The sequence below is a fragment of the Adiantum capillus-veneris genome, chromosome 2 (genome assembly GCF_014529385.1).
Source record: "Adiantum capillus-veneris isolate H3 chromosome 2, ASM1452938v2, whole genome shotgun sequence".
Lineage (NCBI taxonomy): Eukaryota > Viridiplantae > Streptophyta > Polypodiopsida > Polypodiales > Pteridaceae > Adiantum > Adiantum capillus-veneris.
This window is the reverse complement of record NC_140932.1, coordinates 143643075-143787253: the sequence shown is the minus strand read 5'-3', so window position 1 is coordinate 143787253 and position 144179 is coordinate 143643075. Positions and strand designations below refer to the sequence as shown.

General features: G+C 43.9%; 1 protein-coding gene and 1 non-coding gene across 3 annotated transcripts; both read right to left on the bottom strand.

Annotated features, from left to right (window-relative positions):
* Positions 1 to 40000: 40000 nt before the first annotated feature.
* On the bottom strand, positions 40001 to 129233 carry LOC147463784 (uncharacterized). Of its 2 annotated transcripts, none has more exons than XM_086490927.1 (6): positions 129105 to 129233; positions 128838 to 129038; positions 73888 to 73958; positions 73574 to 73808; positions 40472 to 40700; positions 40001 to 40367 (listed from the first exon to the last, which is right to left on the bottom strand). In XM_086490927.1, the coding sequence occupies exons 1-6, from the start codon at positions 129160 to 129162 to the stop codon at positions 40199 to 40201; spliced, it is 963 nt and encodes a 320-aa protein (XP_086347053.1). In that variant the 5' UTR covers positions 129163 to 129233; the 3' UTR covers positions 40001 to 40198. The 2 variants fall into 2 exon arrangements, with proteins under 2 accessions (XP_086347053.1, XP_086347060.1); XM_086490934.1 differs by having other exon boundaries at positions 73589 to 73808.
* On the bottom strand, positions 89798 to 89871 carry TRNAE-UUC (transfer RNA glutamic acid (anticodon UUC)). The gene has a single exon. It is a non-coding gene; the product is annotated as a tRNA-Glu (tRNA).
* Positions 129234 to 144179: the final 14946 nt, after the last annotated feature.

Sequence of the window (144179 nt, the reverse complement as noted above, 5' to 3'; positions counted from 1 at the left end):
TGGTGGACTCCTCGGCTGGTGGTTCTACTACATTCGTAGGGTTAGGGTTTTAAACCTAAACCCCTCTAGGCCACTCGGCCAAGTTGTTTGGGGTTAGGTTTTTAAACTCTAACCGCCAAGTATCCTCTCGGCCAACATCTTCAAGTTTGAGAGTGCCGTGTCATCATTTAGTTTTGTACCGCCAAGCAAAGTACCATGATGCACTTCTCTCCTACCAAACCAGCGTTCGCACGACGTAGCTAAATTGTCTCTCAAACATGTTTGCAAACTGTGTGACATCCACGTAGTAACTAGCCTCAACCATTTCCTACTCACGTATGATATTGGAGACATCCTCCCTCCAACAAAAGATATCCTCATGTAAAACCCACTCAAAAGTGATGGTATCTGGAAACTATGGAAGGGGTGATAGCCACCTTTATAGATGAACAAATATTTGTCTAGGTCTGTACAAAGCACATAAATGGTATGCCAAAACTCGAACCCATTTGTCTTAATATATCTCACAAACAGAACTTCTTTATAGGATACTTCGAGACTCAGTTTCTGTTCCACAAAGCAACTACCAAAAATCCTCACGCCATGGATATACCCCCATAAGCAAGGAGTACGACCATTAGTCCTAGAGGCAAGCTCTTGTGATGAGAAGATAGCAATGAAAGTACCTTGGCCTAGCAAGATGATGCCCTCCAATGTGCCTTGATCTGAAGCGGCTAAATTGCACTTCAGCCACTTCTAGATCTTGTAGGTGCATCCGATCAACTAGCCAACGATGCCTTTTTGAGAGAGAATCTCAATAAGGTCACCAATATTGGCTCTAGATCTTTTCAAATGACAACTGATGGTGCCATAATACTCAAGAGAGTAGAGCCTGCCAACAAACTATAAATCTCCAATCCCAACACTCACCCGCTGACCTTTCCACCTCACCCATGACACCCATGAAAGTGTAAGATGCGCACACACCCATGTGTGTGTGTGAATGTGCAGGGGTAAGGAAAACGAGGAGGTGTGCAGGTGTAGTGAGGATGGTGACAAATTCTATTGTATGTCAAAACAACAAAGCTACTACTTGCCTACCAAAAATGGCATCAAACTCGAAACATAGAAAGGTCACCTTGACTTTGAGCAAACGTGTCGGAGGATGTGCGGTATCCGGTTGCACGGCTGAGGCTGCACTAGGCACACCAAGCAGCAGCAGCGAGGGATGGCCAAAAAGCCATGCATGGGCAAGGCGAGGCAGCATGAGCAGCAATGTGGCTGTAACAAAAACTACCACAAAACATGGTTAGACTCCTCTATAGCAAGGTAGGCTAAACGTACAAAGGTAGAGTTCGGATAGGGCAAGGTTCAAGCAAAGCAAACTAGGGTTACGCTACATGCTCACGATATGCTCTCTCTCTCTCTCTCTCTCTCTCTCTCTCTCTCTCTCTCTCTCTCTCTCTCTCTCTCTCTCTCTCTCTCTCTCTCTCTCTCTCTCTCTCTCTCTCTCTCTCTCTCTCTCTCTCTCTCTCTCTCTCTCTCTCTCTCTCTCTCTCTCTCTCTCTCTCTCTCTCTCTCTCTCTCTCACAGACGCATCACACCCTGGGGCAGTCCATGCCACATGTGAGCAGATACAAATGGGAAACAACTTGCACACACGAGACTCGATCAGAGCACACAGGACGAGGTTTAGGAGGAGTGGCAATCTAATTTAGGGAGGAGCTACAACCTCTGATACATATAGCTCGGAGGGATGAGCATGATAGGTATATGTGGTTAAGACAGAGAGATACCTCTACATCGCTATTTGCTATTTCCCTCCTAGTATGTCGGTATCCAAGGATGGTGACATTATTATCTTGGGGGATTTCAATGCTAGGACTACCCATCACCAGACAGTATTCTATGATACCTCAGAGGAGTTGATGCAGGAGCTTGATATTACATAAATTAGCCTGTCTAGATTATCAGAGGATGAGGAGCACATTGAGTATGGCAGATACTTGATTGATATGGGGACTACACATGGATTCACCATTTTGAATGGCCTATAGAGATTCCCTGCAGCAGGTGGTATTACATGCTTTTCACATCGACATGGCGCTAGTACAGTGGATTATGTTATGGCTCCGCCAGGGCTCATTCCTTCCTTTTAGGATTTCATGGTGGGAACTAGGCCGGTTGGAGTAGCAATTGATCATGCTATCTTGTCTTTCACTCTATCGTTCCAGTTCAACACAGTTCCATTGAGAGAGGTCTCCACACATACTCAGTATTCCTTCACGAGGGAGATGGATCCCATGTACACTGATGAGATATACAAGTAGCTATGCACTCAGGAGCCAGGAGGGCCACCAGATGAGCTCACCCAGATTTTGACTGAGACGCTCCATGATACATCATCAGAGGCATATCCCCATAGCCATCCTACACGCAAATGATCCCCACAGCATGCCTTAGAACAGTTGGTATGATGAGGAGTGTAGAGAACGAGGATTAGATTATAGAGAGAGGTGCTCATGGGTACTACTACACATAGATACTCATGGATTATCTTTCACCGCCTATTGCAATGAAAGAAGAGGGCTTACCTATCTCAGTTAGAGCGTGATCTGTATCACTTGTTTATGAGTCAAGACTTTAGTGAGGCATGGAGGCTTTTCCATGAGCACTCTCCATCGCCAACCATCGCTTCCACAAAGACATGGGGGGAATATGCTACATCTCTCTATACAACATCGTGGCAACCTAGAGACATGTACTTTCTTTACTCCTCAGAGAGTAAGGAAATTCATTGACAGGATGAAGACATGAAGACCACATGATCATGATGTTCTGGTAGCAGAGCACTTCATTCATGCTAGAGAGTTGCTTGCAGAGCCTTTTGCGATGATGTTTAATAGAGCCATGTATGAGGGTTTTGAGACTTGGAGATGTCCACGATTGTGCCTATCTTCAAGTCGAGAGATCCTATGATTCTCGAGAATTACCGCACAATCATGGTTGGTCACACTTTGGTTAGGCTATGTGCATCAATTCTTGAGCATAACTTGAGTAGATGGGCAGAGAGAGAGAGAGGGCATATGGACACGCAGGACAGGCAGGGTTCAGGAGAGGTTTCTTCACTCTTGACCAGATTTTGACACTCCGAGCCATTATTGAGGAGGGTAGACACCATGGTAGGAGAATTTATTGTAGCTTTGTGTATTTTCACAAAGCCTTTGATACAGTGCCATGATCCAGACTGTGCCCACAAAGCTGATTTGGGGGATCTTAGCTTTATACATGATAGTAGTAGGGCAGGTACGCCCTACTCAGGGCATGTCTGACGTGGTTCACTCCACCATTGGGGTGAAGCAGGGTTGTCCCCTATCTCAGACTCTCTTTGGGATATGTGTAGATGAGTTTTTAGATTATACACAGACAGAGGGTGAGAGAGGTGCTTAGCTTGCAAGGACGTGGATTACGTTGCTACTATATGATGATATTGTGCTGATCTTAGATTCTCCAGAGGGGATGCAACGTCATTTGGATGCATTGCATGTATTTGCACGGAACAGTGGATTGTATGTGAACCTTGGTAAGAACCAAGGTGATGGTGTCCCGGGGGATTCACTAAGGATTTCCGTATGGTATCACGCGAGTGTACAAGAGGGGGGTTTTTAGAGGTCAGTCATAAGCGTATACAATAGGGGTAACCCCCCATTATTTCATGCTCATACCGTATGCATAAGGGAGGGGGGACCTACCCCGCTCGAGGGGGGCGGAGGGATATTCAATGCTTATGCCATAAGACACATGCCTTAACAAGCCAATTAAAGAATCTTTCACATGAGGGTGTTGTTCTTGGTATTTCAAAGAGTTAACTAGCAAACTAAGATAGCTATTCCAATGAGAAAATATGGTACCTCCCTGTCCTCTCCCTTAGCTAACATCTTTATGGCTTGTTCAAAAAGCTTCTAGATTTGTTGGGGTCGATGCTACCATAAACTTGACTAATCTTCTTCTATGTAGCCACTAGGCATCAATATCTTGAACATTCAGACCCTCATTAGCCTCTTCAACATCATCATCATCAAGACCACCATCTGCATAGCCTTTGTCTCCACATCTGCACCCTCATTTTATTTATTGTTTTCTTCTTGCACATCATCCAAGTCACTCTTCTCTTCTTCTTCTTTGTATGCAAACTCAATAGCAACACCAATAGAATGATCAAGAGATTTGCAACCATCATTGTAATCAACTCCTATTTGATATACACACTCTTTTGTGCTTTCTATGACAAAGGCTCAAAAAAATCAGCACATCCAGGTGCCGCCCAAGCTTCGCTAGGTCGGCTGCATCCATTTCCTTGGTGTGATATGGGCTTACATTAAATGATAGAGATTTATCTTAGGCCCGTGCCACACACGAGCGATCGGACATGTCAATATTGGGCAATGTGTGTGTCAATCACAAATCGAAAAAATTAAGAATGTGGAACAAAATGATTTTGACAGTAAACGACTATAGGTCCAGACATTCCTCATAGCCAATCAATGTTCGTGAAAAATGATTTCAAAAATGCCAGTTGAGGGCAAGTGCAAAAGGAGAGTTTCCATTCCAAAATAGAGAAAAATAGTGTAAAAATTTGAAAAACTAAACTTATTTTTTAAATTTCCTCTTGACAAATTCAAGAAAATAAGTTTTGTATGTTTGGGAAAATGGTTTTTCCCGCACACTGCAGCCCATGATAAATCTATCATTTAAACACACATCCGGGCGGACGTGCGGACGGTGTGTGTGATACAAGCCTTGGCCAGAACCTGTATGTCTTCCTTTCTTTGTTTGGGCAGCAAACTAAATAGCTCTTAGGTATTTTGATAGATGCCAATGTGCAAAACAGCTGAGCGGGATGTGCAGGCAGTAGCTGGGCGTCAAAGATAGTCGAGGGGGGGATCAACGTGCAGGAGGCGGGCCACGTCTGTAGGGGAGATGGAGAAGGAGAGGAGGGAAGGAGGAGGCAGTGGGGAGGCTAGCATACAAGCAGTCGAAGAGGAGGGTACTGAAGCACGCGGGCGGGGGGGGGGGCCTAGGCAACCTTGGCAGAGGTGCGACATGATCGGGCCTGCATCGAACGCAAGTGAGAGCTCCTTTTGCCTATATCACGTGCCACAGAAAACCTCGCTTCACTCCCAACTCTTGCAGGCCTTACCTGCAATCGAGAAAACCTCGCTTCACTCCCAACTCTTGCAGGCCTTACCTGCAATCGTCGCAAGGGGAACAAATGAAAGGGGGGGGCAAGAGAGAGAGAGAGAGAGAGAGAGAGAGAGAGAGAGAGAGAGAGAGAGAGAGAGAGAGAGAGAGAGAGAGAGAGAGAGAGAGAGAGAGAGAGAGAGAGAGAGAGAGAGAGAGAGAGAGAGAGAGAGAGAGAGAGTGACATTCCCTGCATGCTCCAAAAGAAAGGAGAGAGAGACAGAATCATCTGAGACTCCTATCTGCAATCGGGACACCTGCTCCCTACCTGGCTCATGCCCACGTGTCTTCTTCTCCCTTCGTCCACCTGACTTCTCCCCACTATCTCCGTGAAGCCTTCCTCTTTTCCATTTGGTGGCATCTGCTTAAAAATCCATTAATAAACCACTTCCAAAATTGACCACACATACGACATACTTGAATACCTATACTAATAGAGATCAGTTGTGGCTGTTGTACTTGGCTATCTTCTATTCAATGTTCAAGAAAAATGTGTCTCAGCTTAATATCATGTCGTTTTCAATTTCAAAAATGCAAGTTAAGGGCAAGGGGAAAAGGAGAAATTCTACCTCAAATAGAAAAAAATAGTGTAAAAATCCAAGAAAAAACCTAATTTTCTAGAATCTCCTCTTGACAAATTTAAGGAAAGGAATTTTGTATGTTGGAAAAATGACTTTTCCCGAACACTGATGAAGTTTTATTGAATAGAGATCAATGATACAGGCTCATTTGGTGTTTACCTTAAACTTGGCAGGCCTCGTGACTTTGTCACCTGTTCCCTAGGCACTAGTAAATTGAGTTCCAATTTCCAAAAGCCCGAACTTTTCAATTCATTAAAGAGTGAATGGATGGGGTGCTGCTCATTTCCAATTTCCAAGGAAAGGAAGAGAGAAAGACTGAGCTGGAGCCTGAGAGGCTAGAGCTAGAGCCAAGACTCATGATAAATTGTTGAATGCCCATTCCTTGGGCGAACCTAGAGAGAGAGAGAGAGAGAGAGAGAGAGAGAGAGAGAGAGAGAGAGAGAGAGAGAGAGAGAGAGAGAGAGAGAACGTTGTGCTTTGGTCAAGGGTGGCGCCGTGCTTGATTGCCCATCACAATTCGAAGGAAGAGAGAGAGAGAGAGAGAGAGAGAGAGAGAGAGAGAGAGAGAGAGAGAGAGAGAGAGCATCCCCTGGACAGTGAGCACTTAGACCAAAGCCTGTAGTGGGACATTCACGAAGCCTACCTTGCAAGGCTGTTGCGCAGTCCCCAGCCTGAGTCGGGATTCAAGAGGGCTGGAGAGAGAGAGAGAGAGAGAGAGAGAGAGAGAGAGAGAGAGAGAGAGAGAGAGAGAGAGAGAGAGAGAGAGAGAGAGAGAGAGAGAGAGAGAGAGAGAGAACAAAGGGTCTTGAGGATGGCTTCCAGATCTTCAATTCATAGCTCGTTCACTGGCAGCCATATATGGAGGTGGACCTCGAGCTGGATCACTTAGGCCTCTATCACACGCATCCGGTTACCCATTTGCTTGGTGAGCTGGAAGCTAGGTCAACGGTTGTACTGATGGGTTTGGTGTCCAAGGGGTCTAGGCTGCCCACCCTCGCCCATCTTGCACAGTAACCAATCAGCGTGAAGGCAAGCAGGTTTTTGGTAAGGATTTTTTTGGAAGTGTCACCACCTTGTGTGACTGCAATGAAGGTTAATGGTAGAACCATGTGTGGGGGGTTTGTTTTTATTCTTTTCTCTTGTGCCCTATGACAAAGAAATGACGTTGCAGGAGACGTACTGCAATAGAGATGGTGTAGCCTTACAAAAGAGTCCATGGCCTTCTTCCTCAATAATATAGAGCTGCAATTGAGCCCGTTGAGCAAGGGGACCCCATAGTCTTTTGCAATGAGGTAGGCTCCTTTCCCTCCTCGACCATCGATTCTACATTCTAAGCTTTACACGCATTGTACCACTTTGTCATAATTTTAATGGGTTTTAAACCAAATCCTCCAAATTTAGCCGGTTTCCATCAAGATGACTCTCCAAACTAGCTGGTTTAGGAAGAATCTTGGACATGTTAAAAAAGCCATCGATTGAAACTAAAAAATCATCGCAATTAATCTGAAACTTAGATGTTATTAAACTCTTTAAAGGGAAACTATTCAAAACACTTTGATTTCTAGAGGAGTTAGAGGAAGAGAAAGTAAGACTCATGATTGCACAAAGTATATGGTTTATTTTCTCTGCATGATAGCGCTTATATATATTGGCTCGTTTCCATTACTATTAGCTAGAATCTTCCATGGATTCCATTTGTAGTTCTCATTACTCTTGCGATTTAGCATTAAAATAGACATACTAATGCCCATCGATTAATAACATTTAAAAAAAAACATTTTCTCATCCCTTGCCTCATTGCAACATCAGCCTTGGCACTTGTCTTGCACTCACCATCCGTCCCCTGCACCTAGCTGGTTGCCCTACCTCGCATGACACTTGGCCCTTCATTGCCTTTCCCATTTCATCACAAAGAAGGAGTATTCCGTGAGATTCCAATTCAAAAAATTATCTTAGAATCGTTAGCACATACTAGCCATAGTGAAATTAAGGGTAGTTTTCTTGTGAAAATATAAGCGTATGAATAGACAAGGGCCCAGACAAAATGAAGCTTCAAACCTAGCACTGGACAAAGGCATTCCCCTCATCATCATGGACATTAAAAAATTGCCTTTATTTTTTAAAATTTTAATTGTTACTAATTGTTAATGTCTTTTAATTTGTATGAGTCTCATAACTTGGTTCTATTGCGGGCCATGTTGGAAACTCCAAAAGAGGGAGGGGAACGGGTCTTCATCAGGGCCGTTATCAATGCCCATCTCTCCCCTCACACACACAAAGTCTCTCTCTCTCTCTCTCTCTCTCTCTCTCTCTCTCTCTCTCTCTCTCTCTCTCTCTCTCTCTCTCTCTCTCTCTCTCTCACACACACACACACACACACACCTGTGTGTCTTTTGCATCCCCAGGGCCTTTCTTTATCTCTCTTGTCAAATAATAACAATTGGAAGCAAGAAGCATGAGCTTGTGATCACTTGTAGTTTCTAAGGCACACCAAAAGATTAAAACAAGGAAGAGAGCAGAGTCTTAACAAAGATATTCTAAAGATGATGAGGGTCAAAACTCCTTATCACGTTCTGATATCTCTAAGTCTATTTAAATGAATAAACGTTTATTGACTATTATAAGGGAGCCTTATACGCTCAATGAAAATCTCCTACAAGTTGGTAGGGAAAGGTGGATCGTGGATGAGGGGGGAGGGCTTTATGAGACTAGGAGGAACAACTAGAGCTTGTAGTAGCAGAGTGGATGTGTGGGTTGTGCACAGAGAGAGAGAGAGAGAGAGAGAGAGAGAGAGAGAGAGAGAGATTGTGGGCATTGGGGTACTAGTACATCGACAATGACAAAGAAGGGTCCTTTCCTGTAGTCACACACCCATCCTCAGAAGCAGCAAAGTACACATGTGGATATGACTACACTACCCACTAAGGGGGAGGCAAAGGTATTTTCCTAGTCTATATTCAATGTTGTACTATCATTTCCTTTTATACTAGTAGCAACAATGCAATCTTTTTGGGTACATTGGTTTCATCTTTGACTAGCTAGGAAGTGTACTGTAGTTGCAAATGTTGCAGTTGCTTGCTTTCTTAGACTCAATAGTTTCTCATGATGATACCAACAATAATGAGAGATTTATATGTTGAATATCAAGCATGTGGTGGTGTTTTCACAGGCTATTCAGTATAACATCAATATACATCTTCCTTGCTTCCTAGCCTAGGCAACAATCAGAGAATGCTAGGGGTTGCCATTGCTTGTTGCACTATTCTTGGGTAAGTTGGGAATGAAGATTATTGAGGTTCCTTTGGAGCCTCTTCTATAAAAAAGAATGTTGCTTGCCAGCATGGATTTTGATTATAATGATGATATTTTAAAAACTATTGCAATGTTATCTAGATAGAGAAAATTTGCTACAACCGTCGAGAGAAACATGCATAGACTGATCCATGGTTGTTTATTATGAGCATACCATTATTTGTTATTTAAAGAACAATCCATTTCATATGTGTGCCTTAAATCCCATGTGGGAAGCCTATTGAGTAGGTGGCTAGTATCATTTGTCTTGAGACTGAGATTTGTGTCAGTTTACAAGGGAAATGATGTCCGTCTTTTGAAACATTACATTGAAAATTGATTGGTTTATTTTAATTTAGTATTCATTATATTGGTTTCTTTTCATGGTTTGTTCTCTTAACATCTATTGCAAATGAAAACACACTACAATCTATACTTTTGCTCATTTGCACTTCAACATGTATTTTTGCAATGTGCTTCTAAAATTGTTACGTTACTAGCATACATAAAACAGCGGGTCATTACATTCCGTACAAAATCCGTATGAGGGGGGATGGCTCATTACAAGAACGACAGTATCTTGTTCGTATGTAGGGGGTATGTTATCATATAAAATACCGTACATAGGGGGGTTTCTCTAATTTTGATGCACGCATGTGACATCCCCCCATTACTAATAGTGAATCCCAAGAGGATGGTGTTTAACACTACGGTGCAATGGGGTAAGGAGGTCTGCCCCCACCTTTACATATGGTTGAGAGATTGTGGAGTATGTAGATGCATATACTTATCTTGGGGCAATTCTCAGTGGTCTAGTATTTTCCATGAGGCATGCAGCAGATACAAGATTGACTAGAGCCTATGCAGCATTGGGGAGACTTGAGAGGATATGTTAGTAGGTTCAATTCCAGGAACCTTGGACAAAGCTTGGCTCTTTGACACTTTGGTCACTTCGGCCATGTTGTACGGAGTGGAGATATGGGGCCCCTTAGTTGATCATCATAGGAGAGCTTGCAGTCTTGATGGATGGAGATGTATGGAGAGGCCTTGGGTGTCTATGATTTCTCAGGTGATTAGTGCCAAGGCCTCAATACCACATGACATTGTTAGGCAGAGTTTGTTGCTCCTCCATTGTTAATGGAGGCACTCACTCGATTTGTTTCATTTATGCATAGCACCTCAGCTCTCCCTAGAGATAGATATGCTCGTTAGCACTAGTTTCTTCGCAACAATTGGCATTGCAGGGAGATAGATCATGTTGGTATGCAGAGATGGCATCTTGGTTTCAATTACATGGCTTTAGTATGGATAGGCTACCCCCATTTCAGTACTCTCTGGATGCACCCTCCATCTCCCTCACTAGGACAGAGATTGACGGGCTTATCAGACAGGACTTGATTCAATTGGATACGAAGAGGACATCGATATAGCATACACATGAGATGATACGTAGATGTGTTTCTATAGAGAGCATCTTCTCCAGCTTACGGAGGGTGGGTTTGCAATCAGACTAGGATACATGGATACTCATCAATCCCACGGGATACGGTGTGCTCTTGGTCAGATACGCGGATCCATATCATACTGGTGCAACATAGGAGTCGGCCCGATAGAGTGCTCACCTTGGAGGACAATGAACTTTTATAGCCTTTTGGATATTGATGTATATGTATATGATGCCTCTACTATTAGAGAGCTCCATTGTAACAGCTCACCCTTTGTATCAGCTTTCACCCCACCCCTACCCACTATTTTCTTTTCAGTCTTTTTGTACCCAGACCTGATATTAGATTCACCACATGTAACCTTTTGGTCTCATAAGTCATTTTGATCTTTTGAAGACGTTAATATTACATTTCATTTCATCATCTCTCTCTCTCTCTCTCTCTCTCTCTCTCTCTCTCTCTCTCTCTCTCTCTCTCTCTCTCTCTCTCTCTCTCTCTCTCTCTCTCTCTCTCTCTCTCTCTCTCTCTCTCTCTCTCTCTCTCTCTCTCTACCACGCACGAGCATTTGTAGCTCGGATGGAGCGAGACTTATACAAGTTTTCCTTGAGTAGAGACTCTAGAGAGACATGGCATTTCTTTCATGATCACTTCCCTCCCCCAATGATTACTTCTCCCGATATGCGAGGTCAGTATCCAACATCCTGCTCTACGGTCCCAGGACACACATCCCTTCCATATCCGCCTGAGCCATGCCCATCTACGAGTACCTTCATTACCACCGATTTTGTAAAGACGGCCATTGAAAAGATGGGTTGTCCATTGTCTCCTACTCTATTTGGTATGTATATACATATGAGGTTTGTGATTACGTTGACAAAGAGGGTGACAGAGGTGCCCAACTAGCAGGCTATTGTTCTTATATGTTGATGATATTGTGTTGATCTCTGACTCACCGGAGGGTATGCAATGAAGGGGATCGGGGAGCACCACAGACGGAGAGTGAGAGAGAGAGAAGGAGACACACGACACACAGATATGGGTGGGGAGACTCAAAAGAGTGAGCAGCCCCCTATACACTTATGCTATGTATAAGGTATACAAGTCAGTGGGCGCCCAGACTCTGGGCGGTCGGGCAAGGCACAGTCGCCTATACCCCAACAACCTCCCACTTAAAGGCGACTATGCCTTTAAGCAAGGGAACCTAGTCTAAAGACTACAAAAGGTGAGAGAAAACCGCTCTCAACCGATGCCCACTGGCTGGCTGTGATCGTGTGCATCCGGCTGTCCTGCTCCTTTGTAAGTCCATACACCACCATACGTACCGCACACGTACTGCAAGTATGTACGCAATACCTGCATATCTCCCTCGTGCACTATGCCATCATCAGTCAACAAACGACTGACAACCCCAACTGCAAATGCTCCCACTACAGCTGCGATATCCGGTCTCAAGATCAGCATCTCATACATGAGACCACCGAATGCCGATGCAATGCTAGCCGGCCCTGCTAGCTCTACAGAGCATGCATCAACATATATATCCCTGGCAATAGGCATCTCTGACTGACAAGCCATGTCAGCCACATGCATCTCCTAACTGTCCGCAAAAGACGCATCAACCTGTCGTGCAACCTCAGAGCAAACCAGCTGCTCTAGGTGTCTGCTAGAAGACATATCCTACACAACTATATCCCCATGCTCACTGTCGAGCATAGAAAGGAATGACTACATAATCGCTGATATCTCAGCCTCCTCTGCAATCATCCACTGCAAACATGACCACTCAATCTGCTGTGACTCACTAGAGCTCTCATGCTCTAACTCCGTATGCATAGACTCTTGCACAACGTCCTCCTGTCATGACTCACTAGAGCAAGACCGCTCTACCTGTCTATCCTGCATAGAAGTATCTAGCACAACTGAGTCTCTGCTTTGCTCAGTCACTAGCAAAGCATGCATGTCTGACTCTGTCACCTCTCTATGTGACTGCTCAAGTCGTGCCCCAACTGTGTGCACAATGAGCTCACTACTCTGCACTCCATGCCAAGCATCCTGCAACCCACAAGCAAAAGAGACTCGCCTGCTCTCTCGCTCTCTACCTAGTTGCGTGATCACAGTGACAACACCGTCTCTCTCGTGATCCACATGCAATGGGTAACTTATACCACTCCTGGCACCTCTCGCAATCACTAGCGAACCCAAATGCATCACAAAATCTCGCTCTCGTAGCGAAATTTGACATCCACTATCCCGTAATTGTATGACTGAGATCAAATCCCGTCTCAGATCTGGCACATAACGCACATGACGCAGGGTAAATCTCATACCACTGGGCAAGGACAAACATACGTCTCATGTACCCTCAATGTCATACACAGCACCATCAGCCATGTGCACACAACCAAGTCTCCCACTAGAAAACGTGTTAAACCACTCATGATGCGACGTGACATGGAAAGTAGCATCTGAATCTAGTAACCGATGTGAAGACAATGTGCAATCCGATATGCAATCCGTAGACATAAGATCGTATGAAGACAAGCTATATGTAAATGTGACATCGCCATCACAAGCATACTCAGTAACCATCAGCCATGTGCACACAACCAAGTCTCCCACTAGAAAACGTGCTAAACCACTCACGATGCGACGTGACATGGAAAGTAGCATATGAATCTAGTAACCGATGTGAAGACAATGTGCAATCCGATATGCAATCCGTAGACATAAGATCATATGAAGACAAGCTATATGTAAATGTGACATCGCCATCACAAGCATACTCAGTAACCACCGTACTGATCTCACTAGCATCTGTCATGCCCAAATCTGCATCACGCATTTGTCACCTCCGTTGTCTCAAACGCCTGAAACATCGACGCCTGATGTGCCCTCTATGTCCACAATGCCAACATGTCAAGTCTTTATGCCGTCGAGACTTGCGTGTGGGACCAATCTCTCCCATGGACATAGAAGTGGGACTAGACTCCCCTGTAGACATGGATGTCGCGTACATAGCATGTAAACTCTGCCATAAAGCATGAGTTGTAGTCTCCCTCAAGACCTGCCAGTAAACAGACTCAACCAGATGCAAACAAATGTAGACATGGCTAACTCATCAAGATCCTGCCAATCATCATCACGCATAGAATTGGGCTTCGCGGATAAACCACGCAAGGGTTTATCCTGCCCCAAATCCGCCAATGCAACAAGCATATGCTCCTTCCAAGCAACAAAATCTGCACCATCAAACTGTGTCAGACCATAACGCTGGAAGTCAAATGAAAAATCAGCCATAATGCTCACAAAAGAGCAACCAACAATGAGTAGCAAATGTCAACCAAATCAGCCCTAAATTGGCTCGAATCGCATCAACAAAAGTCTGCAAATATGGCTCAAAACCTGATGCAAAGTTGCACCAATAACCGTGCAAAACCTTGCACAAAATCACAAGTCAATATGACTTAATCGTGCATAAATATCTGACAAAATTTTGGCAGAGTCTCCTTTGTAACTGGAGCAAAAATCTCAACAGTAAACCTCAAAGAGACAATAATATATGCCACAATGGCCAATCCGGGAATAAACTCGACCGGAATCACCTCACAAAGTTATACATATGAGCATACCCGCTCTTGCCGGAGTACCACTCAACGGCACCTCAAATGACATACATGTGAGTGATGATTGCTACCAAAATACCTTTCAATCGATGACCAAATGTCTGCCAGATAACTATAGCAACATTTCGCAAAACCTTGCAAGATCTGTCGCTATGCGCAATGTGAAATACGGCACACAAGGGCATACACAAGTGACTTCAAACTCCAACCAAATGATGACTGAAAATCACATGTCAAAGTGGGAGTAAACTCAACCACTAAACTGTCAAAGAGCAACCTACGGATACGTAGAAGCTATGGCGAGAACCTAGATAAAATCCAACAGAGTTTCTTCTATAAATTGAGCCAAATCTCAAATAATCTCAGCCATAAACAAATACACAAATCCATATATGGCATACATAAACCGCCAAGACCATGGCAACATAGCTCACTCTCGCATGAGTGGCTCTCTGGACAAATGCATATCCAAAAACCTGTGTACACTTATGAATTTGCTGGTTGCTGCAGAAAATACTCCGTGTGTGTGAGATATACCAAAAACAGTGTTTTTGGGACCCGAAAGTGCACAAATAAACCTTCTATTGTACCTGCTGTAATTCAAAGCATAATTTCAGCAAATAGACATCACCATCGCGTCCAGAGCATGCCAAAACCCTGACCTAGACTCCTGGATCATGTAGATCTGACTCTGTATGACGGAGCTACGCAAAAAAACTGCGTTTTAGAGCTCGAAAATGGCAAAAACGAGCTGCACACAGTCTTGAACCTGCTCCTGCTCCACTCTGCGTGATGCACTGTCCTCTCAATGCAAGCTCCAACGCAAGAGCTCTGCCACAACAGCATCCAAGCACTCGAATGTCAAGCTCTCCTCCGCCGAGCACTTCTCTAACGAGCTCCACTGAGCTCAAAAGCTCGTCTCACCAAGGAAGCCGCAACCGCCTCCTCGACCAAGCTTGACCACACCAAGCTCCTAAGCTCCAAAGACAATGCTGCTCAAGCTAAAATCTCTCTCCGTGAAACTCCGCGATCGAACTCCACCGTCGAGAGCGAGCGAGCTATCGCCTCGAAGCTCTCAAAGCCGTCGTGCTCTCCGCGGTCACCATAGCTCTGATACCAATTGAAGGGGATCGGGGAGCACCACAGACGGAGAGTGAGAGAGAGAGAAGGAGACACACGACACACAGATATGGGTGGGGAGACTCAAAAGAGTGAGCATCCCCCTATACACTTATGCTATGTATAAGGTATACAAGTCAATGGGCGCCCAGACTCTGGGCGGCCGGGCAAGGCACAGGCGCCTATACCCCAACATGCAATGACATTTTGATGCATTACGTAGCTTTGCACAGGATATTGGATTGTCTGTAAACCTTCGTAAAACCAAGGTTATGGTGTTTAACACCACACCACAATGGATCAGGAGATCATAACCTACATTCACTTATGGTCTAGAGAGTGTGGATTACACAAATGAATACACTTATCTTAGGGTCGTCTTCATTGGCCCAAGGTTTTCTTTGAAGAGAACATTGGAGACTAGACTAAGCAGAGCGTATGCGGCCTTGGGAGGATTGGAGAGCATGTGTTTGCAAGCTCCGTTCCAAGAATCCCACACAAAGATTAGGCTCTTTTATACCTTGGTAGCTTCAGCTATACTCTATGGGGTTCAAGTTTGGGGACCCTTTGTGGGAGAGGTATGGAGAGGCCCTTGGTATCTATGATCTCTCGGTTGATTAGAGTCAATTCCTCTGTGCCACACGAGATCATTAGAGCACAGTTAGCAGCCCCCCTATGGAGATAGAGGCGCTTACCATATCACTCTCCTTTATGCACGGCTTGTAACATTTAATGGCCTAATAACTTGTGTGTAGCGGAAATAGAATAAACATAGTGAGCATTTCATTAGAATAGATTTCTAATGAGATTAACAAGAGTGCTTGGGTGGAGTGAGCAACAAAAACCATAACACCTAGCCAGATAGCATGAACAATACTTCAAAAGAGAGAGAAATTAAGCAATTGCCAACAGTTGAGGATCGGATTTGCATGGAGCCGGTCCCCCCTCCAAAAGGCTTTGTATTATGGTTTCTCCTATCAAGAGAGACATTTTACAATACAATTCTTTGTGTTCCTTCAATACTAGCTAGTGCAATGAAGATGGAAACTTCATGCACTAAGCAAAACACTTATCGAACACAACATCAATTCCCTCATGGTCTCAGACCCAAGACCTCACACACCTTCGAAGATGGAGAGAGCTAGCGGGGTATGAGAGTAGATTGAGAGGAAAAAAGAGTATTCTTACGAGAAAGATGTACATTTCCTCACATAATCACTCATATTAGTATAGCTTAGCTTAGTAATTAGCATGGTAGAGGATATGAGCATGCATTGAAGCTTGGCTCTTGGTTGGATTTGCATCACAAAGCCAAGAGTTGTTGATGTAGGCCTCCCTTCTCACAAGCTTGGAGTAGGTGGTAAGCTTCCATTAAAGCTTGAGAAGGAGAGAGAGAGAGAGAGAGAGAGAGAGAGAGAGAGAGTTTTTTTTCTTCAAACACGAGATTGTGTGAGTGTGTGTGTGTGTGATAATACCTTGCAAAAATCATCCCCCTCTCTCTCTCTTGGTCGACCCCCCTTGCTAATTGCTCATGCTACAGCCCTATTGGACCTCCCCGGGCCTAGCCAATGGAAATTAAGCAGCATAAGTGATAGCCTTCTGACATGTGTCCCCCTTTCCCCTTTTGTGAGAGCTTTAGGTAATTAATAAATGCAACTAAACTCTCAACGGACCCCTTTGCCTCCTGGCCAATAGGAATCAAGCAAGCCATTGGGCTGCTGAATGCTTATTGGTTCCCTTGGGAGACTGTCCAATAGTCTTCTAGAGAGCTTAATTTCTATTGGTTCTTTTATTAATTGTTTTAAATTAATTAAACTAGATTTACTCTAGCCTAATTCTCATTGGTCCACCTCCAAGGAAATCCAATAGGATTTGAGTACACCTTGTGGGCATCTGGGCTAGGGAGCTGGCATGTGTCCCTCTTTCCCCTTGTGTACAAATGAAGCTTGTGAGTGTGTGTGTGAGTGAGTTTCTCTCTCATCCCCTACGTGCAAGGCTCGCCCCCTCCTATGTAGGGATTGTGAAGACTTTTTATGACACACACAAAGCATCCAATTCCCCTAATGTTTGACCTTTGGACACAACCTTTGAATTTTGGAACCTTGGCATTTTGGAAGTCTTAATGGGCTGAACCTTAGGGTCTTTTAATCCCATTGTTGCACATTTCTCTTCTACAGATGGTTCCCCCTTTGGATCCCTATTTTCCCTCTTTGGATCCCTAATGTGGCCGGTCTAGCTTTTTCTCCCTTGTCACTTTCCCATATTAAATGATCAGTTTAACATGAGAAAATCATTTAGGAGAATTAGATATTGATTATTATGACATTACCTCTCTCTTGAAATCATAGTCGTCCTTGACTATGGGGTAGAGAAGATAAAGCACATTCATTAGTTTCTTTTTCCTAGCGAGTAGAGGATCCCTATGTTACCCTACGACATCGTTCTAGAATGGATGACTAGTCCATTTGGTGCTTGAGAGCCTAAGCTGCTGCAAGCATGTCTGCACATTAATCCTATCAATCTCCATAGTAGAGTGACAAGGTCTACTTGGTGTTTGGGAGATGTTGTCTCCACAAACTTTATCTAAGCATGCATACTACATTTTTGTGCACAATAAAGAAAAAGAGAGTTTTATAAGACAAAAACTTTGTTCATTTTTAACATTTGTATGTTTGCTTACTCTAGGGAAGCATTGTAAGCATTGACAAGGTTTAGTTTATCCTTTAATTGTATGCCTTGCATCCATCTAGCATCTTCAAAAGGATAATTCTTAAACTTATTAAGATATCATCGGATAGTCTTACCGCCTCTTAGTACCTTGTCTTCATGTCAGAGAATGGACTCAGGCTGCAGCACCTCTTCTTGGTCCTCAATCTCCGGTGGGTCTTCAATAGTTGGTTCTTGAGGTGGCTCTCCTTTGTAAGGCTTTAGTAGGCTCACATGGAAAGCATTGTGTATGAGCCAATGGTTGGGCAACTTGACTTGATAGGCCATCTCATTGATTGGCCTAAGAACCTGGAAGGGACCAGAGTACCTTTTTGCTAACTTAGCATAGTACTTTTGGTGTCCCGTAGGATTCTTGCCTGTCGTGTGCCTCAATCGAGCCTTGGGAAATTTGAGTAAGACCCAATCATTTTCTTTAAAGGCTTGGGCTCTTATGTGCTTGTCAGGAGCAGCAGCCTTTTGCCTTTGCTGTGAGATAGAGGTAGCATCCTTAATCTTTTGGAAAGATTTTTATTTGGTCTCGGCTATGGTCTCGGCTATACTCATCTGCAGCAAAGATCTTCCCGTGTTCCTTAATTAGCAATGGACTTTTTTATCTTCCCTCAATTACCTCAAAAGGTGCTTTTCCAGTGGAAGTATGTACAGTGTTATTGTAGGCATACTCCACTAAAAGTAAGTACTTCTCCAATTGGCATCTTTGATCTACTTCCATTACATAGGCTTTTAGTAGATTGAGAATTGTTAGGTTAGCTATTTCACTTTGGCCATTCGTTTGCGGGTGATAGGCCAAACAGAAGTTTAGCCTTGTTCCTAAATTCTCAAAGTGACCCTTCCAAAAATTATTGGTCATTCTAGGATCTCTATCCGACACTATGGACATTGGCAAGCCATGGTACTTGAAGATTTGTGAAATGAAGAGGGTTGCCATTTGATGGGCTTTGATAGTCTTTTTGACAGGTATAAAATGAGCTTGTTTACTGAATCTGTCTACTATTGCCCATATTCCCGTATACCCATGGATAGACTTAGGTAATCCAAAGATAAAATCCATGGATATGATCTCCCATGGTGAATTAGGGATTGGCAAAGGTTGAAGAAATCCAGGTTGCTTCCCTCTATCAAACTTCGTCTTTTGGCATACCACACATTTAGAAACATACTCTTGTATGTTTGATTTCATGGTAGGCCAATAAATATGTTTCAATCCCCTTTAGAGTAGACTGAATCCCTCTATGCCCTGCATAAGGAGGAGCATGAGATCATACATTAATTTCTCACGTAGTGAGCTAGTAATGCATAGTCTATTGCCGTAGAGAAGATAACCATCTTGTAAAGTAAATGGTTCCTCTTTCTTCCCTAGTGCAAGGGCTGAAATCACATCTCTAAAATTGGGATCAATAGCATACTCATCTATCATAGAAGATAGATCATTGTAAGTTGCTATGGAAACCGCATTCACTCTTGGCCCGCTTGAGAGTGCATCAGCTCCTTGATTATGCTTGCCAGCAATGTGAGCAATATGAAAATGAAATTGCGAAAGAAAGTTTGCCCACCTCATTTGTTTGTCGGAGAGCTTGGTCTACGTCATGAAGTACTTAAGACTTTGGTGATCCGTTTGCAGAATGAAAGGACTCCCCAATAAATAGTGCTTCCATGAGTCTAAGGCATTTAGAACTGTGAGGAGTTCCTTTTCATATATGCCTAGAGCTTGCTCAACAGGTTCGAGCCTTCGACTTTCATAGCCTATGGTGTGCCCTTCTTGAAGCAAAACAGCTCCAAGGCAATCACCACAAGCGTCACATTGGACCTCAAATGGCTTTGAGAGATCTGGTAGTGTAAGCACAGGTTGAGAGATAAGTTGTTCAAAAGCATTGTTCTCCTTGGCAGACCATGTGTACCTAATGTTTTTCTTTCTTAGGTCATGTAATGGTCCTGCTATTCGTGAGAACTTTTCTATGAAGCGTCTATAGTATACACACATACCTATAAAGCTTCTTAACTCATGAAGATTCCTTGGTTTAGGCCATCCTTTTATTACCTCTAACTTTGATGGATCCATTTGGATGCCATCTTGAGAGATAATGTGACCTGGAACTTGAAATATTACCTGGAGGTGTTGCTTGTGCTCGTCTAATGAATTAGAGTAGATGATGATATCATCAAAGAACACTCCGGTAAACGTTCGGTGAGGCCTGAATAGCTTCTCCATCAAGTGGTTGAATGTGACTTGTGCATTGGTCAAGCCAAAAGGCATGACAATGTATTCGTAAAGAACAAACGTAGTGCAAAATGCGGTCTTTACAATGTCTTGATCAACTATCCTTATTTGATGATAGCCACTTTTTAGGTTAATCCTACTGAAGTAGGTGTACCCTTGTAGCTTATCAAATAGGTCTTCTACCCGTGGAACGGGAAACCTATTTTTGATAGTGATCCTATTTAGTGCTCTATAGTCCACACACATACGATATGTGCCCTCTTTCTTTTGCACTGGTAGCACATGGGAACAAAATGGATATGAGCTAGGCCTAAACATGCCCTTCTCAACTAACTCATGCACTTGCTGCATAATCTCCTCTTGTTGATCTTGACAAACTCTATAAGGAGGTTTGTTAGGCAGTAACTTCCTGAAAGAAGTTCAATTGCATGGTCATCATTACCTCGTTTAGGAGGTAGCTCACAAGGGATGTCGTCAATAAAGACATCCTAAAATCCTTGAGAAAATTGGATAACTCTAATTCCTTTTGATTGTGTATATTTTATTTTGCTAAAACATTAGGTTCATTTTGAGAATATTTAACAAAATTCATGTACACGGAAATAGAGCTGTTTATTGACTTGTTGAAAGCTTGTGTACGTACAATGGGTATAGTGTTACCCAGTTCCTTAGCATCTATATACATATCTTTTTCCCTGAACTTAAAGGAGATTCTCCTTTCAGGGAATTTGACATTGGCAGCCATGAGATCAAACCATGGTGCCCCTAGGATTACATCCTCATGCTTGAGAGGAGAGGTAAAGAAGTCCTCTTTGTCCACATAGCTTTGTCCACATCCTAAAATCCTTGAGAAAATTGGATAACTCTAATTCCTTTTGATTGTGTATATTTTATTTTGCTAAAACATTAGGTTCATTTTGAGAATCTTTAACAAAATTCATGTACACGGAAATAGAGCTGTTTACTGACTTGTTGAAAGCTTGTGTACGTACAATGGGTATAGTGTTACCCAGTTCCTTAGCATCTATATATATATCTTTTCCCTGAACTTAAAGGAGATTCTCCTTTCAGGGAATTTGACATTGGCAGCCATGCGATCAAACCATGGTGCCCCTAGGATTACATCCTCATGCTTGAGAGGAGAGGTAAAGAAGTCCTCTTTGTCCACATAGCTTTGGACATGGAGCCTCAATTTCCCGATTAAGGGAGTGACTGAAACTTCTTGCCCCTTGAAAGCACCATCTACGGGTAGGACATCTCCCATCTCGTAGGCTTGTATGCCTAGCTTGGTGGCCAACTCTATAGATATAAAATTGTGAGTAGAACCAGGGTCAAAGAGAATAAAAGCATCATGTTCTCTTACCTTTCCCCAAGCATGGCATAGAGGAGATCCTTTGTGGTGAATTTCCTCCTCTTGGATTTCGACCAAGGTAGCTTTAGGAGGTTCATGGCGGGTGTTCTTTTGGGGACAAGCGCGGTACGCATGCCGTTGCTCACAACACTTGAAACAACGGTTATCCTTGCGATAAAGCTCAAGCTCTTCAGGAGAGAGTTTATTTTTTCCTTTATAAACTCCCTTCTCTTTAGCTTTGTTGGAGTTGCCCTTAGGAGACTTTTGGACATTGTCCTTCCCCTTAGGCTCATTGGAACCCTTGTTTTCCGTGGGCTTAGAATTTCTTTTAGTCCCCCATTTGGAAATTGATTTGAAAGGCCACCATAGTATGGTGTATAACCACTGATATGGTGCGTGTCCTTTGGGAGTTAATATACCCCACCATTTCTTCATTTAAGCCCGCAAAAAATTGTTGATTTTTCTCTCCAAAATCCAACTTCTTGAAGGCAGTGGCTTTGAGTTGTAAATCCCAAAACTTGTCTACATATTTGTGAATGGATTCGTAGGGAGAGAGCTTCAAGCTTTTCCATTCGGTGAGTACTTTGTCTTTGGGATCAGTGGCCAAAAACTGCTTCATAATGGAAGCTCTTAAAGCTTTCCATGTTCGTGGAGCTTCACCGTTGGCCTGTAGGCTAGACCACCATTGCCTGGTGGAATTTTGAAAGTGCACAGCTACATGGTGTAGCTTAGAGGACTCCATGAAGCCCTCATCTCCAAACGCCGCATCAAATTGTTGGATAAAGGCCAAGACTTTGTTTGTAGCACCAAAGGTGCCATCGTAGGCAAAGAAAGAGATGCCCTTCCCTCCCTCTTTAAATTTCTTGAGCTTGGATGACCTCTTCTATGCGGCATAGGATTTTCTATGGCCTCTTCTTTTTTATGGTTCAAAGGTTGCACCATCACTTTCTTCAGAAGATGAAGAATTTGAGGAAGATGGAGAAGAGGGTGAACTCTTTCTCGCCTTTTTCTTTCCTTGATCTTCTTTGTCTTCACCATCACTTTCATAAGAGGAAGAGGATGAAGAAGATGGAGAAGAGGGTGTCCTCTTTCTCGCCTTTTCCTTCTCTTGCTTTTTGTCATCCCTCTTTGAAGTATAATGTGGAGAAGTATGCGATGGTCTTCTCCGTTTTGGAGGTGATGGAGAGCGTTTAGCTCGCCGTCTTCGTGGAGCCATCTCCGCCGAGGTGGCGGGAGACTCACTTCTTTCTCGTTCCTTCTGTGGAGGCTCTGATTTCTCCTTTGAGAAGGAGATGCATCATCAAGGAGAAAATTTATAAGCCCTTCATATGGATCCTCTTCTTCTTCCCGAATCAGAGAGAGACCTCTTTTGGAAGTCTCGCAAGGAGGCTTCCTAGGTGCTCTCTCGTCATGGTGGACAGCTTGGAGAATCCCATGAGCATGAAGTTGCCATTGCACTTTACTTTGGAGGGATGGATTGCCTATGGCTTGTTGAAGCCTAGAAACAAGATAGTTAACAAGCATTGGGGCATCATTACTAGCTTGCTCATTAGCAAAATAAGTGTTATCACCATTAATTTCACTCTCTTTACTATTGTTAGCCATTCTAACAACCTTTAGGTGTAAACTTTTAGGTGTACTTTGGCATTTCAAGCCCTAGTTGCTACTACTCTTTACCCCTTTAGAAAAAGCACTCAAGCTACTGTACCCGTGGCTCGAATACCATTAATTGCAAGGAATAGAAGAGAGGGTCGTTCAACACCAAAACAACACCGTCTCCTATCAAGCTTCTAATAGCTCAATAGTGGTTAAGCCGTAGGCAAGCCCCATAGGACTCCACTATTAAGACCATAGCTCTCGATGGTGATGCCCCGTTAACTGCAAAAAGGTAGGTACACTGCAAGGCTGAAAAATCCCTATTCTACTTACTCACATGCAATTAATAGTACCAACCATTTATAGCTAGCTTGAGGACCTCCCTTCTTGAGCAAGAAAAGAGAAACCTTGTGCTCTGATACCAATGTAACATTTAATGGCCTAATAACTTGTGTGTAGCGGAAAATAGCATAAACATAGTGAGCATTTCATTAGAATAGATTCCTAATGAGATTAACAAGAGTGCTTGGGTGGAGTGAGCAACAAAAAGCATAACACCTAGCTAAATAGCAGGAATAATACTTCAAAAGAGAGAGAAATTAAGCAATTGATAACAATTGAGGACTGGATTTGCATGGAGCCGGTCCCCCCTCCAAAAGGCTTTGTATTATGGTTTCTCCCATCAAGATAGACATTTTACAATACAATTCTTTGTGTTCCTTCAATACTATCTAGTGCAATGAAGATGGAAACTTCATGCACTAAGCAAAACACTTATCAAACACAATATCAATTCTCTCACGGTCTCAGACCCAAGACCTCACACACCTTCGAAGATGGTGAGAGCTAGGGGGGTATGAGATTAGATTGAGAGGAAAAAGGAGTATTCTTACGAGAAAGATGTACATCTCCTCACATAATCACTCATATTAGTATAGCTTAGCTTAGTAATTAGCATGGTAGAGGAGATGAGCATGCATTGAAGCTTGGCACTTGGTTGGATTTGCATCACAAAGCCAAGAGTTGTCGATGTAGGCCTCCCTTCTCACAAGCTTGGAGTAGGTGATAAGCTTTCCATTAAAGCTTGAGAAGGAAGGAGAGAGAGAGAGAGAGAGAGAGAGAGAGAGAGAGAGAGAGAGAGACTTCTTTGCTTCACACATGAGATTGTGTGAGGGTGTGTGTGATAATACCTTGCAAAAATCAGCCCCCTCTCTCTCTTGGTCGACCCCCCTTGCTAATTGCTCATGCTACAGCCCTATTGGACCTCCCCAAGCCTAGCCAATGGAAATTAAGGAGCATAAGTGATAGCCTTCTGACATGTGTCCCCCTTTCCCCTTTTGTGAGAGCTTTAGGTAATTAATAAATGCAACTAAACTCTCATTGGACCCCTTTGCCTCCTGGCTAGGAATCAGGCAAGCCATTGGGCTGCTGAACGCTTATTGGTCCCCTTGGGAGACTGTCCAATAGTCTTCTAGAGAGCTTAATTCCTATTGGTTCTTTTATTAAGTGTTTTTAAATTAATTAAACTAGATTTACTCTAGCCTAATTCTCATTGGTCCACCTCCAAGGCCATCCAATAGGATTTGAGTACACCTTGTGGGCATCTGGGCTAGGGAGCTGACATGTGTCCCTCTTTCCCCTTGTGTACAAATGAAGCTTGTGAGTGTGTGTGTGTGTGTGTGTGTGTGTGTGTGTGTGTGTGTGTGTGTGTGTGAGTTTCTCTCTCATCCCCTACTTGCAAGGCTCGCCCCCTCCTATGTAGGGATTGTGAAGACTTGTTGTGACACACACAAAGCATCCAATTCCCCTAATGTTTGACCTTTGGACACAACCTTTGAATTTTGGAACCTTAGCATTTTGGAAGTCTTAATGGGCTGAACCTTAGGGTCTTTTAAGCCCATTGTTGCACATTTCTCTTCTACAGATGGTTCCCCCTTTGGATCCCTATTTTCCCTCCTTTGGATCCCTAATGTGGTTGATCTGCTAGCTTAACCAATATTCTAGCTTTTTCTCCCCTGTCACTTCCCCGTATTAAATGAACAGTTTAACATGAGAAAATAATTTAGGAGAATTAGATATTGATTATTATAACACGGCTTATGGGATACTACTAGAGACAGATATGCCAGTTTGGCCCTTAATCCTCCAAAAGGTTAGCTTTATAGGGAGACACATTATATTGGTAAGCACACATGTCATCATGGTTCCAGATACATGGCTTCAGCATGGACAACTTGCCTCCCTTCCAACACTCCCTTGATGCACTATCCCTATCGCTTACACAGATGGAGATTACTAAACTCATTCGCTAGCACCTAATCAGTTGGAAATGAGGATGGCATGGATAGATCCAACATAGGATTTGGGCACGAAGATGGCTTTCTATAGAGAGAATCTTCTCCAACTCACAAGGGATGGGTTTGTGATTCAACACAGCATATCGATAGCTAGCAAGCTATGCCGCCTATGCCATACAAAGCAAGAGATAGGTATGCATTACATATGTCAGTGCACATTGTACTACAAGATACGGGGTGCCTTCCACTGTCTATATAGAGAGGGCTTCGAACCCTTCTCCACATCATGAGCTTTTAGGACCAAAAATGTCTTGGATTTTTTCTACCTAAGCTACATAGACACAAAGATATTTTATTGAGGAGATCTAGAGAGAGACAATCTAAGAGATAGGTTATGGATTTCTTCATACCAGACAATGGACAGATAGAGGAGTAGCCACCACTGCAAAGTTCATCTCATACTCACACCCACGCTACTCTCAATGATCGAGCATTGGAGCTAGGGAGAGGACTTCATAGTATTGACAAAGACTCCAGTAGAGGATTCGAGTCATACTATCTCGACATCGAAAGTACCAATGAGGATGGATTCATCACATATTATATCACGGTGCTCTTGCATTAGGCACCCATTGTATCAATGGTCACACATACCCCACAGAGTTCTAGCTAGTAGCACTTCCAGATTCATTTTTGTATCTCTTTTCTTTTTTGTGCCCATACACAATATAAAATTTACCACTTTGCAACGGATTGGTCTCATGGGTCATTTGACCTTTTGAAGGCTTAATATATGATTTCATTTCATTTCTCATAGGGAAACAAAGGGTTTATGAAACATGTACATTGATTTGTCTCATAGGCTAAGTTTGGCCTCTCTAAGATGCTACTAAAATCTCTCTCTCTCTCTCTCTCTCTCTCTCTCTCTCTCTCTCTCTCTCTCTTTCTCCAATGCGCAGAGAGAGAGAGAGGCTGATTCTCAGGGCCTTGAATGTGTTTTACAAGTGTCAATGGACTTCATTAGTTGTTATCCATGTCCATCTTACAACCTTTTTAACTTAAAAACTATTGTCCAAACTGAATCATTTATTCTCGTATTTGAAAAGTTTCAAGGTGTGAGTTTTTTTTGGGTTCCTTTTAAACTTGTAATCAAAAAGGTCATCACTCCTTTAAGATACAACTGCATTAATATAGGTTATAGATAAGGTTATTATATACCCCCTTTTTTTTAAGAAATTGCTTTAAATAACTAAAATTTTGATTAGAAGGCCACCACCCCTTCTGATCAAGTGTCTTATTCCCAGTTTTTGCTCATAAAGCATTTTGTGTCTTTTACACCCATCATTTTGTGAGGTACTTTACATTTTTTTATTGTATAGGTCTTTTAAACGAGTCAAATGGTATCAAAAATTTATCCAAAAAGAATTGTGTACAATCCATTCCAAAGAAACGTTTTAATTTAAACGATTAAAACTAATAAGACACCACGACAGAATGTAGTATACCCTAGAGAAAAAATAATCAATGATTAGCCTCGAAACCCACACGTCACTGTATCCACGATCCAAGTTGTGCCAGACCAAAAAGATAGAATAACTTTGCCCATTATGTCAAAAGAAGGGTCAATTGAAATATCACGGTATTGAATCACCAACTATTAACAAAATTACAATCAGCTCACCATGTTTTAATCCAACAAATCTGGTAAGCATCATTTTTGTAGGAAAATTACGACTTTTAGCTCCATCGGATTACTGTGCATCAAAACAGTAAAAGACAGTTTGGCAGGCTACTATATATCTAAGTAGGTGTTGTGAAGCAAGTTTACATCATAATTACCAAATGTAACACGGGGGGAAACCTAGTACTCCCATGAGATATCCACATTAATCAAGTCCAACATAAAACAACTTTTTATTGTCTGTGTAAAAAAACCCATATCAAACAATATGATGCAAAAATCGTACATGTGCTAAGAAACCATCCTATTATTCAAAGTTATCAATGGTACATCATTCCTAAAATGAGATCCCATTTTTTTGGGTCAGTGCAGAGTGAAAAACAGACCACGATGTAATTTTGCACAACATAGCCAATTTGGCAGTTTACCGACCTAAGAAGCCACACCATGTTAAACCAACTCCATAGCACCACAGTAAGCAGGCAGACAGAAAGCCCTCACTCCTCACTTTCACACACACACACACACACACACACACACACACAAAGAAAAATCAAGGCTAAGTGAGGGGCCAAAGCAACCCTCACCTCCTTATACAGAAAATTACATTGGTGGAGGCGTCAAGAAATGCCAACTCTGGAAGATCCCCACACGATTTACACATTCACTTCAGCCCGACTCTCAAGGCCCAAGAAAACAAGAGGCGGCGGACATGATCTTCATTGTTAGGGGTGACGTTAGGAGAGAGGCAGACTATCATAAGCAGCGAGCCTGTAGGTGGTTTTAGAGAGAGAGAGAGAGAGAGAGAGTCAGTAGCAGGGAACAGTGTGAGGTAGAATATTGAGCGTGGTAAGTCATTATGCATGTGCACTACAGATGGGTCATAAAGTCCTCCACATATCGAAAGTTAATAAGTAGCAAGGCAGGCGTCCTGTGAAGGGCGAAACTCCACTTCTTAAGAAGGCAGTAGTCCGAAAGGGGTTTAAGCGAGGGGGTAGGCAATCCAAGCTATGCAACCATGTGTTAAATGCCAAAGAAATGCATTGGTCACCCTAGGGGTTTATGAGAAAAATACCCCACTACTGATGTTATTTTGTTAATTGGCCAAAGTTCATTGGTTGAGTACCTAAAAAGAGGCAATTAATAAGATCCAACATTGTACCTTGTATAAGCATAGCAATATCTTAATGTCAAAATATTCCCATTTTTGGAGGGAGAGTTGTGAGGGCATGGTCAAAAGGCAACTCATATGTGTGTGTGTGTGTGTGTGTGTGTGTGTGTGTGTGTGTGTGTGTGTGTGCGCGCGCGCGCGCGCGCATGCATAAGAAGAGGGAACTGAGATAATCAAGAGAATACATAGAACTTGAAGACAATGCACTCAGGTAGAAGAGAATGCATAGTCAAAGAGGGCCAAACTTGATGCACATACAAGCGAATGCTATGCCCATCAAGTAAGCAAATCTTGAAGATCCTGAAGAGAGTAACCACACCTAGAAGCCTCTTTAGCACCAAGTGATGTAGCACTCTAAAGAAGATAACGACTTGCGGAGCTCCTGACTAACTAGTGGAAAAACCACCATGACAACAGAAAACTAATTCCAACATCTCCAACACCACAAAGAGTAGCTTGTACCAAGGCTGTGAAAAACCATATTATTTAGCGGGCTGTATATCCTTTTTCATTTCTGATTTGAGAAGGAGAATGTAATGGAAATGGCCGATTAACTTTTGAGAGTAGTAGAAATTAGAGAAAGTACTTTTGTGAAATTACTTTATGAGCATAGAAGGTGAACTTAATTGATGGTAGCGACATAAACATAGCATTTAGTTAAGTTGGCATGAACAATACTTTTGCAAGAGAGAGAGTTTAGAGAACATGACAACAATTGAGGACCCAATTTATGTGGAGCCGGTCCCCCCTCCAATAGGCATTTGTATTATAGTTTCTCCCATCAAGAGAGACTTGGTACAATACAATCTTTGTGTTCCTTGTGACCTAGGTGATGCAATGAAGATGGAAAGCTTCATGCATCATGAGCATAACATAAACTTTGTAGAAAGCATTAACTATCCCCACCCTCAGTCCCAAGGCCTCAAACACCTTCGAAGGTGGAGAGAGCTAGTGGGGAATAAGGGTAGGGAAGAGGAAGAACAAACATTTCATAGGATAAAGAATTAGTCCTCAGTTATCATCACTCTTCTTACTAGCATACATAATATCATAGTAATGAAGATGGAGAAGGTGGCAAGCTTAAGCATTGAAACATGCCTCTTGGTTGGATTTGTAGTCCATAGCCAAGAGTGTTGGTGTAGGCTCTCAACTTCTCTACTTTCTTGGAGAAGGAGATGGAGCTCTTACACTTTGCACTTCCCACAATGAGAGTGTGTGTGAGTGTGTGTGTGGGAGAGTATACCCCTCAAGCACCCCCTAGCTTGCTTTGGTCGACCCCCCCCCCCCCCCCCCCCCCCCCCCCCCCCCCCCTTGTAAATCATGATTGAAGATCATTGGACCTCTCTAGGCCTAGCCAATCACATGCAGGGGCATATCAAGCAACAACGGTAGGAGTGTCCCCCTTTCCCCTTTGAGAGAGAGGAGTGATAAATGCTAAGAAAATTAATTAAATTAACTAATTCATCATTGGACCCCTTGGGAGCCCAACCAATAGGCTTTAGGCATACCATGAAAGAGGAACTTGACAAGTGTCTTATATATTTTCTTTGAACCAAGCTTACCTTGTGTGTGGGTGTGTGTGTTCTCTCTCTATCCCCCCTCTTGTAGGGCTCGTCCCCTCCTTGCAGGGATAGTTGTTGAATTTTGCACACCTTACCTCCAAGCACCTTAGGCAGCAAGCATGACAAAGCACCTCAAGCTTGGGTAGTGTTCCCACAAGCACCTCAAGCTCCCTAGTCGATAAGCACGTCAAGCACCTTAGCCATCAAGCACGACAAGCACCTCAAGCACCTTAGTCATCAAAAGCACGATAAGCACCTCAAGCTTGGGCCAAGTTCCCACCTCAAGCTCATCCCTAGCTTACCTAAGGTCAAAGGACTTTTAGCACTAACCTTTGGAGGTCTTCAATGAAGCTAACCCTAGGGGCTTTAAGCTCCATTAGCATTGCTCTTTGATAGACCATCTGCCGTTTGGCCCCATTACCTTTGTTCCCGTGCTGAGATGCATCTAAAGCACATACCTATATTCTAACCCTTGTTCTCATTTATTCTCCCACATTAAATGATCAGTTTAATATGAGAAAATCATTTGGGTTGGTTAGATATTAGAATTTATGACATTACCTCTCCCGTGAAATCATAGTCGTCCTCGACTATAAGGTAGAAGAGATAAAGTCTTAGTCATTAGTCTATTTTGCTTAGCGTGTAGAGGATCCCTTTTTACCCTACAACATCTTTCCAAGATGGATGACAAATCCATTTGGTGCTTGGGAGACATAGCTGCCGCAAGCATGTGTGCTCTTTAGTCCATTTCATTCTCCCAAGTAGAGTGACAAATTCTACTTGGTGTTTGAGAGACGTCGTCATCACAAACATGATTCTAAGCATGCATACTATTTAGATGTGTACACAATAAAAAGAGAATTAGTCGTACAAGACAAAAACATTGATCATTTGAAAGAAATCTGTACATTTTCTTACTCTAATGTAGCATTGTAAGCATCGACAAGGTTGATACTATCCTTCAGTTGTATTCCTTGCATCCATCTAGCATCTTCAAAAGGATAATTTTTGAACTTAATAAGATATCATCGGATAATCTTACCATGTCGTAGTACCTTGTCTTCATGCCGAAGGATAGCTTCGGGGTGTAGCACCTCTTCTTGGTCTTTGGTTTTGGGAGGGTCTTCAATAATTGGTTCACTTGGTGGCTCTCCTTTGTAGGGCTTAAGTAGGCTCGCATAAAAATCATTGTGTATGAGCCGATGGTTGGGCAACTTGAGTTGATAAGCTATCGATTGGCTTCAAAATTTGAAAAGGACCAGTATCTTTTTGCGAATTTAGCATAATACTTTTGATGACCCGTAGGATTTCCAATAAAGCTTTTTAGCTCATATAGATTCCTTGGCTTAGGCCATGCTTTTATTACCTCTAACTTCGATGGATCCATACGTAAACCATCTTGAGAGATAATATGACCTAAGTATTGAATCTCTTGAAGGAAAAATTCGCTTTTCTTTTGGTTGAGGAAAAGATTGTTCTCCCTCAATGCTTGAAAAATCGCTTGGAGTAGATGATGATATCATCAAAGAACACTCCAGAGAATTTGCGATAGGGTCTAAAGATTTTGTCCATTAATCGATTGAACGTGGCCGGTGCATTAGTCAAGCCAAAAGGCATGACTAGATATTCATAGAGACCAGACGTTGTGCAAAATGCGGTCTTTATGATATCTTCATCCACTATCCTTATTTGATGATAGCCACTTTTAAGGTCAATCCTACTGAAGTAGGTAGAGCCTTGTAGCTTATCAAACAGATCTTCTATGCGAGGCAGGGGAAACCTGTTTTTGATAGTGATATGGTTTAGTGCTCGATAGTCCACACACATACTGTCTGTACCAGCTTTCTTTTGCACTAAAAGGACTAGAGAACAAAAGGAGAGGAGCTATGCCTCACCATCCCTTTGTCAACCAATTCTTGTACTTGCCTCATGATCTCCTCTTGTTGAGCTTGCATGCAATGGACCTACGTGTGTGTGTGTGGTTGTTTCTGTGCATGTGTGTTTATGGTATACATGCAAACTATCAGAAGGCTTGCAGTAAATTGTAGTTTGAAATCTTGAGGTATTTTGTGTTTTTTGTTGACTAAGTCTAAGATGCATGCGCATCACATTTCTCATGTCATATGCTGACATGGGTTCTAAATCAGTGCTCTTTTTTTTACTCTAGTACACATTATGTAGTCTCTTTTCCTTGTAGAATAACATGTTTTGTCTAGCTATATTCACGGAAATTGATTCCATTTGGAAGCCTACACTAGGATTGATAGCCTTAGATAGCAAGGAAGAACCTCATCAAGGTGATCAAGATCTATCACTCATTTTCCTTGGGATATCTCTAGATGGTATTAGATGAGTTACAATAGGTTTGCCTATTTCTTGCATTGATTGTATTGTGGATCAACTTCAAGGATCCTTCTAACTGGATTGACACAAGAAGTGGCTATCACCAAGCTCCATCAAGCCAAAAATGCTCCCAAAACGCCTATTTGCAAAACCTTTGGCTTGTACAAGTTTTTGTTTATGTCTGCGATGAGCTTTCTAGTAGGAGCTCAATTTGATGGTCATCATCCTCTCATTTTGGAGGTAAGTCCATAGGAATATCATCAATGTGAACACATCTTGGAATCCTTTTAGAAAATTAGACAAGTCTAACTCTTCTTGATTCCTATCATTTACATTTGATGAAACATGAGGACCTTTTAGGGACTCTTTGACAAAAATCATGTACGCAGAAACTGAGCTCTTCATTGATTTATCAATAGCAGGAGGATTTACAAGTGGCATAGTACAACAAAACTCACTAACATCTATATACATGTTCTTTCCCCTATAGGTGAAGTAGATTCTCCTTTCTAGGAACTACATATTGGCAGCCATGCGGTTGAGTGCCCCTAAGATAGCATCCTCATGTTGGAGAGGAGAGATGAAAAAGTCTTCTTTGTCGACATAGCTTTGGACATGAAGCCTCAACTTCCCAATCAAGGGAGTAACGTAGGCTCGTTGTCCCTTGAAAGCAGTGTCGGCTGTTACAGCATCTTCCATCTCGAAAGTTTGAATGCCCAACTTGGTGGCCAACTCTAGTTAATGAAGTTGCTAGTAGACCCAGGGTCAAACAAGATGAAGGCATCATGCTCCCTTACCTTTCCCCAAGCATAAGAGAGAGGTGCACCTTTGCAATGAGCATCCTCTTTTGGAGCTTCGATGATGGAAGCTCTGGGAGTCTCTTTGCGAGCATTTCTCTTGGGGCAAGAAGGATAGCCATGTCCCTGTTGCCCACACTTAAAATATTTATGGTCCTTGCGAAAAGCTTCAAGCTCTTCAGGAGAGAGTTTGTTTTTACCAGACTCCCTTCTCCTTGGACCGGTTGTTTGTTATTGTTATTGGAATTTCCTTGGGAAGAGTTTTGAGCATTGGTTTTCCCCTTGGCATCACTTTTGTCTTTATTTTCCATGGGCTTGACATTCCGTCTATCCCCTTGTTGAAAGTTGATGTGCGAAGCTACCATGGTGTGGTGGATTACTTGAATGATAGAACCACGCCGTTGAGAGTTTACGTACTCGGTCATCTCTTCAGGTAATCCAGCACAAAACTCTTGCTTTTGCTCTGCAAAGTATATCTTTTGAAAAACAGTAGCCTTGAGATGTAGATCCCAAAACTTGTCTACATACTTGTGAATAGACTCATGGGAGAGAAGCTTCAAACTGCGCCATTCGGTGAGCACTTTGTCCTTTGCATCGCTTGCAAGGAATTGCCTCATGATGGAAACTCGTAGAGTTTTCCATGTCTTTGGGGCTTTGCCATTGCCATGAAGGCTAGCCCACCATCAATGAGCAGATTTTTGAAAGTGCATAGCTACATGGTGTAGCTTGGAGGACTCCGTGAAGCCCTCGTCTCCAAAGGCCGCATCAAATTGTTGGATGAAGGCCAATACTTTGTCGGTGGCACCAAAGGTGCCATCATAGGTGAGAAAAGAGATACTCTTTCCTCCCTCTTTGAACTTTTTAGCTTTTGTGACCTTCGCCATGCACAGTATGTTTTGCGATGTCCTCCCTCGGGGAGGTCACCTAATAAAAATGTAACCTATCACGTGAGTTCAACAAAAGGGTATTTAAAGTTCTTGAAACTTATAGAAATATATATACATAAGGGCATTATTTTTTCAAATTTGAAAAAAAACTTACAGATTTTAAAAGAAAAGGGTATACTATATTCCTAACAAAATTCACAGATAAGGGGTTTTACAAACATGTCTTGAACGCACATGATATGGTAGTTTTACACATAGTGAACCCCCCGAGTGTCCTCCCCTCTTGTATTCTCTAGGAGAATAGCCATAGCTTTTATCGGAAGAGGAGGAAGATAACTAAGAAGGAGAAGAGGGTGACCTCTTTCTTTCCCTTTTCTTCCTTTGTTTCCTCTCTTCCCGTTCTAAGTAACGAGGAGAAGGACAGTGGGTTGAACGTTTCCTCTTGGGAGGAGTTGGCGATTGTCTAGACCGCTGTCTTCGTGGAGCCACATTCCTAGAGAAACTTATAGTTTCATTACTTTCTTGCACTTTAGATTCCTCCTGTCGTATGGGAGAGAGTTTTCTTTTGGGGGTCTCCTCAAGAGGCCTCCTAAGCTCTCTCTCCTCTTGGAGAGGAAGGGAAATCCCATAAGCCAAACTTGTTGAGTAACTTCGGCTTGCAAAGCAAGGTAGCCTGTTGCAACCTAGTAACAAGATAATTGATAAACATGGGGACATCATCATTAGCACCTTCATGTACAAAATCAAAGTTATGAATGTTCATTCTACTCTCTTGGTTATTGTCAGCCATGTTAACAAAATTTCTGTACTTACTTAGTGTATGCTTTGGCAATTCAAAACCTTAGTTGCCACTCCTCTTAGCCTTTAATAATCGGCACTTAAGTATCTACACCCACGACTCGAAGTGGTTAATTATAGAGAATAGTGGAGTGGGTCTAATATTGCAGAGTTGTCGAAGGCTAGCTCCTTTCAGACTTCTTATGGCTCAATAATGGTAAAGCCGTAGACAAGTGTAAAAAGACCCCATTATTAAGTCCAAAGCTCCCGAGGTGTGCACCATATCCCACATAGTGGGATCAACAAAATCGATAATACATCCCAATTCCACTTACCCTAATATAATTAACAAAATCAACCATTTATAGGCTACTTAAGGACCTCTCTTCTTAAGCAAGAAAACAAAAACCAAATGCTCTGATACCAATCTAATGAACATGGCCTATTAACTTTGAGAGTAGAGGAAATTAGAGAAAGTACTTTTGTGAAATTATTTTATGAGCATAGATGGTGAATGAACTTAATTGATGGTAGCGACATAAACATAGCATTTAGTTAGCTTGGCATGAACAATACTTTTGCAAGAGAGAGTTTAGAGAACATGAAAATAGTTGAGGATCGGATTTATGTGGAGCCATTCCCCCCTCCAATAGGCATTTGTATTATAATTTCTCCCATCAAGAGAGACTTGGTACAATACAATCTTTGTGTTCCTTGTGACCTAGGTGATACAATGAAGATGGAAAGCTTCATGCATCACGAGCATAACATAAACTTTGTAGAAAGCATTAACTATCCCAAGCCTCAACCTCTAGGCCTCAAACGCCTTCGAAGGTGGAGAGAGCTAGCGGGGAATGAGGGTAGGGAAGAGGAAGAAGAAACATTTCATAGGAGAAAAAATTATTTCCTCACTTGTCATCACTCTTCTTGCTAGCATACATAATAGCATAGTAATGAAGATAGAGAAGATGGAAAGCTTAAGCATTGAAGCATGGCTCTTGGTTGGATTTGCACTTCACAACCAAGAGTGTTTTGGTGTAGGCTCTCACTTCTTCACTTGCTTGGAGAAGGATATGGGGCTCTTGCACTTTGCACTTCCCACAATGAGAGTGTGTGTGAGAGAGTATACCCCTCAAGAAACCCCTAGCCTGCTCTGGTTGACCCCCCTTTGTAGCTCATGATTGAAGATCATTGGACCTCTATAGGCCTAGCCAATCACATGCAGGGGCATATCAAGCAACAAGGGTAGCCTTGGGACAAGTGTCCCCCTTTCCCCTTTGAGAGAGAGGACTTGATAAATGCTAAAACAATTAATTAAATTAACTAATTTATCATTGGACCCCTTGGGAGGCCAACCAATAGGCTTTAAGCACACCATGAGAGCAACATGACGAAAAACTTGACAAGTGTTCTATATACTTTCTTGGAACCAAGCTTACTTTGTGTGAGGGTGTGTGTGTTCTCTCTCTACAAACCCCCCCCCCCCCCCCCCCCCCCGGTTTGTAGGGCGCCCCCTCCTTGTGAGGATAGTTGTTGACTTTTTTCCCACCTTACCTCCAAGCACCTTAGTCAGCAAGCATGACAAAAGCACCTCAAGCTTGTGTAGTGTTCCCACAAGCACCTCAAGCTCCCTAGTCGGCAAGCATGTCAAGCACCTCACGCACCTTCGTCATCAAGCACCTCAAGCTTGGGTCAGGTTCCCACATCAAGCTCAGTCCTAGCTTACCTAAGGTCAAAGGACTTTCAGCACTAACCTTTGGAGATCTTCAATGAAGCTAACCCTAGGGTCTCCATTAGCATTGCTCTTTGATAGACCATCTCCCGTTTGGACCCATTACCTTTGGTCCCGTGCTGAGATGCATCTAAAGAACCTACCTATATTCTAACCCTTGTTTCTGTAGATTCTCCCAGATTAAATGATCAATTTAATATGAGAAAATTATTTGGGTTGGTTAGATATTAGATTTTATGACAGAGAAAGCCACATTTGGTGACATAGCATTTGTATAATTTGATATTCACAACCATATTTGGTAAATGTGTGAGGGTTTTGATTCCTTCTAATCCAAATCTGAGAAAGTGAAGTCTCGGCTTCAACAAGATTAGGATAAAGCGAAACTACCTTTTCAAGAACCATGGCTTGTATTAACGATATTGAAGATCAAACAAATGAGAAGCCTTGGACCATCCCCGACGGTAAATCACCTGGGCTATGGAAACCTTCAGCCTGCAAAACATCGAATCGACCAGGACAAGAGGTGAGACTGAGAATGGCCACCATCCATCAGCACCACCTATCACAGGACGGGCACCACGTGCCAATGGAAAAGAACAGACTAAACAAGTTTAAGCACTTCAATAACAACTAAACTGAAAGGGGGAGAGAGAGAGAGAGAGAGAGAGAGAGAGAGAGAGAGAGAGAGAACACGCGACACGGAGTGACGAAATTCCACCCTATAGAGTATTGGCCCCAAACATTGGCGCCCCTTTTGGTATTTCTTTATATTGATTCAATTGAGTACAATGCTCGTACTCCAATCCCTGCACCTTCGTATTGAAGCGTGCCAAAGACTGAGCCCTTATAAAGGACCTTGGCCTTGAAAAGCAACTACATGAAAAGTATTCAAACTCAAAAGCAACTGGTCCAAAAGCTATCAACGCAAAAGCAATAAAACCCGTACAAGTGCCACGCATCATCTACTAACGCGAATTACAAAAATCCGTACAACCTGCCATGTCATCAACGTAAAACGCGAGCATCCATACTGGCTGCCACCTTATCTGTTTTTGCGCTAATTTTTTGTGTGTGTGATGGTCGAGCCTTAATTTAATGCCGTTATGTCACTTGGGCCCCATTCCATGGGGTCCCATAAGTTAATATGAACTCTTCTTTTAAAATAGAGACTTTATAAGTTGGTAAAACATCTTTTGCTGCTTCTACTTCTTCTTAGGGTTTAGACCCCTCGACTGGGATATACGGATTGGCTCCATAGTATAAAGGCTTGACATGTCAACAATTTGGGACATCCCCCTTGCTTGAAAGAAACTAATCGTCCGCGATTATAGCATATCTGCAAAACAACTCAAGTTAGCTCAAAATTTTTCGAGGGACAATCAGTTTTTTTGTTCCAAACCGAGGCTCTTGATTTCCTAGGTTATTGGCTTCCCAAAAAAATCTCATGCAATAAGGAGTCTCATTCCAGATTGGAACTCTTGAAATTCCAAGTAGTTGACTTCCCATAAGTATCTCATCCAATAAGGAATATTCAATGGTTGGCACATCACAATGCAACACAACTGCTCACATATGCATGTTATGAGACATAGAAATATTAGGTCGCCGATGAACTCTCCTCCTAACAAGGTCCGATCCGGGAGATATTCAACAACTCCCTCAAACCGTAGCTTGTGTCCTTTGGAGGTGCTGAGAGTAACCACTGCTCAGACTTCTTAATACTCCCCTCGTAAATAACAATCCAAGTTCGGGCCATGAGTTTTAAAAAATAGCACTTTTCAAACATTTCAATACCCCCCCCAAATAACCACAAGGGTCCGAGCCATGAGTATGAAAACATTCTCAAACATCATTTCTCAATACTCCACCCGAGAGTAAAATCACCAATCATTACAACCAGAGTGAAAACAATGCAAATCAGCACCAAGACAAGTTTAAAACAGATACCATCTATTTTAAAGAAATTTCAAACAATCTTTGATGCAACAGTGTTCAAAGATGTCCAACTACAAAACAACTAGAAGATTCATTAAGCTTTTTGTTCAGACAACCGAACTTTGAGGATGACTTGGCTTGTCCTTCTGCATCAGGGTAATAGTTCGGTTCCGAATGTGGAAAGTTGCATCATTCTTTTTGTGCCAAGGCATGCCCGAGAGAACATCGCAAATTGCCCACTTCATAATGTGGAAATCGCTTTTCCATGATAATCTTGGATAGTCACTAGAAGAGTACCAAGGAGCGGTACCACTTTCTAAGTTTGTCTTGTAGCTAGCTCGGCTTCAATTTCTACACCCTCTACATCATAATCAAAGAGCATCTGCTTCAAGAATTCTGGATGGATGAAGTTCTTTGTAGCTCTTGGGTCAACGAAAATTAGGGCTTTAAAGACGATAAATTTGCCATACGCTCGACACAAATCATTTGTACTTTCAAGGTGCATGCCATAGATATTAGGTACTAGTCCAATAGCGGATCTAGCTCTCTTAGCTGGAGGTGGCACTGGGGTTCTATCGACCGTCGGTGCAAGTGTCAGTCCCACTGGTCTATCAGTGCAATGGGGACTACTAGAATGGTTATGCCCTCTTTGAAAGCATCCAAAGCATCGGCCTTCTTGTGATAAGGTGTCACGTTGTTGAAGCGCCAAAGAAGACCTTTGCATTTGACTTTCACGAGACTCTCGAGAATTTGTTCGTTGTTACCGAGAGAGTTGATTGAGGTTCTTCTGTGGTAAGCTCCAGCTTTCCCTTCATCAGTTTGTAGCCGACCGCGGCATGGTCCATAAGCTCTTGCATGGTGGAGACTTGCTTGGAGAGAGAATATTCCTGTAATGGTGATGGTAGTACAATGGTGTGATTGGTATCATAGTTCATTTTGGCCTTTTGAAGACGTCAATATATCATTTCAGTTCATTTCTAGATTCTCCCTTCTCTCCAAAGGGTGTTGATTTCCTATATAAGCCTGAATTTCATATTTTCTCTGTAGAACATTCTCTCGCTAGAAAAGAGCATACTTCTCTCTCTAACAGCTGGTCTCCTGCATGGGATATCCTGCGCCATGCTATCATAGACATGGCGCATGTACAACTGCTGACAGTTGTTTTTCTGGGTGTTCAGTCAACAAAATTTTGTGATTGTGAAGATTCACATAAATTTTCTTGTCCACGGGAGGGTATTATGTCACAGCCACGGTATGATGATAATGGATGGAGGTGTCAAAAGTGCTAAGAGAAATCAAAATGGAGAAAGTAGATAAAGAGAACGCTAGCAAGGTTCTACCTCCCTGGAGTAGGAACCCTGCTAGCGTTCCGTCATAGATTATGCTGTAGTAACCGTACTCTAGACATGATGTTATAGGACACATGCATCAGACAAAATTGGAGCCCGAACACAACCTAATGCTTTATGTCCAGGTCCTCTGGAGATGAATGGAACTTCAACTGGAGTCAGAAGGCAAGAGATCGGATAGATTGCATTCTGTTAAACTTAGGGTCAAAAAATTCAGTATTGCAGTCATTTATGTCCAGGAAATTGCCAAAAACAATTAAGCCTGTAGCTTTTTCAAATGGCACTCATGCCAAATGACTAACTTTAAAAGTTCTTCTGTATAAGAAACATTGAATGTAAAGACTACAATCAAATATTTTGAACCTTGCATCAAGAACTGACACTCGGTGGAGGAATGTACATATATTCCCAATTACAAGTAGAATTAACAAACATCTTTTTACCAAACCATTACTCAAAGATGTGAGGGATGCCTATTTTAGGCGAAACATCTCACTTACTGAACCCTTTTAGGTATAGTAATTTTTCCACCAGACACATTTAACAAAGCTTTAAACTGATCCATAGCAGCAGTCTCTCTCTGGTCTGCTGCCAACTGTTTCTCCTTCAGAGCTTCGTTCCTTTCCATTACCTTTTTCTTCCTCCAAGTGCGTTCCATTTCCAGTCTGCAAGAAAAAGTATTCTTAGGTTTAAGAAAACTGATTAGTACTTGCTAAGACCACAATCATGAAAATACACAACAAGCACAGGACATCTAGACCAATCTAACCTTTGTTTAAAATCATCACTCCCGCCCATGATGTCCTGATCCTTGAGAAGTTCAGGGCTCTCTTCGCGCGTCCGCATTTCCTGTTTTCGAAGCAGCTTGTTCTCAATAAGCCTGTCCCTACCCGTAGCTTTTGGAAGAAGTTCATCAATCAGATCTTTCTGCTCATTTCGAAACTTCTTTTTCTGGATCTTCTCAAGTTTTTTCGTGAACTGCAGCTCTTCTTCCTTGTCTATAGGCAGAGATGTACTTATGTTAGAGAGTTTGAAGTTCTCATAACTGTTCTTTCTAGTACAGCATAGCAACAGCACATTTTGATGAATGCTATCAGGATCCTGTCAACACATCTGCTCATGCATGTGTACCCAGCATAAGATCAATTTAGCCATCAAAAACCAAGTCCAACTAAAAAGTCAATTTCTTTCATACTCTTTTTTGTATTTTTGCCAAATGATTTGAGGCAATACACATAACAAAAGCTCAACATTTCAAAATGCGCATTTGCTATGTAGATTTTACACAAATAATCAATCATTTCAGAGAAATAAAATCATTTTCATACAAACCTGTATTCAAGAGGAAGACATATAATCACGATTATTTACAGTATAACCAGAACGAGTTGCCGATTTTGACATGAAAAATTCACATAAGCTTCTCAATTCGCCAGGTATAAGCTTACAATGGGCCCCGTTCAGTACATAAAAGATGCTTTGGCCCACTTGTTCTATGGTCTAAAACACATTCAGCAAATACATTATTGGTCCAGAGATTTCACATATCCCTTCCACTATCTTTAATTGAACCCAGTAGATAAGTGAAACAAAAGAACTCCACAAATTCCATAAGCTTTCTATGCATAAGCTTCACACTCTGAACATGGACAATATCTTTAAGTGAAACCTGTTGGACAGGCAAGGGATAAAACAAACTTCATGACTTACATGGACCTTTGAAAACAGTCAAGATTATGTAGAGTAAATCAAGAGCATACTGGACTTGGCCTGATTCTTCAAATTTATAACGACGTGCCTGAAGTTATCTCAAAACCTCTTTAAAACAATAATTAGAAACCCTCGTTTCAACTTTCATTCAAATCTAACCCTCTATTAAAGAAATAGAACTGTTCCATTCAAAAGGGAGGTAAAATGTTGGGCATCTCTTCCTTGCCGTTTGGAAAACATGCTCCCTAAACTAAAAACCTCAGTCAAACACACCAAATGGTCTTCTTTCTCCCTAGCCTCGTCTTTTGGGAATTACAAGCACTTGCCAACTCAAAACACCCTACGAGATGAATCGTGGAGAGCAGGCTTTGAATTACAAGCACAAGCAAACCAAGGCAACCAAGAGACAACTAAGATCACAATTTCACAGGAAAAAAAAAACTGTTTTCTCAGACAAAAACAGTTAGTTCTTAATTAGACATTGTGTGTGACAGCAACATACAAGTTTTTCAAACACTATAGTGTGATGGGCGAATCAATCCATAATAAAGGCTGCTACTTGCAAAGTATGAGCAACTATACAAATACAACAAGGAGAGCCAAATCACACATAAGCAATATGCTGAAGCAACACACAGGTACAAGCGACCCCCACAACTGAAAAAGATAGCCCCATGCTTCTGCTTCAGAATAAACCCTTACCATGTGATAAAGGCCTATGGTCACTTGAGCTTTATTAAAATCATGCAATTTACCTCTGGAAATTGTATCGTTTCACTTACGTATAGACACCAGCAGTGCAACCCATTTTTTGGATCTCATTTCTCCTTGCATTCTTTCGCGGTGGCTCATGGCCAAGGACTTTGAAGTGATTCTGCCTTTCCTCTCTCTTACATTGACGAAGTTCCGGACGAAATCCTTCCCGAAAATCCTCCTCCCCGCGAGATTATCACAATACCCGATACCCCTGAACCCAAAATTATTGAGATTCCAAATTCTCTTGCGCCGGAACCCGCAGAAATACCTGTTCCAATTCCGCCTTTCCCGCGGAGATTCCGTCTCCCACATACTCTCCCGAACTCCCTAACCCTTCAGAAAGAGAGTACCTCGTGCACATCTCGCAACGTCGTTTCGGGTACCAACTGTGGTCTATTTGGCGAATTACCATCCGGTGCGAGCAGGCAGAGTTACCACATCACGAGTTTCTTTTGACTCACTACGAGCTGTGAACTTGCCATGTCAGATACAGGGACAGGTGGATGGCACCGCACTCTTGGCCGCCATTCAACAACAATTTGCAACCCAAGCTTCACGACAGGCCCAGTTCGAATCAATGCTCCAGTCCTTATCAAATGAAGTCAAAGCCCTGACGCAGCCGACACCTCAACAGGATGCCAATTCTACTTCATCAGTGTGCGTCGAAGATCAACCAATGCAAGATCCACCTGATGAGGTTAATAATCCTAAACTTAAATATTTATTTCGATTAATCACAGAATCTAATTAAAAAAGTGGACATAAAACCCCCGGAGCCTTATGATGGTCATCACAATTAAGCGGATGATTGATCAATGGATATTCAAATGCACACTTATTTCAATAACTTGGACATATTGGAACAAAAAAAAGTAGCTTTAGCTACTAGCCTCCTGAAAGACACTGCCTTTCTTTGGTGGCAAAATCAGGTTGCCTTAGGGGAACAAATGCCAACATGGATAAAATTTAAGCGCGCAATGTGCAAAGCCTATGTGCCAGCAAGTGCTGATTTTCATGCCCGTTTTGCGCCGCGTCACTTAAAGCAAACAGGCTCTGTGGCAGCTTACATATCTCAGTTCCAATGACTGAACTTGGAGATAATGACTCTTAGTCCCGATGACAAATGGCATTTTTTTATCGATGGACTTGAACCCACTCTGCGCGATCATGTACACAAGGCAAACCCCCCTATACTTGAGGATGCCATCTCATATGTGGAACAGTTACGAGACTTTCGCAGAGACAACGTTCCACTTGGTCGAGCCGGTGATAGCCCATATGGTCCTCGTACTCCTTTTCGAAATCAACGTGACGTCTCTTATTCAGGCAGCAGATCACAAAGTGGTGATTCGCAATCCCAATCACCTGCTAGTTCCTTGTCTTGATCTAATGTTTGGAGTCCTAGAGCACAAAATAGTAGACCAAATTTTCAAAATGATCGGTTTGATTTCAATCGACATCGCCGAGGCCGACAATCTTTTTGACAAAATTCTTATCAAGACAGACGTTCGTATGGAAATGAAGCGTCTACTTCTGCCGCTCCTCCACAACAGTCCAGTTCCCAACCGTCCAAAGATGGATTATACACACTTTGCGGGGGACCTCATCGATGGTTCCAATGTCTTAAGTGGTCTCAACCGTCTAATCTGCGACGAAACGCTAATGTAGAGACACCTTCAGTGTTACCTTTAATTTCTGACCAATCTGCAGCTTCTACTTCACAGCAAGACAGAGGCAAACGTGTTGTTAATACAATACGTGTTTCAAAGGTGGCTACATTTCTAATGAAAAATGCCAAGAATACTATGCCCATACCCAACAGCTTGTCTAATCAAGTCTTAAGTCTCCTTGGCTTCATTCATGGCAAACAAATTAACATTTTGGTCAATAGTGGATGTTCCAATAATTTTGTGAGCACCAACATTGTGCATCGACTACAATTGCCTATTGTCCAGAGTACTCAACCGTACGATGTTGAGCTAGCAGATGGTTCATTTGTAACGTGCAACACAATTGTTCAGAAGTTTCCCTTTAACGTCCAAGATTATCAGGATAGCCTTGCTTTCGAAGAATGCCATTATCCACTTATGATATGATTTTTGGCCAAAGTTGGTTATACCAATATGATCCTCTCATCAGCTTTCGAGGACATACTATAACCCTTTGCAAGGATGGTGAGCTTAGTACTTTGGATGGCTCATTTCGCGTACAACCGGTGATTGTCGTTTCTGCACTGCAAGTTAAACGGATGGTGCGAAAACCCGATAACTTCACAGCACTTTAACTGATACAGTCCAATCAAAACCAGCACCAAAGCCAACAGCTTACCTCCTCGTAGACCAGTAGATCATCCGATTGATCTAATTCCTGGTCCTACACGAGCTCCGTATCGAGTCTCATATTTTGAATCTCAGGAAATTCAAAGACAACTCGCAGAGTTGCTAGATAAAGGCCACATTCATCTAAGTAAAAGTCATTTTGGTGCTCCAATCTTGTTGGTAAAGAAAAACGATGGTTCGATGCGCTTGTGTATTGATTACCGGGCATTAAACAAATTAACAATTAAAAATAAATTTCCTCTTCCATGGATTGATGAACTGTTTGACCAACTTTTGGGTGCTAAAGTATTTTCGAAGATCGACTTGAAGTCTGGTTATCATCAAATCAGAATCAAAGCAGGTGATGAGTATAAAACGGCATTCAGAACAAAATATGGAGATTATGAATTTCTGAGCGAATTTTGCAAGAATCGGATCGAGTATCTTGGTCATGTTATATCAGCTAATGGAATAGCAGTTGACCCTCAGAAAATCAAAGTCATTATAGAGTGGTCTTTTCCAACAAAGGTTTACAAATTTTCGGACATTGCTGCTCCTCTCTCAGAGTTGACAAAGTTTGACAAGCCTACCTGGTCTTCAGAAGCAGAGAAAACTTTTAATGATCTCAAACATGCTTTGACAACTACTCCATTCATGGCCATTGCGGATCCTACAAAACCATTTCTTGTGATGACAGATGCTTCGGATCGTGCTTCTAGAGGAGTTTTAATGCAAAATGACAGAGTTATTGCATTTGACAGCAAAAAGTTTACTGCTACAAAAATCCGTTACCCACTTTATGACAAGGAGTATCTAGCCATTGTCCATGCATATCGTACATGGAAACATTACCTTTTGGGAGCTGACTCTATTGTCAAGATGGATCATCAATCATTGCACTATATTTTTACACAACCAGTTATGAATCCTCGACAAGGATGTTAAGTGGAATTTTTGGCAAATTTCCACATGGTCATTGAATATGTGCCAGGACTTCAAAATTCGGTAGCACATGCACTTAGTAGAATGCCTCAAGCTACGAATATGGTGATATCTACATTTGCATTCGATATTCCTGATTGTTTTAAGGATGAATACTTAACTGATCAAGATTTTGCTGAAGTTTTTCGAGTGCTTCAAACAAACACTCCTACACAGGCAGAAATGAACTTGGTTGCAGCATATACAATAGAAGATGATCAGTTGTATTATGAGGACAGAATTTGCGTACCACATAATTCGCGTTTGTGAAAGATGATTATTCAAGAACATCATGAAGTACCTTACATTGCTCATCTCGGCATCAACAAAACATATAAACTGGTGACAGATGTTTATTATTGGCCTCAAATGAAGCAAGGCATGTTGAACTTTGTCAAAGCTTATCACTCTTGCCAAACTATGAAGGCATCACGACAATTACCACAAGGATTGTTACAGCCTTTACCAATTCCAAATAAACGCTGGGAAAGCATCAGCATGGACTTCATTATAACGTTGCCCAAGTCTTCAAAAGGCAATAATCAAATATTGGTGATAGTGGATCAATTTTCTAAAATGGCACATTTTATACCTTGCAGAATTACTGCTTCAGCACCAGATATTGCTTCATTATTTGTGCAACATAAATTTCGAATCCGTGGATTGCCAAAATCAATCATTTCAGATTGAGATCCAAAGTTTACTCGACATTTTTGGACCTCCTTATTCAAATCATTGGAAACGAATCTTTTATTCAGTTCAGCTTATCATCCACAAACTGATGGGCAAACTGAACGAGTGAATCAAATATTGGAGTAAACGTTACGATATTATATACAGACTTGCCTTAATTCTTGGGAAGAATCTTTGCCATTGGTGGAGTTTGCTTACAATAACTCCTTTCACTCAACAATTAGCATGACTCCCTTCCAAGCAGCTTTTGGACATACCCCATTAATCTCTACAAACTTTGTGATACAACATAAGGTTGCTTTGGCATATCAATTGGTAAATGAGATGCAAGATATTCTTATTCAGATCAAGGACAAGTTGGCACAAGTACTACAGACTTATCAAAACAAGCAAATAAACATTGTCGCCATACAGAGTTTCAAGAAGGAGACTTGGTGTTACTATATGTTGCTTAGCATCGATATAAGACAGTGAAGTCTGTCTTTTCTAAGTTAAGGCCCAAATATTATGGTCCTTTCAAGATTTTGAAGAAGTATCCTACAGTCAGTTACAGACTTGAACTTCCACCAACATTGGGAAAAGATTCTTCCAACATTTCATATTTCTTGGCTTAAGAAATATATTCCAGGAGATTCAATTATTCTAGATGTCTCATCCTGTGTTCCAGAAATAGAAGAAGAACACTTGATTCTAGTCCCCGAACTTATTCTTGATGTTTGTCAAAAAGAGACAAGACGGAAGATTACTACAGAATTCCTAGTCAAGTGGATGGATCTTGATGAATCAAATCTATATGGCAAACAAATCCCGATTGTACACCACCGAACCAGCCATCTTACCGACCTAGCTGAGCCCAAAATAAAGAAATAATGGACTAAAACAAATTTCCGCATTCCGAGGATCAATGATTTACTCGACAGACTTTAGGGTTCTACTTGCCAAATTGATCTGAAGAGCGGTTATCATCACACCCGAATTGCTCCTGGAGATGTTTACAGAACAGCTTTCAGGACGACTTTTGGTTTAAATGAATATTTGGTGATCCCTTTTTTTTTTTACTTTAGCGAGCCGGGGGGCCGGGCACGGTGCCCGGCCTACTCTCGCAAGGTGAAGCTTTTGTCACTGATTTCAATCTCAATTAGAGACCTTAGACACTGCCTTGGGGATGGGAAGCCCGTCCAGTATTTTAGGACTTGCTCCCTCGTTAGTTAATCCGAGGGATCCCTGGCGGACCCAGTTAGGGGCGTGACAGCGCCCAAGAGCCCCGTAGGGATCCAGATACTACGAGACTTGGTTGCCCTCACTCGCCAAAACCTTAGATCACCCCGGCGGGTTTTTGAGAGAAATTGCCATACCCAACTTGGGCGTCGGCTCGTAGGTGGAGTCTCGATCCGACGACAATTAGAGTCTCCCTCACTCTTCTTGTCCATCGATGAGGCAACCCATGTACCAGTATCATCAAGTCATACAGTTTTTAGCACATAGTTTATAAACTTTTTGCTACTAAGGAGAATTTCGTCCTTTCCCCCTTCCTTAGGCGTAGGGGGGATCTGATATATCTCCGATTCATCCAATCGGTCCATCAGGTTAATAACCTAGCGTTCAATGCTCTTTGATACTGTGGTATTGCCTCACCAAGGAAAGCTGCTACAAGGTGGTACCATACAACTGCTCCCCTCGAATGCAGATGCGGGTTAACCCAATGGGTCAACCTAACTCCGTGAGCCTCCCCACCAAGGAGGATAGTGGTAAATTCCCAATCACTAAGAGCGACACCCGCCGAGAACTGCAGGTCCCGAATGGTATCTAGCATTCCGCCGAGACGTTCATCTCGAGCTCGGGTCAGGGTCGGGCAGTTCAACACGATATGGTCAATTGATTGCCCGCCCTCCAAGTCATTGCACAGGGGGCATGCACTCCCCCTCGGTAACACCTTATCCGCTAGCCTTAATCCTCCTATTCTAGCAAGCAATAGGAGGCGCTCGCCGTCACGCTTCATACTCAAAGATAAGTTACACCGGAAAAGGTACTTACGCGTGATATTCATCCCACGGAGCTTGTAATTGGTCAGGGAGGCACAGTCGGCCCTTATGTCCCATTTCTCCCATATCAGTTCCCTGGCCGTCTCCGCGGTCGCTGCTGGACAGTGTTGCCGGAACCACCTGTCCGTCCTCGTTGTCCACGCCCACCCCTTCCGGGACTTAGGGGTGGTTGCAACTAGGTCCCTAATGAGCGTGCTAACTGATCCGAATTTGTCATACGCACGCTTCCGTTGGGCACCGCAGAAGGCGACGATCGGGGGGGCATTCAGTTCGTGATGCAGGGTCGACGCTGCGACTGTCGTCGACTTTGCCGCTTTCCCCACCAACCACCTCATTCCTGTGGCCACGAGGCGTTGGAGCGGCAATAATTGCTTTTGGTCGTGTGCCCCCATGATCTCTGCTCCGTAGGTAATCACTGGGTATACGCAAGCTTTAAAAATGCTCAGCCTCGTCCATAGAGGGAGAGCGCGAGAGGTGAGGACGTGCTTGGCCGCAAAAAGGCATCCCCGCCCCTTTGTCGTCCTATCTTGGATGATGGTCTCCAAGCTGAATTCGGAATCAACGATGATCCCCAGGTATCTATAACTTTCAGTCACCTCGACGCGTTCTCCGTCCAAAGTGAACGAACCATTCTTCTTGAGGTCCTGCAGGTCCCCGAAAAAGACTATGGCTTGGCACTTGCTTATACCGAACTTCATGCCCCAAGTTTGAGCCCATACCGATAGTCGATCAAGTGCAGTCTGGAGCTCAGCCGGGGAGTCCGCCAACAGGACCAGGTCGTCAGGTCTTACGAATGCTCCGGCTACATTCAACCGCATGATAGATAGGATTTTCAGAGAGTACTGATCATTTGTGGGTTCTTTGACACCTTGGAGAGAGTTTCTCTTGCCTGAGATACATTTCTTGGGACACATCGTCTCAGCAGAAGAGGTAAAGATAGACCCAGCCAAAATTCAAACTATTTGTTATTGGCATTATTTGAAGAATGTTATGAGGTTCAAAGCTTTCTAGCTTTGTGCGCTTATTATCGACGGTTCCTTAAAAAATTTGCAGAGATAGCTTCTCATTTGCATATTCTGACTCAGAAAGAAGTTCCTTTTACTTGGGGACCAAAAGAGATTGCAGTGTTTCAGACTCTCATGGAAAAGTTGACTATTGGACTCGTGTTGTCCTTACCACACTTGCAAAAGCCATTAGAAGTTTACTGTGATGCTTGTGGTTGCAATTTGGGAGCAATCTTGATGCAAGAAGGCCATGAAACCGGCCCGTGGGGCGGTAGGCTTTGCTTTCACCCGAAATTCTTTACTTTACTTTAGACACACACACACACACACACACACTGAGTACTTTGCAAAAGGAAACTGCGACGGGAATTAACACTTATGTACACACACAGCTCGGAAGCTAGAATGCCCCGAGCAAACGTCGACAACCTGTAGGCCTAAAATTAGTGCCCCTTTCGGTATTTCTTTATACTTTGAGAGGGTAAAATACAAAGTAGAGTCCTGGGAATTCTTTACCTGTATCCAGCTAGATACCACCTGTTTTGGCCAAATTTCGGCAACATAACAACCCCCAAAACTTGCGCGAAACCAACTCCCCCGCTGGAACTCACTTCCACTGGCATAAACCCTCTAATTCCTGCCCAAAAACAGTAAATTCAACACGCTATATTTACTGGTTTTTTCCCTGTTTTCAGCCCTAAACAGTCCCCGAACTGTCCTATGTCAATGGGGCATTGTTCCCAATGGTTCTACCGTCCGTATGGCTGAAAAACAATCAAATTACGACGCATACACAGCACTGAAAATGCACCTGTTTAGTGAGGTTATGACCCGCTTTTGGAGTAGCAATTAGCTACTCCTGTTCCTGCTCAAGAAGGCTCTTGCCTCAACACAAACGCATGAAACCACACAGCTGTACATCAGTCAAATGAAGAGCCCTCTTGTGGGGCATCACATAACTGCACGTTGGGGGGAGAGAGAGCAGTGTGTAGTGTGCAGGGTATCACTCCTAGCACCACACCATACATAGAGTGAAAAGAAAGCACTCGAAAGCTCTTAACCTGTGACCAAAAACTGAAAAATGAGCCCTCCCAGCTACAAATTCAGCACCACTTCTTCATGTAAGAGGAAAGTGCACAATTTTGTGCCACTTGGCGCAATTACAAGCATTTTCCCGTTTCGGGGTTGCCGCCTAAAAATCTCCCGACCGGTTGCCCAGTTGACTTTGCGGTAGAGTTGTAAAATGTTCCCCTTGTCATACCGGAGGTAATGACGCGAATACATTTCATGGCTGAAAATAGCAGTTCCCTAATTTTTAGGAGATGCTTCCGTTGGGCTCCCACTGGTCTTCTGACCATCTATCCTCATTAGGACCGCATCCAAAAGTGCAATGTGGCCCAACTGTCGGATACTTTCTGTTGGTGATCCCACCTTGACTTTATGCCTTTATTGAGTTCACTTCCTAGTATCCACCAACTTGCTAAGTGTGACGGGGGAACCTGCATGACCTGGGACTGGGCCTAGACATCCTCTTACTATACGTATTCCAGTGCCAACCAACTTCCCGTCTGAAGGTGAAACTCCGTTCAGCATAGACATCCTCTTACTATACGAATTCCAGTGCCGACCAACTTCCCGTCTGCAAATGAACCTACAGTTCACATTGGTCATACAATGTCCGACCATTTGCAACTTCAAAAAGAGGGTCTCAAAAATAAAACAAAAATCATTGGAAAGAAACCAACAACTAAGGTTAGCAGTTGCCACGTCCTCGTGACAGATGCCCCAAGAGCAGAGCCCCAAGAACAATACATGAAAAGCTTCAAGTTTCAAAAGCGCCTCGTCCAAAACTGGCGCCCCAAGAGCTGCCAGCGTGAATCGCGGGAATCGTACAGTCTGCCAAGTCAGCAAGTCAACGCGATTTGCGAGGTCTGTACAGCTAGCCATGCCAACAGTCCTGCACGATTTTTGTTCTTCTCTCTTTTTCTTTTGCCTATGTGTCCCCTGGGCCCCATTAGCCAGGACCCCTGAAACCAGCCCGTGGTGGGGTGGTAGGCGTTGGCTTTCACCCGAAATTCTTTACTTTATACACACACACAGAGCACTTTGCAAAGAGAACGTGCGACGGGAGTTAACACTTGAATACACACACGGCTCGGAAGCTAGAATGCTCCGAGCAGACGCCGACAACCTGTGGGCCCCAAAATTGGCGCCCCTTTCGGTATTTCTTTATTCTTTAGGAGGGTAAATTACAAGGTAAGGTCCTGGGAATCCTTCACGTGTATCCACCTAGATACCATTTGATTTGGCCAAATTTCGGCAGCATAACAGCCCCAAAACTTGCGCGAAACCGATTCCCCTGCTGGAACTCGCTTGCACTGTCGTATACCCTCTGATTCCTGTCCAAAAACAGTAAATTCAGCACGCTGTATTTACTGGTTTTTGCCCTGTTTTCAGCCCCAAACAGTCCCCTAACTGTCCTTTGCCAGTGGGGCACGATTCCCAATGATCCTGGCGTCCGTATGGCTGAAAAACAGTCAAATTACAGCGCATACACAGCGCTGATTTTGCACCTGTACGGTGAGGTTATGACCCTCACCAGTGCCTGCTTTGGAGCAGCAGTTAGCTACCCCTGTTCCTGCTCAAGGAGGCTCTTGCCTCAGCACAAAAGCATGAACCCACACAACTGTACATCAGTCAAATGAGTAGCCCTCTTGTGGGGCATCACATAACTGCACGTAGGGGAGAAAGAGAGCAGTATGTAGCGTGCGGGGCATCACTCCCGTCACCATACTGTACATAGAGGGAAAGGAAGCACTCCATAGCTCTTAACCTGTGACAGGCTCTCAATGAACCATCCCCCCAGCATAAATCGAGCGCCCCCTCTTCTGCCCTTGACCTGTAATGCATCTGTGAACAAATAGATGCAAAAAGGAGAAGATTTCCATGGCTGCCAAAACCTGCGTATCGCTGAAAACGCAGCAAAACAGCCCTGTAAACACGCATCTGATGCCTTCCAATGCTGAAAATGAGCTCCTTGGACCTAGACAAAGTCATGGGAAGCTCAAAAATGGAGAGAAATGGCTGAAAATCCAAGTTAACAGCCTCCAAAACTGCTCCAGAAAGTCAGTTACGGGTTCTGTTCTCCCAAACTTGGTAAATTGACCACAAAGTGCCACTTGGCACTCATACATGCAATTTCCCCGCATTGGGTTTCCTGCTTAAAAATCTCTCAACTTGTGCATCAGTTGACTTTGCAGCAGAGTACTAAAATGTTCCCTTGGTCATACCGAAGGTAATGACGCGAACACATTTCACGGCCCAAAATAGCAGTTCCCTAATTTTTAGGAGATGCTTCCGTCGGGCTCCCGCTGGTCTTCTGACCATCTATCCTCATTGGGACCGCATCCAAAAGTGCAATGTGGCCCAACTGTCGGATACTTTTTGTTGGTAGTCCCACCTTGACTTTACGCCTTAATTGAGTTCACTTCCTAGTATCCACCAACTTGCTAAGTGCGACGGGGGGGACTTGTATGATCTTGCTCTGAGCCTAGACATCCTCTTACCATACGGATTCCAGTGCCGACCAACTTCCCGTCTGCGGGTGAAACTACCATTCACATTGGCCATACAATGTCCGACCATTTGCAACTTCAAAAAGAGGGTCTCAAAAATAAAACAAAAATCATTGGAAGAAACCAACAACTAAGGTTAGCAATTGCCACGTCCTCGTGACATACCCCCCTCTTGAAATCGCAAACGTCCTCTATTGCATACCATAAATACATGCCACTGATGATCTTGTGTTGTTAGCACTCTTTTATCATCGCATGTATCCGCAAGAAAGACTGTCAAAACATATGTGCAAATGACTTAATGAGACCTTCATACGTTTGTCAAACTGTACACTGCTATTGCACTGAATCCATAAGTACATTTGATGTGCTAGCTCTATCATTACCCCTCCTTTGCAAACATTGGGTTGGGGCATACGTAGACTGTAACCCAAAGGCCTCAAGGTAAAGCTGCAATACATTTGGTGACTCTGACAGTTCATGCTCTTCCATCCACTTTGCATCCATAGGTGGATAGTTCTTGAACTTCACCATAGCATCTTGCAACCTGTCCCTTAACTTTTACGTATGCAAAAGGCTCTTGCCTCTGCAAACGAGCATAATTCCACAACCTGACGTACCACCCACGACCAAGCAAGCTCAAATTTCAAGATGATTTACCAATGCGTCATAGAATCCAAGCAATCGCCTCAGAGAATCGGCAAGCAGCATGTCACCTGGCAGACCCACATCACTCCCGCAGGAGATCTAGTGGCCAATCTACCACCGTGAGACCTCTCCCTATCTCATCTTGGTTCATACTTGCAAACCCTAAAAACGCAGCAGAAAATCAGCCCTAATTTGACCACTTTTTAGCAGGGCGTACATGCGGAATTTCTTGTTTGTCCTGTAAAGAGGAACCCTCTTCCATAATTCCCTTCCCCTTGTCGGCCATAGTGTAATCCCCGTGTTCTTGCACTGTGTGTCTTTACCCTGAACAATCCAGGCTCACTCTTTGAGGAAAAAGTGATTGATATCCCGACGATGGAACCATGAAACCAGCCCGTAGGGCGGTAGGCGTTGGCTTTCACCCGAAATTCTTTACTTTATACACACACACAGAGCACTTTGCAAAGAGAACGTGCGACGGGAGTTAACACTTGAATACACACACGGCTCGGAAGCTAGAATGCTCCGAGCAGACGCCGACAACCTGTGGGCCCCAAAATTGGCGCCCCTTTCGGTATTTCTTTATTCTTTAGGAGGGTAAATTACAAGGTAAGGTCCTGGGAATCCTTCACGTGTATCCACCTAGATACCATTTGATTTGGCCAAATTTCGGCAGCATAACAGCCCCAAAACTTGCGCGAAACCGATTCCCCTGCTGGAACTCGCTTGCACTGTCGTATACCCTCTGATTCCTGTCCAAAAACAGTAAATTCAGCACGCTGTATTTACTGGTTTTTGCCCTGTTTTCAGCCCCAAACAGTCCCCTAACTGTCCTTTGCCAGTGGGGCACGATTCCCAATGATCCTGGCGTCCGTATGGCTGAAAAACAGTCAAATTACAGCGCATACACAGCGCTGATTTTGCACCTGTACGGTGAGGTTATGACCCTCACCAGTGCCTGCTTTGGAGCAGCAGTTAGCTACCCCTGTTCCTGCTCAAGGAGGCTCTTGCCTCAGCACAAAAGCATGAACCCACACAACTGTACATCAGTCAAATGAGTAGCCCTCTTGTGGGGCATCACATAACTGCACGTAGGGGAGAAAGAGAGCAGTATGTAGCGTGCGGGGCATCACTCCCGTCACCATACTGTACATAGAGGGAAAGGAAGCACTCCATAGCTCTTAACCTGTGACAGGCTCTCAATGGACCATCCCCCCAACATAAATCGAGCGCCCCCTCTTCTGCCCTTGACCTGTAATGCATCTGTGAACAAATAGATGCAAAAAAGAGAAGATTTCCATGGCTGCCAAAACCTGCGTATCGCTGAAAACGCAGCAAAACAGCCCTGTAAACACGCATCTGATGCCTTCCAATGTTGAAAATGAGCTCCTTGGACCTAGACAAAGTCATGGGAAGCTCAAAAATGGAGAGAAATGGCTGAAAATCCAAGTTAACAGCCTCCAAAACTGCTCCAGAAAGTCAGTTACGGGTTCTGTTCTCCCAAACTTGGTAAATTGACCACAAAGTGCCACTTGGCACTCATACATGCAATTTCCCCACATTGGGTTTCCTGCTTAAAAATCTCTCAACTTGTGCATCAGTTGACTTTGCAGCAGAGTACTAAAATGTTCCCTTGGTCATACCGAAGGCAATGACGCGAACACATTTCACGGCCCAAAATAGCAGTTCCCTAATTTTTAGGAGATGCTTCCGTCGGGCTCCCGCTGGTCTTCTGACCATCTATCCTCATTGGGACCGCATCCAAAAGTGCAATGTGGCCCAACTGTCGGATACTTTCTGTTGGTAGTCCCACCTTGACTTTACGCCTTAATTGAGTTCACTTCCTAGTATCCACCAACTTGCTAAGTGCGACGGGGGGGACTTGTATGACCTTGCTCTGAGCCTAGACATCCTCTTACCATACGGATTCCAGTGCCGACCAACTTCCCGTCTGCGGGTGAAACTACCGTTCACATTGGCCATACAATGTCCGACCATTTGCAACTTCAAAAAGAGGGTCTCAAAAATAAAACAAAAATCATTGGAAGAAACCAACAACTAAGGTTAGCAATTGCCACGTCCTCGTGACAACCCCATAGGTTTAGAACAACTTATAAATTAGTCATTTATTCATCTGGACATGCCACGTCATCATTTTGTGACATACCCTCCTCTTAAAAGAATTGTAATCGTCCTCGGTTACGCCTGTAAAATCACACACAATCCATAAACCAATTCAATAGACACTGATTCTAAGTACCCACGCACTAGACAACACAAATCCAACGCTTGCACAAAGACGACAGTCACTGAACATTCACATCACATTCCAATCAAATCACATAAATTCCATCCAAATCTAGTACCATGATTCCTGGCAACATGTTTTCAATCGCATCTAGATCCACATCCGACCTCGCTGATGTCGGATTAACTAATTCTTATTGCCATCATGTCCATAGAATCTCAAAATCGAAATGATGCAATCATTTCGGCTTTCAAACCTCCACTCAAACACAGTCACATGAGAGAGCACACAAAAATCAGATTCATTTCGGGAATTCTCAGTTCGAAGTACTTCTTTCATAAAGTCATCCAGCAGAATACTGTCAGCTCATCAGTATCCCTAAAATCCAAAGGAAAATCGGTGACTTTATTCCTTCTGGGTAAGAGGTGACAAAGGAGCGGAGTGACTCCCCTCTTGTGCAGTTCTGTCTGCACCAAATTCAACCCGTTGATCTTCGAGACGTCTCGGAATAGACGCAGCTAGACCAAATTCAACCTTGTTGATCTGCGGGACGTCTTTGCCATTCAACATTCATTCGGAACTTAAACCATGATTTATCAGGAATGCAGTTAGCAAAACAGACAGAAGCCATAAACTGTCTTAGCAGACACTGACTGTAAGTACCTACGCACTTGGAACATACATCTAGCACTCACCTCGATTACGCCTGAAAACAGACAGAAGCCATAAACTGTCTTAGCACACACTGACTGTTAGTACCTACGTACTAGGAACACACATCTAGCACATGTACCAATCGCCACTCACATCACACGACATCACAGGACATCACTAGACATCACAGGACATCACATGACATTCAATATTCATTCGGATCTTAGACCATGATTTATCGGCAATGCAGTTAGCAATCGCATCTAGATCCACTCAGGACCTCACAGATGACCGATTGACTAACCCCTATTCCAACCATGTCTATTCGAGATCATTCATACCAAAATGCTGCAGTCATTTCGTCTATCAGTTCCTGCACTTCAAAACAAGTCAAGAACAAATCAATATCATATTATCCGAAATTCCATTTCAGTAGAATACTGTCAGCTCTCAGTATCCTTGAAGCTCAAAGAGACATCAGTGACTCTAATATTCATAAATCGAGGCATCTGTTGACAAAGGAGCGGAGTAACTCCCCTCTTGTGCAAACCCACTACACCAGATCTCCGGCCTAGCTGAATTCGGGGTTTCATTTGGAGTAGACTATGCTAAACCAAAAACTTCAAGGTAAAGTTTCACAATCTGAGAATTATTTGCTAGGTCCTCCTCCTCCATCCACTTCGCATCCAATGCAGGATAGCTCTTCAATTTAACCAAGAACTGCCTTCTGACTTTACCCTTAATTCTTTCTGTCCTTATGTGCCAAAATCTGTTCGGGAACAAGAATCTCCTCGTTTTCTTCCACTTCGGATTGCTCATCAGGCTCCCCATCTTCGAGCACATCACCTTTAAAAGGTTTCAAGAGACTCACATGAAATGCATTATGAATCCTCCAAGTGTCTGGCAGTTTCAATCAAAAGGAGACATCATTGATCTTTTCGGAGATCTGGAAAGGTTCATCGTATACTAAGCTTTGGAAAAAGCCTCTCCTTTCCCTTTTTCTTTCTCAGGCGTGCCATCTCAAAACGTAAGAGCACCCAATCATCCTCTTTCAATTTCAAATCGCGACGATGGCGATCTGCTGCCTTTTTCTCTCTTTCCTGAGATTTCTGCAAAGCCTCGCGGACTTTGGCAAAAGCCGTGTCTAAGTCGCGCGTATACTCATCAGCTTCAAAAATCTTATCTTTCGTGCTTAGGAAGGGTGGAACCTTCGCAGCACCTTCAATAATCTCAAATGGCACCTTCCCCGTCGAAGAGTGTATCGAGTTGTTGTAGGCAAATTCCACCAAAGGTAGATACTTTTCCCATTGAGTCTTCTCATCCGAGATATAAGACTTCAATAAATCTAAAACCACTGAATTGGCAATCTCAGATTGCCCATCAGTCTGCGGGTGGAAAAATGATGAGAACTGCAACCGCGTGCAAATGTTCTCCCAAATTGCCTTCCAAAACAAACTCATGAATCTGGGGTCCCTATCGGAGACAATCGTCTCAGGCATGCCATGTAATCTAAAGATCTGGGCCACAAACAGTTTCGCTAAATGATCCGTCTTGACTGTTTTCTTCACAGGAATGAAATGAGCCTGCTTGCTAAATCTGTCAATAACAGTCCAGATACCATCGTGACCACTCTGTGTTCTCGGGAAATCAAATTACAATACTTTCCCAGGGGCGGGTGGGTATGGGCAAAGGCTACAACAATCCCTGTGCTTTATGCCTGTCAAACTTGACTTCTGGCATACTAAGCAATTGCGCACAAACTCGTCCACATCCTTCTTGAGTCTCGGCCGAAAGAAGTATCTCTCTACCCCTGCCAAGGAGGTAGCAATGCCGCGGTGACCCGTAAAAGACGGACAGCGGCATTCGATCATAACCTTTTCCCTCAACGGATGTGTAACGCACAACATGGTTTTCCTCATTAAGTAGCCATCCCGAATGGAGTATCCCGCTACTATCTCCCCATCCCGTATCCGTGTGAAAATGTTTGCAAATCTGTATCTGTGGCATACTGGTCCACCATATCCTCGAAGCTGTTATGATGTATCACGGGAATAGCCAGAACCAACGGCTTCCAAGACAAAGCATCTACCACCAAATTCTTATGTCCCTGAACATGGACAATCTGGAAGTGAAACTGTGACAAGATGTTCGCCCACCGCATCTGCTTTTCCGATAGCTGCTTCTGTGACAAGAAGTAGCGTAAGCTCTGATGGTCTGTAAAGACAGTGAAATCTGCTCCGAGTAGGTAGTGCCGCCACTGAGCCAAAAGCTATTTCTCATAAATCTGTACTGTCAATTCCGGCCTTGAGAACAATCGGCTCTCGTAAGCAATGACATGGCCTTCTTGCATTAAGAGAGCACCCAGACTACGACCACAAGCATCACAATATACTTCAAATGACTTCTGCAAGTCCGGCAAAGTCAAAATCGGTCCCGTAGTCAATTTCTCTTTCAATGTCTGAAAGGCAGTCACCTTTGTGGGTCCCCACGAGAAAGGGACTCCTTTCTGTGTCAAGATATGCAAAGGGGAAGCAACCTCTGCAAACTTACTAATGAACACAACCCCAAGAAGCATCTAACTTCATGGACATTCTTCAAATCGAGCCAATCACGGATAGTCTCTATCTTGGCCGGATCCATCTGCACTCCTGCCGCTGACACAATGTGTCCCAAAAAGTGTATCTCTGGTAGGAAAAATTCACTTTTCTTCGCATTAATCACTAACTTGGGATCTCGTAATGACTGAAAGACTGGAAGCAAATGTCTCTATGTTCTGTTTCATCCTTGGAGAAAACAATGATGTCGTCAAAGAGAGTGCCAACCAATAGCCTGTACTCTCGAAAAATCATGTCCATCATCCGGTTAAATGTCGAAGGAGCATGGGTTAGGCCAAAAGGCATCACCAAAAACTCAAATAACCCAAAGTCGTCCGAAAGGCTGTCTTGTAGACGTCTCCTGACGCGATTCGGATCTGATGATATCCACTCTTCAAATCAATCCTACTAAAACACGAGGATCCCTGTGATCTCTCGAGTATATCATCGATCCTAGGAATCGGAAATCTGCTCTTGATGGTGATTTTGTTGAGAGCTCTATAATCGATGCACGTTCTCCAAGATCCGTCTTTCTTCAAAACCAACAACAGTGGAGAACAGTAAGGTGAAGTACTAGGCTGGACAAGACCCTTTTCCCAAAGGTCTTTCACTGGGTTCATAATCTCTTCGTTCTGGGCTTTGCTCACATGATAAGGTGGCCGGTTCGGTGGTGTGCTTCCAGGTATCAGATCAATAGTATGATCTTCAGGACGAGCGGGTGGTAACTCACCTGGCAGGCCCTCTGAGAAGCAATAAGCATGAGTGTGGAGAAAATCTTGGCGTTCTTTATCAAGTTCAGACATATTTGTCCTATCCTCAACACTCAACTCTTTCAAAAAGATAAGTAAACAAACAGACTGGATTTCATTAATTTTGAAATGGCCGAAGTCGATACAATAGGGACAAACTCGCCCTTAAGTTTTATATCGAGTACAATGGTTCTGCCCTTCTCTGTGGTCAATGTTTCCTCGCCCGATAGTCGACCACGGCGTTGTTCTTGTGGTACCAGGAAATTCCTAAGAGACCATCACAACCTTCCAAAGGCATTATGTAAAAGTCCTCATGTCCCAAATACCCCTGACAATGCAACCGAAGTTTGCCAATGACAGGTGTAATGGCTATGTCCCTGCCGGGTGCCGCTAGAACTGCCTCTGCAAGTGGTCCCATCCGATCGAGAGTGATCTCGAGCCACGCCGCCAATTCCGGGAAAGGAAGTTGGCCTTGCCTCCTCCATCAAAGAAGATCAAGGCTTCTTGGTCTTTCACTTTGCCCCAAGCTCGGCAAAGTTCTGTACTCTCGTCCATCGTGTTGGGATCGGTATCCACGCAACCAGTCCTGTTTTCTTCTTGCCTTTTCTTCCACGGTCCTCAGCTGCTCCCGAACTCTTAGGCCTTTCATCGTCCTTGTCGTTTTGTTTTTTCTGTGCCCTTTAAGGGCACTTCGTGGAGATATGCCCAGTTTCACTTTCCCTCCTTTATGTAGCGAGCCCTCTCTTGAGGAGTAGGTTTGGGTCGTGCATCCTTTTCTTTCTGTTCTGGGTTGCTCTTTCTCTTTCTACTTCCATTTTTCGAAGTTTGTTCGGCTCTTTGCGTCATGATCTCATCTGTGGGATAGGTCAAACAGTAAAACCCCGTTTCGCATGACTCGTCAACTCTTGAATGAAAGCTCATTTTTTGTTCCAAGCAATGATCTCAGATCTCTGGTAGACCCAAGGTGAACCGCTCAATATGTTCCTTGAACAAGATCTTCTTAAATGAAGAGGCGGGTAGAAAAGAGCTCTAGAATCTCTCGCAATATGAGTCCAACGTATCTTTCTTGGTCATCCAAAGATGATTCCAAGCAATTCCTATGTCGCGTTCATACTCTCGAGTCAGCCAAGAAGAAATAAAAAGCCTTTCGAATTTCAGCCATTTAACTGGCGTTGTCTTGTTTAATAGAAGCGTGGCCCGCCAAGTTCGAGCATTCCCCTTAAAATAAGAGGCAGCTCTCCGAATCTTAGAGTGCTCTGAGTAACGCCCTCCAGAACAAGCGATGTCAAAACTGCTGTATAAATGACAAAGCCTTCGAAGCATCTCCATAACCAGAAAAAGTGTGAAATTTTATTGATTGTCCACCTTCCTTAAACTCTCGGACTTTCTTGCTTTTGTCTTCCAGAAAGTCATATTGGTTGGCTTTATAAAAATTCGTCTTCTTTGCGTAAAAGTTGTTGTCGTCGGAGTCCGAACTGTCTGTAGACGAGTCCTCAATAGAACAGTCAATCACAAGGCGAGATTTAGACTTCTTTGCCTTTTTCTTGCCCTTTTCGAAGCGTTGCTTTTTGCTTCGCTTTTCGTCTTTTTTGTCTTCTTCGCTCGAGTCAGAGGAGCTAGAAGAACTCTCATAAGAAGAAGAAGAACAAGAACAAGAACAAGAACTGGGTACTCCTTTAAATCGAACACGCTTCTTCTGCTTTCTTGCCTTTTCAAATGTAGACTGACGACCCAAATAACCGCGAAGTCAGCGCCTTTCTTCTGCTTTTTGTCGTGCTTTTTAGCTTTGTTCTGCGCGTCAAAAGGCTGAGCAATTTGTGCATCAACCACCTCTTCTAATTCTTGCTGAGTGTACATCCTAGGAGTAAAAGGTTTCTTGGGTAGTTCTGTGGTCTGCCGCCACTCCGTGTGCACCTCCTCGAAAGAGGTCTCGCTCATATATTTTGCAAATTTTGGGTCCTTCGCAAAATTGAGCATCATCTTTGTTCCGTCGCCGATCAATCATTGATGCTCCATTTCTTCGAGCTCCGCCTGAGTAGGCCGAGGCGGGCCATACTCCTCGCGTGAATCTTCGTTGTGATCCCTTCCCGCATCTCCGGATGCAGAGGGAGTCGACTAATCTTTGCCTGAAGCCATAAGTGCCGCGGAAAAAGAAAAGGGATCGGATTTCCCGTAGAAGAGAAATCGGTCGTGCTTTGATACCATTGTAACAGACTTGGAAACTCCAGGTCAAGAAACTACCGCGACAGCACCAATAACCACTTCAAAACAAATCACAGTTCACAATTGATTCGACACTGGCCCGGCGGAGTTCCGTGCCTAGAGATATTGGCCCCAAAGACTGGCGCCCCTTTCGGTATTTCTTTTTGTATTAATCTGTGTTCAAAGTACAAGAGTGCAGGCAGGCGCTCACACTCAGACTCTGTGTCCAGATGCTCTAAGTTGCGAGGCCCTGCCCACGTATTTAAAGGTTTACATGGGATGCTAAAAGCAGAGCCCCAAAAGCTGGTAAACTCAAAAGTTTGTTCTCTCTCTCTCTCTCTCTCTCACAAGCTCTCTCTTTAGCCAATAGAAAAAAATATATAGCAAGAAGCTTCTCTCTCTCTCCCATGCTACAGTGCATAGAAAAAGCAATGCCCAAAAGCAGCGCCAAATCTTCCGCAAAAAGTGCCGAAAATCACAGAATTCCGTACGTCCTGCCACGTGTCGAAGATGCCAGATGGATGCAAGGAATACAGGTTAAGGATAGTATGAACCTTATCAATGCTTACAATGCTACCTTAGAGTAAGAAAATGTATAAATTTCTTTTAAATAATTAATGTTTTTGTCTATTAAGACTAATTCTCTTTTTATTGTGCACAAATTTAATTAGTATGCATGCTTAGAATCATGTCTGTGATGACGACGTCTCTCAAACACCAAGTAGAATTTTTAACTCTACTTTGGGAGAATGAGATGGACTATAGAGCAGACATGCTTGCGGCAGCTATATCTCCCAAGCACCAAATGGATTAGTTATCCTCTTGGAAAGATGTCATAGGGTAAAAAGGGATCCTCTACCCGATAAGAAACATTGACTAATGACTAAGGCTTTATCTCTTCTACCTCATAGTCGAGATCGACTATTATTTCAAGAGAGAGGTAATGTCATAAAATCTAATATCTAACCAACCCAAAAAATCAAGGCATTGCTTCGCAGTAGAAGGCATCACATTTGGCATTCACATCGCCCAAAGCAGCCATTACATTCTAGCCAACTCAGTGCTAAGCACGGCGTTTACTTTCAACAGCTCCTAGCTAACAACATCATCGTGAATTTACTTGCCCGAATCTTGGACAGTGCCACTTCCCTCGAGATGCAAGTACAGGTGATTCCATTTGCTCGAAGGCATTCTCTTCGCACTCAATTGTTTGTTTCTTGTATCAGTTTCTCAGATGATGCCAAAATTATCCGGCTCAGTAGTGCGCCTGCAACTGGCACCGGCCTCAAGCCCTATGATCTCATCAACCCGAACTCTGTTGGACGAGCCATAAATTCCTGTAGACTTCTCAAGCTGCATACAATGCATACAAACCCCGCTGAGGCTGTAAAATTCCCAGATGGCATACCAATCGAGCGGACCAGAAATTTTCCGCAATTTGCGAGGCTACCGTACAGCCAGCAGCGTCAGCATTTCAGTGTGTTTGCATTTTCCCCGGGCTTGTCCATGCAGGTGTGTGTATACTGGGCAGCCACGTCACTAGTTTGTGAAAAGCACCCAATCATCTTCCTTCAATTACAAGTCACGTGGATATCTATCAGCTGCCTTCTAATGGCAGGCCGTGTCGACTCTCTCTAGAGTGTACCGATCGTTTGTGGACACTTTCTTTGACGACATTATTGTCTTCTCCAAGAATGAAGCAGAACACAAACACCACCTGTTGTAGGTTTTCCAAGCATTGCAGATGCATAAATTAGTTATAAATGCCAAAAAGAGCGAGTTTTTTTTTGTTTGAGATAAATTTCTTGGGACACATCGTCTCAACAGAAGAGGTAAAGATAGACCCAGCCAAAATTGAGACTATTCGTGATTAGCCTGATTTGATGAATGTTCATGAAGTTCGAAGTTTTCTTGGGTTGTGCTCATATTATCGACGGTTCATTCAACAATTTGCAAAGATGGATTCTCCTATGCATGTATTGACTCAGAAAGAGGTTCCTTTTACATGGGGCCCGACAGAGATTGCAGCCTTTCAGACTCTCGAGCCTACAGGACCGCCAAGGTTGCAAAAGCCATTCAAGTTTATTGTGATGCTTGTGGTGGCAGTCTGGGAGTCTTGATACAAGAAGGCCATTTCATAGCCTATGAGAGCAGGATGTTTTCATGTCCTGAACGGGTTGCATAGATTTACGAGAGAGAGCTTTTGGCAACTATTCATGCTCTTACGCAATGGTGACTTAAAGCTGACTTTACCATCTGCACAAACCATCAGAGTTTACGCTACTTCTCGTCGCAGAAGTAACTTCAGAAAAGCAGATGCGGTGGGCTAACATCTTGTCACAGTTCCATCCATGTTCAAGGACAGAAGAACTTAGTGGCACATGCATTGTCTCGAAAGCCCTTGGTTCTCGCTATTTCTGCAATACATCATCGAAGCTTCAAGGATATGGTAGATCAGTACGCCACAGCCGAGAAAGTAGAAGAGAGAGGGCACGCCTCCGCCAAGTCCGGGAATGGTAACTGCTCTGCTAACGTGTAAAGAGAGGATGGGTAGTGTCTCCATGTCTCTATAGAAGTTATCACTAGAGAGGGTGGGTGCTCTCTAAAGAGTCGCCAAGCCTCCCTACAGTCCTAGCTCAAGAGCATTTGATAAATATCTCTCTCAAACTGAGCTAAGAAATCTCTTTTCTTTCACCATATAAGGCGTCGAAAGATTATCATGACTACCCAGGTATGATGTCTCCTAAATCCACCTTTCTTTGTAGCCAAGAACTGCTCTCTCACCACTCATCATCATGACTTCCCATGTATGATGTCTCCTAAAGCCACCTCTCTTTGTAGCCAAGAACTCGTCTCTTAGCACTCATCATCATACCAACTATTCTAAAGCATGCTCCCAGACTGTGTTCTCTCACCAAGCTAAGAGTGGGGAAAAGTTGTGGCTATCGTGTGTCTCACACCTTTGTCAATATCTGGGTGAGCTCTCACAAGGCGACTATAGAACTCTACTACAAATGCTCCATCTATCTCTCTGCAAAAGTGGTATCTTGAATGGCAATGTGCCACATGATGAAAGGCATGAATAGTGTAAGTAAAATCTAGAACTAAAGATGTATCAATAAGATCTATAGCCAGTCACACGTCTACGCGAGACTTATAAGTCTTGAATCCGTGGTATAAGTGATGTGGGAGAGTTACGCTACGACTACCACAATGCATATATGTTGTGCTGCTCCTTGCTCTGCTCTTGGATACCACAAGGTCCTCCACGCTTATCTGCCTCCCTTGCACCACCACACGAGTTTTGTCGAGTTGTCGTGCATATACCTGCTTTCTACGTTTTCACTGCTCATCGCTCTCTCGACCACACCCCTGCCCCCAACCCCCTTGCTCTGCGTGGTTCCCTATGTGCCCTCATAGTTTTGTTCTTTATGATTTTTTTTGTTTTCAGCAAGGTTTTGCTTCTTTCGTGTCTGTTCCTTGATTTTTTATGCCTACGCTTTTTGTTTTGGTCTATGTTTTGTTGTTTGGCTGTATGGTCTGCATGTGTGTATTGTGTGGGTGTGTGTCACAAACTGCTGGCGTGTCAACCACTAAAATCGGACTCCCTGACTCTAACCCCAGCCAACTTTCAGATCCTAGTGGAGGTGCCCAAACCCTAATAAAAGAAGCAGAAGAAGTCCTAATCAACTTATTCTGGACTCGGTTCCTCTTATCCTCTTCGCCAATTCTGTCCAGTTGGGCACGTTACATCATCACTTCGTGACATTGCCCCCTCTTGAAAGAATTGTAATCGCCCTCGATTACACCTGCAAAACAACCAAAGGAGAGAAAATTTTTCAGTAGACACTTACTTTATGTACCCATGCACTAGACTTTCACAAATCCAACACTTTTACAAAGACATGAGCCACTGATTAATCAGAATTCTGTTGAGGCTCTCAAATACAAATCATGATCATTGTAACCTATTTAGCAATCACATCCAGACCGCATTGATCTTCCACGGATATATTGATCTACTAAACTTGTTACTATCAGATTCATACCCTTTCTTTTCACATTTCAATCAAGCAAACCATGCATGATCATCCCCACCATGACAGTACATTCGCATAGCAAGCAGTGAACAAAATCACACACTTGGTTCACAATGAACACTATGTTTCAATCACTCAAGCTAGCCATCTCATTCCATCCCGAACTCTTGATGGACCTAGATCAATATGCAACCATCACAACCTTCCGGACTCTTGATGCACTCACAACAATGTTCAGTCATCTCAGCCAAATAGAAAGCTTGATGTACTAGAATCTCATTCAGTTCTCATTAGCCTAGCCATCACATCCAGATCTCATTGATCTCTAATAGATTACTAGATGCCTAAGTTAAAAACGTCCATCAGACAAAATGCTGCAAACATTTCATCTTTCTCTACATGTCTCTGACAATACGCACATGAACGCAAAATACTGTCAGCCTTTCAGCTCCCCTCCTGTGCACTCCCGCACCGCACCAGCTTCGACGTACAAATTCATCCGTAACTTCTAGCATAGACACTGCCAATAATCCAAAAGCTTCAAGGTACAACTCAAACAGAAGAGAAGTTGCGATGTTCTCCTCCTCAATCCACTTTGCATTGAGAGCCTAAAAAGTGCGCTTGACCAAATTATCCGATGGACCTAGCTTACCTTTCTATTCTTTTCTTGTGTCGTGGTAGCCTTGCTTGCCTCCCCTATCCACTGACACTTCAATCTAAATTGTCGGAATTCTTTGATGAACCATCACTAGATTCCCTTGCTTCGTCGGAACCCTAGGATGCACTATTAGTTGATTCCCTTACTTGTTCAAAATTTTCTGATGAACTTTCATCCGATTTCCTCAGTTCTTTCTCTTCCCTAGAAGACTCTTGCCGTGTTAAGGTGGAGGCTGGCTTGTCCATAAGATAGGTGTAGGTGAATGACTCGACATGCATACCAAAACCTTGCTTGGCATGTCCCATAAGTCTCTGAATGAAGTCAGACTTCTATTGCAAACAATACCGTTGAATCTCTTTTGGCCATCCACAGCAAAGCCGCTCAAACTGATCCTTCAAATAGACCCTCCCAAACGAGGACACTTCCAAATAGATATCCCAAAACCTCTAGCAATAGTATCTTTCTTGGTCATTCGCAAATGATGCCAAGCCGTCATGACATCTTCTTCGTATTCTTCAGATATCGAGGCAGAAGTGAAAACTCTCTTGAATTTTACCCACTTCTTAGGCGCTTATCTGCGCAACAACAGAGTAGACCACCATGTCTGCGCATTTCCTTTCAAGTAAGATGCCACCCTTCGCACCTTGCAACGTTCCAAGAAACGACCTTTTGAGAAGGCAACGTCAAACTGCTATATAAATTCAAAAGCTCAATGGCTGTCCTAGCAACTTGAAAACGTGTAATGTGCAGTGGAAGTGAATGATGGTGTATGCTCAGGATGAGTGATCAATGCGTACTCAAGGTTCCTTTTACTACAAGGGAGAGAGAGCCCCCCTTTCAACTTTATAATAGATTGTGCAATGGACCAAAACAATAGAGAATGAAACTGTGAGAGAAAGTGATGTGAGAAAGAGAGAGAATAGACACCAGATAGGGTCCCAAACCCCCCTCCAAGGACCCCCCTCTCTATTGCTAGAGAGGTATTTGCTTTAGATTGCACAAAGTCTAGTAAAATGGTTCTAGATGCTGAGATGCTTGATGACGACGATGATGCTTGCGGTAGGTGCTAAGACTGTGAGGCTAAAGGCTAAAATCTGAAAACGCTGTGGTCCTGGCTGAAAACTGCGACTGCGACTAGGCTATGGGCTGATCTGCTATCGCCAATGCCGGCGATGGCTGATAACTGAGAAACGCTGGCTAATCTGAGGGCTGAAAACTGAAAATGCTGAGGTATCTGAGGGCTTAAAACTAATCGTTGATGCTCTGCTGCGGCAACGAAGTGCTGACGGCAATGATGACGCTGAAAAAGGTGATCAAAGCTGAAGAGATGCTGGCGTTTTTAGCTACTAAAAACGCTGATGCAAGGTCATGAAGAAACACTCGTGTTGCCGGCAACACCAGGTGTTGGTCCTCCTGGTACTTGATTGGTCCTGCTGGTACTTGAGAGGCTCTCTTCACTGCTCCTCTACTTCTACTAGCGCCCCAAGGCTGGATATATAGGTGCAATTTGATGGGTCGAGCAGCTACAAGGGCAGCCCCACAACCAGGAATTCCAAGAGTCATTAAAAAATAAAATGCCTACTAAGAGTTGGTTCACGCGCAGTTAGGACACGGTTCACATGCGGTGAAAATGTTTATGCTTGGTGCTAGCTAATGATGCTAAATGTTGTTGTGCAATCAGAGCGTATGCACCTACTCTAAGTGCCTGGACATGCACGTCCTGCGTACAGGCTCACAAGATTGCCAGAACACTTCCAAGGCTGTCCTAAACCCTAGAGGTGGGAGTTACACCTTGTCCACATGCACATAGAGTTAGATGTGCACGTGACAAAACGTGTAAAACTTGACTCCTTGACCACCATCCTTGAACTCCTTGGTCTTCTTGTTTGTTTGTTCACTATCTAAACTGTCAGTAGAGGACAGAGTCTCCTCCCCTGAATTGCTAGATGGCTCTCTTTGCCTTCTAGAATTTTTCATTAACATGCTTTTCTTGCTTTTTTTATTTTTCTCCGCTTCTTTCGCTTTTTCTCATCCTCTATGGAACTAGAGGAACCACGAGCTATCAAAACTTTCTGAAGACAAATAAAAAAATTGGGTCATCCTCAAAACAAACACGCTTCTTGGACCTGCTTACCACTTTGAAAGTCGACTTCTGGCCCAAATTATCGGGGAAATCCGCTGATTTCTTCTTCTTCCGAAGTGCTGTAAGCTTTTCATCAATTGGTTTTTCTTTTCAAGAGCTTTATCAAACTCTTTTTGCGAGTACAGTTTCTGCTTTTCTGCACTAGGCCGCTTTTTCACTAATGTCTTGAGAGAAGAATCAACGGCCTTGCGGCATCTCGAGTGAATCTCATCAAGCGGATGATTTTTCAGGTGATTTACATATTTCGGATCTATGGAGTACTTGACCAATCTTTTCATACACGTGTCAACCTGCACTTGATATTTATACTCCGCTCTATCAAGATTCCCCGTCGGAAATTTCCCAAAATCTCTATTGGTTTCTTTTGTTCCCACGTTGGGTTTCAGATTTTCTTCATCTCCACATAAACCAAACGTCAGAGGGGTGCATGCTGCAAAAAGGATCGGATCCTTCCTAGAAGACGAATCCTTCTAAGCTCTTATACCACTTATACGGGCTTGCACACTCCAAGCAAGAAATCAATAGCAACACTAAAGCAAAAACTAGAGAGAGAGAGAGAGAAAGTAGGAGAGTCAACACTGCCTGGCGTACCCAAGACGCATTGGACCAGAAGGTTGGCGCCCCTTTCTGTATTTCTTTATTATTGCTTTGCAAAGTTACAACTCCCGAGGTCCAACTCTCTCCAAGACTCTGCATCCAAATGCTCTCTGAAAGTGGCCCTCAGGGCACTTATAAACTTACAAGGGATGCCCAAAATCAAAGACTCAAAGCATCAGATTCAAAAGCTCCTATTCCCAAAAGCATCTACTCTCAAAAGCATGCATGAAAACTGCCAACTGTAGCCAGCACAAAACATGGAAATTCGTACAACCTGCCAGGTTAGCATGTTAGCACATTTACGGATATCAGCCCCAGATGTAAAGCTTTTGAGTATCAGCTTTTAGGCCCCTCCACCGGTGCTCCATAAGTTGGTAGGGATTAGATTTTTTAATCTCTAACCCCTTAGGCCCCTCAGCCCATCTTCTCGATTCAATTCCTCTTGTCCTCTTGGCGAGTTCTTTCCAGTTTTGTGACATTGTGAATTGAGCTAATAGCTTTTTCGCGGCAAATTTTGGACCTACATGCTTTTAAAATTGTTGCTTTTCATGTGACTGCTTTTGGATAGGCGAGGGGTCTTTAAACATGTGTGGGGGCTCTCTCTTGCATTCTACAACGTGAAGAAGCAGAGCAAAGTTCCCAGAGCTTGTGTCACGTGACACATCCAAACCTATGTGTCCGTGGACAAGCTACAGCGTGATCAGGGTTCAGTCAGTCCAGTCAGTCTAGATTAGAAGTGATCTGGCACTTTTGTGAGTCTATTCGTAGACCGTGCATGCCCAGTCACTTAGTGTAGATGCATATCCTCTGGTTGCACACAACATGATCATAAGCATTCCCATCAGAATCAGTTAGGGGACTTCTCCAATGCATTTAGCCTAATTTACCTATTTTTGACATTTTTCACTTATTATTTTTAAGTGACTTTTGTTGGAAAGTAGGTTGGGCAATTTTGCTAAGTTTGTATATAAGCAAACTAGAGCTAGCACTATTTGGCAGAAGAGGCAACAGGAGCCAAGCTCAGCATGCAACTTCTCAACAAGACCACTTGGTGGATTCGCTCCAAGCAAGAAGCAGAACCTCCCCTAGCGTTTTTGAAGACCCCTTGCCTCGCGTTTTGTGCATCAGCAATCATCGCCATACCTCCCAGCCACTAGCGTTTTGCACCATCATCCATCGCCAGAAGAAGCAGACAAGCTAGCATTTTTGACATCAACAGCCCTAGCGTTTTTTAAGATCTCCGCATTTGCAGATTTCAGCCTTCGTCGATTTTCAGCGATAGAAGAGTAGCAGATTCAGCCCATAAAGAAGTAGCAGATTCAACCCGGAAAGACCTCAGTTTTCAGCCTTAATGAACCTCAGTTTTCAGCCCTAAACCTGCAGAATTTCAATGACAAAGACCCACAGAAACAGCCCCCAAATCAGCGTTTTTGGCTTAGCCGCAGATTTCAGCCCATAGCATTTTTGGACAGCAGTAGAAAGATTGCAGATTTCAGCCCTAGTGTCGGCCTCGTCAACCCCGTCGTCGTCGTCAACCTAGCCTAGACTTGCATCAGTCTCATGCATTCAGTTTGTACCAGATTGTGCAATCAAAGTAGACCACTCTCGCCGACGAGAGTGGGGCCTTCGGAGGAGGGTTTTACAATGTCTCTGGTGTCGTATCTCTCTTCTCTCTCTATCTCTCGGTCTCATACATTTGCACGCACAGTGTCCATTTACTTTGTTTGTGATCATAGCACTCTCTCATTAAGAACGGAAGGCTCTCCCTTCCATAAGAACAAAAGGAACCTTGAGAGCACATTTCGGAGCACTCATCTTGAGCAAAGCGCAAACATTCATTCCGTTGCACCTAACAGCTTGTACCTTGTTGAGCAATATAAAGAAATACCGAAAGGGGCACCAAGATTTGGGGTCAATGCCGTCTGGGAGTGGAACTCCGCCGCTCCGTGTCTCATGTGGATTCTCTCTCTCTCTCTCTCTCTCTCTCTCTCTCTCTCTCTCTCTCTCTCTCTCTCTCTCTCTCTCTCTCTCTCTCTCTCTCTCTCTCTCTCTCTCTCTCTCTCTCTTTGTTCACTTGTATGAAAAGTGTTAAAAGTCAATCTCTCTCTAACATCCACTCCTGTTTGGCACTGCCTCTGAGAAAAACGGTGGCTCGAGGAAAAAAACCTTTGATCCTTCTCTTGCAAGCGGTCTTTACAGCTTATGCCCCATAAGACAGAGATGAAGATGTGCTTGCGCCCAATGCCCAATGGACTAAGGGTGGGAGTGTCTAATAAGTCTGAGGCAAGGACACAAAGTTCCTTTAATAAAAATTTCTGTAAAACTTGGCAGCGCAATCTTGGTATGTTGCTCTTTGGTAGGACCGTTATGCTTTCATAAAAGCACACGCTTGAAGCTCCGATACCACTGTAACGGGACGCGCATCACGCAAGAAGAGGAAAGCACCGACTAAGCACACTTTTAAGCACTTCAAATAACAACTGAATTGAAAGAGATACACAACACGAGATGGGAGTGGCAGACTTCCACCCCAAGAGAATGCAGCACTGGCCCAAACATTGGCGCCCCTTTCGGTCTTTCTTTATATTGCTTCAACTCGATACAACTCCCATGGCTCTGCATTGCATCTCCAGCGAGTAGATTGCCAGAGTGAGAGCCCATGGGTCTTATTTAAACTTTAAAGGCCCTAGGCCCAAAAGCATCAAGTCAAAAGCATTTGGTTCTAAAAGCATATGACCCAAAAGTTGCCAACGCAAATCTGAAAATCAGTACAATTTGCCACGTCAGCAACCAACGCATTCTGCAAACGTCCATACAGCTTGCCACGTCATCCTATCAGCGCAATATACAGGACTGTCGTACAGCCTACCACGTCATCAATTGGGCACGGAAAGTCTTTTTGGGTGTTTGTGTTGCTTTATTTTAATCCTAGAGACTAGGGCCCCATCGGACGGGGTCCCATAAGTTGGTGGGAACTTTTAAACAATAGGCCACTCGGCAAGACTTATAAGTTGGTAAAACTTCTTCTGTCGGTTCGTCTCTTAGGGTTTAGGCCCCTCCGCCGGAAGCTGTAGGTTGGCTCCGTACTTCAATGGCTTGACACGTCAGTAGTTTGAGAAACTTAGGGTTGCCCTGCTGTTTTGGCAATTTTTATGCAAGTTTGGTGTTGCTCTTCCTCTCGCCAGCTTTGGTGATTAAGATCTTCAGCACGAAAAAAGCTCCTTGCCATGGATGGTGGTCCAACTTGATACTATCCTGGTGGTGTGCACCATTGGTTAACTACGGAAGATGTAGAGCCTCATGCCATGACATAATTGTATTGCTCGGGCTTGCGGAAGATCCTATGCAGATTTATGTTGCCCGCTCCTACAGGTCTCTTCAGCTTCCTATCCTCCCTGGCTGCACATATCTTTATACCTATGCTGATCCTTTGGTTTTTTCCCTCTTCGTGCTTCATGGAGATCTTGAGAGATTTTCATGATTGATTGTATCTTCTAATGTGGCTCCATTACGCTGTATTTCAATTGGCAGACAGGCTGCCACAGTGCACATGAAAAAAACAAGGTACCACTAACTCAAGAAAGCTCTCTAACAAAGAGAGAGAGAGAGAGAGAGAGAGAGAGAGAGAGAGAGAAATGAAATGTTATATTAACGCCTTCAATAGGCCAAAGTGACCTATGCAACCAAAAAGTTACAAGCGGTAAATCTGATACAATGTCTGAGTACACCAAATAAAAAGAATACATAGAACTGAAATGGGGCGGGGGGGGCGGGGGGGGATATACAATGAGTGAGCTGACACAATGGGTGATACGAATGAGCAGAGGTAGGTAGATCAAACTCAGAGGAGATCCCTCTACGGTTGCTGTCAAATCTCATCAATATCCTCCATGGTCACAACCATACAACCTGCAATGCCAGATGCATAAATCTACCCTATCAAGCCTCAAGGTCACGATATAAACCAGCCTCTGACAATGAAAAAGAAAGCAGGAATAAAAATTTACAAACATGAGTCATTATCCCATATGTATCCAACTGAGGCTTCGTCTACATACAAGAGATGACCCGCTAAACATAAAGACAATAAGACCTACAACCACTGGCCTTCTCATGGTTATGTTAGCAGGTTCTTATAAGATGCTGAGGTTTTGTACACAAAATGCAAGAAGTTTTTCCTACAATAAGACCTTTCACGTATTTAGCCCTTACTTAGCATTGAGAGATAAGAAAAGGTTCAGGTAAAGGAAGCACTGTACCAATAAAGGATTCACCTTCAACCTTTATATTCCATTTATGATCAGTCCGGGCTGCGGACTGAATGCCGCCGTACAGACGATTTGAAACTGTTCCTGAATTCCAAGCTTGCATAAAATCCAAAAAAAGTCTCCGTGTATCATCTGCCGACAGGTTAGAGAAGTATAGTCCACGCTCATCTCTTAACCAGGTAGAAAACTCTTTGTTCTTTTCATAATAATCATCCTCTGTAAGAACCTTCAATAACAGCTAGACATTTCAGCATTTCACAAAAATGAAGGTCTAATCAACAAAAAAAAGCACTCATAAATCCTACCTTACGAGAAGAAAATAACTCCTCCTTTGGAGATAGATTCACACTTGCATTGGTTTTTGGTTTCTTGTGACCTGGACAATTCATCACCAAAAATAACTGACCTCTCTCTCTCTCTCTCTCTCTCTCTCTCTCTCTCTCTCTCTCACAGGAAGAGGCTGATTTCAAAATCCCTCAGAACCCCCAAATGGTGCCGATTCTGAGGGCAAGTACATCACTGATTACAAAAGCATGCCCGAAGCGACAATCTCAAAACTCTAAAAACTGGATACGAGTAGTAGCTACATGGCAAACTGTATAAAACTGAAAGCCAGGGTTAAAAACCTCTCCTAAAGAGAATAATAAGTGCCCTAGCAAGCTAAGTGGAGAGAGGCTGACAGCAGCCTCTCAAAGAAACGCATTGTCACCAGGAGTGTATTTTACATGTTGCCTTCTTTAAATATGTACTCCGTATTTTTATTTATTTATTTTTACTTGTTTTCCCTAGAACCCTTGAAAAGGTGCAAGTGGACTTTGCATGGCCAGTGTGAAATGGCTGCGGCCGAATAGGTTTCTCACATCCGGATTCTAGGTCGGTCAGTCTGGAACCGATCAAGCCAAATAGCATTAAATTCTAATGCATAATGAAGCTTCTGTGCGCCAAATGGAATCTAGGCCACTCGGCAGCTCCATAACAATTTCTTGCCAGTCTTGCATGAAGAGGGGCGCCCGTTTTAACAATGCAGGCTGATTTTTGCTTCACGAGTAAATTATAGAGTGTGTCTGAGTAGTGGGTGCAAGTTCACAGCTTTAATAGAAAGCTTGCCTTCTCCTTTGTCTCATGTAGCGTGATGATTTGCTCTCGTGCATGCATCTCTCCCCTATCTCATGTAACAGGATGTGTCACAAACTGATGACGTGGCATGGCTCTGGACACACATTACCAAGTGGGGCAACAGACCCGGACACACTCACTGGTTGGACAAGCCCAAAAAAACGCGGAAGACAGGCTGACGTGGCAGTCCGGGATTTCTGGCGCAAAATGCGGAAGCTTGCTGACGTGGTAGGGCATACGGATTTCCGCTTTTTACGTTGTTGTACGGAATTCCCAGATTTGCGTTGAACTACTTTTGCAGCCTATTGCTTTGATTTTAGCAAGGCTTTGAGGATAAACTGCTTTATTTTTAGAAGCTTTTGGATTACTTCTTTTGGGACTCTGCTTTTGGGCATCCCTTGTAACTTATAAATAAGTGGGCAAGGCCCTCACTTCTCAGAGCATCTGGACGTAGAGTCTGAGACTGAGAACCCTCCCACTCTCTTGTACTTTGAACCCAGATTAATACAAAAAGAAATACCGATAGGGGTGCCAATCTTTGGAGCCAATATCTCTAGGCACAGAAATCCATCGGGCCGTGCCGAATCAAGTGTGAATTGTGATCTATTTTGGAGTGAATCTCTATTGTGTCGCGGTAGAATCTTGACTTGGAGTGTCCAAGTTTGTTAAGTGGTACAGAGCGCGGCCAATTTCTCTTCTACCGGGAAATCTGATCCTTTTCTCACGACACTTATGGATTCCAACAAAGAACAGTTGACTTCCTTTGCATCTGGGGATGCGGGAAGGGATCACGAAGAAGATTCTCACGAAATGTATGGCCCACCTCGGCCTACTCAGGCGGAGATTGAAGAGATGGAACGTCGACAATTGGTTGATGAAACCGGCCTGTTCAATCCAAAAAGGGCGGTAGAGTTTAGACTTAAACCTTATTTGCTTTCACCCATTTAATTCGTCGCCCACTTTACCTGTACTTTCAAGACACAACAAACGGGAGAGGGATACAGGCTGCTAGATTGCACCTGTATGAGTAGACCGACAACAGATTGGCCCCTAACTTAGGCGCCCCTTTCGTTATTTCTTTATTGTTAAAAAGAGGGAATAAACGTTGTGGTTCCCTACAAGCTGCCCCAAACAAGCTCAGCTGAATTTCAACTGTTCCAGTCCTCGTTTGCATCTATGTCGTACATGCTCACAGTCAACATTGATGTATTCAACACTTGTCGACATATGTACGACACATACATGCTCATTGTCAACCCTGGTGTATTCAACACCTCGTCGACACATGTATTGCTTGTGTGTGAACCCTGTCCCGATGACATAGTGGTAGCTTCGCAGTCTGCCATTGCTTTGAGTCACTAACTTTCCAATGACAAAATAGTAGGCACACATTTTGCCACTGTCTTATAGTACACGTTGGGCCCAGTAACACTTTCGAGCATACCCAAACCGACAGTTTAAGAATGCAGTTACACATGTACTCTTTAATAGAAGCAATTACTGTATCCTTGACAAACCGACAAGAAATAATCACTTCTATAGCACTAACCAAACTTTTGGACATTCCATAAGAGCAATTGCCAAACTGACAATATGTACAGCTCTAACATTCATGTAACAGGTATTTCATTTGAGCTCACTTTAAATACCATGTACATCATTTGTTTCAAAAGCCATTGTCACACTGACAATCCATGTAGCTTTGAAACTCAAGGGGTCAAGGTAGGTTGGAGATCGAAGGCTTCAAGGTAAAGTGATAACACAGTTGGTGACTCTACAAGTTCACCTTCTTCCATCCACTTCGCATCCATTGGAGGATAGTTTCTGAACTTTACCAAGTAACGTCGAGCAACCTTGCCTTTCACTTTTCTTTCCTTATGTGCCAAAATCTGTTCGGGGACCAAGATCTCGTCAAGTTCCTCGACTTCCGGCTGATCTTCAATTGGCATATCTTCTGGCACATCACCCACATAGGGTCTGAGAAGACTCACATGAAACGCATTGTGAATCTTCCAACTGTCAGACAATTTCAGCCTATATGCAACATCACTGATTATGTCGCACACTTGAAAAGGCCCATAGTAATGCATGCAGAGCTTTGGAAACAGTCTTTCCTTGCCCTTCATCTTCTTTAACCTTGTCTTTTCAAAGCATAGAAGCACCCAATCACCAAGTGAAAATACCACTTCACGACGGTGACGATTAGCTGCTTTCTTTTGCTTTGCCCGAGTCTTTTCTAAGGCCACTTTGACCTTCTTGTACATTTCATCCATGTCCTGAACATACTTATCTGCTTCAAATATCTTGTCCTTTGTATGCAGTATGGGAGGAACTTTCTTGCCACCTTCAACTATCTCAAAAGGTGCCTTGCCAGTTGATGAATGCACTGTATTATTGTATGACTGCCCATCTGTTTGAGGATGAAATGACGAAGAGAATTTGAGCGTGATGCCCATATTCTCAAACGAGCCTCTCCACAACACACTTGTCATGCGTGGATCACGGTCGCTAACAATCGACTGTGGCATGCCATGATACTTGAAAATATTGCTCATAAACAAGTGTGCCATCTGATCTGGCTTTATCTTCTTCCTGACTGGAATAAAATGAGCCTGCTTGCTGAATCTGCAAATGATGGTCCAAATATCATCGTTTCCTGTCTGCGTTCTCGGAAGATCGAAGATAAAATCCATAGCAATACTTTCCCATGGTTTATCTGGAATAGGTAGTGGTTGCAATAACCCTGGTGCCTTTTGCCTGTCAAACTTGACCTTCTGGCATATTAGGCATTCTCGCACAAAGGCATCCACATCTCTTCTCAATGTAGGCCAGTAGAAGAATGTCTCAACCGCTTTAAATGTAGCATCGATACCACGATGCCCTGCATACAATGGGACATGACTCTCTTCTATAACTTTGCGTCGCAATGGCTTTGTGACACACAATCTGCCATGCATCATCCTGAAGCCATCTTTGAGAAGATAGTGTTCATGACATTGTCCATCCGTTAGCTGCTCGAAGACCCTTGCAAAATCTTAATCATTTCCATACTGTTCCCTATACACGAAACAACCAAGGAATACCTAACAGCACATCACATCCGTCCAGTGGCATGATGTAAAATTCTTCAGCATCTACATAGGACTGGATATGTAGGCGCAACTTTCCGATGATGGGTGTCACAGCCTCTGTATGGCCAGGACATGCCAAACCTGCCTCTGCTATATACCCCATCTCTTCAGGTCTGATTCCCAGCTTTGAAGCCAATTCTGGGGAAATGAAGTTGGCTTTGGCACCTGGATCAAAGAAGATAAGCACTGTTTGATCCCAGACCTTTCCCCATGCTCGGCAAAGCTCACTTGCATCTGAATTTGGCTTGTCGCCCACCATATCTGGCACTAGACCAGCCATGGGCTTCTTTCCTTTCCTGTCCTCCTTGTCTTCAGAATCAGCTTGCATTTTCTTTGTAGGACAGTTGTAAGCAATGTGGCCAGGCTGCTCACAGATAAAGCATTTTTTCTCTGACCTCAGGACCTTCTTTTGCTCTTCCGACTTGCGAGGAAAACTTCTTTTCCATTTCTTTGATGGTCCCTTTTCTGACTCAGCCGTAGCTTTGCCTTTCCCAGCATTGGCTAGCTCCCGAGTCCCTTTAGGAACCTCATTGGGAACGTGCTTCTTCGCTGAATTTTTCTTGGTTGATCCTTGCTTGACGCCAGTATTGAATTCACAATCTTCTCCCTTGAGCAAACCATTGCCAGTGTTTGCTACCTCGATGAGCTGCGTCAAAGTAGTGACTTTGGTCTTCGTGCAGTACTTTCTCAATCCTTTGGGTAGGCCACAACAGTATTTTTCAATCTGTTCTGTCAATGGCACAAACCTATAGGAATTTACTAGAAGCCGAGCTTTCCAAAACATCCGATTGTAGTCATCGAGATTCTTGCAAGTGGCAGCATTAAGATGGTGCCATTCTGTCATGGCATCTGCTTCAAAGTCATGAGATAACCATGCTGCTGCAAAAATCTGGTTGAAGTAAATCCATGTGGACGGAGCTTGCCCTTGTAGCAATAAAGTTGTCCACCATTGTCCCGCATTCCCTGTCAAGAAAGTGGCTGCCTTGCAGACCTTTGAAGCCTCTGTAAAGTTTCCCCCTGCATAGGCCTTGTCAAACTGCTGGAGGAATGAGAGAGCCTTCTTCCTTTCATCAAACCCTGTAAAGGTCGTGAAAGTCACACCTTTGCCACCTTCTTTGTACGGAGTAGGCCTCTCCAACGGCATCAAATTGTCATATGGAAGTGACTGAAACATGGGAACAGTGTTAGGGTTCATTTGTGTTCCCTGACCGCAATTAAGTTGACCTGGAAATGCCATATTTGGCTCCTGATTTGTAATTCCAGCCATACCAAAATTTGCATGTGGCATCCCAAATTGGCCCTGAGTGCTTTGAAACCCTGGTAGCATGCCCGTGACACCATACATGGGGTTAGGCATCATCGTTTGAGCACCCCCAAACACTGTTCCTGGGGTGTAAAACTAATTTCCAAGTGCATGACCAGCCATGCTCTGGAATACCGATCCACCTCCAAAATAGCCAGGATGTACTGAAGGTGGTGGGAAGACTTGTAGCATAGCCTGTAGGTTGCTTCCCTGCCCATTAGAACCAGCTATAGGCTGCTGAAAAGTGGTACAGCTTGAAAGACTGGCATCTCAGCCACCTGTTCTTGCACCTTAGGCACAGGTTGTGGAGACTGCATGTTCTCCGTCAAGTGTACAGGTGTTTCCATTGACTGTGCAGTATGAATCACCTGTGCTTGCGCCTTAACAGGCTTTTGAATATGATCCAGTGACCCAACTTGCTGAGACGGAAGAGGAGGTTGCAGAAAGGCTAAAAACCTCGGGTTCTGCATTACTTGTGTGAAAATAGCCACAGCAGTAGCCAACTGGGTCATGAATATATCATCATCCGTCTGTGGTGATCTTGAAGACTCACCACTTCATGTGTCTGTCGACCCTGTAAAGAGGAAACCTCTTTAGTCACATCATCTGGTCTGTCAGCCATAATTACAATTCCCTGTGTCTAGTCTATGATCCCCTGTGTCTTCAAACCCAAACTGACCAAGGCTCACTTCTATGGAAAAAAGTGATTTAATCCCGGGGATGAAACCATGAAACCGGCCTGTTCAATCCAAAAAGGGCAGTAGAGTTTAGACTTAAAATTTTATTTGCTTTCACCCATTTAATTCGTCGCCCACTTTACCTATACTTTCAAGACACAACAAAGGGGAGAGGGATACAGGCTGCTAGATTGCACCTGTGATCCCCTGTGTCTTCAAACCCAAACTGACCAAGGCTCACTTCTATGGAAAAAAGTGATTTAACCCCGGGGATGGAACCATGAAACCGGCCTGTTCAATCCAAAAAGGGAAGTAGAGTTTAGACTTAAACCTTATTTGCTTTCACCCATTTAATTCGTCGCCCACTTTACCTATACTTTCAAGACACAACAAAGGGGAGAGGGATACAGGCTGCTAGATTGCAACTGTATGAGTAGACCAACAACAGATTGGCCCCTAACTTAGGCGCCCCTTTCGGTATTTCTTTATTGTTAAAAAGAGGGAATAAACGTTGTGGTTCCCTACAAGCTACCCCACACAAGCTCAGCTGAATTTCAACTGTTCCAGCCCGATTTCGGCAACATAATTGTACTAGGATCCTTCACAGTCAGTATTCCCACGCATTGAATGACTTTTCCGACGCATACGGGCACTTTGCAAAACCTGGCGAGAATCTGCAGCACGCTGAATTCGCTGTTTTCAGCCCCGAAAATGCGCCAGATCACCTATACAACGGTCCCCTCGCGTCCCCAAACCTCTTGGGGGTATTAGGGACCGTTTAGGGCCAAAACCCTAAACCTGCAAAAATACACAGCAGGTTGTAATTTACTGTTTCGGGCTCCATTTCGCGTGCCGGTCGCATCCGTAGCAAGTCCTCGAGCTCCCGCACTTGTAGGGCTACTTGCCCTTTGAATCGGACGAGATTTCTGGCGTGAAACCTCTCCGAATTCACCTGTACCTGCGGGGGGATTAGCCGCTAGCTAATCCAGTACCTGTGCAAGAGGCTCTTGCCTCGGCAATCACGCATGAACCCACACAACTGTACATTGGTCAAATGAAAAGCCCACTAGAGGGGCATAACATACTGCCATAGGGGAGAGAGAGGGCAGTGCGTAGCGTGCAGGGCATCACTCCTGGCACCGCACTGTACATAAGAGGGAAAGCAAGCACTCCATAGCTCTTAACCTGTGACAAAAATCTGCAAATGAGCCTCTCCTAGCTTAAAATTCAGTGCCACTTCTTCCTTGAGGAGGCAAGTGCACAAAAATGTGCCACTTGGCGCATTTACAAGCATTTTCCCATTTCGGGTTCGCCGCTTAAAAATATCCTGACCGGTTACCCAGTTGACTTCGCGACAGAGTAATAAATGTTCCCTTAGTCATACCGGAGGTAATGACGCGGACACATTTTCACGTCCCAAAATAGCACTTCCCTAAATTTTAGGAGATGCTGCCATTGTATCTTTCTAGGTCATCTGACCCCCTTTGTACACTGCAGCCACACCCAAAACTGAAATGTAGCCTCTGTAGCAAAGGATTCCACTTTGGCTAGTCAATGACCCCACTTTGGCTAACCATAGTCCTTGTCCAACCTTAGTGCTCTCTTGCCCTCACGCCTAGACTCCCTCTGGACAGTTCCACACTAGCTATGCAATGCAGGGCAGTTAGATTTCCCGAGGGGTGTTTCCAAAAAGTGAAAGTAAATAAATAGTAAGAAAGAAATCAACAAAAAGGATAGATAGTAGTCAAACGCTGGTGACAGTTGACGACGCGACAAAGATGATGATCAACATTGCGAAGGATCCGAAATTTGTAAAAATTTTGACTCAGACATCCTTCGACGAGGTGCACGCCCAACGGCAGAAGGTCACACAGCTGCCCCTCAAACCGGCACTCAAGAAACCTCCTACTCCGAGGATGTTCACAGAGCAAGAATTGGAAGAGCTCGTTGATACACGGATTACTCAGCTTTTTGACGCAAACAACAAAGCCAAAAAGCATGACAAAAAGCAGAAGAAAGGAACTGACTTCCCGGGTTATTTGGGTCGTCAATCAACTTTTGCCTCAGCCAGAAAGCTAAAGAAGCGTGTGCGATTTGAAGGAGTATCCAGTTCTTCTTCTTCTTCTTCTTCTGACAGTTCTTTTAGCTCTTCTGACTCGAGCGAAGAAGACAGGAAAGGGAAAAAGCGAAGCAAAAAGGAAAGCTTCGGAAAGGGCAAGAAAAAGGCAAAGAAGCCTAAGTTTCGCCAGTTTCTGATAGTTCTACACAGGACTTGTCTTCAAATAGTTTGGACTCCGACAATCACAGATTTTACGCAAAGAAGAAGCATTTCTATAAAGCCAACCAGTATGACTTCCTCAAAAATAAAAGCAAGAAAGTTCGAGAATATAAAGAAGATGGACACTCAATTAAGTTTGACACTTTTTCTGGATTCTGAGATGCTTTGAGGGCTTTGGCCTTCATACAACAATTTGATATAGCTTTCTCTGGAGGGCATTACTCAGAGCACTCCAAGATTCGGAGGGCTACCTCTTTCTTCAAGGGAAATGCTCAAACATGGTGGTCCACCCTTCTATTGATCAAGAAAGCGCCAGTTAAATGGCTGAAATTTAAAAGGCTTTTTATTTCTTTTTGGCCAACTCGGGAGTACAAACGAGATATACAAACTGCTAGGAATCATCTTCGGATGACCAAGAGAGATTCTTTGGACGCATATTGCGACAGATTTTAGAGCTCTTTTCTACCAACTTCTTCATTTAAGAAGATTTCGTTTAAAGAACAGATTGAGCGGTTTTGTTGCGAACTTCCTACAGAGATCCGAGATCACTACATAGAACAAAAGTCGAATTCTATTCAAGAATTGATGGGTCATGAGTAACGGAGTTTTGCCATACATTCAGGCAATCTGACTTATCGCACAATGAGATCATGACTCAGAGAACCCAACAGACTTCTAATAATGAAAGTAGAAAGAAAAAGAGCCCCCAAGAAAAGAAAGATAAGGATTCACGACCCCGGCTCACTCTTCGAGAGAGGGCCGACTACATCAAAGAGGGGAAGTGTTTTGGATGCGGGAAAGATGGGCACATCTCCGCGAAGTGCCCTAAAAAGGCACAGAAAGAACAACATGAAGAAAGGCTAGAGAGTTCAAAAGCACCTGAGGGACGTGGACGAAAAGGCAAGATGAAAGCAGGACTGGTTCCAGCTTGCATGGGTACTGACCCAAGCACAACTGATGAAAGTACACAACTTTGTCGAGCTCGGAGAAAAGTGAAAGATCAATGTGGCCCAACTGTCGGATACTTTCTGTTGGTGTCTCTCCTTGACTTTAGGCCTTTATTGAGTTTACTTCCTAGTATCCAGCAACTTGCTAAGTGCGATGGGGGGACCTACATGATCTTGCTTTGAGCCTAGACATCCTCTTACTATACGAATTCCAGTGCCGACCACTACCCATCTGCGGGTGAAACTACCGTTCACATTGGCCATACAATGTCCGACCGTTTGCTACTTCAAAGAGGGTCTCAAAAATAAAACAAAACCCATTGGAAAGAAACCAACAACTAAAGTTAGCAGTTGCCACATCCTCGTGACATAGTTAACAGCTGCCACGTCCCCGTGACATAGCTCTTGAAATCGCAAACGTCCTCGATTGCATACAATAAATACACGCCACTGATGATCTTGTGCTATCAACACTCTTTTATCATCGCATGTATCCGCAAGAAAGGTCGTAACAGACAGATACAAATGACTTAATGAGACCTTCATACTTTTGTCATTTCCATCTATTACACTGAATTCATATGTACATTTGATGTGCTAGCTCTATGATTACCCCTCCTTTGCACACGTTGGGTTGGGACATATGTAGGTTGTAATCCAAAGGCTTCAAGATAAAGCTGCTATACATTTGGTGACTCTGACAGTTCATACGCTTCCATCCACTTGGCATCCATAGGCAGATAGTTCTTGAACTTCACCAAATAACGTCTTGGAACCTGTCCTTTAACTTTTTTGTCCTTATGTGCCAAAACTTGCTCAGGTGCCAGGATCTTATCAAGTTCTTCAACTTCTGGCTGATCCTCATCTGGCATATCTTCGGGCACATCATCCACGAAGGGTCTTAGAAGACTCAAGTGAAACGCATTATGAATCTTCCATGCATCAGGCAATTTCAGCCTGTAAGCCACATCGCTCATCTTGTCAAGCACTTGAAAAGGCCCATAGTAATGCATATTGAGCTTAGGAAACAGCCGTTCCTTGCCCTTCATCTTCTTTAACCTTGCCTTTTCGAACCTTAACAAAACCCAATCACCAGGTGATAACAGCAATTCACGATAGTGACGATCAACAGCCTTTTTGTGCTTTGCCTGAGTCTTCTCCAAGGCAACTTTAATTTTCTTATACATCTCATCCATGTTCTCGACATATCGATCTGCCTCAAAGATCTTGTCCTTTGTATGCAAAATGGGAGGAACTTTTTTTGCCGCCTTCAACAATCTCAAAAGGTGCTTTGCCAGTAGAGGAATGCACCATATTATTGTACGCATACTCAAGCATAGGCAAATACTGTTCCCACTTGCGCTTACTATCTGACACACAACATTTTCAGCAAATCTAAGACAGTAGAATTAGCCTCTTCTGAATGTCCATCAGTTTGTGGATGAAACGAAGACAAGAACTGGAGCGTAGTGCCCATGTTCTCAAACAATCCTCTCCAGAACAAATTGGTCATGCGAGGATCACGATCACTGATAATCGACTGTGGCATACCATGGTACTTAAACACATTGTACATGAACAAGCGTGCCATCTGATCAGATTTTATCTTCTTCCTGACAAGGATAAAATGGGCTTGCTTACTTGCTGAACCTGCAGAGAATGGTCCGTATACGATCATTCCCTGTTGGCGTTCTTGGAAGATCAAAGATAAAGTCCATGGCAATGCTTTCCCATGGCTTATCCGGAATCGGCAGTGGTTGTAAAAACCCTAGTTCCTTTTGCCTATCAAACTTGACCTTTTGGCAAACTGAGCATGCTCGCACAAAGGCATCCACATCTCTCCTCAAGGTAGGCCAATAGAAGAAAGTCTCTACCGCTTTAACTATCGCATCAATGCCACGATGCCTTGCATACGGTGGGACATGACTCTCTTCCATGACCTTATGTCGCAGTGGCCTAGTGACACAAAGTTTGCCATGCATCATCATAAAACCATCTCTGAGGAGGTAGTGCTCGTGATGTTTCCCCTCTTGCAATTGTTCATAGATCCTTGCAAACTCTTCATCAATAGCATATTGTTCCTTCATGTCATCTAACTCATGATGATAAGGAATTGACAAAGGTGAAATTTGTGGCTTTCTTGATAATGCATCAACCACAATATTCTTCTTTCCTTCCACATGCATAATCTGGAAGTGGAACATGAAAGAATGTTTGCCCATCGTATATGCTTTTCGGATAACGTTGACTGTGTCAAGAAGTACCGCAAGGTCTGATGATTTGTTTGAACAACAAAATCAGCACCTGAGATGTAGTGCTTCCAGCTAGAAAGTTCATGAATCACGGCCAAGAGCTCTTTCTCATAGACTTGCATAGTCCTCTCTGGCCCTTGCAAAATTCGCATTTCATAAGATACTACTCGTCCATCTTGCATTAGCACTGCTCCGATGCTACTGCCACATGCGTCACACTGGACCACAAATGACTTCCTGAGATCTGGCAAAACAATTATTGGATCTAAAGTCAACTTTTCCTTTAAGAGACTAAAAGCTGAAATCTCTTTTTGGGTCCATCTGAAAGTGACCTCTTTCTTTTGCAATGCGTGAAGAGGTGATGCTATCTCTACAAAATTTCTGATGAACCTTCTATAGTAGGAACACAATCCCACGAAGCTTCTGACATCGGGCACAGTCTTCAAGTCTGGCCATGTCTTAATAGCTTCGACCTTTGTGGGATCCATTCTGACACCATCCTTTGAGACTATGTGGCCAAGAAAGTGGATCTCTTCGAGAAAGAATTCACTTTTCTTAGGATTGACAAGTAACCTGTGATTGCGCAGCTGTTCGGACACAATGGTCAAGTGACGCATATGCTCCTCCTCATTCTTTGAATACACTATCATGTCATCGAAGAACGTCCCAACAAACTGTTGATGCGAGCGGAAAATCCGGTCCATCATTCTGTTGAACATGGTAGGAGCATTTGTTAGGCCAAACGGCATCACTAAAAACTCATAAAGACCGAATGTCATTCTAAATGCAGTCTTGTGCACATCCTCTGGCCTTATACAAATCTGATGGTACCCACTCTTAAGGTCCATCCTGCTTAAAATTGAAGCACCCTCTAAACGATCGAGAATGTCATCAATTCTAGGAATAGGAAACCTATTCTTGATGGTATTCTTATTCAACGCACCGTAATCAATACACATACGCCATGAGCCATCCTTCTTCTGCACTAGGAGCACTGGGGAGCAAAATGGTGAAGAACTAGGCTGAATCAACCCTTTCTCTAATAACTCCTCAACCTGGCCCATAATCTCTTTCTGTTGCACCACGCTAACCATGTATGGAGGTCTATTTGGTGGGCTACACCCTGGCACCAAATCTATCCGATGGTCCTCAGGTCTCTCTGGCGGCAATTGCGACGGTAATGAATCAGAAAAACAATCACTAAACTTTTGCAAAAATGCTGACCTTTCTTTATCTAACGCAGACAAATTTGACTGATCACTATCTGAGACACCACGTGCAAAAACCAAGTACGTAGAAAGATGATTCTTTATTACAGAAGTGATAACAGAAGCAGATACAATAGGGATTGACTCTCCTTTAAGCTTTACATCCAAGATGTGAGTTTTGCCCCTATGCTGTACAGTGATCTTTTTGTTATAGGCATCCAAGACTCCATGCACTCGAAACATCCACAGGATCCCCAACAAGGCGTCACATCCTTCCAGCGGCATAATGTAGAACTCTTCTGTGTCCACATACGACTGAATATGCAGACGCAGCTTTCCAATGATGGGAGTAACACACTCTGAGTGGCCAGGACATGCCAACCCTGCCTGTGATGTGTATCCCATCTCTTCAACTCTGATGCCCAGCTTCATAGCTAACTCTGGTAAGATAAAGTTGGCTTTGGCACCTGGATCAAAGAAGATGAGTGTCGTCTGATCCTTAACTTTACCCCATGCCCTTCATAACTCACTGGCATCTGTACTGGGCCTGTCACCCACCATGTCTGGCATCAAACTTGTCGTGGGTTTAGTTAGGCTTCTTGCCTTTCTGGTCCTCTTTATCCTTTGAGTCAGCTGGTCTTTTCCTTTGTGGACAATTGGTAGCAAAGTGACTAGCCTACTCGCATATAAAGCATTTGTTTTCAACCATTAGAACCTTCTTTTCCTTGAGCGACTTGCGTACAAAAGGCTTCCTTTTCTGTTTCTTTGCCTGCGCTCCAGAAGTCCCGGCTGAATCCTTGTCTTTGGTGGCCTTTTCCGACCCCGATGACGCTTCAGGAGCCGTTTTCGCAAAGGGCTTCTTCGCTGAATTTTTCTTTTGCTTCCCTCCTTTGTCGTTGCTCGGAAACCCACTGTCCTTTTCTTTCAACAAGGCAAGACCAGTGTTCGCAACTTCCATAAGCTGAGTGAGGGTAGCCAATCTGTTCTTTGTACAGTAATCGTAAAGCCCTTTAGGCAGCCCACAACAGTACTTCTCTATCTGCTCTGTCAATGGCACAAATCTGTAGGAGGTCATTGAGAGTAACGCTTTACAAAACCTCCTATTGTACTCCAGCAAGCTCTTGCACAAAGCTGAAGTAACCTGGTGCCAATCTGTCATGACGTCAGCTTCAACTTCATTTGACAGCCTAGCAGATGCAAACATTTGCTTGAAGTAAACCCAAGAGGTGTCCTTGCATTAACAATGTCGTCCACCAAGTAGGCGCATTGCAATTCCTTTAAGAAAGTGACAGCTTTCCTTACTTTAGAGGCCTCTGTGAAATTCCCTCCTGCATAAGCTGTATCAAACTGCTAGAGGAAAGTGAGAGCCTTTGTCTTATCCTCGAAACCACTGAAGATACTGAACTTTACAGCTGCACCACCTTCTTTGTAAGCTTTCGGCTTCTCTAGTGCCCCCAAGTTGTCATAAGGAATGGTCTGCAACATGGGCACTGTAGTAGGCATGATCGGCACATCTTGGTCATTCACATTTTGCGTTAGAGGTGCAATATCTGGCTGCTGTCCAGAAAAACCAGCCATGCCAAAATGACTCTATGGCACCCCAAACTGGCCGTGGTTGCTCTGAAAACCCTGCTGCATGCCGATACTTCCATACATGGGGTTTGGCATGATGCCTTGCATACCCCCAAACACTGTTCCTGGCATGTACTACTGACTTCCAGGCGCACAACCAGCCATACTTTGGAACACTGATCCACCCCCGAAATACCCAGGATGTACCGTGGGTGGTGGAAAAACTGGGTGTATAGCCTAGTATCCAGTTCTGTCACCAGCGTGTGACTACTATCTATCCTTTTTGTTGATTTCTTTCTTATTATCTATTTACTTTCACTTTTTGGAAACACCCCTCGGGAAATCTAACTGCCCTGCATTGCATAGCTAGTGTGGAACTGTCCAGAGGGAGTCCAGGCCTGAGGGCAAGAGAGCACTAAGGTTGGACAAGGACTATGGTTAGCCAAGTGGGGTCATTGACTAGCCAAAGTGGAATCCTTTGCTATAGAGGCTACATTTCAGTTCTGGATGTGGCCGCAGTGTACAAAGAGGGTCGGATGACCTAGAAAGATACAATGGCAGCATCTCCTAAAATTTAGGGAACTGCTATTTTGGGACCTGAAAATGTCTTCGCGTCATTACCGGCAGTTTGACATGGGGATCATTTTGTTACTCTGTGGCCAAGTCAACAGAGGCTGCAGGTGAGATATTTTTAGACCCGAGGGTCTAAAGCGGGAAAATGCACAAATGAGTGACACTTGGCACTTTGAGGCCAGTTTACTACTTATAGAGAAGGCAAAAACGTGATTTATAGTTGGGAGGCTCATTTTGCAAGTCTCTGTCACAGGTTAAGAGCTATGGAGTGCTTGCTTTCCCTCTTATGCACAGTGCGGTGCCAGGAGTGATGCCCTGCACGCTACGCACTGCCCTCTCTCTCCCCTTTGGCAGTATGTTATGCCCCTCTAGTGGGCTCTTCATTTGACCAATGTACAGTTGTGTGGGTTCATGCGCGATTGCCGAGGCAAGAGCCTCTTGCACAGGTACTGGATTAGCTAGCGGCTAATCCCCCCGCAGGTACAGGTGAATTCGGAGAGGTTTCACGCCAGAAATCTCGTCCGATTCAAAGGGCAAGTAGCCCTACAGGTGCGGGAGCTCGAGGACTTGCTAGGGATGCGACCGGCACGCGAAACGGAGCCCGAAACAGCGAATTACAGCCTGCTGTGTATTTTTGCAGGTTTAGGGTTTTGGCCCTAAACGGACCCTAATACCCCCAGGAGGTTCGGGGACGCAAGGGGACCGCTGTACAGGCGATCTGGAGCATTTTCAGGGCTGAAAACAGAGAATTCAGCGTGCTGCAGATTCTCGCCAGGTTTTGCAAAGTGCCCGTATGCGTCGGGAAAGTCGGTCAATGCGTGGGAATACTGACCGTGAAGGGTTCTAGTACAGTTATGCTGCCGAAATCGGGCTGGAACAGTGGAAATTCAGCCGAGTTTGTGCGGGGCAGCTTGTAGGAACCACAGCGTTTATTCCCTCTTTTGAACAATAAAGAAATACCGAAAGGGGCGCCTAAGTTAGGGGCCAATCTGGTGTCTGTCTACTCATACAGGTGCAATCTAGCAGCCTGTATCCCTCTCCCCTTTGTTGTGTCTTGAAAGTACAGGTAAAATAGACGACTAATAATGGATGAAAGCTAAATCAAGGTTTAAAGTAAAGTCTACCGCCCTTTTTGGATTGAACAGGCCGGTTTCATGGTTCCATTGCCGGGATTTGAACCCGGGTCGTCTGGGTGAAAGCCAGATATCCTAACCGGACTAGACGACAATGGATGCTAAGTGGATGGAAGAAGGTGAACTTGCAGAGTCACCAACTGTGTTATCACTTTACCTGGAAGCCTTCGATTTGCAACCTACCTTGACCCCTTGAGTTTCAAAGCTACATGAATTGTCAGTGTGACAATGGCTTCTGAAACAAATGATGTACATGGTATTTAAAGTGAGCTCAAATCAAATACCTGTTACATGAATGTTAGAGCTGTACAGATTATCAGTTTGGCAATTGCTCTTATGGAATGTCCAAAAGTTTGATTAGTGCTATAGAAGTGAGTATTTCTTGTCAGTTTGTCAAGAATACAGTGATTGCTTCTATTGAAGAGTACATGTGTAACTGCATTCTTAAACTGTCGGTTTGGGTATGCTCAAAAGTGTTACGGGATCCAACGTGTACTATAAGACAGTGGCAAAATGTGCAGCTACCATTTTGTCATTGGAAAGTTAGTGACTCAAAGCAATGGCAGAGTGCGAAGCTACCACTATGTCATTGGGACAGGGTTCACACGCAGGCAATACATGAGTCGACGAGGTGTTGAATACACCAGGGTTGACAATGAGCATGTATGTGTCGTATATGTGTTGACAGGTGTTGAATACATCAGTGTTGACAGTAAGCATGTACGATATAGATGCAAACGAGGACGTTTGAGATTTCCCTATCCATTCAAGACAGCATGCTGGCTCTGAAAGGTGGCGGGCTGAACTGGCATAGCCCGTGGAATAGACGCTCTAGCCACCTCTTCAAGCAAACGAGGAACCTGTTTTGAAGCCCTTGATTCCGCAACATGCGAGTGTTCCCTTTCCTGTTGAGTCGGATAAATACTTGGGCTTGAGCCTCAACAAGCTCCGTACACGGTGTAGGTTGCCTATTTTGTTGTTGCACTGGTGGCGCTTGCAAGAACTCCATAAACCTTGGATTCTACACCAGCTACGAAAAGACATTCACCGCGGCAACTAACTGAGTCTTGAACGCATCATCCTCAAGTTGCCCAGTCATAAAGCCTTGTACTACTGGAGGGACATTCACATTGACAAGAGGTACAGTCTGACGTGGCCATGAGTTCTCGCCAATCTCGAAGACCATAGGAATCTCCTGCTTGTCCTTCGAAGAGGAACCCTCTTCCATAATGCCCTTCCCTTTGTCAACCATAGTGTAATCCCGCATTCATGCACTCTGTGTCTTTACCCAAAACAACCGAGGCTCACTCTTTGAGGAAAAAGTGATTGATATCCCGGCAATGGAACCTTCAAAACCGGCTTGTAGGGTGGTAGGTGTTGGCTTTCACACGAAATTCTTTACTTTAAGCACACACAGAGAGAACGTGCAAAGGAAACCTGCGACAGGAATTAACACTTGAATACACACACGGCTCGGAAGCTAGAATGCCCCGAGCAAACGCCGACAACCTGTAGGCCCCAAAATTGGCACCCCTTTCGGTACTTCTTTATACTTTGAGAGGGTAAATTACAAAGTAGAGTCCAGGGAATCCTTTACCTGTATCCCGCTAGATACTACCTGATTTGGCCAAATTTCGGCAACATAACAGTCCCAAAACTTGCGCGAAATAAATTCCCCTGTTGGATCTCACTTGCATGGTGTAATCCCTCTGATTCCTGCCCAAAAACAGTAAATTCAGGTCGCTGTATTTACTGGTTTTTGCCCTGTTTCCAGCCCTAAACAGTCCCCGAGTTGTTCTCTGCCAGTGGGGCACGATTCCCAAAGGTTCTGGCGTCCGAATGGCTGAAAAACAATCAATTTTCTGCACATACACAGCGCTGAATTTGCACCTGTACGGTGAGGTTATGACCTTCACCGGTGCCGGCTTTGGAGTAGCAGCTAGCTACCCCTGTTCCTGCTCAAGGAGGCTCTTGCCTCAGCACAAAAGCATGAACCCACACAGCTCTACATCAATCAAATGAAGAGCCCTCTTGTGGGGCATCACATTACTGCACGTAGGGGGGGGAGAGAGCAGTGTGTAGCGTGCAGGGCATCACTCCTAGCACCACACTATACATGAGAGGGAAAGAAAGCACTCCATAGCTCTTAACCTGTGACAAAAATGCAAATGAGGCCTCTTCCCAGCTTAAAATTCAGCGCCACTTCTTCTACATGAGGCAAGTGCACAGAAATGTGCCACTTGGCGCATTTACAAGGTTTTGCCCGTTTCGGGGTTGCCGCCTAAAAATCTCCCAACTGGTTGCTCAGTTGACTTCGCGGTAGAGTTGTAAAATGTTTCCCTGGTCATACCAAAGGTAATGACGCGAACAGATTTCACGGCCCAAAATAGCAGTTCCCTAAATTTTAGGAAATGATTCCGTTGGGCTCTCACTGGTCATCTGACCATCTATCCTCATTGGGACGGCATCCAAAAGTGCCATGTGGCCCAACTGTCGGATACTTGTCCCACCTTGACTTTAGGCCTTTATTGAGTTCACTTCCTAGTATCCACCAACTTGCTAAGTGCGACGGGGGTACCTACATGATCTTGCTCTGAGCCTAGACATCCTCTTACTATACGAATTCCAGTGCCGACCACTACCCATATGCGGGTGAAACTACGATTCACATTGGCCATACAATGTCCGACCGTTTGCTACTTCAAAAAGAGGGCCTCAAAAGTAAAACAAAACCCATTGAAAAGAAACCAACAACTAAAGTTAGCAGTTGCCACGTCCTCATGACATAGTTAACAACTACAATGTCCCCGTGACTCTCTCTCTCTCTCTCTCTCTCTCTCTCTCTCTCTCTCTCTCTCTCTCTCTCTCTCTCTCTCTCTCTCTCTCTCTCTCTCTCTCTCTCTCTCTCTCTCTCTCCACATGCGCACTCTCACAACCGAATGAGTGAGGGTCGTGCTCTGCAGTGATGGTTGCTCCTCTGGTGTCACGTGACACATCCAACCCTATGTGTTCGTGGAGAAGCTACAGCACAAAAAGGGTTCAGTCAGTCAGTCCAGTCAGTCTAGATTTAGAAGTGATCTGGCACTTTTGTGAGTCTGTTCGCAGACCGTGTATGTCCAGACACTTAGTGTAGATGCATATCCTCTGGTTGCACACAGCATGATCATAAGCATTCCCATCAGAATCCTTCAAGGGAATTTTCCAGTACATTTAGCCTATTTTCCCTATTTTTGACATTTTTCACTTATTATATTTAAGTGACTTTTGTTGGAAAGTAGGTAGGGCAAATTGAGTAAGTTTGTATATAAGCAAACCTAGGCTAGCACTAATTGGCAGAAGAGGCAACAGGAGCTCCATCGCTCAACAGGCAACTTCTCAGCAAGAACCCCCGTGGTGGTTTTCCCTCCAAGCAAGACTTCCACTTCCCTAGCGTTTTTCATCAGCAAGCACCCTCGCCAACAGTCCCAGCAATTGGCGTTTTCAACAGGACTCATCACCATAGGACCTAAGCCATTGGCATTTTTTATCAAGATAATCATCGCCTACAACCCCCAACATTGGCGTTTTGCCAAATCCCCATCATCGCCCAGGTTCTCAGCATCGCATGACAGCACAAATTCAGCGTTTTTTGACATTCCCAAGCAGCGTTTTTCAGCAGCTGAAATCAGCCCCCAAATCAGCGTTTTTTATTTTCAGCAGATTTCAGCCATGGGCGTTTTTGGACAGCAGATGAATAGCTTCAGTTTTCAGCCCTAGCGTCGGTTTCGTCATCCCCGTCGTCGACATCGACCTAGCATAGACTTGCATCAATCACATACATTCAGTTTGTACCAGTTTGTGCAATCAATAGTAGACCACTCTCGCCGACGAGAGTGGGGCCTTCTGAGGAGGGTTTTACGTCTCTGGTGTCGTATTCTCTTCTCTCTCTATCTCTCACTCTCATACACTTGCACGCACAATGTCCATTCACTTTGTTATGATCATTGAACTCTCTCATTAAGAACGAAAGGCTCTACCTTCCATAAGAACAAAAAGGAACCTTGAGCACACTTTGGAGCACTCATCTTGAGCAAAGTTCAAACATTCATTCCGTTGCACTTTACAGCTAGCTGTCACATATCTAGTGAAAAGAAATCTGTAATCTATCTCTGGAACTCTTTCTCTCTCTCTCTCCCCAGTAAAGTGTCTCTATATCTGTAGATATAGCCCAAGACACTCCTGATCCTCATAACTCATGATCCTAGAGAAAGGACTGAAACCCTCTCTGAATAAGCAATGGAGACAGCCCATATCTCGTAGTACACTATGCAATGACATATGTATGTAGCTCTGTCTCTGGCTCTAGCTGGCATAAGCGACATATCCTGTTGTTTGCTTGTATCCCTCTAAATCTATGAGTCGCAATCTCAATCTCCAGTTGATGTGAGGATGTGCGTATCTGACCAATGGCACACCGTAAACCATGAGACATATGTGTGTCCATGTAGCTGGGTCAAATCACAAACCCATCTCCTGTGAGGTGGAGAAGATGCTCCCTATAGTAAGTCATCTTCGTGCCCAACTCTTGAGGCGGCTCTATCCATGTCCTCTTGGTATCCAACTGGATCAGGTCCTGACGAATGAGTCTAGTAATCTCCACCCGTGTAAGAGACATCTACGGTGCCTGAAGAGAGTACTGGAAAGGGGGCAGCCTGTCCATGGTGAAGCCATGCGTCTAAAACCATGATGTCATTTGTGCATACCAGCATGAAGTGTAACCTAGAAGAGCTAACTCTTTGGAAGACTCAAGGGCCAGTCTAGCATATATGTCTTTAGTAGTATCCCACAAGCTGTGCACAAAGGAGACTGATCTCGTAAGCACCTCAATCTCCATAGGAGGGGCAGCTACCTCTGCTCAAATGATAGCGTGAGGTACAGAGGCCTTGGCTCTGATCAGTTGAGAGATCATAGATACCAAGGGCCTCTCCATACGTCTCCAACCATCCTGGCCTACAGAAGGTCCCCATATTTGCACCCCATACAACATAGTTGGACTACTAAAGTATCAAAGAGCCATAACTTTGTTCGAGGTTCCTAGAACTGAACCTGCGAACACATCCTCTCCAGGCCTCCCAAGGCCGCACAACCTCTAGTCGGTCTAGTCTCTATTGCTCTAAACCTCGGCCCAGTGAAGACAACCCCAAGGTAAGTGTATGCATCTGTATACTCTACAATCTCCTGACCATATGTGAAAGTCGGTGCTGATTTCCTGATCCACTGTGGTGTGGTGTTAAGGTTTGGGACGCCAAGGTTTGGGGCCAATACTCTCTTCTGGGGTGGAATTCCGCCACTCCGTGTCGCGTGTTGTCTCTCTCTCTCTCTCTCTCTCTCTCTCTCTCTCTCTCTCTCTCTCTCTCTCTCTCTCTCTCAGTTCAGTTGTTATTTGAAGTGCTTAGAGTTGTTCAGTCTGTTCTTTTCTATTGGCATGTGATGCCCGTCTTGTGACAGTGGTATTAGAGCATCAGGCGTGTGCTTTTTTGAAAGCATACCGGTCCTACAAAAGAGAAGAGAGAGCTATTGGAATTTTATTTGAGGTATCTTCGCCCTCCTTTAGTCACTCCCACCCTTACTTCATCGCGCATCGGGCGCACTCCCGTCTTCATCGCTCATGTCTTACAGGGCATAAGCCATTAAGATCACTTGCAAAGAAGGATCCAATATTTGTTTCGAGTCACTGTTTTTCTCAAAAGCAATGCCATGCCGATGTTGATGTCTATAGCTACCAAGCCGCACACTCCAAGTACTTGGCAAGCTTTCAAGAAAAAAAATTGTCCGAAGTTATATAGTTTCTGACATCTTCCTTCGGAGTGCAACTTTTGGCAGAGTGGGGTATCTTGAAATGCTTGCCACGGAAACCCTAGCAGATTATAACTTGAAATTTCTCGACATCTCTCAGTAGATGTCTCTTCACGAGCAGATGACCTTGGAGGTTCCATGTGATTGCTATCTCTTGGGACTACCATCGCCGCCAAAGAAACACTGTCTGTCCAAGAGCTGATGGACCATGCTGCGCTCCGCAACCACCTCATGAAAGGAACCTAACCCTAATTTTTGGTGCAGGTTTCAAGATTGAAAGTCGGTCGACTTTTCGAGCTCGACTGATATCGGGATTTCTTTTTAAGTTTGAGTTCTGTCTGATCTTGTTTGGTGATCCTGTTTGGAATTTGTTTGAAATGGATGGTATCTGTTTTGAACCTTTTTTGGTGCCGATTTGAATTGTTTGACTCTGGTTTGATATTGGTTTCAATGATCGGTGATTTTACTCCCGGGTGGAGAAGCGAGAAATACTGTTTTGGTATTGTTTGAACCTCGGAACGACGCAAGACGATGCCTATGGAGCGTTTCGTTATATGTTTGAAAACCTAGGAACGACGCAGGCCGATGCCTAGGGAGTGTTCCGTTGTATGCTAAAAAACCTCCGAACGACGCAAGCCGATGCCTGGGGAGCGTTCCGTTGTATGCTAGAAAACCTCCGAACGACGCAAGCCGATGCCTGGGGAGCGTTTGGTTGTATGCTTGAACCTCCAAGCGATGCAGACTGTGGTCTTGGGAGCGTTTGGTTGTACGAGCTCATGGCCCGGACCTTTTTAGGTTATTTGCGGGGAGAGTGACGAGGTAGTCGTTGAGTAGCTTCATACCGCAGACCGTTTGTCTGGGGGGAGTGCTCAGCAGCGTTGTTTGTTGTGTCTTGTAACATGCATATGTAAGCATTTGTGTTGCATTGTGATGTGCCAATTACTGAATATTCCTAATTGGATGAGATAACCTGGGTATGTAATTTTAGTGCATCAAGACACCCGTGGAAGATCAGTACGGTCTAGGTGTGATGGCTAATTTTACTACGTCGGAATATCAAGAGCTCCGATCTGGACGAAAGGAGAAGCTAACTCCTTGATCAAAACAGTCGAAAGAAGAAGCTAACTCCTTGATCAAAAGAACAGAAAGGAGAAGCTAACTCCTTGATCAAAACAGTCGAAAGGAGAAGCTAACTCCTTGATCAAAAGAGCAAAAAGGAGAAGCTAACTCCTTGATCAAAACAGCCGAAAGAGAAGCTAACTCCTTGATCAAAAGAGCAGAAAGGAGAAGCTAACTCCTTAATAAAAAGAGAAAATTGATTGTCCCTCAGAATGACCCTCGGAAAGTTTTTAGCTAACTTGAGTTGTTTTGCAGATATGTTGTAATCCCGGACGATTACTCTCTTTTAAGAAGGGGAGATGTAACAAACTGCTGACGTGTCAAAGCCTAAAGAATGGAGCCAACTTACAGATGTGGCCAAGGGGCCTAAACCCTAATAAGAACAAGTAACAGAAGAAAATTGCGCTGACATGATGACGTGGCAGGCTGTACCGATTTGCGCGTTTTGTGCTGGCTGATGACGTGGTAGGCTGTACAGATTTTCGTAAATTACGTTGGCAGCTTTTGGCATTGCTTTTTGGACCAGAAGCTTTTGAGTTTTAAAGGCTTTTTTTACTATAACTATTTTTCAGGCCAAGGGCCTTTAAGTATGAGGCTAGGGCTCATTCTTTGGCATGCTTCCTGGAGAAGGTGCAGAGTCTGGAGTACTGGCTTGTACTGTGTTGATACAATATAAAGAAATACACAAAGGGGCGCCAAGGTTTGGGGCCAATACTCTCTAGGGTGGAATTTCGCCACTCCGTGTCGCGTGTCGTCTCTCTCTCTCAGTTCAATTGTTATTGAAGTGCTAAAAGTTTGTTCAGTCTGTTCTTTTCTATTGGCACGTGATGCCCGTCTTGTGACAGCAACCCTGTTTCACCCCAATGGTGGAGTGAACTAAATCAGATATCCCCTCCGAAGTGCATACATGTCCGATCACTGATCTGTATAGAGCCATAATCCCCTAAATCAACACTATGGGCACCCCCATCTCCTGCAGTCTGCGCATCAATCAAGCTCTCGATACCATGTCAAATGCTTTGCGGAAATCCACAAAGCTACAAAAAATCCGTCTCCCATGTGACCTACCCTCCTCAATGATGGCTCTGAGTGTCAGAATATGATCAAGAGTGGAGAAACCCCTCTTGAAACCGGCCTTGCCCTTTGCTCATACACCCTCACCCTCTGCCCAATTACTCAACTGGTGCTGAAGAATGCATGCATACAACCGTGCCAATGTGTGCACAACCATAATAGTGCGGTAATTCCCAGGCTTTGTAGGTCACCTGCTTTGAAGATAGGCACAACAGTAGACAAACTCCCACGTCTCCGGTAACCCCTCACACATGGCACGATTGAATAACACTGCAAGAACCTCTACCAGCAGATGTCTAGCATGTATAAAGTGCTCTGCTAATAGACCATCATGATCATATGGGTCCTCATCCTGTCAATGGCTCTCTTTACCATCTCAATGGTAAAGAAGGCACTGGTAGGTGGGCATGGCTCTATAGGTTCTGGAAGGGGGTCCTATCGAGGAACCATATATAACGATGACGCATACTGGCCCACACATCAGGAGAAGTAATCACTCGGGGAGGAGAGTGCTCATGAGATAATCGTCGTGCCTCTTGAGTCTCTACTTAAGAACAGCTGATACGAGTCTCGTTCCATCTGGGCCAAGTAAGCTCGTTTCTTTTGTTGCACAAGGCGCCGGGAAACAATCCGAGATTGTCTGTAAATGATGACTCCTAAAAGATCCCTCTGAAACTGGGCTCTCATCTCTCTGCACTCCTCGTTATACCAACTATTATGGGGCATGCTCCCAAAATGTCGCCTTCGACCCGGCTAAGTGTGTGGGTATGCCTCTCATACTGCACCATGCAGTGTCTCACTCAGTAAAGTGGTGCACTTCTCCACTGAGAGGTCAGGACCAACTGTGCATAGACGGCTATAGATCTCCTCAGTATAAACCGAGTCAGTCTCTCGTGTAGATGTACAACAGGTATACAACCTGCCTCCTGATATTTCGGTTGTACTATACTGAAATGAAACAGACGATGTCAAAAGACCATGATCCACTACTATGCCCACTGGTCTGGCTATGAAATCCTGAATACAAGGAATAAAGCTCGGCTGTGTCATAATATAGTCCACTGTACTGGCCCTGTGTCTGTGTGGAAAGCATGTGAAACGAGTTGCTCTTGGAAATCGCTGTAAGCCATTAAGTACGAGTAGCACATGTGTAGTCGTCATCTTCGTGAGGTATCTCCCATACTCCGTCTGCTCTCTAACATGTGGGCATTTGTCAAGCCCCAACTCACATCCGGCTCTCTAAGCATCTCATCTGAAGTGTCGTCGAAGACTGTCTGAGAGTTTCCCGTTTGCACATTGAAGTCCCCTAGGAGGATGGTATCACTTATCCCGAGAAAACTCCCATATATCATCATCTAGTATAGAGAAAGGCAATTGTCCTCTGAATGCAGCATATACTGACGTTCTGGGGGAGAAGTAACATAAGGCAATGTATAGAAATCGGCCTTCATCAGCTCTCACCCTCACCCACATGTATCTAGCATGATCATCTATACGTACCATATGTAGCAGTGGCTGTAACTCCTCCCTAAATAGCACTCCTACTCCTCTTGAACCACCACTCCCATGCTCAAATCTCGCGACTGTCCAGTGGGTTGTCTCCCATCTATATCCCACCACATGTGGCCTAAGCTGTCTAGGGGCCTAATGAGTCTCTAAGAAGAAAACAATGTCCTTGTCTCTGAAACTATTCTCAAAGCGACCAACTGTGAGGATTCTAGATGCTAATCCTTAATTAAGTACTTAAACTCATGATTAAGACTTAAGAAACTGAACTGAACTTAGAAACAAGACTTAGAAGACTCTGTGTTTGATTGATTGAATGTGTGATACAAGGGCTCCTTATATAGGAGACGAAGAGACATAAATGAAAAGACACGTCTCCTGGTGAAGAGACATGACTTTAGACGTAAAGACACATCCTTTCGGTGAAGAGCTGCAACCATTGGGCGAAGAGTCGCACCCGTAGGGCGAAGGGGTGTGACCAGTCGTCGAAGGAGTGTGGCTTTTGGCGAAGAGGCACGTCTCTTGGGCGAAGGGGTGTGACCATCCTAGCACAGGGGTCCTCCTTGGCATGGCACTTCGCGTATCTGCAACTAGGAGTAGATGTATTGCTGTTAACATAGTCACAATCGTGACACCAACGTCCAACCTCATAGATCCATTACAATTCCAAGTAGCCATCTTCAATGTGGTCCCATAGGTCTCACACCGTCATGTGGAGCGCCGCTCTACAATCACCACCCGACCACCTCTATAAAAGGCCATCTTTACCTTCTCCCTTGCCGTCGTAATCTCTAGCATTACCTCTCTCATATGCGCAAGCTGTGAGAGAGTGAGATCATCACCGAGGAAAATACATGTCTTCTTGAAAGTAGGCCTCTTTTCTCAAGAATTCCTTCTTCTCTTCCAAAAAGGGGAAGCGTAGTATGAGAGCTCTCCCTTTTGAAGATTCTCCCAGGCCATTACTCTTCCTGCCCACTCTCCATGCCTTTGTGTGTGAAGGCTTGTCCATCCCCATCATGGATGTAAGGCTTGTGACCACTTTCCACATTGTTTATGTCCTTGAGGCAGGTTACCCTCACATGTAGAGCCCGTATAACCGGCCCGTACAACGTAGAGGGCGGTACTATTTCAATTACCTGTTAACTTTACACAGAGCACTGAGAAGGGAAGAGAACACAGTTGCGTCCAGCGACTGGAATGTCACTGCGCACACGAGACCGACACCCTGTAGGCCCGAAAGACTGGCGCCCCTTTCGGTATTTCTTTATTCAAATTAAGGTAGACGATGCGACCACTTAGCACAAGCTTTCACAAAGCTGTCCAAACCTGGCGAGGGCTGAAAACGCAGGTTTTCGACCGGATTTCGACAGCACAACGGCGCAAAAACCCCTGTAGGTCAAAAACACCTGTCTAGGACGGATTCCCTCGATATCTGGAAGCTTTCTGGTGAGCTGTCACAGAAATTCAGCAGGCTGTAATTCTCTGCTTTTCACTGCCGGGAGCCCAAAAGCCTGTACACGCATCCCAAGGCTCTCGCGAGGCTCCCTCGATGTTCCCTTGCAGTTTAGGTGGGAAACCCTAAACCTGTAGAAAAACACAGCAGGCTGTAATTCCCTGTTTCGGATCGTTTTTAGCGGAGCGAACACGCCTACGCGTGTCCCAAGGGCTCCCGCACGCAATGGGACAGTTCCCTTGTGAATTGGACGAGTTTTCACGCGAGAAAACTCTCCAAACTCGCAATCTTTCGTGATGGAACTGTGCGTACCTGTGGGGGATTAGCAATTAGCTAATCCGGTTCCTGTTCAGAAGGCTCTTGCCTTGGCAAACGCGCATAAACCCCCAGAACTGTACATAGGTCAAATGAGAAGCCCACTAGTGGGGCATAACATACTGTACGTAGGGGAGAAAGAGAGCAGTATGTAGCGTGCGAGGCATCACTCCCGTCACCATACTGTGCATAGAGGGCAAGGTAAGCATTCCATAGCTTCTGTACCTGCTACAATCCACCTGAGGCTGAAAATGGCGTCCCCTTTGTTGATATGCAGCTCGTTTTTGCCTCCCAGAGTGGCAGAATCGCTCACAGGCTGACACGTCGCCCAGTTTCCGAGTTTGGGCTTTCCCTGCTAAAAATATCTCAACTGGTGCGTCAGTTGACTTGGCAGCAGAGCAATAAAATGTTCCCCTTGTCATTCCAGAGCTAATGACGCGAACACATTTTCCGGTCAAAAATAGCAGTTCCCTAAATTTTAGGAGATGCTTCCATGGCGTCCCTATCGGTCTCCTTACCATCATTGAAGACTACCATTTGACCAACATCTACAATGTGGGTTAATTTACTGGCCCCTTTCAACTTATAAAGTTGCAATGACTTGACGAGTGGCCCAAATTCCAGTTTGGCTCACACGAGCTTCCATACTCATCAGAATTCAGTGCTAACTGGCCCGTGCAGTCCCTGTCTGACCGACCTAGATCCCCGATGTGCGAAACCCATTTGGCTGCAGCCGTTTCACACTGGCCATGCAATGTCCACTTGCACCTTTTCAAGGGTTCCGGGACAAACAAGTAAAAAAATAAAACAAATATATCTAACACTTATTTACGGAAGGCAACGGGAAAAATACACCTCCTGGTGACACACCCCACCCTTGAAATACTGCAAGCGACCTCGCTTGCATGCCAATAATACATGCAGTATCTCCTAATATCACATATATTCTATGATGGGAATCCAAGATATACATGCTTCCGGAAATGTAGCGTTGGATGATTAAACAATCCCACCAACCTGGCTACGACACATATATCAAGCATAGAAGTCTTCTAGCGTACTCTTGAGCACAAACTTCTCTAGCTAAATTCTGTATGGAAAGAGTAGATACAATTGCTTAACTACTCTCTTGAGCATCATGAACCATGCTCTTGCCTTGCTCCAAAAAGCCTGCATCAAGTCGTTGTGGGTTCCATTTGAAAGGCTTCAAGATACAATTGCAAGAGCTGAGGTGAATCAAGCAATTCAGACTCTTCCATCCATTTGGCATCTAATGATGGATAGTTCTTGAACTTCACCAAATAGCGTCTTGCAACTTTTCCTCTAACCTTTCTTTCTTTATGTGCCAATATCTGCTCAGGAACAAGGATTTCATCCAATTCTTCCACTTCGGGTTGTTCCTCATCAAGCATATTCTCTGGCACATCACCAACAAAGGGCCTTAGAAGGCTGACATGAAAAGCATTATGTATTTTCCAGCCTTCTGGTAGCTTTAACCTGTAAGCTACATCGCTGATCTTTTCTGAAATCTGAAAAGGACCATAATATCGCATACTGAGCTTAGGAAACAAGCGTTCCTTGCCTTTCCTTTTCCTTAACCTGGCCTTTTCAAAGCGCAAAAGTACCCAATCACCAAGTGAAAATACAAGTTCACGAAGGTGACGATCAGCAGCTTTCTTTTGCTTAGCCTGAGTCTTCTCAAGAGCAATCTTTATCTTCCGGTATGTTTCATCCATATCTTGCAAATACTTGTCTGCCTCAAATATCTTGTCCTTAGTCTGCAAAATGGGTGGGACTTTCTTTCCTCCTTCCACTATCTCAAATGGTGCCTTACCTGTTGATGTATGCACAGTGTTATTGTAAGCATATTCAACCGATGGGAGATGGTGTTCCCAAGTTGCCTTGTGCTCTGAGACATAACATTTGAGTAGGTCCAAGACAGTAGAATTTGCCTCTTCTGACTGTCCATCAGTTTGTGGATGAAACGAAGAAGAGAACTTGAGCGTAGTGCTAATGTTCTCAAACAATGCCTTCCAGAAAAGACTCGTCATACGCGGATCCTTGTCACTGACAATTGACTGAGGCATCCCATGATATTTAAAGATATTGCTCATGAATATCTTGACCATGTGTTCTGGCTTTATCTTCTTCCTAACAGGAATGAAATGGGCCTGCTTACTGAACCTACAAATGATAGTCCAAATCCCATCATTTCCTGTTTGCGTCCTTGGAAGATCAAAGATAAAGTCCATTGCTATACTTTCCCATGGCCTATCAAGGATCGGCAATGGCTGCAACAATTTCGGTTGCTTTTGTCTATCAAATTTGACTTTTTGGCATACTAAGCATGATCTTACAAATGTGTGAACATCTTGACGCAAAGCTTGCCAATAGAAGAATGCCTCAACCCCTTTCACTGTCGCATCAATTCCACGATGCCCAGCATAAGGTGGAACATGACTTTCCATCAAAATCTTTGGCCGTAACTGTTTAGTAACGCATAACTTTCCATGCATCATGAGAAAGTCATTCTTAAGCATATAGTGCTCATGATGTTGCCCATCAACAAGCTGGTCATAGATCCTTGCAAAATCTGAATCTTCAGCATATTGTGTCTTCATTTCATCTAGTTCACAATGGTACGGAATTGACACTGCTGAAATTTGGGGCTTTCGTGACAACGCATCAGCCACCACGTTCTTTTTCCCTTGCACATGCACAATCTGAAAATGGAACATTGACAAGATGTTTGCCCATCGCATGTGCTTCTCAGACAACTTCGTCTGTGTAAGAAAATATCGCAAGGTTTGATGATCCGTTTGGACAACAAAATCAGCCCCTAGCAAATAGTGTTTCCAACTAGTGAGAGCATGAATTACTGCCAGCAATTCTTTCTCATAGACTTGAAAGTTTCTTTCAGTCTTCAAAAGAATTCTGCTCTCATATGCGACTACTCGGCCATTCTGCATTAAAACTGCACCAAGACTATGGCCACACGCATCACATTGAACCACAAAAGGTTTAGAAAGATCTGGCAAAATAATTAACGGATATGAAGTCAGCTTCTCTTTCAAGTGTTTGAACGCTAAAATTTCCTTGGCTGTCCACTTGAAAGTAACTCCTTTTCCTTGCAGTGCATGGAGTGGAGAAGCAATCTCAGCAAAATTTCGGATGAACCTTTTGTAATAGGAACATAAGCCTAGAAAGCTTCAAATGTCATGTACGGACTTCAAGTCTGGCCATGACCTAATTGCTTCCACTCTAGCGGGATCCATGCGTACCCCATCCTTTGAAACAATGTGCCCAAGGAAGTGAATCTCTTCCAAGAAGAATTCACTCTTCTTCGCATTGATGAGTAGCATATTCTTGCGTAGCTCATTGAAAACTGCAGTCAAGTGATCCCTATGCTTCTCTTCAGACTTTGAGTAGACAATCATGTCATCAAAGAAGGTACCCACGAAGTTTCTATGTGGTCTAAAAATTCTGTCCATCATTCTATTAAATGTGGCAGGAGCATTTGTGAGACCAAATGGCATGACAAGAAACTCATAGAGACCAAATGTTGTCCTGAACGCAGTCTTATGGACATCTTCTGGTCTAATGCGTATCTGATGATACCCGCTCTTTAGGTCTATTCTTGTAAACAATGACGCTCCCTCAAGCCGATCAAGAATGTCATCTATCCTCGGTATGGGGAACCTGTTCTTGATAGTATTCTTATTCAAGGCGCGATAGTCAATGCACATGCGCCATGAACCATCCTTCTTCTGCACTAAGAGTACAGGCGAACAAAAAGGGGATGAACTGGGCTGAATCAGCCCCTTCTCTAAAAGCTCGTTGACCTGACCCATAATCTCTTTCTGTTGGGCTGCACTAACCCTGTATGGTGGTCTATTCGGTGGACTAGAACCTAGCACAAGATCTATAGTATGATCCTCAGGTCTCTCAGGAGGTAACTCCCCTGGCAAAGAGTCCGAAAAACAATCACTGAAACCACTCAAAAAAGTTGACCTGTCTTTATCTAAGGTAGACAAATTAGATACAACTTGAGGTACTTCTTTTGCAAAGATCAAGTACGCAGAAAGATGATTCTTTATTACAGATGAAATAGCAGAAGCAGAAACAACAGGAACAGATTCGCCTTTAAGCTTTACATCAAGGACATGAGTCTTTCCTCTATGTACAAGGGTAATCTTTTTGTTGTAAGTATCCACCATAGCATGCAACCTGTAACACCATGGGATACCCAATAACACATCACAACCCTCAAGTGGCATAATATGAAACTCTTCCGCATCGACATAACTCTGAATGTGCGGACGAAGCTTTCCCAGAATGGGAGTAACAGGCTCTGAATGTCCTGGGCATGCCAAACCTGCTTCGCCTGTCATACCCATCTCCTCTGCACGAATGCCCAACTTTGATGCCAATTCTGGTGATATGAAATTTGCACGGGCTCCTGGATCAAAGAAAACCAGCACTGTCTGGTCTCTAACTTTGCCCCAAGCTCTGCACAGCTCCGTGGCATCTGTTTGGCTCGTCTCCAACCAAATCTGGAACAAGTCCTGCACTCTGCTTTGGCTTCTTCCCTTTATGGTCTGACTTGTCATCCTTATCCTGTGACTTCTTCTGTGGGCACTCATTTGCAAAGTGTCCTTCCTGTTCACAAATGTAGCATTTCTTGGCCTCCCTAAGAGCTTTCCTTTCTTGAAAAGTTTTGCCAGAAAAATGCCTTTTTTGTCCTTGTCCTCGTTCCGAAGAAGATTTAGACTGCTTCTTGGACGTATCAGCTTCTTGAGTGGAGGGCTTCTTTGCAGGAGACTCAGAAGGCTTTGCTGCAACATTGCCCTTGGCTGAAAACTGTTTGCCCTGGGACCCTTTCTTGTGGCTATTAAATCCATCGGAATCTCCCTTCGACAGATTGCTGGCCACTCTTGCATTCTCTATCAACTGAAACATATTCATGACAGTAGTCTTTGTGCAGTAGTCCCTGATTTTCTTGGGCAATCCGCAACAGTACTTCTCAATCTATTCTGACAATGGCACAAACCTGTAAGAGGTGACTGGCAGCAGTGCGGCCCAAAACTGTTTATTGTACTCTTCCAAATTCGCACACTGTTTAGCATTCAACTCGTGCCATTCTGTCATCACATCCACTTCAAAAGTGTTTGTCAACCATGCAGGCGCAAAAAGCTGTTTGAATTGAACCCACGTTGTTGGGGCTTGACCCTGGTTCAACAATGCGGTCCACCATTGAAGCGCATTCCCTTTCAAGAAAGTGGCAGCCTTGCGTATCTTTGAAGATTCCGTGAAGTTGCCTCCAGCATAAGCTGCATCGAACTGCTGCATGAAGGTCAAAGCCTTTAATTGGTCCTCAGTTCCTCTGAAAGTTTCAAACTTCACTCCCTGCCCACCTTCCTTGTAATCCTTAGGCTGACTCAAAGGAGCCACATTATCATAAACAGGTGCCTGTAACAATGGTGCTCCATGAGTGTTCATTCCAGCACTCGCATCAACTGTTTTCCCTGTCATATCTGCATTTTGTACGTATGGCTGCGAAAAACCAGCCATACCAAATTGTGTTCCAGGCACTCGAAACTGACCATAGGCACCCTGAAAACCTGGTTGGACACCCATGTTCGCGTACATATGGTTACCCATGCCTGTTTGCATTGTCCCGAAAACATTCCCTGGCATATAACCTGTGGAAGGTCCAGCCATAGCTTGAAACACTGAACCACCTCCAAAATAACCAGGATAAGTATTAGGTAATGGAAGGGTCTGACGCACAGCCTGTTCATTGCTCCCTTGACCATTCACAAACGGTTCCTGTCCAGCTAAAGCAAGTTGGTTTGGATCATTGGACACCGCTAGTTGCTCAACCACATGGGCTTTCCCTCGAGCATCATGAGTCCTCTGCGCATTGGAAATCTCCTTTTCCTGCAACGGCTCAGTCATGCCCTGTGTAGGAGGCTGAAAACCCTGTGTCGGAGCCTGTAAGAATTCCTGTCCTCTTCTTGAAGAGTTGAAGGAATTTTCTTTGTGCCATGTGAGGAAGATCCCTCTTCAGGTACTTGGTCTCTCTTCTCTGCCATATCGACAAGCTCTATGTTGCTTTCACCCACAACAATCCACGCTGCACTTTTTGAAGAAAAAGTGACTATCCCGTCGATGGAACCATATAACCGGCCCGTACAACGTAGAGGGCAGTACTATTTCAATTACCTGTTAACTTTACACAGAGCACTAAGAAGGGAAGAGAACACAGTTGCGTCCAGCGACTAGAATGTCACTGCGCACACGAGACCGACACCCTGTAGGCCCCAAAGACTGGTGCCCCTTTCGGTATTTCTTTATTCAAATTAAGGTAGACGATCCGACTGTCACCAGTGTGTGACTACTATCTATCCTTTTTGTTGATTTCTTTCTTATTATCTATTTACTTTCACTTTTTGGAAACACCCCTCGGGAAATCTAACTGCCCTGCATTGCATAGCTAGTGTGGAACTGTCCAGAGGGAGTCCAGGCCTGAGGGCAAGAGAGCACTAAGGTTGGACAAGGACTATGGTTAGCCAAGTGGGGTCATTGACTAGCCAAAGTGGAATCCTTTGCTACAGAGGCTACATTTCAGTTCTGGGTGTGGCCGCAGTGTACAAAGAGGGTCGGATGACCTAGAAAGATACAATGGCAGCATCTCCTAAAATTTAGGGAACTGCTATTTTGGGACCTGAAAATGTCTTCGCGTCATTACGTGCAGTTTGACATGGGGATCATTTTGTTACTCTGTGGCCAAGTCAACAGAGGCTGCAGGTGAGATATTTTTAGACCCGAGGGTCTAAAGCAGGAAAATGCACAAATGAGTGACACTTGGCACTTTGAGGCCAGTTTACTACTTATAGAGAAGGCAAAAACGTGATTTATAGTTGGGAGGCTCATTTTGCAAGTCTCTGTCACAGGTTAAGAGCTATGGAGTGCTTGCTTTCCCTCTTATGCACAGTGCGGTGCCAGGAGTGATGCCCTGCACGCTACGCACTGCCCTCTCTCTCCCCTTTGGCAGTATGTTATGCCCCTCTAGTGGGCTCTTCATTTGACCAATGTACAGTTGTGTGGGTTCATGCGCGATTGCCGAGGCAAGAGCCTCTTGCACAGGTACTGGATTAGCTAGCGGCTAATCCCCCTGCAGGTACAGGTGAATTCGGAGAGGTTTCACGCCAGAAATCTCGTCCGATTCAAAGGGCAAGTAGCCCTACAGGTGCGGGAGCTCGAGGACTTGCTAGGGATGCGACCGGCACGCGGAACGGAGCCCGAAACAGTGAATTACAGCCTGCTGTGTATTTTTGCAGGTTTAGGGTTTTGGCCCTAAACGGACCCTAATACCCCCAGGAGGTTCGGGGACGCAAAGGGACCGCTGTACAGGTGATCTGGCGCATTTTCAGGGCTGAAAACAGAGAATTCAGCGTGCTGCAGATTCTCGCCAGGTTTTGCAAAGTGCCCGTATGCGTCGGGAAAGTCAGCCAATGCGTGGGAATACTGACTGTGAAGGGTTCTAGTACAGTTATGCTGCCGAAATCGGGCTGGAACAGTGGAAATTCAGCCGAGTTTGTGCGGGGCAGCTTGTAGGAACCACAGCGTTTATTCCCTCTTTTGAACAATAAAGAAATACCGAAAGGGGCGCCTAAGTTAGGGGCCAATCTGGTGTCCGTCTACTCATACAGGTGCAATCTAGCAGCCTGTATCCCTCTCCCCTTTGTTGTGTCTTGAAAGTACAGGTAAAATAGACGACTAATAATGGGTGAAAGCTAAATCAAGGTTTAAAGTAAAGTCTACCGCCCTTTTTTGGATTGAACAGGCCGGTTTCATGGTTCCATCGACGGGATTAAATCACTTTTTCCCATAGAAGTGAGCCTTGGTCAGTTTTGGGCTTGAAGACACAGGGGATCATAGACCAGACACAGGGAATTGTAATTATGGCTGACAGACCAGATGATGTGACTGAAGAGGTTTCCTCTTCACAAGGTCAACAGACACATGAAGTGGGTGAGTCCTCAAGACCACCACAGACTGATGATGATATATTCAGGACCCAGTTGGCTACTGCTGTGGCTATGTTTACACAAGTAATGCAGAATCCGAGGTTTTTAGTCTTTCTGCAACCTCCGGTTCCGTCTCAGCAAGTTGGGTCACTGGATCATATTCAAAAGCCTGTTAAGGCTCGAACACAGGTGATTCATACCGCACAGTCAATGGAAACACCTGTACACTTGACGGAGAACATGCAGTCTCCACAACGTATGCCTAAGGTGCAAGAACAGGTGGCTGAGATGCCAGTCTTTCAAGCTGTACCAATTCAGCCCGCCACCTTTCAGCAGCCTATAGCTGGTTCTAATGGGCAGGTAAGCAACCTACAGGCTATGCAACAGGTCTTCCCACCACCTTCAGTACACCCTGGCTATTTTGGAGGTGGATCGGTATTCCAGAGCATGGCTGGTCATGCACCTGGAAATCAGTTTTATACGCCAGGAACAGTGTTTGCGGGTGCTCAAACGATGATGCCTAACCCCATGTACAGTGTCATGGGTATGCAACCAGGGTTTCAGAGCACACAGGGACAGTTCGGGATGCCACAGGCAAATTTTGGTATGGCTGGAATTACAAATCAGCAGCCAAATATGGCATTTCCAGGTCAAGTTAATAGCGGCCAAGGAACACAGATGAACCCTAATAGTGTTCCCATGTTTCAGTCACTTCCATATGACAATTTAACGCCGCTGGAGAGGCCAACTCCGTACAAAGAAGGTGGCAAAGGAGTGTCATTCACGACCTTTACAGGGTTTGATGACAAGAAGAAGGCTCTTTCATTCCTCCAGCAGTTTGACAAGGCCTATGCAGGGGGAAACTTTACAAAGGCTTCAAAGGTCCGCAAGGCAGCCACTTTCTTGACAGGGAATGCGGGACAATGGTGGACAACTTTATTGCTTCAAGGGCAAGCTCCGTCCACATGGATTTACTTTAAGCAGATTTTTGCAGCAGCATGGTTATCTGATGATTTCGAAGCAAATGTCATGACAGAATGGCATCAGCTTAATGCTGCCACTTGCAGAAATCTGGATGATTACAATCGGAAGTTTTGGAAAGCTCTACTTCCAGTAACTTCCTATAGGTTTGTGCCATTGACAGAACAGATTGAAAAATACTGTTGTGGCCTACCTAAAGGATTGAGAAAGTACTGCACGAAGACAAAAGTCACTACTTTGACGCAGCTCATCGAGGTAGCAAACACTGGCAATGGTTTGCTCAAGGGAGAAGATTGTGAATTTAACACTGGCGTCAAGGCAGGATCAGGCAAGAAAAATTCAGCCAAGAAGCACGTTCCCAATGAGGCTCCTAAAGGGACTCAGGAGTCGGCCAACACAGGGAAAGACAAAGCTACGGCTGAATCAGAAAAAGGACCAGCAAAGAAATGGAAAAGACGTTTTCCTCGCAAGTCAGAAGAGCAAAAGAAGGTCCTAAGGACAGAGAACAAATGCTTTATATGTGAGCAGCCTGGCCACATTGCTTACAACTGTCCTACAAAGAAAAGGCCAGCTGATTCTGAAGACAAGGAGGACAGGAAAGGAAAGAAGCCCATGGCTGGTCTAGTGCCAGATATGGTGGGCGACAAGCCAAATTCAGATGCAAGTGAGCTTTGCAGGGCATGGGGAAAGGTTAGGGATCAAACAGTGCTTATCTTCTTTGATCCAGGTGCCAAAGCCAACTTTATTTCCCCAGAATTGGCTTCAAAGTTGGGAATCAGACCTGAAGAGATGGGGTATACAGCAGAGGCAGGTTTGGCATGTCCTGGCCATACAGAGGCTGTGACACCCATCATTGGAAAGTTGCGTCTACATATCCAGTCCTATGTAGATGCTGAAGAATTTTACATCATGCCACTGGACGGATGTGATGTGTTGTTAGGTATTCCTTGGTTGTTTCGTGTACAGGGAATCATGGATGCCTACAACAAAAAGATCACTGTACAGAGCAGGGGAAAGACTCACATTCTGGATGTAAAGCTTAAAGGGGAGTCTATTCCTACTGTATCAGCTTCTGCTATTACTTCTGTAATGAAAAAGCATCTTTCTGCGTACTTGGTTTTTGCACGTGAAGTGTCAGATTGTGATGAATCAAATTTATCTGTGCTAGATAAAGAAAGGTCAATGTTTTTACAACAGTATAGTGACTGTTTTTCCGATTCATTACCGTCTCAATTACCGCCAGAGAGACCCGAGGACCATGCGATAGATTTGGTGCCAGGCAGTAGCCCACCAAATAAGCCTCCGTACAGGGTTAGTGCGGCTCAGCAGAAAAAGATAATGGGCCAAGTACAGGAGCTGTTAGAAAAGGGGCTGATTCAGCCCAGTTCATCTCCATTCTGTTCTCCAGTGTTGTTGGTGCAGAAAAAGGATGGCTCATGGCGTATGTGCATCGACTACCGTGCACTAAACAAGAATACCATCAAGAATAGGTTTCCCATACCTAGAATTGATGATATTATGGACAAATTAGAAGGAGCAACTATGTTTAGCAGGATAGATCTAAAGAGTGGGTATCATCAGATCCGCATTAGATCAGAGGATGTGCACAAGACTGCTTTTAGAACGACGTTTGGCCTTTACGAATTTTTAGTGATGCCCTTTGGTCTCACAAATGCTCCTGCTACGTTTAATAGGATGATGGACAGAATTTTCCGTCCACACCAGCAGTTTGTTGGTACGTTCTTTGATGACATGATAGTCTATTCAAAGAATGAAGAGGAGCATAGGCATCACTTGGCCATTGTGTTCAAAGAACTACGCAGTCATAGGTTGCTCATCAATGCAAAGAAAAGTGAGTTTTTTCTGGAAGAGATTCACTTTTTGGGACACATTGTCTCAAAGGACGGTGTCAGAATGGATCCTGCAAAAGTCGAAGCGATCAAGTCATGGCCAAATTTGAAGACGGTGCATGATGTCCGAAGCTTTTTGGGACTATGCTCCTATTACAGAAGGTTTATCCGAAATTTCGCTGAGATTGCTTCACCTTTACATGCTCTTCAAAAGAAGGCAGTCACCTTTAGATGGACACAGAAAGAGATTTCAGCTTTTAATCTCTTAAAGGAAAAGATGACTTGAGATCCAGTCATTGTGTTGCCAGATCTTAGGAAGTCATTTGTGGTCCAGTGCGACGCCTGCGGTAGTAGCATTGGTGCTGTGCTAATGCAAGATGGCAGGGTAGTAGCCTATGAGAGCAGAATTTTGCAAGGGCCAGAGATGACCATGCAGGTCTATGAGAAAGAGTTACTGGCTGTGATTCATGCGCTCTTAAGTTGGAAACACTACCTGCTAGGTGCAGACTTTGTTGTCCAAACGGACCATCAGACCTTGCGATACTTCTTGACACAGACAAAGTTATCTGAGAAGCATATGCGATGGGCAAATATCTTCTCCATGTTCCATTTTCAGATTGTGCATGTGGAAGGCAAGAAGAACGTTGTGGCCGATGCCTTGTCAAGGAAGCCACAAATTTCAGCTGTGTCGATTCCTTATCATCTTGAACTTGATGATATGAGAGAACAGTATGCAAATGATGAAGATTTTGCAAAGGTCTTCGAGCAGCTAATGGATGGACAACGTCATGAACACTATCTTCTCAAAGGTGGGTTCATGATGATGCATGGCAGATTGTGTGTCACAAAGCCATTGCGACGCAAAGTTATGGAAGAGAGTCATGTCCCACCGTATGCAGGGCATCGTGGTATCGATGCTACAGTTAAAGCGGTAGAGACATTCTTCTATTGGCCTACATTGAGAAGGGATGTGGATGCCTTTGTGCGAGAATGCCTAATATGCCAAAAGGTCAAGTTTGACAGGCAAAAGGCACCAGGGTTATTGCAACCACTACCTATTCCAAATAAACCATGGGAAAGTATTGCTATGGATTTTATCTTTGATCTTCCGAGAACGCAGACAGGAAATGATGGTATTTGGACCATTATTTGCAGATTCAGCAAACAGGCTCATTTTATTCCTGTCAGGAAGAAGATAAAGCCAGATCAGATGGCACGCTTGTTTATGAGCAATATTTTCAAGTATCATGGCATGCCACAGTCGATTATTAGCGACCGTGATCCACGCATGACAAGTTTGTTCTGGAGAGGTTTGTTTGAGAATATGGGCACCACGCTCAAATTCTCTTCGTCATTTCATCCTCAAACAGATGGGCAGTCAGAAGAGGCAAATTCTACTGTCCTAGATCTGCTGAAGTGCTATGTGTCAGAGCATAAAGGAAAGTGGGAGCAGTATTTGCCATTGGTGGAGTATGCATACAATAATACAGTGCATTCATCAACTGGCAAGGCACCTTTTGAGATAGTTGAAGGTGGCAAGAAAGTTCCTCCCATACTGCATACAAAGGACAAGATATTTGAAGCAGATAAGTATGTTCAGGACATGGATGAAATGTACAAGAAGGTCAAAGTGGCCTTAGAAAGGACTCAGGCAAAGCAAAAGAAAGCAGCTGATCGTCACCGTCGTGAAGTGGTATATTCACTTGGTGATTGGGTGCTTTTACGCTTTGAAAAGGCAAGGTTAAAGAAGATGAAGGGCAAGGAAAGACTGTTTCCAAAGCTCAGCATGCGTTACTATGGGCCTTTTCAAGTATGCGACATAATCAGTGATGTTGCATATAGGCTGAAATTGCATGACAGTTGGAAGATTCACAATGCGTTTCATGTGAGTCTTCTTAGACCCTATGTGGGTGATGTGCCAGAAGATATGCCAGCTGAAGATCAGCCGGAAGTCGAGGAACTTGACGAGATCTTGGTCCCTGAACAGATTTTGGCACACAAAGAAAGGAAAGTGAAAGGCAAGGTTTCTAGGCGTTACTTGGTAAAGTTCAGAAACTATCCACCAATGGATGCTAAGTGGATGGAAGGAGGTGAACTTGCAGAGTCACCAACTGTGTTATCACTTTACCTGGAAGCCTTCGATTTGCAACCTACCTTGACCCCTTGAGTTTCAAAGCTAAATGGATTGTCAGTGTGACAATGGCTTCTGAAACAAATGATGTACATGGTATTTAAAGTGAGCTCAAATCAAATACCTGTTACATGAATGTTAGAGCTGTACAGATTGTCAGTTTGGCAATTGCTCTTATGGAATGTCCAAAAGTTTGATTAGTGCTATAGAAGTGAGAATTTCTTGTCAGTTTGTCAAGGATACAGTGATTGCTTCTATTGAAGAGTACATGTGTAACTGCATTCTTAAACTGTCGGTTTGGGTATGCTCGAAAGTGTTACGGGATCCAACATGTACTATAAGATAGTGGCAAAATGTGCAGCTACCATTTTGTCATTGGAAAGTTAGTCACTCAAAGCAATGGCAGAGTGTGAAGCTACCACTATGTCATTGGGACAGGGTTCACACGCAGGCAATACATGAGTCGACGAGGTGTTGAATACACCAGGGTTGACAATGAGCATGTATGTGTCGTACATGTGTCGACAGGTGTTGAATACATCAATGTTGACTAGGAGCTTGTACGACATAGATGCAAACGAGGACGTTTGAGATTTCAAGAGGGGGGTATGTCACCAGTGTGTGACTACTATCTATCCTTTTTGTTGATTTCTTTCTTATTATCTATTTACTTTCATTTTTTGGAAACACCCCTCGGGAAATCTAACTGCCCTGCATTGCATAGCTAGTGTGGAACTGTCCAGAGGGAGTCCAGGCCTGAGGGCAAGAGAGCACTAAGGTTGGACAAGGACTATGGTTAGCCAAGTGGGGTCATTGACTAGCCAAAGTGGAATCCTTTGCTACAGAGGCTACATTTCAGTTCTGGGTGTGGCCGCAGTGTACAAAGAGGGTCGGATGACCTAGAAAGATACAATGGCAGCATCTCCTAAAATTTAGGGAACTGCTATTTTGGGACCTGAAAATGTCTTCGCGTCATTACGTGCAGTTTGACATGGGGATCATTTTGTTACTCTGTGGCCAAGTCAACAGAGGCTGCAGGTGAGATATTTTTAGACCCGAGGGTCTAAAGCGGGAAAATGCACAAATGAGTGACACTTGGCACTTTGAGGCCAGTTTACTACTTATAGAGAAGGCAAAAACGTGATTTATAGTTGGGAGGCTCATTTTGCAAGTCTCTGTCACAGGTTAAGAGCTATGGAGTGCTTGCTTTCCCTCTTATGCACAGTGCGGTGCCAGGAGTGATGCCCTGCACGCTACGCACTGCCCTCTCTCTCCCCTTTGGCAGTATGTTATGCCCCTCTAGTGGGCTCTTCATTTGACCAATGTACAGTTGTGTGGGTTCATGCGCGATTGCCGAGGCAAGAGCCTCTTGCACAGGTACTGGATTAGCTAGCGGCTAATCCCCCCGCAGGTACAGGTGAATTCGGAGAGGTTTCACGCCAGAAATCTCGTCCGATTCAAAGGGCAAGTAGCCCTACAGGTGCGGGAGCTCGAGGACTTGCTAGGGATGCGACCGGCACGCGGAACGGAGCCCGAAACAGTGAATTACAGCCTGCTGTGTATTTTTGCAGGTTTAGGGTTTTGGCCCTAAACGGACCCTAATACCCCCAGGAGGTTCGGGGACGCAAAGGGACCGCTGTACAGGTGATCTGGCGCATTTTCAGGGCTGAAAACAGAGAATTCAGCGTGCTGCAGATTCTCGCCAGGTTTTGCAAAGTGCCCGTATGCGTCGGGAAAGTCAGCCAATGCGTGGGAATACTGACTGTGAAGGGTTCTAGTACAGTTATGCTGCCGAAATCGGGCTGGAACAGTGGAAATTCAGCCGAGTTTGTGCGGGGCAGCTTGTAGGAACCACAGCGTTTATTCCCTCTTTTGAACAATAAAGAAATACCGAAAGGGGCGCCTAAGTTAGGGGCCAATCTGGTGTCCGTCTACTCATACAGGTGCAATCTAGCAGCCTGTATCCCTCTCCCCTTTGTTGTGTCTTGAAAGTACAGGTAAAATAGACGACTAATAATGGGTGAAAGCTAAATCAAGGTTTAAAGTAAAGTCTACCGCCCTTTTTTGGATTGAACAGGCCGGTTTCACCGACCACTTAGCACAAGCTTTCACAAAGCTGTCCAAACCTGGCGAGGGCTGAAAACGCAGGTTGTCGACCGGATTTCGACAGCACGACGCAAAAACCCCTGTAGGTCAAAAACACCTATCTAGGACGGATTCCCTCGATATCTGGAAGCTTTCTGGTGAGCTGTCACAGAAATTCAGCGGGCTGTAATTCTCTGTTTTTCACTGCCGGGAGCCCAAAAGCCTGTACACGCATCCCAAGGCTCTCACGAGGCTCCCCCGATGTTCCCTTGCAGTTTAGGTGGGAAACCCTAAACCTGTAGAAAAACACAGCAGGCTGTAATTCCCTGTTTCGGATCGTTTTTAGCGGAGCGAACACGCCTACGCGTGTCCCAAGGGCTCCCGCACGCAATGGGACAGTTCCCCTGTGAATTGGACGAGTTTTCACGCGAGAAAACTCTCCAAACTCACAATCTTTCGTGATGGAACTGTGCGTACCTGTGGGGGATTAGCAATTAGCTAATCCGGTTCCTGTTCAGAAGGCTCTTGCCTTGGCAAACGCGCATAAACCCCAGAACTGTACATAGGTCAAATGAGAAGCCCACTGTGGGGCATAACATACTGTACGTAGGGGGAAAGAGAGCAGTACGTAGCGTGCAGGGCATCACTCCCGTCACCATACTGTGCATAGAGGGCAAGGTAAGCATTCCATAGCTTCTGTAACTGCTACAATCCACCTGAGGCTGAAAATGGCGCCCCCTTTGTTGATATGCAGCTCGTTTTTGCCTCCCAGAGTGGCAGAATCCCTCACAAGCTGACACGTCGCCCAGTTTCCGAGTTTGGGCTTTCCCTGCTAAAAATATCTCAACTGGTGCGTCAGTTGACTTGGCAGCAGAGCAATAAAATGTTCCCCTTGTCATTCCAGAGCTAATGACGCGAACACATTTTCCGGTCAAAAATAGCAGTTCCCTAAATTTTAGGAGATACTTCCATGGCGTCCCTATCGATCTCCTTACCATCATTGAAGACTACCATTTGACCAACATCTACAATGTGGGTTAATTTACTGGCCCCTTTTAACTTATAAAGTTGCAGTGACTTGACGAGTGGCCCAAATTCCAGTTTGGCGCACACGAGCTTCCATACTCATCAGAATTTAGTGCTTACTGGCCCAGGCAGTCCATGTCTGATCGACCTAGATCCCCGATGTGAGAAACCCATTTGGCTACAATCGTTTCACACTGGCCATGCAATGTCCACTTGCACCTTTTCAAGGGTTCCGAGACAAACAAGTAAAAAAATAAAATAAATATATCTAATACTTATTTACGGAAGGCAACAGGAAAAATACACCTCTTGGTGACAGCCCGCATCCTCCTTTCCCTAAAAAACAGCAAGAAACGCTTGTGAAACCTTTAAAAACAGTAAACACAAATTTAAAACCCTAAAAACAGTGAGAGACCCATGAGAGAGAGAGAGGGAGAGACTAGAGTGAGGGAGAAATACCAAATGGAGCTTGAAGCCTTGAAGCTTGAGGCTTGAGGCTTGAGCCTTGAGGCCCAAGAGAGAGGGAGAGAGATGAGACTTGAGAGAGGGATGTAAGGTGCAACGGAAGCGAATGCTAAACTTTGCTCAAGATGAGTGCTCCGAACTGTGCTCAAGGGTTCCTTTTACTTACAATGGGAGAGCCTTCCGTTCCTTTAGTGAGAGAGAGCAATGGACACAAACAAAGTGGTGAACACTGTGAATGAAGGTGCATGAGATTGAGAGAGAGAGAGAGAGAGAGAGAGAGAGAGAAGAATACGACACCAGAATGTTGTCAAAACCCTCCTTCAAAGGCCCCACTCTCTATGGCCAGAGCGGTCTACTATTGATTGCACAAATCTCTACAATGCTTAGACTTGTTGACAATGTCGACGACGAGACGGACTGGAATCTGAAAAAGCTAATGGCTGGAATCTGCAAATCTTTATCTGCTGAATTCTGACTCTTATGTAGGTGACGATGTCGATGCTGAAAACTAAAAACGTTGGTGCAACATGTGTCTTGTCGCGGAGAATCTGCAAAACGCTAGGTTGTCATGCTCATGCAAAAACGCTAGGGCTGAATGTTGTCCCGTTGTCACCAGATTGTCTTGCAAATGCAAAACGCTAGGCTAGTTGCTTGAACATGCTACCGCCGGGCTGATCTGCAATGCAAAAACGGCAGGGCTTTGCTGTTGATGAAAACGTTGGCTGATTGATCTCGGCAAAAACGCTGGGCTGGTCTTTTGGGGGGGGGGGGGGGGGGGTATCTTGCTGAGAAGGTGCCTGATGAACAAAGTGTTCATGCTGCCTCTTCTGCCCAAGAGTGCTAGCGCTAGGGTTTCTTATATACTTCCTTGTCAAATTGCCCTACCCAGTTTCCCAACAAAAGTCACTTAAAAATAATAAGTGAAAATTGGCTAAAATAGGAAAAATAGGTCTGCACTGTAAAAATGATCCTGATGGGTTCTGACTGTAATCTGATGATCATGCTATGTGCAACTAGAGGATATGCATCTACTTTAAGTACCTAGGCATACGTGGTATGCAAACAGACTCACAAAAGTGCCAAAACACTTTCTAAGCTAGCTAAATTGAACCCATGTCATTAAGTAGCTTGTCCACGTACACATAGGGTTAGATGTACACGTGGCATCCCCTCCTTTTCAAAGTGAGGTACTAATACCGAACTGCATGGCGTCGAGGGAGATCGCCAACAGCGTCTGTAATCCTGTTAAGGACTCTTCGCCGGCCCACTCTGATGCGTGGATCGTGCGATACTTAAAAGTCTGCAACGCTTGCTTCTTTGGGCCGCGCCGAAAGCGACACAAAGTCATATGTGGCTCCTTCAATGCTTCAACTTTGTCTATAGTCATGCGTCTACCTTCTTGAAGAATCTGCGAGGATGAAAATTCTTGAAACCACTTTCAACACAAAACCATGAACATACCCATTCCATGTAAAGTGACTGGAAAAAGACTATCTTTTGGAAAAAATTGTGCATGCAATGTAGATGAACAAAGTGACAGAGTGTCAAACCAATCATCAAACACACGCAAACAATGGGGTCGAATCGTGACTTTCTGATCTAAATCAATCAACTGTGGCAAAACACAATGGAGATGCCGATACTTGATGCTCAATCCTTCTTGTGCTCTTTCTGATACTGTGTCATGCCAAGAAAGAGACATGGAATGTAAATTCCTTGAATGCAAACATTTCATCTTTTCATGAGTAATCCGCATACATCCGTGCTAATTCATGAGTGAATCGTGCTCATCGTACAATATATCATGCCTATGAAAAGGGATCACATAAGAACGATGACTAAAATACAGGAAAGCATCACGAATGAAACACTCAAACAATGCGTACTGACTAATCATTCGTATACATAATACTTCCTATGGGGGTTCTTTGGACCTCGACTCGAGAGCCAAGATCGGTTCTTCGTGATTGATCGACTCTGCAATGAGGTTAGCGTCACGAGAAAAAGTATCAACTAAACCATCATCCTTGTGAACAATCACAGCTTCTTCCTGCAAATCATCATGATCGTAAATAATCACATCTTGATCATGCAAATCATCATGCTTATCATCTCGCTTATCATTATTATGCAAATCATGTGTGTCATGCTTTGGAAAAGAAGAGACTAAGAGAGTCTCCTTTTCCGGATTCTTTGCAATCTTCGCCTACACATTAGAAATGAGAGATGAAGAATGAACAACTTGCTCTCCACGAATGACAATGGGAGAGTCACTTTTGGCATTGAAAGTGAACGTATTTTCCGCCCAATCAATGAGAGGGTTATGCTCACGAAACCATCGAATGCCCAAAAGCATATCACATCCTGAAAGAGGAGACTACAAATTTTCTGCGGAAGGACACTTGTTGAACAGTGAACAAAACATCAAGGCACTCTTGCGTGATGAGAGAGTCCATACCGGGAGAGAAGCCTCACACCTCGAAAGGAGATGTCTTGCGAACCTCCAAGCGGGCTCTTTCGACAAGAGAGTCACTAATCAATTCATGCATACTGCCTGGGTCAAACAATATGACAAAACCCTGACCCTTCACATAACCATAACACTTAATGAGAGACTCATCAATGGGAGGATCATGAAAGACTTGGGTCACACTCGTGTTCTCATTTATTGCATTGACAGAGGAAGTGAGTTCTGTGGGTTCTTTAGAGTCATTAGATTCAAGCTTAGGACATGTTCTTTTTATGTGACCCTTCATGTGACAATGAAAACAAAAACCTTCCTTAGAATAAATGCTTTGTTCTTCCGACGTGATGTATCCTTCTAAAATTCCTTGTTCCGCTTTTTCATCTAGGGTGAGCTTAGGTTTAGCAATTGTGTTAGCTTTACCCTTCTGTTCATTTGGAGAGTTCTTTTCTGAGAGACTATTGGAAGATTAGTTAGAAGAGTTACCGTTCTTACCATTCTTACCGTTTTGAGGGTTCTGAGAAGTCTGAGAGGTACTTATAGAAGTCTTGTTTTCCTTAGGCCTTTCCCTTGTTGTGCTTCATCTCTTGTGCGAGAGCAACCGCTACCGCCTTGTTGAGGTCGATTGGATCGAGCACCTCGACATCAAACTTGATATACTCGTCCAATCCATAAAGGAATGCCTCTTTGCACGCCGCATCTGATTTGCGTAATTGAGTGCCGAGCCAATCATCCTTCAACCGTTATGTTTGAGACCGCGCCAATCGTCCTTCAACCGTGGTAGGTACTGTGGTGGCATAAACCGCGCCTTTAGCTTGTCTTGGAAGTCGGCCCAATTGAACGAAAGGGACGTACCTTCTTCGGCTTCCTCTAGGTGCGCCGTCAACTGTGCTTCTTGCCATGCGTGGTACCAATTAATGGCATCACCGGCAAGGTACATACCTGCCGTCAAAACCTTACTATTTCCTGTCTTCTAAGTTGTCGCAAAATAAGCATTAAATTGATGCAACCTAGAATGAATAACAGTAGCATCTATCTTACCGTCATACTTACTGAAAGTCAACTTCTCGGTGACGGGGTTGTTGGAGTCCGAATCTCGGCTTGCGCCACTTGAGGAACCACTAACATCTTTGGTTGGCTCGGGTTTCAAGGTGATAACTTGTCGAACCAACTCTTGCATGCGTAGGTCTCTCTGTACCTCACGCTTTGCCTCCAAAGCCGCTCGCCTCTCTTCGGCTACCTCCTTTCTTGCTTCAGCCACCACGCGCGCTTGCTCACGCTCACGCTCAATGGCTACCTGTCTTTCTTCGGCCGCCTCTTTTCTTGCTTCGGCCGCCAAGCGCGCTTGCTCATGCTCACGCTCATACGCTGTCTGTCTTTCTTCAGCCGCCTCTTTTCTTGCTTCGGCCTCCAAGCGCGCTGCTTGCTCATGCTCACGCTCACGCTCAACGGCTGCCTGTCTTTCTTCGGCCGCCTCTTTTCTTGCTTCGGCCGCCAAGCGCTCTTGCTCATGCTCACGCTCATAGGTTGTCTGTCTTTCTTCGGGCACCTCTTTTCTTGCTTCGGCCGCCAAGCACGCTGCTTGCTCATGCTCACGCTCAATAGCTGCCTTTCTTTCTGCTTTTCTTTCTTTTCGTTCCTCAGTCGACAAGCGTGCTTGCTCACGCTCGCGATCCAAGGAGTACTATCTTTCTTGGCGTCACGCTTCTTGCTGTGGCATCATGTCCATTGATTTGACCAAAACCTCCATAGGATTTGGTGCAATCCTTGGCGTAGATGGGGAAGGGGGAAGGTCAGAAAAACCTTTTGGTGGGGAAAATCCTTCTTCCCCACTGCCATGCTCATCACCTCCATGCGAAGTATCCATTCCGCTTCAGGTAATGACCATGCACTAAAGTCTTGGGTTCTTAAGTTCACGAGGAACTTGGGTTCTTGTGGTTCTTGGGGTCTTGGGTTCTTGAGTTCTTGAGGTTCTTGAGGTTCTTGGGGGTCTTGAGGCTCTTCTGTAGCTTGCAATCTGTGTTACAGAAGGATCTTCTCTTCACCCGAGCTCCCCTTTCCCGCGGGCGCACCCCTTACGCGGCCTTGTGCTCACACCAAGGTTGCTTTTTCCCACCTTGGTGTGAGCACAAGGCCGCCAAGGGGCCCGTGGAAAAGAACAGAACTCGGGTGAAGAGAAGATCCTTCTCTAACACAAATTGCAAGCGAAAGAAGAACCTTAAGAACCCAAGAACCTCAAGACCCTCAAGAACCCCAAGAACCAAGACCCTCAAGAACCCCAAGTACACCCAAGTTCCTCGTGAACTTAAGAACCCAAGACCACAAGAACCCACGACTTCAGTGGATGGTCATCACTTGAAGCGGAATGGATACTTCGCTTGGAGGTGATGAGCATAAGAGAGGCGAAGAAGAATTTTCCCCACCAGGAGGTTTTTCCGACCCTCCCTCTTCCCCATCTACGCCAAGGATTGCACTGACTCCTATGGAGGAGTTGGAACAAATGTTTATGGACGGCAAGTTAGTACGCGAAGCAAGGAAGTTACAACGCGAAGCAGGGAAAGCAAAAATTGATCGTAAGTATAAAGAAAGAATGGCAGCCATAGCACGTGAGCGCGACGAAAGGGAAGCAAAATTTGATCGCGAGAACAAAGCAAGAATGCAAGAGATGTTGCGACTCTTTTCTCAAGTGCAGGCATAGATGCAAGAGATTCGGGAAAAGGAGACTCTCTCAGTCTCTTCTTCTCCAAACCATGACACACAGGATTTGCATGATGATAAGCATGAAGAATTGCATGACAATGACAAGCATGATGATTTGGATGACAATGACAAGCATGATGATTTGCATGATCAAGATGTGATTGTTCACGAGCATGATGATTTGTATGACCACAACATGATTGTTCACAAGAATGATGAGTTAGTTGATACTATTTCTAGTGAAGCTAACCTCATTGCAAATTCAATCAATCACGAAGAACCGATCTTGGCTCTCGAGTCAAGGTCCAAAGAACCCCCTCAGGAAGAACCAATCTTGGCTCTCGAGCCTAGGTCCAAAAGAACCCCCTCAAGAAGAATCGATCTTGGCTCTCGAGCCTAGGTCCAAAGAACCACCACATGAAGTACTATGTGTTCGAATGATTAGTCAGCACGCATTGTACGAGTGTTTCATTAATGATGCTTTCCTGTATTTTAATCAGCGACTTTAGGTGATCCCTTTTCATAGGCATGCCATATTGCACAATGAACACGATTCACTCATAAATGAGCACGAATGTAAGTGGATTTCTCATGAAAAGCTGAAAAGTATGCATTCAAGGAAGTCACATTCCATGTCTCTTTCTTGGCATGACACAGTATCAAAAAGAGCACAAGAAAGATTGAGCATCAAGCATAGGCATTTCCATTGTGTTTTGCCACAGTTGATTGATTTAGATCAGAAAGTCAAGATTCGACGCCATTGTTTGCGTCTGTTTGATGAACGGTTTGGCACTCCGCCACTTTGTTCATTTGCATTGCATGCACAGTTTGTTCGAAAGACTAGTATTTTTCCAGTCACTTTACATGGCATGGGTATGTTCATGTTTTTGAGTTGGAAGTGGTTTCAAGAATTTTCAGCCTCGGAGATTCTTGAAGAAGATGGACCTACGTCCATAGACAAAGTTGAAGCATTGACGGAGACACACAAGCCTTTGTGTCGCTTTCGGCGCAGCCCAAAGAAGCAAGCATTGCAGACCTTTATGAAGTTCAAGTTTCGCACGACCCACGCATCAAAGTGGGCCGGCGAAGAGTCTTTTCCAGGATTTTGGATGCAATTGGCGATCTCCCTTGACGCAATACAGTTCGGTACCAGTACCTCACTTTGAAAAGGAGGGGATGTCACGTGACACATCCAACCCTATGTGTCCGCGGACAAGCTACAGCATGACCAAGGTTCAATTCAATCAAGTCAGTCTAGAATAGGAAGTGATCTGGCACATTTGTGAGTCTGTTCGCAGACCGTGCATGTCCAGACACTTAGATTAGATGCATATCCTCTGGTTGCACAGAGCATTCCCATCAGATTCCATCAGGAGTATTTTTACAATGCATAGCCATATTTTCCCTATTTTTGACATTTTTCACTTATTATTTTTAAGTGACTTTCATTGGAAACTGGGTAGGGCAATTTTCACAAGCAAGTATATGAAGAAACCTAGCGCTCGCACTTAGGAGCAGAAGAGGCAACAGGAACCAAGATTCAACAGGCAACTTCTCAACAGAACCCCATTAGAAGACCTAGCGTTTTGCAAACTGCAACACCTAGCGTTTTGTGATCAAGATCAGCCCTGGCGTTTTTGTTCAGCAGATCGGCCTCGACTACAGCAAGACAGCAGGAACCTTAGCGTTTTTGCAGCAGAATACAAATCAGCCCTAGCGTTAGCATATTTCCACCACAGAACCCCAAACCAGCCTAGCAATTTTGGATCAGCCAGAGACCTAGCGTTTTTGTAGATCTTTGCAACAAAAACACAAGAGGAACCAACGTTTTCAGTTTGTAGCATGCAGACATCGCAGAAGAAGTCCCGAACCTCGCAGATCTCACATTCCTGCAGCAGATCCTCGCCGCACGATCAGATCCATCGAAGTTTGCAGATTCAACCAGGAAAACGCAGATTCCAGCATCTGCGTTTTCAGCACGTCGTCGTTGCATAATCGTCATCAACATTGACACCCACATAGAGTCAGAATTCAGCAGATAAAGATTTGCAGATTTCATCCATTAGCATTTTTAGATTACAGCCTATCTCGTCGACGTCTTCGTCGTCGTTGACATCGTCGGCAAGTCCAAGCATTGTAGAGATTTGTGCAATCATAAGTAGACCGCTCTCGCCAAAGAGAGTGGGGTCCTTGGAGGAGGGTTTGACAACTTACTGGTGTCGTATTCTTCTCTCTCTATCTCTGAGTCTCGGTACCTTCATTCACAGTGTTCACCAGTTTGTTTGTGACCATTGCACTCTCTCATTAGAGGAACGGAAGGTTCTCCCTTCCGTAAGTAAAAGGAACCCTTGAGCACATTTCGGAGCACTCATCTTGAGCAAAGTTCAGCATTCACTTCCGTTGCACCTTACAAGCCTTGAGGCATTATATAGGATAGTCCCCCCCCCCTCCCCTAAACATTCAAAAACATTGCCCCCTGAACGGCCTGATTTTTCGAAAAAATGGTCACAATTTTGAATTTCAAAATTTCCCATCCGGCTAGCCCGTTCCACATTCCGAACTTCCGTTCCGACCAATCGTCCGGTTACTTGGCTCAAGTGAGAACACGTTTTCGGAACGGTAGGGGCCTGTTCTGCCCGTTCCTTGTTACTCTGACCCACAGTGACTTGATGTAGCCCTTTGGAGCAAGATAAGACTATGGTTCATAATGCTGAAAGGAGTATTTAAGCAATTGTATCTACTCTTTCCATACACAATTTGGCTAGAGAAGTTTGTGCTTGAGAGTACACCAGAAGACTTCTATGCTTGATATATCTGTAGTAGCCACGTTGGTGGGATTGTTTAATCGTCTAACGCTACATTTCCGGAAGCATGAAGATCTGAGATTCTCATCATAGCATATATGTGATATAAGGAGATATCACCATGTAGGAGGTGTATTTTTCATGTTGCCTTCTTTAAATATGTACTCCACATTTTTATTTATTTTATATTTACTTGTTTTCCCCGATACCCTTGAAAAGGTGCAAGTGGACATTGCATGGCCAATGTGAAACGACTACGACTGAACAGCTCTCTCACATCGAGTCTAGATCGGTCAGTCTGGGAATGACATTCCTGAGGCTCCCCAGGTGATTTCTTGCAGTTTAGGTACGAAACCCTAAACGTACAAAAAAACACAGCAGGTTGTAATTCTCTGTTTTGGATCGTTTTAAGTGGAGTGAACACATCTACGTGTGTCCCAAGAGTTCTCGCATGCAATGGGACAGTCCCCTGTACTTTGGACGAGTTTTCACGCGAGAAAACTCTCCAAATTCGCAATCTTTCGCGATGGAACTGTGCATACCTGTGGGGGCATGATCATCTAAGTAGCCCAACTAGTGGGGCATTACAAAAGGGGGAAGAGATGAACGAGCACTACATTTCCGGAAGCATGAAGATCTGAGATTCTCATCATAGCATATATGTGATATAAGGATATCACCATGTAGGAGGTGTATTTTTCATGTTGCCTTCTTTAAATATGTACTCCACATTTTTATTTATTTTATATTTACTTGTTTTCCCTGATACCCTTGAAAAGGTGCAAGTGGACATTGCATGGCCAATGTGAAACGACTACGACTGAGCAGCTCTCTCACATCGAGTCTAGATCGGTCAGTCTGGGAATGACATTCCTGAGGCTCCCCAGGTGATTTCTTGCAGTTTAGGTACGAAACCCTAAACGTACAAAAAAACACAACAGGTTGTAATTCTCTGTTTTGGATCGTTTTAAGCGGAGTGAACACATCTACGTGTGTCCCAAGAGTTCTCGCATGCAATGGGACAGTCCCCTGTACTTTGGACGAGTTTTCACGCGAGAAAACTCTCCAAATTCGCAATCTTTCGCGATGGTATTGTGCATACCTGTGGGGGCATGATCATCTAAGTAGCCCAACTAGTGGGGCATTACAAAAGGGGGAAGAGATGAACGAGAGCAAATCATCGCGCTACATGAGACAAAGAAGAAGAAAAACTGTTGTGAACCTGCACCCACTACTCACACACACACTGCAGGTCACTTATGAATAAAATCAGCCTTCACTCTGTTTTTGGGTTTTCCCTCTTTTTTGGATGAGACTTCTCCAAAGAGTGAGTTGACCTGTAGGTTGCTCTTGTACTGCCATGTGTCCAGTTTGTCATTTTGGTTTAATTTCCTAGTTCCCACCACCTTATAAAGTTGTGACTTACCTAGTGACCCAAATCCCATTTGGCGTACACAGGCTTCCATAGGCTCGACCAATCCTAGACTGACCGACCTAGATTCCCGACGCGAGAAACCCGTTCGTCCGCAACCGTTTCACACTGGCCATGCAATGTCAACTTGCACCTTTTCAAGGGTTTCGGGGAAAACAAGTAACAATAAAATAAATAAAAATATGTAGTACATATTTAAAGAAGGCAACAGGTAAAATACACATAGTGAGATACCCTCTTGAAATATTGCAAGCGACCTCGCTTACATGCCAATAATACATGTTGATATCTCTTGATATCACATTTATTCTATGATGGGAATCAAAGATATTCATGCTTTCGAAAATGTAATGTTGGACGATTAGACAATCCCACCATCTTGGCTACCACACATATAACAAGCATAGAAGTCTTCTGGTGTACTCTCAAGTACAAACTTCTCTAGCCAAATTCTATATGGCAAGAGTGAATACAATTGCTTAACTACTGCTTCGAACATCATGAACCATGCTCTTACCTTGTTCCATAGAGCAACATCAAGTCACTATGGGTTCCATCTGAAAGGCTTCAAGATATAGTTACAATAGCTGAGGTGAATCAACCAATTCACACTCTTCCATCCATTTAGCATCCAAAGATCGATAGTTCTTGAACTTCACCAAATAGCGCCTTGCAACCCTTCCTCTAACCTTCCTTTCCTTATGTGCCAATATGTGTTCAAGAACAAGAATCTCATCCAATTCTTCCACTTCAAGTTGTTCCTCATCAAGCATATTCTCTAGCACATCACCAACAAAGTGCCTTAGAAGGTTGACATGAAAAGCATTATGTATTTTCCAACCTTCTGGTAGCTTCAACCTGTAAGCTACATCACTGAACTTTTCTGAAATCTGAAAAGGACCATAATATTCCAATGCAAGTAGCATCACCTCGACAAGAGGAAAAGAGATAGGGGTCCGGAAGACTCAGCGGATATTTGCAACAAAGCGGAGGCAATAACTGCTACCCCAACTTCCAAGGAATAGTAGGTGTGAGGAACACAAGGCATGGGAATTTCATAAGGGGGTCAACCCCATAAAGACAAGCAAGTATTGAGTCCAATCAAGTTAAATCACTAGCAACAAGGTGAGGAGGAAATCCAGCAACTCATGGATTGTAAAGTTTTTAGAAACCAATTGAGTAACAGAGACAATCATGAGACTGTTGAGCAAGCCTCCTGACTAAAAGAAAAGGGTGAAAAGAGACCAAGAGTCAAAAATAAGCAATAATTTCAACTTTATTCCTCAAGCACCCAAAGAGGAGCATCTGAGAAGTATTAAGAGGGCAAACCCACCAAGACAAGCAAGTCATGGTACAGAGACAGAGAAAGAATCAGAGCCGAGCACAGCTCAAGGTTAGCAAGCAGTCTGAAGTAGCTACTAGCAGAGGGAAAATGACAGAACAGTGTGTGTTTCTTTAAAAAAAACATGCAGATTGTAGCTGAATGAAACAATCTCAGCCAATTAAAATGACAGTGTGTGTGCGCCCGCACGCAGGTGGTGGGCATGGGATGGATGGGTGACAGTGGGCTAGGGTTGGCACCGGTGGGCGACCCAGGTGAAGTGAGCTGCAACAGGCTGCGTGCACAGGGGTGCAAGCGCGCTCAACTCAACACGTGATGTCCCCCCCCCCCCCCCCCTCTTCTCTCTGTCTCCCTCTCTCTCTCTCTCTCCACGAACATGACAACCAGCAGCTTCCACCATACAAACTAGAGTGACAACCAGCAGGTGCCACCATACAAACTAGAACTTACTCTTTAAAATTCTTTTGGCCTCTTTGAGCAACCGCCTCTTCTTTGACCTCTCTTCTTCATCACTGCTGCTGCTTTCACTGCTCCCACTGCTGTACTGCCTCTTCTTCCGGTGCTTCTTTCTCTCTTTTCTCTTATACTCGTCTTTCTTTTGCTTCTTGTCCTTTCGCCTCTTTTTCGACAAACTTCGCTCGCCCTCGCTACCTTCACGCGCTCTGAACATTAACAGGAAACAGGAGTTTCAAGAGAAGAGGAAAACATGCCGCTTACCCGAGGGGGTAGAAGAAGTTGAGACTTTCATCCTTTTGCCAACGATCTGCTCTTCCATTAGTGCCGTCTTTTGAACTTGAAAATTTACATATTGTTCTCATAGTCAGCTTTTCACTAATTACTAGTATGTAGTAAGTATGTAGTACAAGAATGTAGTATGTCGTACACATTCTAGAAAACCCCAATTAGGCACAATCTTCTAGTAGCAAAGGCAAGCAAAAGCAACGAGGCTAGGCGGCTAGTAGATCATGCATGAGGCAAATTGCAATGGTCCAAGGTGGAACACAGAGGCCACTGAGTCACGTGTACATCTAGAAAATTTATTTTTTAAAGTTTGAGATGAACCGTGAGAGCACAAAATGCTTTGGTCCAAGCTGGCTAGAGCAAGGCGATGAGTCCTTGTACACAGGATCAAAACGCTTCCTACCTTTTAATTTTACTCCTCCTTACAATGCAAGAAATGTAAGGAATTTACATAGATTTCGGGGTAATAAAAGTTACTAGTGTCCCCTAGTGGATCCTTTCCACTGAATTAGGTGGAATCAACATAGATTCCATCTTCTCACCTTCATCATTTTCAGGTCCAAAATCTGCAAACAGAATACGAGACTGAGCCCATGGCCTTGAATTTTGAATTGGGTTGTATAAACCCTCTACTAAGATAGTCAACAAGCTTATGTTCCACCTCAGCAGTCTTAGAATGACTCATTCTGTAGGGTGGTTTACTTACTGTAACATTTAATGGCCTAGTAACTTGTGTGTAGCAGAAAATAGCATGAACATAGTGAGCATTTCATTAGAATAGATTCCTAATGAGAATAACAAGAGTGCTTGGGTGGAGAGAGCATCAAAAAGCATAAGACCTAGGTAGATAGCATGAACAATACTTCAAAAGAGAGAGAAATTAAGCAGTTGACAACAGTTGAGGACCGGATGTGCATGGAGCCGGTCCCCCCTCCAAAAGGCTTTGTATTATCGTTTCTCCCATCAAGAGAGATATTTTACAATACAATCCTTTGTGTTCCTTCAATACTAGCTAGCGGTATGAAGATGGAAACTTCATGCACTATGCAAAACACTTATCAAACACAACATCAATTTCCTCACGGTCTTAGACCCAAGACCTCACACACCTTCGAAGATGGTGAGAGCGGGGTATGAGAGTAGATTGAGAGGAAGAAGGAGTATTCTTACAAGAAAGATATACATCTCCTCACATAATCACCCTTATTAGGATAGCTTAGCTTAGTAATTAGCATGGTAGAGGAGATGAGCATGCATTGAATCTTGGCTCTTGGTTGGATTTGCATCACAAAGCCAAGAGTTGTTGGTGTAGGCCTCCCTTCTCACAACCTTGGAGTAGGTGGTAAGCTTTCCATTAAAGCTTGAGAAGGAGAGAGAGAGAGAGAGAGAGAGAGAGAGAGAGAGAGTTTTTTTGCTTCACACATAGATTGTGTGAGTGTGTAAGTCAATAATGCCTTTGAAAAATCAGCCCCCTCTCTCTCTTGGTCGACCCCTCTTCCTATTTGCTCATGCAGACACCCCATTGGACCTCCCTGGGCTAGCCAATAGGATTTCAGGAGCATAAGTGATAGCCTTCTGACATATGTCCCCTTTCCCCTTTTGTGAGAGATTTTGCTAATTAATTAATGCAACTAAACTCTCATTGGACCCCTTTATCTCCTGGCCAATAGGAATCAGGCAAGCCATTGGGCTGTTAAATGCTCATTAGACCCCTTGGGAGATAGTCCAATAGTCTTCTAGTGAGCTTAATTCCTATTGGTTCTTTTATTAAGTGTTTTTATGTTAATTAAACTAGACTTACTCTAGCCTAATTCTCATTGGTCCACCTCCAAGCCCATCCAATAGGATTTGAGTACACCTTGTGGGCATTTGGGCTAGGGAGCTGACATGCGTCCCTTGTTCCCTTTGTGTAAAGGGAGCTTGTGTGTGTGTGTGTGTGTGTGTGTGTGTGTGTGTGAGAGAGAGAGAGAGAGAGAGAGAGAGAGATGTTCTCTCTCATCTCCTACAACTAGGGCTCGCCCCCTCCTATGTAGGGATGCATGAAGACTTTTGGGACACACACATAGCATCCAATTTCCCTAATGTTTTGACCTTTGGACACAACCTTTGAATTTTGGAACCTTAGCATTGTGGAAGTCTTAATGGGCTGAACCTTAGGGTCTTTGAAGCCCATTGTTGCACATTGCTCTTTTGAAGATGGCCCCCTCTTTGGATCCCTATTTTCCCTCCTTTGGATCCCTACTGTGGCCGGCGGTCTACCAGCTTGACCAATATTCTAGCTTTTTCTCCCCTGGCACTTCCCCATATTAAATGATCAGTTTAACATGAGAAAATCATTTAGGAGAATTAGATATTAGTTTTTATGGCATTACCTCTCTCTTGAAATCATAGTCGTCCTCGACTATGGGGTAGAGAAGATAAAGCATATTCATTAGTCCTTTTTCTAGCGGGTAGAGGATCCCTATGTTACCCTACGACATCGTTCCAGAATGGATGACTAGTTCATTTGGCTCTTGAGAGCCTAAGCTGCCGCAATCATGTCTGCACATTAGTCCTATCAATCTTCCATAGTAGAGTGACAAGCTCTACTTGGTGTTCGGGAGACGTCGTCTCCGCAAACTTGATCTAAGCATGCATACTACTTCACATTTGTGCACAATAAAGAAAAGGAGAGTCTTATAAGACAAAAACTTTGTTCATTTTTAACATTTGTACATTTACTTACTCTAGGGAAGCATTGTAAGCATTAACAAGGTTCAGGTTATCCTTTAGTTGTATGCCTTGCATCCATCTAGCATCTTCAAAAGGATAATTCTTAAACTTTATAAGATATCATCGGATAGTCTTACCGCGTCTTAGTACCTTGTCTTCATGTCGGAGAATGGACTCGGGCTACAGCACCTCTTCTTGGTCCTCGATCTCCGGTGGGTCTTCAATATTAGGTTCTTGAGGTGGCTCTCCTTTGTAAGGCTTTAGTAGGCTCACATGGAAAGCATTGTGAATGAGCCAATGGTTGGGCAACTTTAGTTGATAGGCCATCTCATTGATTGGCCTAAGAATCTGGAAGGGACCATAGTACCTTTTTGCTAACTTAGCATAGTACTTTTGGTGTCCCGTAGGATTCTTGCCCATCATGTGCCTTAATCGAGCCTTGGGAAATTTGAGTAAGACCCAATCATTTTCTTTTAAGGCTTGCGCTCTTCTATGCTTGTCAGCAACATCCTTTTGCCTTTGTTGTGAGATAGAGATAGCATCCTTAATCTTTTAGAAAGATTCTTGTAGATCTCTGCTATACTCATCTGCAGCGATGATCTTCCCATGTACCTTAAGTAGCAAGGGACTTTTTTATCTTCCCTCAATTACCTCCAAAGGTGCTTTTCCCGTGGAAGTATGTATAGTGTTATTGTAAGCATACTCCACTAAGGGTAAGTACTTCTCCCATTGGGATCTTTGATCTACTTCAGTTTACATAGGCTTTTAGTAGATCAAGAATTGTTAGGTTAGCTATTTCACTTTGGCCATCCTTTTGTGGATGATAGGCCGAAGAGAAGTTTAGCCTTGTCCTTAAATCCTCAAAGAGACCCTTCCAAAAATTACTGGTCATTCTAGGATCTCTATCCGACACTATGGACATTGGCAAGCCATGGTACTTGAAGATTTGTGAAATGAAGAGGGTTGCCATTTGATGGGCTTTGATAGTCTTTTTGACACGTAGCAAATGAGCTTGTTTACTGAACCTGTCTACTACTATCCTCCATATTCCCGTATTCCCATGGATAAACTTAGACAATCCAAAGATAAAATCCATGGATATGCTCTCCCATGGTGAATTAGAGATTGGCAAAGGTTGTTTCTGTCATAATAATCAATATCTAATTCTCCCAAATGATTTTCTCATGTTAAACTGATCATTTAATATGGGGAAGTGCCAGGGAAGAAAAAGCTAAAATATTGGTTATGCTAGCAGACTGGGCCACAATAGGGATACAAAGGAGGGAAAATAGGGATCCAAAGGGGGGGCCGTCTCCAAAAGAGAAATGTGCAACAATGGGCTTAAAAGACCCTAAGGTTCAGCCCATTAAGACTTCCAAAATGCTACTGTTCCAAAATTCAAAGGTTGTGTCCAAAGGCCAAACACTAGGGAAATTGGATGCTTAGTATGTGTCACAAAAAGTATTTGTCAATCCCTACATAGGAGGGGGCGAGCCTTGCAAGTCGGGGATGAGAGAGAAACTCACACACACACACACACACACACAAGCTCCCTTTACACAAAGGGAATGAGGGACACATGTCAGCTCCCTACCCCAGATGCCCACAAGGTGTACCCAATTCCTATTGGATGGCCTTGGAGGTGGACTGATGAGAGTTAGGCTAGAGTAAATCTAGTTTGATTAATTTAAAAACACTTAATAAAAGAACCAATAAGAGTTAAGCTCTCTAGAACACTATTGGACAGTCTCCCAAGGGGACCAATGAGTATTTAGCAGCCCAATGGCTTGCCTGATTCCTATTGGCCAGGAGGCAAAGGGGTCCAATGAGAGTTTAGTTGAATTAAATAATTACCTAAAGCTCTCACAAAAGAGGAAAGGGGGACACATGTCAGAAGGCTTTCACTTGTGCTGCTGAATTACCATTGGCTAAGCCTAGGGAGGTCCAATGGGGTGTCTGCATGAGCAAATAGGAAGAGGGGTCGACCAAGAGAGAGAGGGGGCTGATTTTTCAAAGGCATTATTGACTTACACACTCACACAATCTCATGTGTGAAGTAAATAAGACTCTCTCTCCTTCTCAAGCTTTAATGGAAAGCTTACCACCTACTCCAAGCTTGTGAGAAGGGAGGTCTACACCAACAACTCTTGGATTTGTGATGCAAACCCAACCAAGAGCCAAGCTTCAATGCATGCTCATCTCCTCTACCATGCTAATTACTAAGCTAAGCTATGCTAATACGAGTGATTATGTGAGGAAATGTACATCTTTCTTGTAAGAATACTCCTTCTTCCTCTTAATCTACTATCATACCCCGCTAGCTCTCACCATCTTCGAAGGTGTGTGAGGTCTTGGGTCTGAGACCGTGAGGGAATTGATGTTGTGTTTGATAAGTGTTTTGCATAGTGCATGAAGTTTCCATCTTCATACCGCTAGCTAGTATTGAAGGAACACAAAGGATTGTATTGTAAAATGTCTCTCTTAATGGGAGAAACCATAATACAAAGCCTTTTGGAGGGGGGACCGGCTCCATGCAAATCTGGTCCTCAACTGTTGTCAATTGCTCAATCTCTCTCTCTTTTGAAGTATTGTTCATGCTATCTAACTAGGTGTTATGCTTTTAGTTGCTTACTCCACCCAAGCACTCTTGTTAATCTCATTAGGAATCTATTCTAATGAAATGCTCACTATGTTCATGCTATTTTCCGCTACACACAAGTTACTAGGCCATTAAATGCTACATTGGTATCATAGCACAAGGTTTCTCTTTTCTTGCTCAAGAAGGGAGGTCCTCAAGCTAGCTATAAATGGTTGGTACTATTAATTGCATGTGAGTAAGTAGAATAGGGATTTTTCAGCCTTGCAGTGCGCCTGCCTTTGTGCAGTTAACGGGGCATCACCGTCGAGAGCTATGGTCTTAATAGTGGAGTCCTACGGGGCTTGCCTACGGCTTAACCACTATTGAGCTATTAGAAGCTTGACAGGAGCCGGTGCTGTTTTGGTGTCGAAAGACCCTCTCTTCTATTCCTTGCAATTAATGGTATTCGAGCCGCGGGTACAGTAGCTTGAGTGCTTTTTCTAAAGGGGTAAAGAGGAGTAGCAACTAGGGCTTGAAGTGCCAAAGTACACCTAAAAGTTGTTAGAATGGCTGACAATAGTAAAGATAGTGAAATTAATGTTGATAACTTTGGTTTTGCTGATGAGCAAGCTACTAATGATGCCCCGATGCTTGTTAACTATCTTGTTTCTAGGCTTCAACAAGCCATGGGCAATCCATCCCTCCAAAGTGAAGTGCAACGACAGCTTCATGCTCATGGGATTCTTCAAGCTCCCCACCATGACGAGAGAACACCCAGGAAGCCTCCTTGTGAGACTTCCAAAAGAGGTCTCTCTCCGATTCGGGAAGAAGATGAGGATCCCTATGAAGGGCTCAAAAATTTGCTCCTTGATGACGCATCTCCTTCTCAAAGGAGAACTCAAGAGCCTCCACCAAAGGAACGAGAAACAAGTGAGTCTCCCGCCACCTCGGTGGAGATGGCTCCACAAAGACGACAGGCTAAACGCTCTCCATCACCTCCAAAATGGAGAAGACCATCGCATACTTCTCCACACCATACTTCAAAGAGAGATGACAAAAAGCAAGAGAAGAAAAAGGCGAGAAAGAGGACACCCTCTTCTCCATCTTCTTCATCCTCTTCCTCTTATGAAAGAGATGGTGAAGACAAAGAAGATCAAGGAAAGAAAAAGGCGAGAAAGAGGTCACCCTCTTCTCCATCTTCCTCAAATTCTTCATCTTCTGAAGAAAGTGATGGTGCAAACCTTTGAACCATCAAAAAGAAGAGGCCATAGGAAATCCTATGCCGCGTGGAAGAGATCGTCCAAGCTCAAGAAATTCAAAGACGGAGGGAAGAGCATCTCTTTCTTTACCTATGATGGCACTTTTGGTGCTACGGACAAAGTCTTGGCCTGCATCCAACAATTTGATGCGGCGTCCGGAGATGAGGGCTTCACGGAGTCCTCTAAGCTACGCCATGTAGCTATGCACTTTCAAAAGTCCGCCAGACAATGGTGGTCTAGCCTACGGGCCAACGGTGAAGCTCCACGAACATGGAAAGCTTTAAGAGCTTCCATTATGAAGCAGTTTTTGGCCACCGATGCCAAAGACAAAGTACTCACCGAATGGCGAAGCTTGAAGCTCTCTCCCTATGAATCCATCCACAAATATGTAGACAACTTTTGGGACCTACAACTCAAAGCCACTGTCTTCAAAAAGTTGGATTTTGGAGAGCAAAAGCATCAATTTTGTGCGGGCTTAACCGAAGAAATGGCGGAGTATGTCAACTCCGAAAGGCCACGCACCATATCGGTGGTAACACATCATACTATGGTGGCCTCTTGAATCAATTTCCAAATAGGGGATAAGAGGAATTCTAAGCAAGCCCCCTAAAAATATGGGTTCCAATGAGCCTAAGGGGAGGGACAATGTCCAAAAGTCTCCTAAGGGCAATTCCAACAAAGCTAAGGAGAAGGGAGTTTACAAAGGCAAAAATAAACTCTCTCCTAGAGAGCTTGAGCGTTATCGCAATGATAACCGGTGTTTCAAGTGCGGCGAACAAGGGCATGCGTACCGTTCTTGTCCCCAAAAGAACAACTGCCATGATCCTCTTAGAGCTACCTTGGTCGAAATCCAAGAGGAGGAAACTCACCACAAAGGATCTCCTCTATGCCATGCTTGGGGAAAGGTAAGAGAACATGATGCTTTTATTCTCTTTGACCCCGGTTCTACTCATAATTTTATATCTATAGAGTTGGCCACCAAGCTAGGCATACAAACCTACGAGATGGGAGATGTCCTACCCGCAGACGGTGCTTTCAAGGGGCAAGAAGCTTCAGTCACTCCCGTAATCGAGAAAGGCTCCATGTCCAAAGCTATGTGGACAAAGAGGACTCGTTTATCTCTCCTCTCAAGCATGAGGATGTAATTCTAGGGGCACCATGGTTTGATCGCATGGCTGCCAATGTTAAATTCCCTGAAAGGAGAATCTCCTTTAAGTTCAGGGAAAAAGATATGTATATAGATGCTAAGGAAATGGGTAACACTATACCCATTGTACATACACAAGCTTTCAACAAGTCAATAAAGATCTCTATTTCTGTGTACATGGTTTTTGTTAAAGATTCTCAAAATGAACCTAATGTTTTAGGAAAAGAAAATATACACAATCAAAAGGAATTAGAGTTATCCAATTTTCTCAAGGGGTTTCAAGATGTCTTTATTGATGACATTCCTTGTGAGCTACCTCCTAAACGAGGAAATGATGACCATGCAATTGAACTTCTTCCAGAAAGTTCACCGCCTAATAAACCTCCTTATAGAGTTTCTCACGCTCAACAAGAGGAGATTATGCGGCAAGTGCATGAGTTAGTTGAGAAGGGCATGGTTAGGCCTAGGTCATCTCCATTTTGTTCTCCTGTGCTACTAGTGCAAAAGAAAGACAGCACATATCGTATGTGTGTCGACTATAGAGCACTAAATAGGATCACTATCAAGAATAGGTTTCCCGTTCCACGGGTAGAAGACCTATTTGATAAGTTACAAGGGTCCACCTACTTCAGTAGGATTGACCTAAAAAGTGGTTATCATCAAATAAGGATAGTTGATCAAGACATTGTAAAGACCACATTTTACACTACGTTTGGTCTTTACGAATACATTGTCATGCCTTTTGGCTTGACCAATGCACCAGCCACATTCAACCACTTGATGGAGAAGCTATTCAGGCCTCACCGAACCTTTACTGTAGTGTTCTTTGATGATATCATCATCTACTCTGATTCATTAGACAAACACAAGCAACACATCCAGGTAATATTTCAAGTTCTAAGAGAGAATAAACTTTATGTTAATCGAAAGAAAAGTGAATTTTTCTTACAAGAGATTCAGTATTTAGGTCGCATTATCTCTCAAGATAGCATCCAAATGGATCCATCAAAGTTAGAGGTAATAAAAGGATGGCCTAAACCAAGGAATCTTCATGAATTAAGAAGCTCTATAGGTATGTGCGCATCCTATAGACTCTTCATAGAAAAGTTATCACTAATAGCGGGACCATTACATGACCTAACAAAGAAAACGTTAGGTACACACAGTCTGCCAAGGAGAACAATGCTTTCGAAAAGCTTAAAGAAAATCTTATCTCTCAACCTGTGCTTACACTACCAGATCTCTCAAAGCCGTTTGAGGTCTAATGTGACGCTTGTCGTGATTGCCTTGGAGCTGTTTTGCTTCAAGAAGGGCACGCCATAGCCTATGAAAGTAGAAGGCTCGACCCTGTTGAGCAAGCCCTAGGCATATATGAAAAGGAACTCCTCACAGTTCTACATGCCTTAGACTCATGGAAGCACTATTTATTGGGGACTCCTTTCATTCTGCCGAACGGATCACCAAAGTCTTAAGTACTTCATGACGTAGACCAAGCTCTCTGACAAACAAATGAGGTGGGCAAATTTTCTTTCGCAATTTCATTTTCATATTGCTCACATTGCTGGCAAGCATAATCAAGTAGCCGATGCACTCTCAAGACGACCAAGAGTGAATGCGGTTTCCATAGCAACTCACAATGATCTATCTTCTATGATAGATGAGTATGCTATTGATCCCGATTTTAGAGATGTGATTTCAGCCCTTGCACTAGGGAAGAAAGAGGAACCATTTACTTTACAAGATGGTTATCTTCTCTATGGTAATAGACTATGCGTTACTAGCTCACTACGTGAGAAAGTAATGTATGAATCTCATGCTCCTCCTTATGGAGGACATAGAGGGATTCAGTCTACCCTAAAGGGCATTGAAACATATTTCTATTGGCCTACCATGAAAGCAAACATACAAGAGTATGTTTCTAAATGTGTGGTATGCCAAAAGACAAAGTTTGATAGAGGGAAGCAACATGGATTGCTTCAACCTTTGCCAATCCCTAATTCACCATGGGAGAGCATATCCATGGATTTTATCTTTGGATTGCCTAAGTCTATCCATGGGAATACGGGAATATGGTCGATAGTAGACGGGTTCAGTAAACGAGTTCATTTTATACCTGTCAAAAAGACTATCAAAGCCCATCAAATGGCAACCCTCTTCATTTCACAAATCTTCAAGTACCATGGCTTGCCAATGTCCATAGTGTCGGATAGATATCCTAGAATGACCAGTAATTTTTGGAAGGGTCTCTTTGAGAATTTAGGAACAAGGCTAAACTTCTCTTCGACCTATCACCCGCAAACGGATGGCCAAAGTGAAATAGCGAACCTAACAATTCTTGATCTACTAAAAGCCTATGTAACGGAAGTAGATCAAATATCCCAATGGGAGAAGTACTTACCCTTAGTGGAGTATGCCTACAATAACACTTTACATACTTCCATGGGAAAAGCACCTTTTGAGGTAATTGAGGGAAGATAAAAAAGTCCCTTGCTACTTAAGGTACACGGAAAGATCTTCGTTGCAGATGATATAGCCGAGACCTACAAGAATCTTTCCAAAAGATTAAGGATGCTATCTCTATCTCACAACAATGGCAAAAGGCTGCTGCTGACAAGCACCGAAGAGCCCAAGCCTTTAAAGAAAATGATTGGGTCTTACTCAAATTTCCCAAGGCTCGATTAAGGCACACGACGGGGAAGAATCCTACGTGACACCAAAAGTACTATGCTAAGTTAGCAAAAAGGTACTATGGTCCCTTCCAAATTCTTAGGCCAATCAATGAGATGGCCTATCAACTCAAGTTGACCAACCATTGGTCATACACAATGCTTTCCATGTGAGCCTACTAAAGCCTTACAAAGGAGAGCCACCACAAGAACTAACAATTGAAGACCCACCGGAGATCGAGGACCAAGCAGAGGTGATGCAACCTGAGTCCATTCTCCAACATGAAGACAAGGTACTAAGAGGCAGTAAGACTATCCGACGATATCTTATTAAGTTTAAGAACTATCCTTTTGAAGATGCTAGATGGATGCAAGGCATACAATTAAAGGATAACCTAAACCTTGTCAATGCTTACAATGCTTCCCAAGAGTAAGCAAATGTACAAATGTTAAAAATGAACAAATTTTTTGTCTTATAAGACTCTCCTTTTCTTTATTGTGCACAAAAATGAAGTAGTATGCATGCTTAGATCAAGTTTGCGGAGACGACGTCTCCCGAACACCAAGTAGAGCTTGTCACTCTACTATGGAAGATGATAGGACTAATGTGCAGACATGCTTGCGGCAGCCCCAGGCTCTCAAGCGACAAATGGACTAGTCATCCATTGTGGAATGATGTTGTAGGGTAACATAGGGATCCTCTACCCGCTAGGAAAAAGGACTAATGAATATGCTTTATCTTCTCTACCCCATAGTCGAGGACGACTATGATTTCAAGAGAGAGGTAATGTCATAATAATCAATATCTAATTCTCCTAAATGATTTTCTCCTGTTAAACTGATCATTTAAATGGGGAAGTGCCAGGGGAGAAAAAGCTAGAATATTGGTTAAGCTAGCAGACCGGGCCACAATAGGGATCCAAAGGAGGGAAAATAGGGATCCAAAGAGGGGGCCATCTCCAAAAGAGCAATGTGCAACAATGGGCTTAAAAGACCCTAAGGTTCAGCCCATTAAGACTTCCAAAATGCTAAGGTTCCAAAATTCAAAGGTTGTGTCCAAAGGCCAAACACTAGGGAAATTAAATGCTTAGTGTGTGTCACAAAAAGTCTTTGTCAATCCCTACATAGGAAGGGGCAAGACTTGCAAGTAGGGGATGAGAGGGAAACTCACACACACACACACACACACACACACACACAAGCTCCCTTTACACAAAGGGAATGAGGGACACATGTCAACTCCCTAGCCTAGATGCCCACAAGGTGTACCCAATTCCTATTGGATGGCCTTGGAGGTGGACCGATGAGAATTAGGCTAGAGTAAATCTAGTTTAATTAACATAAAAACACTTAATAAAAGAACCAATAAGAATTAAGCTCTCTAGAAGACTATTGACAGTCTCCCAAGGGGAACAATGAGCATTCAGCAGCCCAATGGCTTGCCTGATTCCTATTGGCCAGGAGGCAAAGGGGTCCAATGAGAGTTTAGTTGAGTTAAATAATTACCTAAAGCTCTCACAAAAGGGGAACGGCGGACACATGTCAGAAGGCTTTCACTTATGCTGCTTAATTACCATTGGCTAAGCCTGGGGAGGTGCAATAGGATGCTAGCAAGAGCCAATAGCAAGAGGGGTTGACCGAGAGAGAGAGGGGGATGATTTTTGCAAGGCATTATCACACACACACTCACACAATCTCATGTGTGAAGTAAAGAAGACTCTCTCTCCTTCTCAAGCTTTAATGGAAAGCTTACCACCTACTCCAAGCTTGTGAGAATGGAGGCCTACACCAACAACTCTTGGCTTTGTGATGCAAATCCAACCAATAGCCAAGCTTCAATGCATGCTCATCTCCTCTACCATGCTAATTACTAAGCTAATCTATGCTAATATGAGTGATTATGTGAGGAGATGTACATCTTTCTCGTAAGAATACTCCTTCTTCCTCTAAATCTACTCTCATACCCCGCTAGCTCGCACCATCTTCGAAGGTGTGTGAGGTCTTGGGTCTGAGACTATGAGGGAATTGATGTTGTGTTTGATAAGTGTTTTGCGTAGTGCATGAAGTTTCCATCTTCATTGCACTAGCTAGTATTGAAGGAACACAAGAAATTGTATTGTAAAATGTCTCTCTTAATGGGAGAAACCATGATACAAAGCCTTTTGGAGGGGAGACCGGCTCCATGCAAATCCGGTCCTCAACTGTTGTCAATTGCTTAATCTCTCTCTCTCTTTTGAAGTATTGTTCATGCTATCTAACTAGGTGTTATGCTTTTAGTTGCTTTCTCCACCCAAGCACTCTTGTTAATCTCATTAGGAATCCATTCTAATGAAATGCTCACTATGTTCATGCTATTTTCCGCTACACACAAGTTGCCAGGCCATTAAATGTTACAAAAATCAATCCAGGTTGCTTCCCTCTATCACACTTTGTCTTTTGGCATACCACACATTTAGAAACATACTCTTGTATGTTTACTTTCATAGAAATATGTTTCAATCCCCTTTAGGGTAGACTGAATCCCTCTATGCCCCGCATAAGGAGGAGCATGAGATTCATACATTACTTTCTCACGGATGAGTTAGTAACGCATAGTCTATTGCCATAGAGAACATAATCATCTTCTAAAGTAAATGGTTCCTATTTCTTCTTTGGTGCAAGGGCTGAAATCACATCTCTAAAATCGAGATCAATAGCATACTCATATATCATAGAAGATAGATCATTGTGAGTTGCTATGGAAACCGCATTCGCTCTCGGCCGTCTCGAGAGTGCATCGGCTACTTGATTATGCTTACCAGCAATGTCAGTAATATTAAAATGAAATTGCGAAAGGAAATTTGCCCACCTCATTTGTTTGTTGGAGAGCTTGGTCTACTTCATGAAGTACTTAAGAATTTGGTAATCGTTTGCAGAATGAAAGGAGTCCCCAATAAATAGTGCTTCCATGAGTCTAAGGCATGTAGAACTGCGAGGAGTTCCTTTTCATATATGCCTATAGCTTGCTCAACAGGGTCGAGCCTTCTACTTTCATAGCCTATGGCGTGCCCTTCTTGGAGCAAAACAGCTCCAAGGCAATCACCACAAACATCACATTGGACCTCAAATGGCTTTGAGAGATCCAGTAGTGGAAGCACATGTTGAGAGATAAGCTTTTCAAAAGCATTGTTCTCCTTGGCAGACCATGTATACCTAACTTTTCTCTTTGTTAGGTCATGTAATGGTCATGCTATTAGTGAGAACTTTTCTATGAAGTCTCTATAGTATGCACACATACCTATAATCTTCTTAGTTCATGAAGATTCCTTGGTTTAGGCCATCCTTTTATTACCTCTAACTTTGATGGATCCATTTGGATGCCATCTTGAGAGATAATGTGACCTAAATATTGAATCCCTTGTAAGAAAATTTCACTTTTCTTTTGATTAACATAAAGTTTATTCTCTCTTAGAATTTGAAATATTACCTGGAGGTGTTGCTTGTGTTTGTCTAATGAATTAGAGTAGATCATGATATCATCAAAGAACACTGCAGTAAAGGTTCGGTGAGGCCTGAATAGCTTCTCCATCAAGCGGTTGAATGTGGCTGGTGCATTGGTCAAGCCAAAAGGCATGACAATGTTTTCGTAAAGACCAAACGTAGTGCGAAATGCGGTCTTTACAATGTCTTGATCAACTATCCTTATTTGATGATAGCCACTTTTTAGGTCAATCCTACTGAAGTAGGTGGACCCTTGTAGCTTATCAAATAGGTATTCTAACCGTGGAACGGGAAACCTATTCTTGATAGTGATCCTATTTAGTGCTCTATAGTCGACACACATACGATATGTGCCGTCTTTCTTTTGCACTAGTAGCACAGGAGAACAAAATGGAGATGAGCTAGGCCTAACCATGCCCTTCTCAACTAACTCATGCACTTGCCGCATAATCTCCTCTTGTTGAGCTTGAGAAACTCTATAAGGAGGTTTGTTAGGCGGTGAACTTCCTGGAAGAAGTTCAATTGCATGGTCATCATTGCCTCGTTTAGGAGGTAGCTCACAAGGGATGTCATCAATAAAGACATCTTGCAACCCCTTGAGAAAATTGGATAACTCTAATTCCTTTTGATTGTGTATATTTTCTTTTCCTAAAACATTAGGTTCATTTTGATAGTCTTTAACAAAAATCATGTACACAGAAATAGAGCTCTCTACTGGACTTATTGAAAGCTTGCGTATGTACAATGGGTATGGTGTTACCCATTTCCTTAGCATCTATGTACATATCTTGTTCCCCGTACCTAAAGGAGATTCTCCTTTTAGGGAATTTAACATTCGCAGCCATGCTATCAAACCATGGTGCCCCTAGGATTACATCCTCATGCTTGAGAGGAGAGATAAAGAAGTCCTCTTTGTCCACATAGCTTTGGACATGGAGCCTCAATTTGCCGATTAAGGGAGTGACTGAAGCTTCTTGCCACTTGAAAGTACCATCTGCAAGTAGGACATCTCCCATCTCATAAGCTTGTATGCCTAGCTTGGTGGCCAACTCTGTGGATATGAAATTGTGAGTAGAACCAGGGTCAAAGAGAAAAGCATCATGTTCTCTTACCTTTCCCAAAGTCATAGAGGAGACACTTTGTGGTGAGTTTCCTCCTCTTGGATTTCGACCAAGGTAGCTCGAGGAGGTTCATGGCGAGTGTTCTTTT

Excerpts from the sequence above, each read along its gene's own strand:
- LOC147463784 (XM_086490927.1), bottom strand. The coding sequence starts at position 129,162 with ATGGAAGAGCAGATCGTTGGCAAAAGGATGAAAGTCTCAACTTCTTCT. Across the intron at positions 73,959-128,837 it reads GGCCAAAAGAATTTTAAAGA|GTCACAAGAAACCAAAAACC; the intron begins GTAAGTTCTAGT and ends TGAATTGTCCAG. Across the intron at positions 73,809-73,887 it reads AGTTATTTTCTTCTCGTAAG|GTTCTTACAGAGGATGATTA; the intron begins GTAGGATTTATG and ends CTGTTATTGAAG.